The 144,179-nt window shown below is 47.7% G+C and overlaps 1 protein-coding gene and 1 long non-coding RNA gene across 3 annotated transcripts; one reads left to right on the top strand and one right to left on the bottom strand.

Annotated features, from left to right (window-relative positions):
• Positions 1-5,570: 5,570 nt before the first annotated feature.
• SIX2 (SIX homeobox 2) lies at positions 5,571-9,730 on the bottom strand. Of its 2 annotated transcripts, none has more exons than XM_019942459.3 (2): positions 9,016-9,730; positions 5,571-6,861 (listed from the first exon to the last, which is right to left on the bottom strand). In XM_019942459.3, the coding sequence occupies exons 1-2, from the start codon at positions 9,579-9,581 to the stop codon at positions 6,531-6,533; spliced, it is 897 nt and encodes a 298-aa protein (XP_019798018.2). In that variant the 5' UTR covers positions 9,582-9,730; the 3' UTR covers positions 5,571-6,530. The 2 variants fall into 2 exon arrangements, with proteins under 2 accessions (XP_019798018.2, XP_033694505.1); XM_033838614.2 differs by having other exon boundaries at positions 9,022-9,730.
• A 23,551-nt stretch (positions 9,731-33,281) lies between these two features.
• On the top strand, positions 33,282-106,263 carry LOC141276341 (uncharacterized). Its single transcript, XR_012325711.1, has 3 exons — positions 33,282-33,387; positions 93,574-93,680; positions 98,846-106,263. It is a non-coding gene; the product is annotated as an uncharacterized lncRNA (long non-coding RNA).
• Positions 106,264-144,179: the final 37,916 nt, after the last annotated feature.

Here is a 144,179-nt window from a genome sequence, read left to right as displayed (position 1 = left end):
AGTGGGGCGGGGATGGGCCCCGTGTGTTCTGGTCTTTGCAAAACAGTGTCTGGGCTGCCCCTCCTTTCTGACCTCCTCGCACCGCAGCAGTAAACCTGTGTTAATTGAACGATGCTTTATTTACTGTCCACCAGACAGAGAGCCCTGTCCGCAGCACAGGATTGATGGGGCTGAGGGGGGGGGGGGCGCGGACCGAGAGGAGGGCGTCCCACCCAGGGCTCAGGTCTCAGCCCTCAGGATCCCCGAATCAGTCTCATCTTCCCGAGCAGAATGGAGGAGACGGGGTCGGAGTCTCAGGAGGGCGAAGACGGAGGCGGCAGCAGGGTCCCAAGGGTCCCAAGGTTCTGTCTTTACTATTGAGTAACCCGCGCTGGGCGAAATCCGCTTCTTGGTACCCGACGGTGCGTCAAGACTACACCGTAGAGCGCAAATGAGGGAACGGGGTAATTACACTGATGGTTGCGGAGATAAACGCTCTCCCCCGACTTCAGCGGGTCACTGAGGCTTTGAGCTCCGCTGCCGCAGCTCGCTCCGGAGCCAGTGCTGGTTCCGAGTTTCGCATCGCCCTCGTGCTGCCTCCGATCCCCGCGGGAGTCATCTGCGCCAGCCCCTGCCACCCGGGGCCCCGGGACTAGGCGCCGCTCCACTCCCGGGCACCGCGCTCGTCTGCAGCCGGTACCCTGGGAAAACGTGCGCTGAAGACTCACAGGGACCAGGTTCAAATGCAGGTCCCGCCGCTGTAAACGTGTCTGACTCTGGGCAAGTTCCCGAACGTGACTTCTCAGTTTCATGTACCAGTAATAATAGCTTCTTTGTGTGGCCGCTGTGAGAATTAAACAGATACCAGGTGTGTAAAGTGCCTGGTGCGGAGTAAGCGTTCACGAAATGGCAAGTATGACCTGTTACTCTGGGGACCACGAAGTCACCATCGAGCTGCGTCTCCACGGCCCAGGGCAAGCTACCCGGATGATTCTGCCAGCAATGAGCTTTTGAACTAGTGAGAGGTCCTGGCTGGGCAGCCAACACAAACCCTTGGAAAAGCCCTGAAGGAAGGGAGTGGAGGGCCTGCAGCTCTGCAAGCCCCACCCCCGCGGCTTCTCTTGCCTTCCTGTCTGACCCGTCATTCCCTTTATAGGACCTCAGGCGGCTGGTCTGACTCCCGGGCCGGGGCAACCGAGGCTACACTCCGCCCGGAGACTGCAGAGTCCCAGGCATGGGCCATTCGGGCCTGAGTGCCCTGAGACGGGATGGCTACAGAGTTGCGGACAGCTTCATCTCCCGCGGCGCGACCCAAGCCGCTAGTTCAAGGGCCAGAGGAATGAGGCTGCCCAGTCCCTTGGTCCCCTTGCTCCCCTGTGCTCAGGGCCCAGAGCTTCGCGTCATCTCGAGCAGCGCGCGGGTCCCTTGTCCCAAAAAGCCGGTCGCGCCGGGCCTGGCATCGAGCGCGCGGCTGGGTCTGCGAAGGCCTCGGCCGCCCGGAGCCGCAGAATTTCTCCTTGCAGCGCGCCAGAGTCCGAGCGGGTGCGCGCTACTCAGAGAGCGAGGAAGCACTTGGTACTCCGGGTGGGCCGGGCCACTGGTAGTTCTGGATTTATCCCTGGCAACGGCCAGGGCTGCTACCGTCCTAAGCAAGGCGTCCTCCTACGTGTCCGCCCTCGTGCCAGCCTATCGGGTTTGTGGGTCCTCCAAGAAAGGGAGCCTTTGGGGCAACTAGGGGCTCCTGTGGGCCTTGCAAGGTGCGCTTTCTTCAGGCGCGTCCTCACGGTCTTTCTTAGACTCTCACCTGGTGGGGGAGCAGCCCTGCTGCTGAGATCGAGGGGGAAACAGAGTGGAAAACTCACCCCACTGGAGGGCACCCAATCTGATCCTCTCCTCTCTGATTCCACCCCACAACCCAGGAGAAACATTTCCCGAGTTACAGCTGTGCAGGAACCCACAGAGTTTCGAGAAGAGACTCCTGCGAGGCGACTCTCGAGGCCTTGACCCTGACACAGGGACTCGAGACCTTTCCGGGCTCCACTGCGCGGCCCCCAGCAGCAGCAACCCAGAGACCCTCTTTTCCTCCCTGCTCACCCTGCCCGCGTCCAGCAGCGGCTCCAGGAATCGAATCAGGAAAAATCCGGGCAGGGTTGGGTTCCCGCGGCGCGAGAGGAGAGGCTGGTTCTCTTCCAGCCCCAGGCGCCTCCTTTACAAGCCGCATTCCGGGCTCCTCCGAGCGCCCTGGTCAGCTCACTGGCTCACCCACACACCTCTGGACTCAAAAACAGCCACGGTCTCAATGCACACGTCGGCCCCACCTATTCACACCAGCGCGGCTTTTCACCCTATTGCATGCACACACTCTCTTATGCCTTCTCACACCTCCCAGTACATCCTTACGCACTAGGTGGTCGCTTCCCTCTCCAGCATCCCTAGGCAGCTTCTAGTGCCCAGGGTACCCAAGCCGTAGTGTTGGAATGGGGAACACGAGAAAATGAAGGGGCCCAGTCAAGAGCCCTAGCCCTCCTCTGTCCTTCTCCACCCGCCCCTCAATACAAAAACATTCACAAGTTTCCTGTACGGAGGCCCGGCAGCATCCCAGCAAGAGGTGGGCACTGGTGGAATCCAGGAGGCCAAATTCCCTGTGTCCTGACTCTGGTGTCCCCACTCGGCTGGTCCCTGCTTTTCTCAGGGGCCAAAATTGTGTTAAACAGGGACTGAGTTAAACTGAGGACCAAGTAGACCGGTGTTCTCCCCAGATCTCCCTGGCTCTGTTTAACCTTTTCTTGTGTGGCAGGCCATCACCACCTGCTCCTTAGGCCACTCCCTGGAGATGCTCTTCGCAGAAGGGACACCAGGTCCAGGCCTGCCCTGAAGCCTGGAGAAGGGTGCTGAGTGCGGGGTGAGGAAGGAGACTGCGCGGGGAGCACAGCCAGCCCTCACGCTCCCGTCTGCCTTCAGTAGCCCTTGACTTTTACAGCCCCGAAGCAGATGAGCCGGCCAGCTGCCCTCAAGGGCTGGGTTCTACCTCCTTCATTAGGGTTTTACCTTGGAGGGTACATGCGTATGGGACCTGGCTGGGAATAAATGAAAGGTGAACATGGTCAGGGAAGCCGAGAGGGAGGCTCCCGCTTCTAGCTGCTGCGTCCCTTCAGGTGGCCTGAGCAGAACTCTTCAGTGGCTACTGGCAGAGGGGAAGGATGACAAGTCATCGGGAACACTGTTCGGTGAACACCGGCGGGGAATAGCTGCGTTCACCTGGCAACATCTGTGCAAAAGTTACGTCCAGTTGGCGCGGTCGGTCTAGTGGAGTGTGGAATGGAGGACTGGCTTGTATAGATTTATACAGTGGGTGAGTAGCTGCTCGGTTTATTTTCAGAACGTCTGCATAGTTTCCCCTTTTAAATAAATATTTTCGGAGTTAGCTTTCCAAGGGGGAGGGAAAGAGGGAAGTTGCAACAAGTAGCGCCACCAAGCCAGAATAAAGCTCCAGGACAGGCAGCCCGCCCCCTACTGGCAAGTGAGAACTCCCAGCAAACTCCATTGAGTCCACCTGGACCGCTGGATAAGGGTGGGGTCCCTGACCGTCTGCAGCCTCGGGCTAGGACCGTCTCTTTCTCTGGGCCACAGCTGCCTAGAGCCAAGGCCTTCCCGGCCAGCCGGGCTTCAAGGCTGTGTTCTGGCCCCAGCAGGTCCCTCGGCTGGGACGGGCTGCTCGCTGGGGCGCCGGTGGGAGGGTGGGTTTGAAGGCTTCTGGGGAGAAGCAGAGGTTTGTGTTTGTGTGAGTACAAGGAGGAGGGAGGGGCTCATTTGTGTAGGTATCTCCCTTTCATCTGTGCAGGGGCGTGTTTCACCTGAGTGCCTGCGTTTGTGTGTCCGTAAAAATGGGTTGAGTGTCTATGTGTTGTTTGTGTGTGTGTGAACATATGTGTGACGGAGTATGATATTTCCCCGTGTGGCCACAAGTGTGAGTGGGTGAGTTTTTGTGCTACCCACAGTGCCCAGCACAGTGAATCGAATGATAAATGTGTACGTGTCCTTGTGAAAGTTGGTACCGAGCCTGTTTGCCTGTGATTGTGAGTGCAGAAAATAGGAGGCAGGTAGGGGAGATGTGGGCTCCAGGGACTACTGTGTTTCCTCCCTTCGAGAAGTAAGGACGGGTCTGTCGGCTCAGCTTGGCTGACTCGAGGCAGCTTCTCGCTCCCTGAGCCTCTCTGGACCCTCAGACAGTAGCAGGCTCTATGCCCCGCCAGTCAGGGAGGGGGGGGGCACTCGGGCCCCAGGATGACCTGAGTTGTCCCCTGAGAGCACAGCCTCCAGGAGAGGCGACAGGAGCTGCCAGGACTGCACTTCCTCTTGGGGGTGCAGGGGCCGTGGGGCGCCTGATGCCGTCTTATGCTGCTAGGGATTCCCTTGACCCCCACGACTGCACAGAGCTTACGCTGAGGCAAAGCCTCCCTCTCCAAGTTAGCCCGCCCAGCTGCCCGCGTCCCCGAGGGTCTCGACTGGGAAGGAATCCTTGATATTTAGAAAGTCCGCGCAGAAGTGCTCTCCGCGAGCGCTGATTTCACCGGCGGAAAGCGCCGGAGAAGTCCTGGAGCTCCAGGATCACGGGGTCAGAAGGGCGCCTCCTCCCCTCCATCCCTTCCCACCCAGGGCCGGTCGGAAGCGTCCGGGTCGCGGAGGAGTAATGTGTATGGTACCAACAGCCACCGAGACCTGAGACGGAAAAGCCTCAACTTTCTCCTCGAGGAGTCCCGCCGGCTTCGGACCTGCCTGGACCGGCTTAGACTTGTCGCTTAATGGGGAGGGAGGCTGGCTCCCCGAGAGGGGAGGGGGCGCCGCAGGTTAATTTACAGCCGCAGAGGCACCTACGGCGCACCACGCACGGAGGTGCCTCCCCTGCCTGACCATCCAAGCCCCGGCGTCCGCTTGTTCCCGTTTAGAACACGCACCCGGCGCGCCCGGCTCCCCGAGTCTCCCGGACTTCCCTTCTCCCCAAGCCCCTTCATCTCCACGCCAAACCAACGGATTTCTGAGCGTGGAGACCTTCGTTCCACGGCTACACGCACGACCCGGGCTTCGCGGCTGGACCAGCGGCTGCCCTTTCGGCCCGCGAATCTGCCCAGTGCGTCGTGCCTGGTTCTGGGGATGGCGACCACCGCTAAGGCGTTCGCCCTTCAGGAAACCTCCACGGCCCGACCTGTTTCCCAGCCTTGGCATGTCCAAACACACGTAACCACGTTACGCACACAGCCTCTCATTTCCTACCCCCATTCCCAGGTGAAGAAAGAGGCAGGTGAGGGCACTGCTCGGCTGGTGGGGGGAGAGGAGTCCCCAAGAGGGACAGGCCCCTTCCCCGCTCCTGCAGGGAGCTTCCCGGACAAGAAAAGGGGCAGAGTGCTTTGGGGCAGGAGGTTTCCGAGTATTCAGCCCCTTCACCTTGCGACTCATAAACGTTGTGTGTGGGGGAAGGCGCCTCCCGGTTTCTGGGACTCATGGGGCTTCGCTGCCCAGAACGGTCCACCCGGGGTGTCGAGTCCCTGTAGGGAAATGAGACACAGCTGCACTCCCGGCTCGCGGGCCTCGTGGTATATATCCATATATATATATATTTATGATTTCTAATTTTATTATAAAATAAAAGCAGAAATATTTCCCGAAGAACATTCACATGAGGACATAACAGGGAGATGGCAAGTCTGCGGCTCGGAGGCACGCTCTGCCGGGAGCACGGCGGCCACAGTCCCAGGAGGAAGAGGAGAGCGAGTGGCGGGGCCTCACCAAAGCAGAGGGGCAAGCGGCAAGGGGGCGTTCAGGGGCTTCCCTGCCGCCGCCCTTGCTCTTTCACTTAAGTTACTAGGCAGCGCTGACACCTGCAGCCCCCAGCTGACCCCGGGGGGAGGGCCTCTGGAGAAAGCCCGGGTTCAAAGGCCCTGTCTTTTCTTTGCTCTTCCCCCTCCCACTCCCACCCCCGTAAAGTGAGGAATAGGGGGAGGGCAAATAGACCGCCAGGCACGAGGAGAAAGACCGACGCGTACAGCCCGCGAGGTGCAGGAGGCTGGCGGAGAGGAGAAACCGAAAAACAGAGATAGAGTAATAGAAACCTAGCGAGAGATGGCAAGCCGGAAGTACAGCGGGAAACAGAGACAGTGCAGAGGGGGAAAGCAAGAAGAAGAAAGGGAAAGGAGAAGAGAGAAGAGAAGGGGAATGAGAGGAAGAAAGAGCAAGGAAGGCAAGGGAAGAGAGCGGAAGAGGAGGCACGGAGAGAGAGTAGGAGAATGGTGTATAATTTATTCCCTTCCCTGGTTCAAGACCCGGTCCCAGGCCTCCAAAGGATCTCCAAAGAAGCAACTTGTTGAAAATAAATCCCGAACAAAGACTAAACCAGAGAGCCATCCGCCCTGCCCGGGCCGGCAGTTCTGCCCGCTCAGCGCGCGGGTCTTCCAGTACCTGGTGGGGCCGCCGGCGCGGGGCGCCCTCCGGACACGGTCCTTCTCAGGTCCCGAGCGACCAGCCCAGAAGGCAAGCGCGTCGAGGCAGGCGGGGCTCTAGGAGCCCAGGTCCACGAGGTTGGCCGACATGGGGTTGAGGATGGAGTCCTGCAGGCCGTGGTGATGCTGCAGTGGGTCCGAGCCGCCTCCCCCCGGCACAGGCACGGGCACGGCGCTGGGGCCCGGAGGGTGGCCCAGGCTGTGCAGGGACGGCAGCCCGGGTGGCGGCGGCGGGCTGAGCAGCAGCGCGGGGCTGGACGACGAGTGGTCTGGCGTCCCCGACGGCGTCTTCTCGTCCTCCGAGCTGCCTAGCACAGACTTGCCACTGCCGTTCAGCGACGCAGCCAGCGGATTGTGGCTGTTGGAGTTGGAGTTCTCGCTGTTCTCCCTGCAAGTGCAGGAGCAAAGCAGCCGGGTCAGCGGGGAAACCGAGGCTGATCGGCGCCGCGTCGCCCTGAGCCAGAGCCGCCGCGCGCTGCCTGCGGGTGTTTTCGGTTTCTAACATGTTTCGCGGCCAAGCCTGGGCTCTGGCTCTTTCAGTCCCTCCAGACCCGATTTCTCTCTTATACCTTCTCCCTGTATCGTTTCTATCTCCCCACCTCTCCTGCTCTCAATCTCACGAATATCTCTCTGCTCTCCGTGTGTTCTGCCCTCCCTGCCTACCCCCACTGAGTGGCTGACTTTTCTTTTCCAGAGCAGAGGGGCAGGGGAGCAGGGTTCATTGGAGTTGTAGGGAACAGGGACAGGGAGGAAGAGAAGGTGCCTGGGTTTTCAGATCACTCTTGGCTACTCAAGCCAGCGTTTGTTGCGGAGAAGTGGGTCCAGGAGAGTCAGGGACCCTAGATTCTAGGCTGAGGGTCCACTTGAGGTTGGCGATATCACAGGTCCTCATCTCCATTTGCTTTTCTCTGCTTGAGGGAAAACCCGGTCTGAGGGCCAGGTTCCTGGAGCTAAGGGTCTTTTCCCTCTAGTTCCAAACTGGCAGGCCTTGTTAGGGTTTTCCTTGCTTGGCCTAGGAACGAGGCCCTAAGGATGCAGGACTCCCTTTCCCTGGTGGCACAGCAGAAACTTCAGCTGGTGGCCTGAAGCTGGGGTGTGGGGGGCAGCTTCTGGGAGAAGAGAGAAGTTAGAGTGAAGGGGATTGCTAATCCTGGCCTAGACTTTTTCACCATACCAGAAACTGAGGGACTCTTCAGCCCTCACCTGGGGCCTGACCTGAGAACTTAGTTCTTCAGGACTCTGGATGCATTGTATTCTGGGGGGAGGGGGACCTCAGCAGGGAGAACCCACCTCCTGCCCTGTCTCTGACCGTCGGACAGCCCCTGCCCAGATTTGGAGGTTTGAATTCTTGGGTAGATTCTCTCTTTACTGGCTCCCCAGGGCCTTTTCTTTCTGTTTTCCTGGAAGGGAACTTCCCACAGGGCTGGCAGCTGAATCCTTACAACTGTGGATGCTCCAACCTCATGGTCTTAGAGACCAAGGTCAGCTTGAAGCCACCCCCCCCCCGCCCCCCCGAGTCCCACCGCTGATTCCACTGTTCAGCACCCGTACTCTGACCCTGGCCATTCACTCCGGGCTGCACACACCCCGTACCACAGACCCCGGGTGTCTCGTTCTGCTCTTACACTCAGGCTGATTCTGTTCCCACAGTCAGCTTCTCCCCCTCCAGATTTGGGGTTCTGAGGGGCCAAAGCCACAACGGCCTCATGGTCAACTGCAAGGCTAGTTCAGCAAGTCCCGGTTTCCCTGAGGACGAGCAACTCCCAGCCTTTCTGCTGCTCTCAGCTCACCCCAGACATACCGACCTACCTGCCAAAGAGGGTAGAGCCTGAGCAGAGAGGAGCTAAGGGCTTGGCAGGCCAGGGAAGGACTGCTGGGTCCAACGAGGCAGAAAAAGGGACATGTGTTTCTCTTCTCTCCTAGAGCTGACACTTCCTCCCCAAGCCTTTCACCTCTTGGTCCCTTCAATGCGCGATAAGACTTTCCCTATCAACCCTCCTATCCAGACAAGGAAAATTCTTCCAGGCCGCTCCACATCCACGTCGTACCAGGAAAGTTCCAATCCCAGTACTGACCCCAAATCACACGGTCTGTAGCTGAGTGAGGCAGACGGGAAGCCCTGGGAAGTGCTGGTGAATTCTCACAGGCAGTCTAAACCCCGCACCCCGCACCGCGCCCCCCCATAGTCCTCGCCAAAACCCTGTGTCCTCCGACCTTCGGAGGACTAACAGGCCTTGCCCGCTGTGCGCCCCGTGCCTGTAATCCAGGCCTACCGTCTTGCCTTTGTCCCGAAGGTCGCTGCTTCTCCACTTTTGCTCACAAGCGACCAGGGAGTTAGTTGACAACTTCCCGATTGCTCTGCCCGCTTTAGACAAATTTCGGATCACTTGGTCGCCGGCAAGCGCCGTCCGGGTCAGACCAGGCTGCAGCAGGGCCCTTGCTGGGACGAGCGGGCCCAGTTCAAGCCTCTTCAGTGGCTGAGTGGACGCCCTGGGACCCCCTCCCTCGAGCCCGGGGTAGCTGGCGCCGAAGTTCTACTTACTCGTACCTTTCCTTGGCCTCGGCCGCCCGGTCGCGCTGCCGCCGGTTCTTGAACCAGTTGCTGACCTGCGTGGTGGTGAGGCCCGTGGCTTCCGCCAGCTCGCGCTTCTCGCGGGGTGAGGGGTAGGGGTTGTGAGCGTACCACTCGCGCAGCACGCTTCGACTCTTTTCCTTGAAGCAGTAGCTGGTCTCCTCGCCGTCCCAGATGGAGCGCGGCAGGGGAAACTTGCGGCGCACTCGGTACTTGCCCACAGCGCCCAGGGGCCGGCCGCGCAGCTTCTCCGCCTCGATATAGTGCGCCTTGAGCCACAGCTGCTGCAGCTTGGCGTGGTTGTGCGGCGAGAACTGATGGCTCTCCAGGATCTTGTAGAGCTCGCGGAAGTTGCCGCGGTGGAAGGCCACCACCGCCTTGGCCTTGAGCACGCTTTCATTCTTGTGGAGGTGCTCGCAGGCGGGCAGAGACCACAGGAAGCGGCCCAGTCGCTCGATGTTGCCGCCCTGTTGCAGCACCTCGCACACGCACGCCACTTGCTCCTGCGTGAAGCCGAAGGTGGGTAGCATAGACATGGTGCCGGTTGCGCCCGTCCGCGCGCGCCCTCAGCGCGCCGCGCGGTCCGGCATGGGCGCCTCCCCGCCGGACCGTCCGGGCCAAGAGGCGGGCGGGGGGGGGGGCCCCGGCCTGGCGCTGGCTCCCGGAGAACTCCGAGTCACTGCAGGACGTCCCCGAGCCGGCCGCGGGTCCCGCGCCGCTCCGCGCCCCCGCCGCCCGCGCACTTCTCCTGAGTCCTCGTCCAAGCCCGGGGGCCGCCCGGGGCGCCGCTCCGCATGCTCCGCGCCCTCCCGCCCGCCAGCCGCTCCCTCGTTCGCTTCTCGCTAGCTCTCCCTCCCGTCTAGCTCGCTCGCTGCTTTTTTAATAATATTATTCTAAGCGGGCATGAGGCGCGGCGGCCCGCGCCCTGATTGGTCTGGTTATCTGACCCGGGGCCTGCCCGCGCCAGACAATAGTCGGAGTCAAATTATTCGCCATGGAGACGCTGTCAGTCACTGGTAACCCGAGCCCGGCGGGCCTGGCGGCTCCCCCCGGCCTGCTCCGCTGACAGATCGCCGGGCTCCGTGCAAAGCGTAGGGCAGCCCGAGACGGGAGCCGGAGGCGCTCCAAGAGCCTGGGAGGCGGAGAGGGCCGGGCAGAGGCCAGCGGCGGCGGTGATTGACGGGGCGGACGCCCAAAGAGCAAGGGAGGAGCTGGACCCGGGAGGCGGGGGGGGGGGGGCGGAGTGGAGACGCGCACTGAAGAAAAGGGGAGGACCGAGGTGGGGAGGGAAGAGAGGAGAAGAGAAGGCGGAGGACGTTAAGGGGGTGCCGGGAAGAAGGGGAGGGAGTGGGGTGGAGGGAGCCACGAGGGGGAAGAAACTTTGCCCAGCTTTTCGCAAGGCCGCGCCGGCTGTCCCCCGGGTCGTCACGCCGCTCCCGGGGCTGCTGTTTGCCGGGTGGATTCTGCCCAGGAGCTGACCAGTGGGGTGGGAGAGTTTGGACGCGCTAGGGCGCCCCTTAAAGATGTGGCTTTTCCTGCTGACAGTACCCCACCCCCACCCTAGGGGTTCGGGACCCGCGAGGTCCGCGAGGGAGAGGGGGAGGGAGCAAGAGAGAACTGAGGAAAAGTTGGCAGTGGCTACGGGCGGACGCTTGAGAATCTACTTCTTGGAGGATCCCGCCTTTCCTCCTTCTCTTCACCGGGCCGGCTGCCCCGCGGCCGGTACCGCCCGGCTGAGCTCTCTTGGCTCTTCGCTGGGCGGGGACTCAGACTTAACCCCACGGGTCCCACGGCCCGAGAAGCTCCCGGCACTTCCGTGTGGCCTCCACGGAAGTTGACTCCGGTGGGCAGCGCCGGTGGTCTGCCCATAGGGATGCGAGGGCAGGGAATCTGGGATGGTCTTGGCCCTTCTCCTGTGGGTGGTCGGGGAGGCAAGATCCACCACCTTCTGGCCTCTCAGCTTGGACTCGGCTCTGGCCAATTCCAACATGAGAACCGGGTCGCCGAGCTCCGGAATGAGGGGCTTAAAAAGGGGAGCCTATTTTTTGCTTCTTTGTCACGGCGCGTGTGTAAACACGTGGCGCTGGTTCTCTGGGAGAAGGGCAGGCGAGTAGGTGGGAGGGCTGGAGTGGAAGAGGGGGTGTTGCGGCTGTTTCTACGGTTTTGAAAAGCCCCGGGGTTAGCTCCTTCCCCGACTGGTCTTTCCCACCTCCGTTTCCCGTCTTGGCTCTGAGCTGTTGCAGGCTGGAGCCTCGCTGGCTCCCAGTGCCAGGACTCAAGCCAAAACAGAGCCCCGGCTCTGCCTTCAGCTTAGGACTGTGTAATCTGCGTCTAGGCCACATTTCTTGGTTCCTACCCCTTTAAATTTACTCAGAAGTTTGTGCTAGGAGCACTGGAATGCGGGTCCAGAGCCCTGGGTTCAAGCTGTGACTTTGCTTGGTGTTTTTGAGCAAGTCTCCTACTTGTTCCTCTAACCCTTAGTAACATTTCCCAAAGTTTCCCCCCTGCTCTAGCATTCTAGACGTCCTGTGGGGGACCTGCAGTCATGAAAGAGTGGAACCCTGTGATACTCCCTAAGACTTTTGCCTCTGGGGGCCTGTCCAGATGTATGGAGACCACAGGGTTATCAAAGTATGTTCCACGCCAGTGGCAGGGACAGCTCCCTGCAGAATCTCAGGTGGCATGCTCAGAGCCTGCATCAGTCTGCTGAGAGGAGCCCTGCTGTGTCCAGGCCACTTTATCCAGAGTCCCGTGTGCTGCCAGAGTCGGGCTTAGAGGACTCTGGAAGCCATGAGGAAGTACTTACCCTTGGCTGCAGTGAGGTTCAGAGCCCACCTTACTCGTCCCAAGAAAGGGCAACCTACTCTTTCCAAGACCTCTTCCTCAGCCACGTGGTTAATGACTAGCAGGCAGGTCCCACCTCTGGCCATGGCGGTCTTACATCTTGGCAAGATCAAGTCGTAACTGTTGGGGAGCACCCTAGTCTGGTGCAGGTGAGTGGGACTGGTCAGTAACTTCCTGGTGTGAGACTTTGGGCCAGTTTATGGTCTCCACCTCATTCTCTCTATTAGATGAAGCCTGCGTGATCTTTCAGGTCCCTGTTGCCGGAATGAGTCTAAGAATACTAACCTGGAAAAAGTGGGGAAACTGCAACCTCAGCCCCAGCTTCCACTGGGAATATGCCCCTCCCTGGACCCTTGGAGCGTCAAGATTGAACTTCCTTTGGGCCTGGGTCCTGCCCATGTTCAGCTAAGGCAGATTTTCTGGAGCTTCAGACTCACTGTCCCTGCTAGTGTTGCTCTCTTTGTGGCCTCTGGGTGCTGAGCCCAAGGGTCAGACCTGCCAGGAGAGCACACGCGGTACCTGCCATCTTGGATAATATAGTGTGTGCCATGTGAAAAGAGTGAGCGCAAAACCCTGTAACATCATTACTCAATGCATGGGTGTGTGTCCATATGCCACTAGTTCTGCCCTTCCCCCATATCTGTAGGAAACCAGTTTTAGCAGGTCTGGGCTAGAACCTTTTGCCAGCAGAGGCAGCTGAGCGCCTGCCCTAAAAAAGGCTAGGAGCTCAGCTAGGGTCTCTTTACACTCTGCAGCCCCCTCCCTGCCTAGCCCCCTCCCTGACAGCCTTTGCCACAGGACAGAGTACTTGGCAGGCATTCGGGTCCTCCAGGATTTGATAGATGCCAGCCTGACCCTAAGGCAATCTCAGCCCCAGGTTCCAGTGCTCAGAGCAGCTGCTGGAGAGGCCTGAGGGTGCCAGACACGGTGGGTCTACCCCACCCCAATCCAAGGAATCTGTGGACTATGCAATCTGTTCCTCCCCTAAGACACACTTGAAAGGCCTGCACAACTGGAAGCTCCATGGCTGGGGAGGAGAAAACTTTGTAGACCTGTGGAAATGTGGGCTTTATTGAAACGTCTCCTTTCATCTCCAAAGTGGGCCTGGAGTCCTTTGGGATAGACTTTCTGGAAGGCAGCAGCAGGGGTGGATGGGTGAGCTTTAACGAGCCCACTGACCCAGTGGGCTGACCCAGTGCCTTTGCCCCGACTCTTGGTCAGGGACAGTCTGAGGCTGGGCCCCCGCAGATGGTACCCATTGCCCATCCCAGGGGCAGCACGTGGCCCACTCCCGGGACTTTCGGAGAAAGGGAGAAAACAGCGGAACCAACCTCGCAAGGGCTCCCCTGACTTTGGTTTGGGGCTTTTCGTAAAGAAGGGGTTGTTAAGGAAAAGGAGCTGCTAGCTGGCTATTTCCAACGCCAGCAGAGAAGGGGGCGGGGTTCGGTGCCAAACCAGAGAACCAGACCTTTTCTTTTCTTTAATCTTTATTTTTCCAGCCTATAAAGATTGCAGAAATCCCCTGGGCAGACTCCGGCCCTGGCGCCGCCCGCCTCAAGCCCTCCCCGCCGTTCTGCATCTCTGGGGTGTCCCGGCCCGGGGGTGGGGAAGCAGGGCGCTTCCCCTCTGCGACCGCGGCCGCAGAGCCCTGTTCCCCCCACACTCACTCCCACCCGGCCTCCCGCTTGGGCCTCGCTCGCGTTTCGGTGAAAGCGGGGCTCCCGCCGCCGCCCCGCCGCCCCGCCTGCCCCCTGGCATTTTCGACCCCCCGCACCGCACGGTTTTCTGTGTTGGCCGACTTTTGGGGCAGGTCAGGGCGCGGGAATTCCGCTCGAAGCAATTCTCCGTTTTTGAAGACGGTTCCGGTGGCGCCCGGGGATACAGGGAACTGGGCTCCGGGTGGCCGCCCTCGTGAAACAGAGCGAAACGGTGCATCGCCTGCGCCGCACGTGGCTGGCACGGTCCCGGGCCCCCAAGGGCCGGAGCAGCAGCGTCCAGCGGGGGCAGCCGCTGCCCCTCCGCCCTGCGGGCCTTTTGCCCCGGACCCATGCGGCGGCCTGGGCCGCCCTCAGGAGCAAACGGTTTGGAGGCCGCAGGCTCACAGAGGATCTGGTTCTAAACGAAAAGAGCGAGAACGTAGGGCTTGGGGTCGGTCTGGAGGCTGGCAAACCCGGGAATAGGCCCGGGACGGCGCCAGGGCCGAACAAGACTTGAGACGGGTCCCCAGGTCCCGGGCGCTGCCCGCTTGCCTACGACGCCCGTCCCGGCTCGCGGCCTTGCGTCCCCGCCCGCGGTCACGGCTCGGTCCTGGAGCCCTTCGTACCCGCCCCGCGCTCCCTCCGGGGCTGGCAGGGGACGCCGGGCCCCTTTGCCTGGGAAGGGGTTGGGGACTGGGGGGCGCGGGCGCGGGCTTGGGGGATCGGGCATCCGGGTGAGGGGGCCAGGTTCTCGGCTTTGGGGTCAGGAAGCGGCCGAAGTCCGCCGCCGGGTTTTTTCCGCGGAGGCGCGGAGGACCTGGCCACTGCGGCCCTGCCTTCGGCCGGGTCTGCCCGCGAGCGCCCCCACGCGGCAGGTCCCAGAGTCCGAGTCTGTGGGTCGATGCTCGGTTTCCCGAAGGCCTCTAACGGAGCAGCGAAAGGGCGCCGGGAGGGCCCGCAGGTTCCTCCCTGCTCACCACCCCCAGCACTAACCGGCCGGATGCACAGGCAGAGAGGACACGAGAAGTGGGGTGCGTCCGGGCAGCGCGCTCCCTCGGAGACAGACACACACCCGTTCCGAGGCGCATTAGGTTGCCCGGGTCTGATCCCACGATCCTTGGGGAACAGTCACCGGCTTTTCACCCTCGCGTGTCCCCCCGCCTGGAGACTCCGGATCTGCCTGGCACACAGTGGAAATGTTCTAATGAATGTTTGAATGACCAGTGGGATCTGACTGACAGCAACAACTGGGAAGTACCAGGCCAATAAGAGAATGGCCCTCTTCCGCCTCTTTCCTTCTGTGCTTCACTTCCAGTCCCCTTCCGGCCCTCCTTTCTTTGCAGGGGAAGACTCAGATCTGTGACGGCTTTCTCCAACCAGAAGTACTGGGTGCTGGAGTCTCTGTAGGGCTATGCAGAGGCTACAGACAGAACGCGCTGCTCTTAGAAATTACAGATCTAACTGCCTATAGCATTACCAGGTCCCCCTGGGCTGCAGGAAAGAAAGTTTTCCAAGTAGAGTTATTCTAGTTTTTGTGGGGCTGCTGTCTTTAGTTGCATTTCCTTAGTTACTTTACAAAAATCCTCTGTAGGTAACGTGTAGATCAGGTTTCCTGTAAGAAGTGACTTTTTTTTTTTTTTCTTCTTTCCATTACCTGTGAGAAATTCTATCCGAGAGTAGGGATTCCTGGCTTGGCACTTCTCTCTCACTGCTGTATCTATTTTTATTACCATTAATTACAGTGCATCAGTCCCACTCATCAGTAACACCCCTCCCCCTGGCCGCTGACTGCTCTTGGCTCTCCTGACTTGGGTAGCACCTGGGCCAGAGGGCACTCCCACCCCGCCATTGAAGGCAGCCGCACAGGGGTTTCCACCAAGTTCTGCAATTGAAAAGGGAACCTGGAAAAGCCAAGATTATTCTTAACTTGGAAATCCAATACTTTATTTTGTTGTCTCTGTGAATTAAGGCTAAAATCCAGGGGCTGTTTCTTATAGAAGAATGTTTGCTAATTAACTTATGCACATTGCTGTGAGAATGCTTTAATAAAGTAGGTAGAAACAAGATACAGCCCTGCTGGGGAAGGCACGTAGCTCAGGGAAACGTGTGCCCGAGGCTGCTGCAGAGGATCAGGTCAATGTCAGCCTCTAATAGATGTCCTCTGGTAGCACCGTGGCATTCTGTTTTGTGACGACAGGTGGGGTTGGCCCTTTGGCCAACCATTCTAATACAGTTGCACTGTTAGTAAACGCTCACATATAGGGCAGATAGGCTGGGCGGGGCCGAGGACGTGGGCTTTGGCAGCAGACAAGCCTGGGTCCTTGGTCCAGACCCACCACTTAAGTAAGGCTCTCAACCTTGGAGCCTTATTTTGCTCATGTGTAAAACGGGGATAATAACCCAGTGTTGGCACACAACAAGCCTTCAACGTTTGCTTATTGAATACAGTTGCATTGGGGATTGGAGATAAAAGTTTGTGAAACATCTGGCTGACAAGAGGTGCTCAATAATTCAGGCTGTTGTTATCGGGATGTGATGGGATGGTGTGTTTACACAATTGCATATGATTAGTGTGATTTCAGAAAGCACCTGACTTAAGTGTCAAAAGGCAGATTTAATTTCCAGGTGACAAATAATATCAAGCCCCTCTCGATTCCCAGACCCGGTCTAGGCACTGTGGGAAGCGCTCAGTTGTGTGACGGGAGGTCCTGGAGCAGTTGGAAAGACAGAAGCTCGTACGTGTGAGACTCCCTTGGTCTCTGCAGTTCACCATCCGCGGCAGCCTTGGAGAGGGTGTGGGCTTTGGTGTCAGGCTATCTGGGTTAAATCCTGCCTCTGCCACTTAATAACGGGGTGACCAAGGGCAAGCTACTCAATCTTATGGAGTCAGTTTCCCAGTCTAGGGAGAATAAAAAGTAGGCATAACAAACACCTTTGCTCTCAGGGGCTGGGGAAGTGGAAATGAGCTAAGCATGTGAAAAGGCTGGGTCCCCATTCGGAAAGGAATAGGAGAACTTCAGGGGCCATGATGTTTTCTATTATCTTACGGTGTTTTCAGGATTTTGGTCTCATTAAGACAATTCTCAAAGCAAAAGACAGCTGCATACGGGCGTGACATCGCATGTTCCTTTAGGGTTGAGACCAAGGCTTCTCCCCCTGTTGTGTTTGCTCTCAGCGTTGAGGACAAAGCAGAACTCACGCTGAAAGCCCCATAGGCGGGTGTGGATTGTGATTGTGCGTTGTGACCTAGAGTAAACGGAGTGACTCCCCTCTGCTCCCTAACTCCTTCCTTCTCAGCCCCCTGTGCCTTGAGATAGAGCCAGGAGTATCTGTTCAAATGTCTTCCACTCATAGAGTATCTTCTGTATACAAAGCAGTATACTAAGGCAGAGTGGGTACCATATCCTATAAAGTGGGAATTATTAGCATTTACAGAGGAGGAGATAGGTTCAGCGGTTAAGCAACTTGACCAAGGTCATACGGCTGGTAAGGAGCCTCTGAAACTTCAGCTCTTAAGGCCAAAGTCCATACTATCAGCCATAAGCCAGTTACTGCCTTTAGTTCCTTTGTCACAGCAAAAGTAATAATAGGAAGAATTTACCAAGGCCTATGTGCCAGGCATTGTGACATCTCACATAATGTCCAAACACCTCCATGAGCCAGGCATAATTAACTGCTCCATTTTGCAGGTGGTGACACTGAGGCTCAGAGAGGTTGAGTACAACTCCAGCAGCTATGGCAGAGCTGAGTTCTTGAATCCAGGCTGTTCAGCTGCAGAATCTATGCTCTGACCCACTTCATTGAGAGCTTTTCCACTAAACGCTCCTCCCTCACCCCCAAGCCTTTCTTCTCTCTGAGTTCAGGTTCCCCAGGCATTTCCAGCTACCAGCGGTTAGAGTTCCCTGTAGGTGTCAGGAAGATAGGGCTAGGCTCTAGGAAGAGCCAGCTCTCCCTGCCTCAGGTTTCAGCCTCCACGCCCTGGGGCTCGTGGCCTTCGCTCCCTGCCAGCCCCTGCAGGGCAGGAGTCCACTGTGACCAGGACAAGCTGTACGGCGGGGTCCACTGTGACCAGGGCAAGCTGTACGGCGGTAGCCTCAACCCCAAGTTGATAAAGTCTGGTGTGTACTCATGGCTCCCATTACGTCTGGGCTGAGCTTGTGGGACTCAGAGAATTAGTGTCTGAGGCAAGGCACTTGGATGTGCAAGCTCAGAAATTCACTCAGACTAACAGAAGAGAAAAGGGATGAATTTCTTATAAGGATTCAGGGCTAGCACATGGATTCCAGGGCAGGGGACACCACTGTCCTTATCAGCGGTGGAACTAAAAACTGGAAACTAGTTAGATATCAAGGCAGGCACTTTTTCTCCCTCTGGGTGTCGGAACAGTCTCCTCTCTCGGAGAATCTTTGTTCTCTCTCCGAAGAGCAGCGCTCTCTGTTTCTTCTCCTTTTAATACTTCCCTAGCCTTTAGTGTGTCCCCCGCTCCGGGTACTCAGGAGGCACTTCCAAATCTCTGCCCCTGTTCCAAATTCTTGAGAGAGAGAGAATCTTATAGGCTCATCTTGCGTCGGGTGGTTCCCAGCCCAATCAGTGATGCTGTGTGGGTGGGTGGGCGGGACTATATGGCGCCCCGCCCAATCCGCAGGAACTGTGAGTCCGGCCGTGGAAGAATGAAGTGATCGGTGGGCGGCTACCGTTTTCTAGTCAGCTATGGAATGCCCAAGTCTAGGGCCTGGTACCCAGAGGCATTAAACAAATTAGTTCCTTTGCTTTCCCCTTCTCCCCACTCCCCAATGTGGTGCCTTTTCCAGTCCATCCATCACAAATCAGCCAGAGTTACCAAATCAGAGCCCAGATATGATGACCCGACTCTGTGTTTAAATTACTGTACTGGCACCTGTTAACCTCATGATGAAATTTAGACTTCTTAGCGTGGCTTATGAGGCCCTTTATCATCGGACTTTGCATGTATATCTAGCTTATTTCTCCACACTGCCCACTTCTTTCTCAAGACTTTAGCCATCCAGAGTGATTAACGTGCACTCTTCCACTGCTGTGGTAGAAACCCATCACCACCCACTTATGCCTCCCTGACCCTGGGCTTGGCTGTGTGACAGGCTTGGACCAATGAAATGTGAGTGGGTGAGCAGATGCTTCTATAGACATTGCAAAGTGCCACCAGGACTCTTTCATCTTTTGCCCTCGTACCCCAGATAGGTGCTGCTCCAGCCCATGTCACAGGATGAAAAAGAAGATGGAGCAGAGCCCCACCTGAAGCAGGGTCACAGGTGGCCTGCAGCCTACCACTTCTGGTAAATTTTCAATGCTCTTACAAGTTTATTTGGCCAGAATTAATGCTGCCTAGGAAGAGCTTGCAGAATGGACGTAAGGCTGCAGGTACAAACAAATCTTCCCGAGTCACCCCCCACCCTCCGTTCCCACCATACCCCTTCTTTTTAAAAGTCTAGTCTATCCTGTACAGCAACCCAGCAGATGGATGGACAGTGAGGCCTTTATAAATCAATGGTGGATCCCCCACTAGAGCTGGCATGATCTGGGTTCTCGAAGGTGCTCTTTTGAACTTCTTACTACACAGGACTCACCATTTCAGATTCCATAAGCTGAGTTTGCTCCATAGTTAATCTATGTTGGCCAAAGTCAGCATCTAGCCTCTGGGTGTGTTTGAAAACTCAGAGGTCATGGGATGTTGTCCATCACACACGCACGCACACACAGGTACACATGTTCATATCCGTGGAGGTGTCTAGGGACAGGAAATCACATACTGTTGAACACATATTCCCAGCCATACTGGGCACAGTCCTCCAGCATTGACCCTAGAAGTTCAGATCCTTCTGTGGGTGGGTCTGTGATGGGCTATGAACCCAGCATGTAGTCCTCTCCACCCATGGCTGTGAAACTGAAACCTCCTCCTCCCCTATGCTTTCAGCAACTGATTAATACTCACAGGGGCTATTGGAGCTCTTGATTCTCAGTAGATTGTACTACCAGCTGACACATTTCCTCCTCAAAGAACCTACACTCTAATTTTCTACACAGAACATACAAGCAAAAATATGTAGTTTCAAACAATAAGTTAATGGTAAGAGTAAACAAAAATAGTCTAATGCAGATGCAAGGTGAAGTAGGAGTGGGTGAGTGTTCCTTGTAGTCAGCCGAGGCTGTAAGGAAAAGGGGAGGGCTGGAGCCAGGGCTAGGACCGGGGCAGACCCAGGAAAAAGGCATCGGACGTGAGATAAGCATAGTTAGAGAGCAGGTGCAGGCTGTGAAGTCCATGAACATTTTATAAAATGAGATTTCCTTATGGGAAAGGCTTAAACCCACAAAGTTTATTCAGCAATACATTTTGTAGCCTCAGCAGGACTTTAATTTAGGGTCCTTGTTTAAAGGGTATATGGAGGAATTCACACACACACACCCCCAGAATCAAGCGGGAATGTGCATGCACACATATAAATAAATGTATATATAGGCAAATAACTGTCCCTGTACATACACATATGGACACACACAAGCACACATATACTTATATTCATAGGAAATGATGAATACACAGTTATGCTCACATGAGGAAATAATTCTTGAAATCATGGTCACCATTTCATTCTCAATGCGCTTTATACCTGATTTGGTCACCCCCAAACCAGCCGTCTGTGAGAGATGACTCGTGATTTGGGGTTGTGGGGGAAGGAGACAGGTGGTAAGAGGGTAGGAGCTGAAACTAGGAAATGTAATTACATTCAGTTTACTGAGCTTCTCCCCTTCTGAATAGCAAGCATTCTTAACCGGAAAAGTTTGTACATTCGACGCATTATAAACTTTGTGGCTACTTAGGCCGTGGCCAGGGATGGGACCGTTCTTGAGGAATCCGTAGTTTCTGCTAGTGTTTTTTCTGATGCTTTCCTGACCTACCTTAGCTATACCTGGGAAGGCCTCCTAGGGTTTACGTTCATCGCCTGTACCCCTGTAGCTCTCCCAAGTGAGAGAGTGAGATTTCTGGGAAAAGTCAAAATATGTAGAAAAAAACAGAATCCATCAATGCACAATGGCATCATCGGGTGACAGCCATGGATGGCAAATGCAGTCTTGTTGCAGGGAGGGGGGTGGTGCTCACCGTGTAGTCTGAGAACCATGCAAAATGGGATGAAGCTAATCTGAAGAGCAGTGGCTCTCAACTTTGGGGGTCAGAAACCCCACTGGAAATGTGAGAGAAGTCCTCTCTCCAGGGAAATGCTCATAGGCACAGACCCACCAAAGGTGGCATTCTCTTGCAGGAAGTCAGAGCCCTGAGCTCGTGCCTGGATCTGTGGTGTGTGCAGGGGAAGGGCCGCTGGGGCACAGCCAACCGCTGGAGGCCTGGTGCTTCCTTGGAGTTTCTAGCACTCCTTTGTGGTCAAGGACAAAGGTTTTGTCTCCCTTCACAGCCGCTAGCCTGACAAGCAAAAGAGTGGAAGAATCTTTGCACTCACCCACCCCATCCCACAGAGCAGGAGAAGGGGTCTCCCTTCTCATCAAGGGCAGGCACCATTTTTTGCCTTTAGTGAATATGGGCAGTTTCCTCAGACACCAGTCCCCCTCCACCGCCAACACCCGCCCCGGCGGTTCAAAATTAACTGGATTGAATAATTTCTCCCTTGCAGGCTTTGTCCATCCGTGGTCATGGACATAGTCCAACACCCAACATGGTGCCTTGTCCCAGAAGAAGCTCAAAAAAAGGTTTCTGTTAATTTATCAATAATAGCTATCTTTTATTGAATGCTACTATGTGCAGACACTAAGCAAGGGGCTTTAGAAGCAGGATTTCATTGAATCTCCTGACAACTCTATGAGGTGGATACTATTAATAGGCCCATCTTACAGAGAAAGTGTGTACTCCTGATGCACGGAAGGTTAAATTAATGAAGTGGGGGAGGAGGGAGTTGAACCAAGGTCTGCTTGCAGAGTCTGGGCGTGTAACCACTATCCTATGTTGCTACTCTGAGCGACATACCTGTTCAGTTAATGTTGATACACTGACCACGATTCGGCAGTAGCCAAAGGGAGGAAGGGGACTTGAAGAGCTGCCCACATGCCAGGAGGGCTAGTTGATGCCCGCACGACAGAGCGCTGTGCGAGGCTAGGGGGCACCCCCCACCCCCTGCCCCTCCTCCAGGCAGGTCCCAGTGGCAACCTGAGCTGGAATGCAAGGACGAGCCAGTGCAACACCTTACTCGTATTTTGTTTCAGCGATGGCCCGGGCAGGAGGGAAAGCGCCTCATTGAAATAATTGGCTCATTCTGGAATGGAGATTCATTTCCGACTGTGCGCTCCCGAGCTGGCCGATGTCAGAGGGAGGATATTTTCATAAGGATGAACGTTCTTGATCGTTTCCTGCCGCAAAGGTCTCCGCCTCAGCGGTCACGGGGCCTGTTATCTAACACCCCCCTCTGCTTCCAAACATATTCAAATGAAAATAAAGCCCCTCTATGAAGAGCCCGAGCTTTCGGACCTAAGAACAGGCACGGGGTGCTACCGACTCCCCGCTCATGGTGGGAAGGCTGAGAAGTATTTGATTCAGTTCAGCATAGACTTTCTTGCGTGTCTGAAGGAGGGCTGGGCATAAGTTTGGGGTAGGAGGGTGTCAGGCTTTTGCTTAAGATCCCACCATTAAGTAGTTAGTCACTTTGTGAAAATGCGAACCAGTGGGTCCGGAGGACAGCATTCAAGGTGTCTGTGAACTTGGATGGGAAAAAGTGCATCCTAATTTTCACTGACCTCTAACTAAAATTTAGCAGCTCCTCCAAGAATGGAGGCATCAATCATGGCAGTCTCAGGCGATACCTGTGACGTCCTCACCAGCAGAAACCACAGATATTTTCCTACCATGTTAGAGTTGGTGCAGGCACCTTGAAATACTTACGCTCATCAGTACTTTGGAATTATGGTACTGATTAGACCTACTGCTAGATCTTGCAATTTAAAATGTTAATAAAGATGCATATATGTTACTGTATCATTTTAAAAATGATTTTTATAATTATACTTCAATATAATTTTCTTTGTAATCATGAGTATTTTCCTTTATGTATTAGAAAGTATTATTCTGAGAAGGGGTGCGTAGGACTCACCAGATGCCGCAGACACAAAAATTGGTCCTCTGTGAAATCGATGTATATTTCGGGATTCTTCCTTCAGTACGGGGTTGCAGCTGTTTTGAAGAAGAGTTCATTGTTCGCCTTTCACCTGTTCAGAGAGGCCCTCACCAGACATCAGGGGGAAAGAGGAACAACCTGGGGAACCTTAAGAGGTTCTGATATGTTTAGGCCTCAACTTTCCATCTATAAAATGGGGTGGCCAAGCCCGTCAACAGGAGGTGCTCTCTTCTCATTCCTGACTGGTTGGGAGGTTGGCAGAGCTGTTCATGCTCCAGGTGCCCGGATTTGACACGGCTGGACGCTGAGCCTGGCACAGTGGCTTCACAAAGTCAGCTGGATCCCCTGCGCTTCCTGCACGCCTAGATGCAAATGGCTTTTTTTCATTTGGGATCCAAGATGCTGAGTCACTGGCCAGACCACAAGAGTAGTTTTTGTTGTAGAAACAGTCCAAGAGGCTGCTCCCCTAATCCCTGCCCAGCAAGCTAGGCCTCGACCCAGTTCTGATTCTGAGGGGATGCCTCCAGGAAAACACTGCAGGGGGTGTGGGAGTGGGTGGGGCTTAATGAAACAGGTTCTAGGAGGGAAGTCCAGGTTTCAGAGTTTCCTAGGGGTGAGCCCAAGGCAGGTGCCCCTCCCCTATACTTTGTCCAGAGTCTATGTTGTTCCTGAAGTCTTGTGCACCCAGTAACAGGCTCCAGTCTGTGGGGACCCTGAAGGGGAAGGCAGTTCCTGTTTGTAACGCCCTGACAATTAAGCCGGAGGTGTGAGAGGCAAGCCTAGCCCAGTAGGTACAGCACACCTCCCAAAAGAGCTTAGGCGTGTGCCCAGACAGGCCAGGACGAGAGGCCTGGAGGGAGCAGAGTGTGCTAAATGGGGGGGCAGAGAGTTGGCAAAGAGGCAGAGGCACAGGGGAGGGCATCCTAGGAAGGGATGTCAGCCTGAGCACAGAAGCAGGAGGGATTTTGACTGGTGATAGTGAGGGGGCACTGTGGTGAGATTAACCAGGATCGGAGTAAAAGGCAAATATTGGAGCAGCGTAGGCTGTGGGAAGTAGGGTGTGGATTATGAAGGACTGGATGTTCGTTGAAGTTGTTTTGAGCAGGAGAGTTGATTCTGGCTGTGTTGCAGGCTTGCAAGGAAGGGCAGGACTCCAGGTTTCTGCATCCAGGCTCTAACTTATTCCTGAGTTATGGCTCTCCTATCTTTCTAAATGTAGCAACCTTCCATCCATCCATTCACTTGTCATCCATTTATCCACCCGCTCATTCTCTCATCCTCTGCCTTCCTCCCCACTCCCATCACTAGTCCAGAGACTGTGTTCTCTGCTGGGTTCCAGGTTTCTAGAGTAGTTCCTGGCATATAGTAGGCCCTCAACAAATAGTTTTGAACAAATTCTCTCCCTGAGCGTTCACTTAGCTGTTCACATTTTGCACAGGACGCTTCTCCTGGAATATTGAGTCCTTTTGTCCCTGCTTATCACTGGAGCCACATCTGGTTATTGGGTCACTCCACTATCCCAACAGAGCCTCAGAGAGTCCCTTTCTTCTCTAGTTTAGCCTTGAACTGCATGAAAACACCTCGAACTGCATGAAAGAAGACCTGGATGCTGGTCTCAGCTCTGCAGAGGCAAGATGCATGGCCTTGGGCACTATCATTCTCCTTGTTTCCTTGGCAGAGAGATGTCAAGCTTGGGCTAGGAGAGCTTTGAGAGTCTCTGGACTCTAATGGGCTATGATTCTATAACCTTAACTCATTCCACTGTAGGGCAAGGGAAACCACGTTAAAAACTGCTTGAATTCAAAGGGAAGTTTCTGCAGAGTCAGCGATTTAAGGTACATTTCTCGGCCACACAGAGATGCCCTAGATGAATGGCTAACCATTCCTCAGCCCTAGGAAACAATTCTCTTCTGATAGTCCCATTATGAATGCATTACCCCCTTCATCATTGGGAGGATACAGGAGCGCCCAGAAAGGGACTTAATTACTCTGAGATTACGTTACTTTCCTGATTAAGTCACTTAATAAATGACCACATCAAGTAGCCTGAAGCGAGGCATTTCCTAAGAGGGCCTAAATCACTTTTAATTTTCAGGGCTGTGTGTTTTCCTTGTGCAGCCTGGAGCGGCCATGCCCAGCTTGCCATCTGAGAAACATTTCTTCAAGGTGTCAAAAGGACGTGTCGTGCATTTGGAATGAGGGCTAAATTAAAAGGCCATATAACACGTCGTTATATAAATAGCGGGGCTGTTTCCAATATAAACCACCCATTTTGGCTGTCTTTTCTTGAGTGGAACAACGTGTAGTGGGACACTTGCCTGACATTTACACCCCCATAAGCACATACAAAAACAACTATACACACATGTACATACATGCATAGGCACACATGCATGCAGGCAGGAAGGGAGGTGCAGGGCCCCTGGAACATGACATACCAATTAGCCACCAGGATTTGTTGCTGCAGAAAAGGTGGGAAGATCGGTGACTGCTAAGTTGGCACTTCTAGCTTTCATGCCTGTTCTGAGAATGGCTTAACTCAGAGGTGAGGGAAAACGGAGTGATTTCATCCAACTTCCTCAATTGTTGTTTTTTAAATTAATTAATTAATTAATTAATTTTTGGCTGTGTTGGGTCTCCGTTTCTGTGCAAGGGCTTTCTCTAGTTGCGGCAAGCAGGGGGCCACTCTTCATCGCGGTGCGCGGGCTGCTCACTATCGCAGCCTCTCTTGTTGCGGAGCACAGCCTCCAGACGCGCAGGCTCAGTAGTTGTGGCTCATGGGCTTGGTTGCTCCGTGGCATGTGGGATCTTCCCAGATCAGGGCTCGAACCCGTGTCCCCTGCATTGGCAGGCAGATTCTCAACCACTGCGCCACCATGGAAGCCCACCTTCCTCAACTTTAAGATGAGGAAACCATTGCCCAGAGAGGTCTGGGGACTTGCCAGAAAACACACAGCCAGAGGGAGACATGCCAGTATAAGGACCCAGGTTTCTTGGTTTTTTGTTCCACATAGCCCTACCCTCTGAGGTTTCAAGGGTATCATTTACATCAGTGAGCAAAATGGCTGTCCTTGTCACTCTGATTCTGCTCTGCCTGGAAACTGGGCTGATAGGCAATCTCCAACCCCCATCCTACCTCCCCACCCCCAGCTCTTGTTGTCCCACCTCAGCCCAGCCACACAGCAAGAATGTTCTGGGAGCTATTTCTCCCTCCCACCCCAGAATTCATACCCTGGTGTAGTCTTTCCAGCACCGAATCTGGGCTGGCCCTTTTAAGCATTAGAGTCGGTGGAAGCAACACTGTGTGGCTTCTCAGGTCATAGAAAGCCTTGCAGCTTCTGTCCTGGACTTTGGAAACGCACAATCTGGAGAAAGCTGCTATGGTGTAAGAAGTCCACTGCTGAGAGACTGCCGTTCTGTGAGGGAAGCCCAAGCTACCCCATAGCAAGAGTGAGTAGAGGTGTCTCCCAGCTGTTGCTACCGTCTGGGCCTGGGTGCCTGACACATGCATGAAGAAACGCTTTTCGGATTCCCAGGCTGGTCAAGCCTTCCCAAGACTGCAGCTCCTGCTGCTACCTGAAAGCCACTGCAGGAGAGACCCAAAGGGAGTGCTGCCCTGCTGAGCCCAGAAGCCATGAGAAATGGACATAAATTGTGGTTTGAGGCCCCTGCATTTTGGGGGCGGTTAGGCTGCAATAGATAAAAGGAAGGGACACAGACGCGTGTCATGCTTTCTCCCAGCTCTGCCTGCTGCTAGCCAGGGCCTCCTTCACCCCATCCCCTGGGTCCAGTCTCCCTCTCCCTCACCCTGAAGTTATCCCACCTCAGACAAGCCACAAAACAGATAATTGAGAGCAGGCTGCCTTGGCTAGTGACTTTACCCCAGGGAGAAAACTAGTGCTGTTGTCAGCGAGAGGTCCCAGCTGCTAACGGCGTGTTCTGAAGCTTCCGGCCCTGGAGAAGCTGTTGGCTTTGCTTCTACCTCATGCCATTAAGAGAGCATTTCCAATACTTGACAGGGGCTTTCAGATACTTTGCTGTTCCCATTTCTGCTTTTTAGCCTTGAAGGTTTTTTCTTTTTTTTTCATTTTCAGTTTTTACCAGTTAAACTCTCACTGGGTGGGATAGCCCACAGCCAGCCCTTCCAAGACAAATGAGGGTGAAAGAACTCAGCTCTCAGCTCAGGAATAAGCAAACTTCTGGGAAGAGAAAAAACCACCAAGCACTCCTAGGCCTTTTCCCCAGACTCAGTAATGTGCTCCATCCATCTCTTCCTGGCCCTATGGGGCTGAGGGACCATCTAGAGCAAATAGACCAGAGGCTGACCTCCAGAAAGCCTAGGGGGTGGTGAGAGGGCAGGGTGGTTTTCCAGAAAACTAGACCCAAACAAAACAAACAATTTCTGGGCACCCAATGTCATCAGGTGCTGGGCTGGGTGCTTCCTCGTTGGGTAATTTACTGAAACCTCTCTGAGATCTGAGAGCTCCTGGCCCAAGACTGACCTCAGGCTAAGCTCGGGAAGGTGCTGATCTTTCATTCTTCCCATGGGGCTCCATCACTATCTCTAGTGGCCTAGAGATCTACCTCCTGCCCCCGGGGAAACCGAGGCTCAGAGAGGCCGCTTGGTTGGAGACTTCAGAGCTCTGAGAAGTACTTCCCCTGTTCTTGTTTCCCCTGTAGGGCTGCCTGATTTAGCAAATAAAAAGACAGGACAAAAAAAAAAAAGAGAGACAGGAATCCAGTTAAATTTGAATTTCAGATAAATAACAAATACTTTTGAGTATAAGTACGCCCCATGCAATATTTGGGATATAACTATGTTAAACAATGATTCGGTGTTCCTTGAAATTCAAATTTAACCGAGTATCCCATCTTTCATGTGGAAGTCCTGATTTATAATGCTCTGAGTAATTCTTCATTTGAGGAAAGGGGTCTGCTGCAGAGGAAAATACATTTACAAGTTATTGATTTAGATTAATTCACTTATCTGGCTCCCTGCGGGAGCCAGCCGTGAGTCAGGCTGGGATCTCACCTGGGTCAGGTCTTTGGTCCGGTGTTACCTTCTCTATGGCACTGTCCTTGATCGCCCATTTAAAATGGTACACCCCCACCCCTACCCGCTGGGGACCTTCCCTGTTGTATTTTTCTCTATATTCTCTGCTTGATCTACTCCTTTCTTTTATAGTCTCTCTCTGCCTACTAGAATGTAAGCTCCACGACGGCAGGGACCTCATTGTGTCATTCACAACTGTATCCCCAGGTCTGTATCCCCAAGTGCCTGGCACTTGGTCGGCTTGCAGTAAACATTTGTTGGATGGATGAACGAAGGAATCTGGGACTCACGGCTCACAGTCAGAAGCTCTCCGCTCTGAAGCCCTCTGCTTTCCCTGTCATCTCTTTGCTGCCTTGCAGCCTCCTTGGAGCCAGGGAATTTAGGCAACAGCTGCTTTTGGGGGACCATGTGAGGATGCATGTTAGGGGTGGGCTTGGGGAGGGCAGCCCTTGGAGCTTTGCCCTTAAATCCCAGCCACTCCTGCCGTCCTGCTGGGTGTCCGCAGCTGCTGGTGTCAGGCAGGAGAGTAGCGGAAGGACTCTCAGGAAGGGAGAATGGTGTGACTAGTGCGCAGAGGGGGCTCTCTCTGCAACCATGAGAACTTAGAGCACAGGTGCTCTTTCCCAACAGCACTGCCTCCTTGCTCAGAGTAGAGAGGCGAAGGTGTCCCGGAAAGAGCTCTGGACTAGAGTGACCCAGTGTGACCGAGTGCCCGCCTCTGCTCTGCCGGTCACCACCTACTGAGGGGCGGAGGGTGATGGGGAACTGCCCTTTCCATCTCAGGCTTGCAAATCACTGCTGGCCTGGAACCCTCACAAGTAGGGGAGCTGATCCCACCCCCATTACCAAAGACATATCCCAGCCCGAGTCCAACTGGGACAGATGTTTTTTTTCAGAAAAAGAATGTCAAACACCTCTGTCAAGGCTTTGACTTTGTAAAAATAATAAAATAAAAGATTCTGGAAGAGATAAGAAAAGAAATTATATATAACTGGAGCACAAGGGACCTACGAGGTCTTGTGATCAGACCCCATTTACTGATAAGGAAACTAAGTCTGGAGAGGCTGGGGTGGGCCCTGTTCCTCAAGTGACTCGGAAGGGCTGGGGGTAGGGGTGCTGAGCTAGAGCCAGGCTCCCTTCCTCCCATCTTGCCACCTACACGCATCTAAAAGTTAATGCTGTTGGGTGACTCTGAAAGTGGGTCTCAAGGGGTCAGGTCTATTGTTTGGGGAGTTCAACAGCCCCGAGAGGCTTAGGGTCTGCAAAACAAGAGACTCTAGGGTTTCTGGTGCCGGTTTCTCCAGGCAAGGAATGGAGGCAGAGCCTCGTCACAAGAGTGGCCATGGGCTGTGGGATTTACTTGCTCTTTTGCCATGACCTTGGGCAGATCTTGTTAAGGGATGAGATCCTTGGCTTCCAGAAGCTTCCATCCCTTAACTTGATGGGTGTTAGGTCTTGAGTGAGCTCCTGGCACGTGTGAGGGAGCGAGGGGTAGGGGAGCTGGCCCCTCACCCCATCACAGGGGGCACGAGGTCAGGGAGGGCCACTGGGAAGGACGGGGTCCAGGAAGCTTCCTCCACAGATGGGGCTGGGGGGCTGGAGGGGGTGGGGCTTGCCCAAGGTTTCATAGCTAGAGATGCCCCACTTCCTCTCTTGGCCTCCCCCTCCTGGACAGAGCAAACAGGACAGCAGCATCTTCCTTTTACTGAGTCCCGATGAAGGCCGGCCGCAGTGCTTAGCATGTTACGTGTATTAGCTCACATACAATTCCAACAGCAATATGAGGCCGATGCAACTTATTCGCATTTAATAAATGAGGGAATGGAGGTCAAGTCTCTCGTGCAGCATCACGCAGCTAGGAAGCTGCAGAGGAAGAAGAAAAAGCCCTAGCACCTAACACTGATTTTGTGGGAAGGGCTTCACCTCACTGTGAGGTGAATGCGGAGGGAACCCCACCTTTTTTTACCTCTGCTGCTTAAGGACCCAGCTGTGCCTTTGAGCTTTCCCAAATTCTAGCCTTATTGGCTTAACGTGCAAACAGACGCCACTTCAGCTTTGCAGCCAGGGGTCCTGATTTATTTTGTAAATGATTCTATTTATCAGTAGCGTCATTACCATGTTCTCCGAGTGTCCAGATTACAAAGTTTATAAATAATTGTTTTCTTAATTGAAACATGTCAGGAGATTACAGGTGAGAAGCAGTTAATTATCTTTCCTTTCCAAATGGAAATTGACCTTAATTGTGAAATAGTAATCCATATGTTTTATGCATTACACGAAACCCCCATTTTTGACATGGAGAGCAAGGAAGGCAGGTCTGAGGTTACATAATTGTTTTTAATGTAAGTGCATCGGTTAATTAATACTTGCAAAAAACCCAAGGTTTTTCAGGAAACTTACAATTACAGTCAATTTAAATGTACAGCTACATTAATATGGTGACAAGTCCAATAATACAGCTTAAGTGATTGCAGGCTAGTGCTGAACAGATGTGTGAACAGGCATGCAGGCGCTGGGTTGAGTATCACATCTTATTGGAAAGGAGAGCAGTCAGAGACCCCAGTCCTGGGCCCCAGCCTCGCCTCCAGCCCGGCCTTCAGCCCCAGCCCTGTTGCACGATCGTAGAGCTGGCCCCTGATATGGGCCACAGACAGATCTGCTCTCTCTTTCTATATTTTTTAAAAAATTGTTTATTTATTTTTGGCTGCATTGGGTCTTCATTGCTGTGGGCGGGCTTTCTCTAGTTGCAGCGAGCGGGGCTACTCTTCGCTGCGGTGCGTAGGCTTCTCACTGCGGTGGCTTCTCTTTGTTGCGGGGCACGGGATCTAGGCGTGCGGGCTTCAGTAGTTGTGGCTCGTGGGCTCAGTAGGTGTGTCGTGGGCTCTAGAGTGCAGGCTCAGTAGTTGTGCACGAGCTTAGTTACTCCGCGGCATGTGGGATCTTCCCGGACCAGGGCTCGAACCCACGTCTCCTGCATTGGCAGGTGGATTCTTAACCACTGTGTCACCAGGGAAGCCCCTGCTCTCTCTATTTTGATCAAGACACGACATGCACATCTGGCACTGAGGTCCGCATTTTCTTTCTTTCCTTAGCTATCAAAGAGAGTTATTTCTCAGCACTGAGAAAGTGGGCACCTCTCAGACTGGTTAGAGTCCAAAATGGTCAGAAGGGTCCAAGGAACCCACAAGAGAGAGAAGAGCACTGGAGCTGCTCCTTCTTGCCCCCCTCCTTCTTAGCCCTTCGACCACCTTCCTGTAGATAATCCATTCATGTATCACCCATCAGTTGCCAGGGAGGACGACACCTGCACGGGGAGCCGGGGACGCTGCTGCCCCTCACCTGATGGCCAAAGTTAATTGGTTCACATACACACCTGACCATGCTGGGATAGTCTGCCTCCTTTTCTCTAGGATGTAACTTCGAACCAGCGAAGATGAGTGTTGGCACCAAGTGCCCTGAAGAGAAGGGCCACAGATTCTGCTGCTCAGGCCCCCAGCTCCCCTGCGTCCTCCTGGCCTGGGGGTGCAGCTCTTCACAGGATTCTGAGGGCTCTTCTAGACATCTTCCAGTACAAGCTAAGCCCTCTCCTTACCCCCTTATTTATGTGTTTATTTATTTAGCCAGCCACTGTTGGTGTCTGGTACCGGTGGCCACAAGAAACTTAACGAGGACCAGCCACTTCGTGGTGAGGTTTGTAACCTGGCCTTCCCAGCTCACCAGCTCTGTGACTCCAGGCAGATCTCTTTCTCAGCATCTCCATTTTCTTATCAAAGTGAGGAAAATAAAAGAGCGAATGCATACATGTATTATAAGGATTTTATGAGCTAATCTATGTTTGGCATACATAATGTTCTGAAAAAATAAACAAACAAACCTGTTAGCTGCTGTTATTATTACAACTTGAGCTTAAAGAGTTGCAAGCAGGAACTCTGAGTTCCCTTTTACCATGCTTGGTGGAGCACATAGATAACAAACACAGATGACAAAGGGGTTTACACTGATCTTTAAGTGGCCTTTTGACATTCAACGGAAGGTACTTGACCCCTGACAGCAAATTAATTTCTAGAACAGGGTCCTAGCCTTGGTGACCATTCATGGTCATCCAGCTCTTTACATCACAAAGGGGAGTCCTGTGGGCTGCTCTGAACTTTTTTTTTTTTTTTTTTGCGGTGGTGGTGGGGGTGCTGTGTGAGTTATGCAGGATCCTAGTTTCCTGACCAGGGATGGAGCCCGCATTCCCTGCACTGGAAGCGAGGAATCTTACCCACTGGACCACGAGGGAAGTCCCTGCTCTGCATTGTTGATTGGAGCTAAGTCTGAGATGATGAGGTCAAACTCTGAGCACAGAAGCCAGAGAAACAGTCTTCCAGACCACAGGCAGCACCTTACTTAGCCAGCCAGTATGTGCCATGGGTCATCGGGGGCCTGGGAGAGATGTGGACGGCTCCATGTAACACTTCACCACTGCTGGAAACAGCTCAGAGTGTTTGACCCCAGCTGAGCCTGAGGCAGGGGTTGTTAGCCAACTGGGGTATCAAAGACTGGGATATCTGGGGTGTGAGACTTGGAAAGCGTGTGAGAGAACTCTGCCTCTTGGGGTCAGATAAAACTCCACATGGATTTAGCTCTGGAAGGAGATTCTCCAGGTGGAATGAACAGCTGGGACCAAGAGGCCATGGTCTGCCGGCGTGATTCATCCCTGGGTCTCTCCCATCCTGATACCCACTGCTCCTGCCTTGTTGGCCCCAGGAGCAGGGGCTGCTCTTTTAATGCCCCAGCCCAGTTGGACACAAATGCTTCTCTTAACTCCTCTTAGCTCAGCTGTGACAGCTGGAATTTCTCAGAAGGCTTCTTAAAGGAGGGCAAAGGGAAATAAACCAGAAAATAAGAGTAAAAACCTGTCCAGCTTCAAGAAATCAGGTCCCTTCAGCTCTGTCTCATTCCCAGGAGTGTCCCAAGGAGAGATTCACTCATTCATCCTCATCCCAAGCGTTGGGACACGTCCGCAGGCCCCTTGCTGGCTTTCCTTCTTAGCCAGATCTCCGTCGCCGTCCAGAAGGGCCCTCATGCACATCTTAGCCCACCCTGGTTCTGGCCAGAACTCCTCAGGCTCCCCCTTCATCTGCAAGACCTGAAGGGTTCAGGAAGAAGCTTGGTTCCTCAGAGAAGGTCCTGTCTTGCACGAACAGGAAGCAGTCTGGCCCTGTGCAGGTCCACTGTTGCAGGAGCATCTGCACAACATGTCTGGAGGGGTGGTTTCTCATAAAGGTTTTACCTACACACTCATTTCACAGGTGAGAAAACTGAAATTCAAACGAGGTTAAATGACACGCCCAGGGTCCCTGACTGACGCGAAGGTCAGGATTCAATTCATGTCCCCTGATGCCAAGCTGCCTTCTCTTTATTTTATTTCACACAGCCTGCTAGTTTATTATTTCATGACTTCCGTCCTCACTCCTCTCTCCTCTCTCCTCTCTGCCCCAGAATTCACTGTCGCATGACCAATGTCGCTGAAGCTGCTTTGATTTACTGATGGAGAAAATGTTTACAGAAAGTCAGCGGAAAAAAAAAGAAAAAGAAAGTCAGCGGACACGCAGTAAGTCCTGGTTGAGTTACGTTGGCAGAGTTGTTGATAATCGTAGTGATAATAATGAAACTAACCGATGCATTTTAAAGGGGGAAAGAACTTTCGTTGAAAGGGGATAAAAAGACAGCAGTGACTTAAAATCCAATGACTTTGCAGGAGCAGGGGAATTTTTCCTGGGATTCCGTTTCAGCTCCGTGTGAGCTTTGGTGGGGGGATGTACCTGTTTCACAGGAGTGTGGGCGATAACATATAACAATTACCATTAAATGTTTTTCTTTGAAGATTTTGCAGTCGAATAACTAGGAACAGCAAAGGTTTAGTGTGAGAAGCCAGGGAAACGTGGCCATAGGAATAACGTTCACATTTAATTGCTTTAAATGACAGCCTCAAATACAATGCAATTAAAAACATACAATAAACATGTGGTGGAATTTAGAGCATCTGGGTCTGTTTAAATTGCTCTTGTTTTTCAACATCAAGGGTATTATTGATAAAAACAAAAATCTTTGTAATCACTAAATTTAATCCAACTAACGATGATGAGAAGGCCGTTGTAAACATGAAACATAACTTGAGAACTAAAGCTTACATATTTTCCTCATTGGGAAAGGCATGTTTTGAGTCATTTGCATTGGAGAAAGCTGCAGAACCATCGAGGCAGGGCTTCTGGGCTGAGAGGCTGCCAGAGAGAGCCCCCAGCCAGCCGGTACTTCAGAACGATGCAACTGTTGGTCACAGTGATTTTGAGCAGCAGTTGTTAAGACCTTTGGTCTCATACCCATAGGAGGGAGAGAAGCAAGTGTGCATTGAGGTAGGAAGAAATTGAAAATCGGTAGAAGAAAAAAAAATGTCCCCGGGGAGAAACGTTGCCTAAGAATAAAATATAAACGAACTTATTTATGTTTGGCTTTTGCAATTCAAGTTTTAGGTCTAGTTTTACATTTTTATCCCTTCTTGATTCCATGGGGAACTTTCGCCATCAAAATTTCCACTGAATTAACAAGTATTTATTGAGTGTGTGGTCTTGGGCACCATGGGGGCTAGAATATGACCCCTCTTCTTGTTTGTGTAAATGGAGGTGCACTCACTTGGGAACAGGCACTGCTCTGGAACCATCCAAGGTGTCTTTTCTGGGAACATGATGACAACAACTGTTGGCTGGTCTTCTCTATTTGTGCCTCACCCCTTCCTCCTAATTCACACACGTAGTTTTGCCCTAGTCGGTATCATCCCTTAATAAAACATGAAAGGATTCTTGGGACTTTATAAGGACAGCAAAAGATTAATTGAGAAGACCCAAATGCACACAATGGAATAGACTAATACTTAGTTTATTAAACAGCTATCCCAAGCACATCAATAGAAACAGTAAATTACATATCACAGATATACATGATAGGAGCCATGCTCTGATGGTTAATAGCACCTCCTCCAAGTTCCATATTGGTCTAACTTTCTAAGGAGGGGCTGTCCGAGGCAGCGTTCTGTCCCGGTGTTGTGTCATCATCCAATCTGCTTCTGTGTCCAATCTGGTGTCCATACTGAAGTGCTCCTTCCTCGAATCCATGGTAACATATTATTGCAAAACTTTCTTATTATTGATGTCTCTCATGTTCAAGTTCAGTCTTTTAAACAACATTAACTGTACTTCTACTGCGTGAGCTATCTACCTGGCCACCATGAGGACGGATCCATGAAGTACTTAACTGTCGGAGATGGCTCTCTGGATATACTAAAATGTTTAGGAATGTTTCCTAGCACAGACCTCTGTATACTTCTTTGAAAATGTTATATATTCTGAGTGAGGAAAAAAAATCCATCAACTCATTAGAAAATGGGAAAAAGACATTTACAGAAACTCACAGAAGAAATCAATAGAAGGTAAACTAAAAATATTCAAATCTTATGAAAAGATGCGTCTCTCCAATAACATACAAGGCAATGTAAAACAATATCAACTTTTAAAATTTCCTGTCAGAGTAGGAAAGATGACAAATACTGCTGATAACCACTTTGGCAAAGGTGTGGGGGAAATAGGCACTTCTATGCTGGGGATGGGAGAGTAATTTGTACAATGTCTTTTGGAGAGCAATTTGGCTTTTTCTGTAACAATTAGAATGGACATATCCTTTGAATCAGAAATTCCACATATAGGAATTTATCCTATGGAAATACTCACACAACTGTGGAAGAAGTAGATATATTCATTACATTATTTATAATAGTATAAAGTTGGAAACTCCCTGTTAATCATTAGGGAATTAGTTAAATAAACTATGGTAATTCCATAATCCACACAATGGAACCCTGTGTGATTATTGAAAAAAGATGAAGTGGATCTATATGTGTCCATCTGGGAAAAGGTTCACAATATACTCAAAAAACCAAGTTGTCCATAAGTGTGTATACTTTGACTTTTTTTTCTTGAATTGTGTTTTCACGTGCACAGAATTTTCTGGAAAAAAATAAGGGGTTTATCTTTGGGGGGGAGGATTTATGGCACACTTTCACTTGGTACTTTATAGACTTTTGCCTTATTTGAATCCTTTTTTTAAAAACAAGGAACCTGAATATAACGAAACAGAAACAGACTCATAGATACAGAGAATAAACTAGTAGTTACCAGTGGGGAGAGGGATGGGGGGAGGGGGAAGATAGGGGAAGGAGATTAAGAGGTACAAATTACTAGGTATAAAATAAATAAGATACAAGGATGTAATGTACAGCACAGGGAACATAGCCAATATTTTATAATCGCTTTAAGTGGAGTATAATCTATAAAAATATCAAATCACTATGTTGTACACCTGAAACTAATATAATATTGTAACTCAACCATACTTCAATTTAAAAAAATAAAAAAACAAAACAAGCAACCTGTTTTATTTATAAAATTAGAAAATCCACAAATAATACTTTTAAAATAGAAGTCTATGGGGGCTGCTATGAGATGAGTTTAGAGAATGTTAAATCTTGGTGGGAAGCACTGGCTTTCAGCCTATGACCCATTATCCTCTCTCCCTGTTCAGGAGCTTTGTCTCTGGGTCTCATTTACATTTCCCCTCCTTCCTCTTCCTAGCTGGACCCTCCTAGGGTCCGTGGCTGGGTCTGACAATTAAACTGACAAAGACAAACTAACAGGAAAAAAGCATACAAGTTTTATTAAATTTCATAGTACAGACCCAAAGAAGTGAACAGAGCAGAAAGCTTTTGTACCTTTTAAACAAAGAAACAATAAATTTTTGAAGAATTGACAAGACAGAGGTGTTTGGGTTACAAGTAGAAAATGGTGAAGAAATAACTAGGAAGATAAGGGTTAGTTTAGCAAGGTTTGTTTGTGTGGATTTCTTGGCCCCCAGTTCCCTGTCTCTGTTGATAAGAATGTCTTCCTTCCTCCTGGTGCAGAGAGGGTACCTTTCACATGGGAGTTTTATGGCCTGTTTCAGGGAAGAAGCATGAGGTGGGGGGGGTCAGAGTGAACTTCCTGCTTCTGCCATTATTTTTTCAAATTCCTTCAGCTTAAGATACACCAAGATGCCATATCTTGGGGGTAGTGTGTCTTGGACCCCATGACCAACATCTCCCCTCTTATGTTGACCATGTGACTTGCCATCTCAGTAGCATCCTGTCTTCCTCACCTCTCGTAGCCAGTTTCGCCAAGTCCGCAAAAGCAGCCTGCATGGTATTCTTATATCTCTCTTTTGCATCCCCAGCAAAGTTGAAGAGCCTTTCTTGAACTTTACATCCTAATGTGACCACAACTTCCCTGAAACTCCAAAGCATTGTGTTTCCTTCTCTGATGCACCTGTCTGTTCTAGTTTGTATTGACTTAGTTCTGTGTGTTTCTCACCCTCCCTCCCCCACTCTATCTGGATCACAAGCTCCTTGAAGTAGAGGACCTTATTACTCACATTTACCTTTACCTTACTTACCTTTACCTCTGCAAATCTTGCACAGGGCCTCATGTGGTAGGTGCTCAAATTACTTGCTTGTTGGATTAACTTGAATCCCAGACTCCAAGTGCAGTGCATTGACTCGAGTTGAACTGGTCCCTGTTACTGCCTGTGGTCTGAGGACCCCTTTAGACCTGGCTCCCAATCTCCGGAGAGGCCTGAGGAACAGGTGCTACTTAGGTTCTGGTGGTTGTAAAAAACAGAGACTGGGCTTCCCTGGTGGCGCAGTGGTTGGGGGTCCGCCTGCCGATGCGGGGGACGCGGGTTTGTGCCCTGGTCTGGGGGGATCCCACATGGCGCGGAGCGGCTGGGCCCGTGAGCCATGGCCGCTGGGCCTGCGCATCCGGAGCCTGTGCTCCGCGGCAGGGGAGGCCACAGCAGTGAGAGGCCCGTGTACCGCAGAAAAAAAAAAAAAAACAAAAAAAACCCAGAGACTTACTTAAGCTACCTCAGGAGAAAAGAAGATTTATCTTAAGGATGCTGATGGCCTGGACCAGAATGTGGTCTAGAGCTGAGGGAGCTGGCACAGGCGTCTCTCCCACGAGCGGCCTGGTTGCTCCATCTCACTGTATTTCTGCATCTCTTGGTGTATCTGCTCCATTCTCCTTCTGATAACTCTTTGAGTCTGGCTTCTGTAACCTGTAACTCCTGTTCCCATGTAACTTTGGCTTATACTAGATTATCATGGCCTCTCTGGTTTCTTCTTACATCACAAACCTTCTGTTTTAGCCTTATCGCTAATTATACCCTTCTCTTGGCGTTTCTTGGTTCAAGTGCTATAGAAAGAGAATCCAATGGGCACAGTTTATTTTTTGGATTGGCTGCCCTTGATCCAGGTGTCTGCCCCCGGTCCAGTCAGCTCTTGCAGTTCCAGAACAGTGGGAAGAGTGGGCCATTAAGGCCCAAATATGGCTACCTAGCGGCTACCCTTAACACAGGTGTCTTCTGTCACAGTAGCGTGGCGGGTGTGTCAGGCTTCTGCAGCTGGTTCTGCCCAGTTTAGGGATGTCATACAGCGCTGTCTCTAGCTGCTGCATTGGGAACCAGGAACCCAAGTGAACGAAGGAAGGGCCAAGAGAAAGGACCTCCTGGTTGGCTGGAATCTCAGTTCTCGCATAACATTGCCTCGCCTGCCCCCAGCACCTTCTCACCAGACAATGAGAACGTTTCCCAACATGAGATGTATGAGGGTGAATGGGCTAGAAGGAAATCAGCAAACAAAGCAGTCCTAATACTGACGTGAGGAAATGCTGTGAATTTTACAAGTGAGAACACCGATCTTCACTAGGAAGATCACAACGAGAGAAAAAGAAGATAAACCCAACAGAGAACTTGATACCCAGCCAACTCAGAGGATGAAATAAGCCAGGCCCTTAGGATGCTGAAATGAGAGTCTAATAAAATGGCAGGTGATGTAATCAAGAGTAACTGCAGGTTTAGATACGAGAGTGCATTTAAAAGGATTGAGGATTGATCCTCCAACACTATTATAGGGTTGACCAACAAAGAGGACGCATCCTAGCCCTTCTGTTTGCAACTTCAAGGGAATTTCCTAAATTGCCAGTGGATTGGTCTTTTCTGCACTGCAGGAATTTTCTCTTGGTATGAATATGAAGATATTTTAAAAGAGAAAAGAAAACAGTTACAGAGCAATCTTTGTTCTGTATTTTGAGGACGATTAAATCCCTTTCTCCCTCCCTCCCTCCCTCCCTCCCTCCCTCCCTCCCTCCCTTCCTTCCTTCCTTCCTTCTTTCCTTCCTTATGAACATGTCTTCTGTCCAAGGCTTAGTATGCACGGGGTTTTTTACTCAGCAGCATGAGAAATACAAATATATACAGTACCAAAGAAAGTCTATCATTTATCGAATGCTTACCATGTGTCAGGTACTGTATAATGCTCTTTACACATATCAATTATTAGCCTTAAAAGGTAGGTACTAATATTATCCTCACCTGTAAAAGGAAGAAACGGAGGCACAAGTGGTTCAGTAACTTTCTCAAGATCACAGTCAGAAAGTTGCAAAACTGAACATTTGGCCTCAGTGCTGGTGGGACAATGACCAATGTTAGTGGACCACTCGGGCAATCGCAGGATGTGCAAAGAGGGAAGCTCAGGGAGGGAAGGATGGAGGGAGCAAGAAAAGGAAGGGTCTGCTTGTCAGCTCACAGAGGACCCATTTTCCCCAGGATGATTTTTCTGGAGAGGGGAGTCTGAGGGGGGAGAAGGACCGCAGGGGCAGTTCAGTTTACCACAGGTTCCATCTGAGCCATTAAGAAACATGGAAGCAGGGGTTTCCCTGGTGGCGCAGTGGTTGAGAGTCCGCCTGCCGATGCAGGGGACATGGGTTCGTGCCCCAGTCCGGGAAGATCCCACATGCCGCGGAGCGGCTGGGCCCGTGAGCCATGACTGCTGAGCCTGCGCGTCCGGAGCCTGTGCTCTGCAATGGGAGAGGCCACAACAGTGAGAGGCCCGTGTACCGCAAAAAAATGAGTAGAGCTAACTTCTGTGCCAGTGGCCAGCCCTTGCTCTGTATTGTAAGTAAAGGACTGGTTCCTCAGTCCTCAGCCAAAATGTATTCACTTGCGTTGACCTGTCCCTTCAGTGAAGGTGAGTCCCAGCAAGGATGTGGAGTCTGGAGGAGCTGCCCTGAGAAACACTCAAGAAGAGAAAGGCCAATGGCTTTTCTTCGGAGAATTTGCTCCAGGACTATTACTATCTTTCTCAGACTAGCAACTTCTAGACCTTCATGAGGAATTACTAAGACAAGTTGGCTTGTGGCAAAATAAAAGGGAAGAGAAGGCAGGCACAAACGGCCCCATATCGTATGATTCCGCTTACGTGAAGTGCACAGAAGAGGCAGATCTATAGAGAGAGAAACCAGATTAGCAGCTGGTGGGGAATGAGAGGAGTGTGGAATGGGGGGTGCTTGCTGATGGACAGGGGCTTCTTCTTGGGGGTGATGAAAGTGTTCTGGAATTAGATAGTGATGATGACACACTCTTGGGAATATACAAAAAGCCTTTGAAGAGTACACTTGAAAAGGGTGGATTTTGTGGTGTGTGAATTAAATCTCAATTTAAAAAGGTACAATTAAGAGAGGAGGCTCCCAGCAAGCTTCCCACTGCCACAGAAGATTTCCTCATCATGGAAGTCTCTCTGAGTGGAGGCGAAGCCATAGGGACCCGGAGCTGCAAAGAATGCCGCCCACTGAGGGTCCTGACTGAGGAGTAGACTCACAGGCAGATCCCCACACCCCCCGGCCCTGAACAGACGGCCTGTGGAGAGAGAGGTAGAGAGACCGCTCCCCAGACCCCCAGGCCCACTCCTCACTGGGCAGCGGAAGACCACAGCAAGTCAGCTGCCGCAGAGGGGACCCAGGTAAAATTTCTGCCTTTGAAAGCATGCCCCGAGCACTTCAAGATGGTCCCTGGGAGAGGAAGCTCTGACCCAGACTCGGCACATATTTTGTGATTTGGTGGTATTGGGTGGGGGGCGGGGACTGGTCCTCGTCAATGTCAGTCTAGAGCTGAAGGGTTGAAAGACTCCCTTGACTTTTTGCACCTTCACTTGTGGCTTACCTCAAGCCATGCACTCTCTCCTTCCTCCTGGAGGAGGTCCTGGGAGGAGAATGCTGTTGTTTTTTTTTTAAGAAAATATAGTAAGCATTCATCTTGGTCTACAAATTCAGGTTCATGCACACACACACGCACCACTTTCTGTATTTTCTTTAAATCAACATAATTCCAGCTGTAAGCTCCCATCCTGTGCGCTAGTGGGAATTTGGTCATTGCTGGCTCCACCTACCACGTGGGCCCAGGCAGCACCAGGGTCCGGTTTACATGGTACCTGGAGGTGCGGAAGAGCCTTCAAGCTTTAGTGAGTCAAACTCCAGGCCTGAGTTCTCCCTTGAAGTCTGGCAGCATGGGCTGGGGGTCTTGCATGGGACAGGGACCCTCTCATCTTTCCTGCTGGGATCTTACCACCTCTCCCCGGAAGCTGCCCTGAGTTGTGTGGAGGGTCCCTGCTCGTGCAGGACCCATCACAGCCTGTTTTATCCATCAGATACAAAAGCCTAAGAGCTTTTCAAGGGCTCAGAAAAAGTCTGATCATCGGAAGAAAATCCATGGGCTCCAAAACACAAAAAAGAGAACAGCATAATAGAAATGAAGAAATGTTTAATTGTGCTTAGAAATCGAATACTGTCATCCTCATCGTGAAACTTAATATTCATGAACACTGCACTCTATGTGAAAACAGTTTGTTACTTAGCTTCTCTCATTTTGTGAGAATTTCTGTGTATAATAACGTTTGCTAAGTCATTCTTGGTCAGGAAAAAATTAGCAGCACCAGGGAACAACTCTAGAACCCACTAACCCTTCATGCTAGGCAAGTTTTCTTTTTCTTTTCTTTTCTTTTACTTTATTTTAGGCTGCGTTGGGTCTTTGTTGCTGAGCACGGGCTTTCTCTAGCTGCGGCGAGCGGGGGCTACTCTTCATTGCGGTGCACAGGCTTGTCATTGCAGTGGCTTCTCTTGTTGCGGAGCACGGGCTCTAGGAGCGCAGGCTTCGGTAGTTGTGGCTCGTGGGCGCTAGAGTGGAGGCTCAGTAGTTGTGGCACACGGGCTTAGTTGCTCCGCAGCAATGTGGGATCTTCCCGGACCAGGGCTCGAACCTCTGTCCCCTGCATTGGCAGGTGGATTCTTAACCACTGTGCCACCAGGGAAGCCCTAGGCAAGTTTTCTTAAAGCAGAACTTTGCAAAGTTTCATGTGCCTGGTGAGTCATGGGGATCTAGTTGCAATGCAGTTCTGATTCAGTAGGCCTGGGGTGGGACTGAGATTGCGTTTTCTAGAAAACCTCCCAGGTGGGGTAAAGCTGATGCTGGTCATCTACAGACCACATTTTGTGTAGCAAAGCTCTAAGGCATGCTTTCATTTATTGCTTCTTGTTCAAGAACCTCCAGTACCCTCAGCTGACTTTAGGGTTAAGTCCAGAGTCCACTGGTTCCATCAAGTTTTTTTTTTTTTTTTTTTTTGGTACACGGGCCTCTCACTGTTGTGGCCTCTCCCGTTGCAGAGCACAGGCTCCGGATGCGCAGGCTCAGCGGCCATGGCTCACGGGCCCAGCCACTCCGCGGCATGTGGGATGTTCCCGGACCGGGGCACGAACCTGTGTCCCCTGCATCGGCAGGCGGACTCTCAACCACTGCGCCACCAGGGAAGCCCTCCATCAAGTTTTGATACTTTGATATTGACACATCTTCCCCACTGGGGTCCCAATGAATTTCTGTGTCCAGGCAATGCTTCTTCCAGCCCCCAGGCTTATTCCTTTGTCCAGGCTGTCTCTCTGCCTATAACGCCTTCTCTTCTGATCTCTGCCAAGTGGGACCCTGTCTACTCTTCAGCCTCCCACCCGACTGCTGCTTCCTCTGTGAAACGTGTCCAGACTTGCCTGCCAATATCACTTCCTTCCTTCCCAAAATTCAGTTTTTGTGATCCTCAGTGGGGCTCTGATTATGTACCCTCTCCTGTTGTTAGCTAACTCTTTTGAAGATGTCTGTCTTCCTTCTCTGACTAGGCTGTAAGGCGCTGGCCGATGTTGCCAAGGTTTCTCACTCTTTCTGTAGTCTAGACTTGGCTCTGTCATTAATTAGCCACACGATCTTGGAAAAATCACTTTATTTCTCTGGGCCTTGAGTCCCTCATTTGTAAAACGAGGAGTCAAACTAACTCAGAGACTGCTGAAAGCCTGTCTGCTTCTGAAATTCCCTGGTTCCATATGGTTCTGACTGCCCCACGTTGCCTAGGACATGGTTGACATCCAAGAACACACCTAGTGGATTTAATTAAATTGAAATTTTAAGCAAGGAAAGTCTATATGTCCCCAGAGAGGTCATGGATAAATGGCCCTGGGGCAATGCAACAAATCAAGGCTGTAGGAGATTCATTCTTCCTGAGCCTCCCCCATGTCTGGAATTTGCCACCTTTTCTCAGTGCTAGGCTCTTCATTCCTTCTATGCTTTACTGAGACCACAGAGAAAATAAAATGCAATGAGGGAAATGCTTAGGGGTGTGAGAGAGAAACAAGAGAGGAAAGGGGGTGGGAGAGAGGGAGTAGGGGAGGGAAAAGTAGGGGGATAGGAGAAGAGTGGAACATGAGGTCATGATGTGGAGGGACCAGACTTTGCAGAGATCATCTGTCACAGCAACCTAGCCACCAGAAGATGTAAATAAACGAAGACGGTAATTCCATCTCAGATTTGCGGTGCTGTGAACAGCCCGTGGAAGCTCCGCTCTCACGGTGTGTCATGTCACCCACAGGCCTTGATGGAATTAGAGCCCTAATTTATTTATGGTTGGGGATATGCTATTCCTTATGGCATTGCAATTGTCTTTTATTTTATAGGCTGCTTGAAGCAATTTAATATGGTTGGATCCTGCGGAGGACGCATACCAACAAAACTCAGCAAGTGAGAGTTGGCTGGCTTGTGGGCTCACGGACAGCCAGCAGTCCAGAGTCATGCGAGGCCTGCCGGGAAATGGGGCTTCAGGTTTTCATCGTCCTCATGGGGATCTCCCTGAGGAAGCAGGGACACTACAGCGGGATCATCAGTAGTAGTCAGGGTAGGGATATTCTTCTCAGAGACCTGGCCTCAGCGGCGCTGGAAACAAACCCCCAGCAGGATCAAAGAGGGCCACAGTTCAAGAGGACAGCTCCTCCGTGTTTGGAGTGGAAGCAGGACTTTGTTCAAACCACTCCGCATCATGTATGGAGGGCCTCGACCATCAAACGGTGTAGAATAGTGTCAGGATTTGGAGTCAGAATCCCTGCATGCATGTCTTGCCACTGTCTGTGTTGTCTTGGGCAGGTCGCTTACCTGAACCTCAGTCCTTACAGGTAAAATGGAAATAATATTTTCATACCGCAGAAGGTTGTTGAGACGTAGGTAAAGTGCTTGATAATCTCTGAGTGTTGCATAGACGGTGGCTCCAGCCGGGGGAGGCAACGTGTGGCTGACTTCACCTGTGGCACAATCCCTCCTCCAGAAGCTCTTGAATCCCTAAGGGAACCAAGTCTCAGGACGATAAGGCCGCCTACTGGCATCCTGCATCCCCTGTGCTTTGACCAACCGTCCTCATGGGTCCTGAGTCCTCTCTTGCTGAAGTAACCAGACACTAGATGTCTCCAGGCTACACCACTGGCAGGCTTTAGATTCTTTTTTATTTATTTATTTATATTTTTGGTTGTGTTGGGTCTTCATTGCTGCGCGTGGGCTTTCTCTAGTTGCGGTGAGAGGGGGCTACTCTTTGTTATGGTGTGCAGGCTTCCCATTGCGGTGGCTTCTCTTGTTGCGGAGCACAGGCTCTAGGTGCGCTGGCTTCCCTGGTGGTGCAGTGGTTAGGAATCCGCCTGCTAATGCAGGGGACACGGGTTCAAACCGTGGTCTGGGAAGATCCTATCGTGCCATGGAGCAACAAAGCCCATGAGCCACAACTACTGAGCTCACGTGCCACAAAGACCGAAGCAGGCTTTAGATTCTAATGGGCCAGGGGGTTCTTCTCTCTTCTAACCTTTCCTCTCATCCCTCTTCTGCAGGAGTAATACATGCTTTGTTCATTTGATGGTTTTGTACATTAACTTTTCTGTCTTGAGACCATGGTAAGCATTCATTATGTCCTGCAGCAACATATTTTTTCCGTCTAGATTTCAAGTTTCTAGAACATTCTGGAGTTTCACTTGAGGAAGACAGAGCTAGGCACAGACAGGAACTACAGTTGAGAACTATGTAACTTACTATATCCTAATTCCTCTGGAACACAGCTGTATGTATTTTAAAAAATTGTTAAGTGCTGAAAGAAAGAGGGGACTTCCCTGGTGGTCCAGTGGTTAAGACTCTGCATTTCCGGGCTTCCCTGGTGGCGCAGTGGTTGGGAGTCCGCCTGCCGATGCAGGGGACACGGGTTTGCGCCCCAGTCTGGGAAGATCCCACATGCCGCGGAGCGGCTGGGCCCGTGAGCCATGGCTGCTGAGCCTGCGCGTCCGGAGCCCGTGCTCTGCAACGGGAGAGGCCACAGCAGTGAGAGGCCCGCGTACCGCAAAAAAAAAAAAGACTCTGCACTTCCAATGCAGGAGGTTCAGGTTCCTTCCCTGGTTGGGGAGCTAATATCCCACGTGCCATGTGGCACCGCCAAAAATAAAAAAATAAATTAAAAAAAAGAAAAAAAGAAAGGAAGAAAGAGGAAGAGAGGAAGGAAGGAAAAGAGAAAGGAAGGAGAAAATTTTATATAACTGTACATCTTAGTATACACTGTAATTTCTTCACCTATGAAATGAGGAGTTTTGACCAAATGTCTCTGGCAGTCACATCCTATTAATAATATCCTATAGATCTATAGTTGATTCCATCATTGGCAAATATATTACATAGGGTTCAATGCCCATAGCAGACACCATTAATTAATCACAGCACTGTTCTGTGCTTCAAACAATATCTTCCCAGATCATGTTACCAAGAGATGAAACCCACTTGGCTCCTGGGTTTACTCATTCAATCACCAAACTATTACTGAAAAACCTTCATTTATTTTACTTAAAATTTTTTTATCTTCCAACCTTCCCTATTCCCTTAGCTCCCTCATAACCATTACCATGCGGGAATTTCTATGAGAAAAATGCAATGGGTATGATTTTTGGATGAAGCTAAGAGGAGCAACGTCACGGAAGAGGTGGCATTTGAAGTATTATTAAAACAACACTAATAACCACTACCGTTTAGCAGAGGGCCTGTTCTATGACTGGTATTGAGTCTACACTCGATCTTACTAATCCTAACAATACTTCAAGATACTTATTATTTTTACCATCTTACAGATGAGGAAACTGAGGCTCAAGAGGAGTTAAGTCACTTGCCCAGGGACACACAGCATACAAGTGGCAGAGCTGAGATTCACCTTTGTGGCCCATGGTGGGTAGGATGTTCATAGACTGAAATAAAAGGAAGGAGACAGAGGCAGCACCTAGTAGCACCCCCAAAAATGTAATATTTAGGTATAAATCTAACAAAGTACATATATACAAGATCTATATGAGGAAAACTACAAAGCTCTGATGAAAGATATCAAAGATGTCAAACCATGGTGAAAGCTATCTCCATCCAAAAATGGAGAGATATTCCATATTCAAGGATAGGAAGACACAATATTGTCAAGAGGTTAGCTCTTCCCAACTTCATCTATAGATTCAAGGCAATCCCAATCAAAATCCCTGCAAGTTATCTTGTGGATATCAACAAACTAATTCTTAAATTTATATGGAGAGGCACTTATATGGCCCAGAGCACAATATTGAAAGAGAACAATGTTGGAGGCCTGATGATAAGACTTACTGTAAAGCTACAGTAATCAGGACAAGTGGTCTTGGTAAAAGAATAGACAAATAGATCAATGGGACAGAAGAGAGCCCAGAAATGGACCCACACAGATATAGTCAACTGATCTCTGACAAAGGAGCAAAGGCAATTCAGTGGAGCAAAGATAGAAAAACAAATGGTGCCGGAACTACCGGACGTGCAAATAAAAAAAGAATCTAGACACAGACCTTACACCCTTCATAGGTAGAAACAGAGGGGAGGGGACAGAAGAGACCTGAGGAAAAGAAAATTGGATAATTATTTAAAACATATTGCAGTTGATATGTAAATGGCCCATGTGTAATGAGATCAGTGTAAGATGAGCACACGAGGAAAACTGGCCCTTTGGAAAGCAGACCCAGGCATCCCAGAGCAGAGAGAGCCACCCAAGGTCACTGAGCGCTCACCAGGACAAGAGGAAGGAGCAAGGGATCCACTAGAAAACTTCTACAGACTGGGGAGCCCTGTGTCTCCATTCCTGCAAACTTGCTACAGGAGGGGGCAGGCCTCAGTTCTGGGCAGCTCGTGTGCTGTCTTCTCTGAAGAGCTCATGACTGGACGGGTAGGTTCCAGGATGAGTAGCAGGGTCCCTCCGCTTCACGGTTCATTGTAGAGAATAGAGTGCAGAGGGGTTGGTGGTGGTTCAGCCTTCGTAATGTTATTCTCTGATCTCTCCAGATTAGGGGGAGAAGGGTGTGTCATTCAATGGTCCTCGTAAAGTCTGGCTACCAAGAGGAGCAAGGGTGCGTTGGGGTGGCCAGGCCAGGCTGGGCCAAGTCAATGGGAGAATTCGGCCGAATGATTTCCTGAGGCAGCTCTAAACATCGGCTCAGGGTGAGGCACAAACAGCCGTGTGAGATTCTGAGAGGGAAACGACGGGGCAGGACAATCCCGGGATGCCTTCTTCCAATGGTCTGAGCAGGTAGTGGGTACCATGAGGAGGAAGTAGAGGACCTGGGGGCCAGTTCCAAACTCGATGGTAACGATTACAGCGCCTTCCAGATGAGGGGGCAGAGTGAGGGGAAGGCTTACGAATGGCTCGCCAGTTTCAGAGAGGTGGTTGGACATGATGGCCGGTGCCCTTTTCCGGGGAGGATAAGGATAAGAGACTTGAGGACATTCAGTGAACGAGGTTCTCACAGTCAGTGTGTCCCCACAATCACTTCCCATCCCTGGGCCTCCGTTTCCTCATTTTTAAGTGAGACACTTGGAGTAGATGGCTCCCCAGCGTGCCTTCCAACTATACACTGTGTCCTGTGAGAAGACACAGGAAGCCCTTGTCTTCAGGGAACTCCGAGTCTAAACCAGGAGGCTCACGCCGGGCACAATGTGGAGATGAGTTATGAAGATGGTGAATGTGGAGACGAGGGGGTGAGCCGGGGAGGCCAGAGATGCTTCAGGAAGCTCAGAGCTGGGGGCCTGGGGCCAGGACTGAGCTGAACTGAAGCCCTCTGATTGGGATGCAGGTCGGATACTGGCTGTGGTTGTGAAGCTCTTTCTCAGACCCCCGGCTGCCGGGCCTCCCCACAGCCTCACGGTGGGGCAAGGGGCCGTCTCACAGACCCTGCTCCTTGCAAGCTCGGTGGCTCTCCTGCCTCTTTGGGCCACAGAGACGCTAACCTGCAGGCCCTGAGAGGCAGCTCAGCCCGCATCTTGAACTCATTTTCCAGCACGAGGGGGTCTGGTTTTATGTCGCAGTCCAAGGCACGTGTTTACTCAGCTTCTCTGCTCCCCAGCCCAAGGAAAGATAACTGAACTTGATGGATAACCACTAATTGGATCATTACCTTCATTTTGAAATGATTGCCCCTAGCCACCGGGGGCATTAGTTCCAAGCTGGGGCCCCCAATCCGGCCCCAGGCAAGCTGTGGAGCAGAGGACGGCTCCATCTCAGACCCCAGCAGGACCGTGACCCCGCAAGGGCTCACAGCTGTGCTCCTGCCACACTATCCCCTCCAGCCAGCCCCCTCCCTGCTCCACCAGTCGGGCTGCACCTTGCTCCCTTGGACACTCCCTTCCCCCTCCCCCGTGCCCCCTTGTCCTTGTTCCCGGTGCTCCGGGGAACACAGCTCCCACTGAACCATCCTCTCTGCTTTTCTGACCATCCCTCCCTCAGGGCACCACCTCCCTAGGTCTTCCTGCGTATGCTTTACCTCCCCAGACAGAGAACAGGGTCCTTGAAGGCAGGCCAAGCCCTCTTCTCTCGGGCTCCCCTGCACTGCTGGCACTGGTCTGGGCACCCAGCAGTGGCTTCTTAGCTGATTGATGTTGTGGGGCAGGAAGGGATGGGCCGGAAGGGAGGGCGATTGATTCCAGCTGAGGAAGGAGGGAGGCAGGCACAGGCCGAGGGGAATGGATGCCAGGCGGGTGGGGGCAGGAGGGTCAGTAGCTCTGAAGGAGTCTGCCCCCCCTCCCTGGTGGCTCTGACCTAGGAGCTTGGGTTAAAAAAAATAGTTTACAGAAGTAATCCCTCTGAGAGTGATTAAATAAATTACCATAACTCCTGAGATGAAATATGACAGCCATTAAAAGTGCTTTGAAGACTATTTAATGATATATAGGGATAAAACCAAGTTACAGGATATAATGTAGAATAGATTCCATTAAAAAATGTTGTTGAAACATACATATAGGATGATGGTAGCTGACAGGTACTTGGCGCTTACGGCACTGCCTGCGTCGTGCTCTGGGCTTCCTCTGTGTTAGCTCCTGCAGGCTTCATACCAATCCTAGGAGCTAGGTTCTGTTCTTATTCCTATTTTACGTATGTGGAAACCGAGGCACTGAGATGAGTAACTTCCAACTTTCTCTCTTGAAGCCTTTGGAGCTCTGAATTTCTTATGCTGCCTTGAGGGCCCTTCCACAGGGGAATTAGGTCAAAACTGACCAGTCATGTTCTAGGGAGTGTGGTTGGGGGTTTGTTTTGTGGAAGGTGGACCAGTTGTGCTCTGTGTGTTCCCAGAAGAGAAGGGGGGTGGGGGTACCTGGAGGAAGCACGACTTCAGCTGCTGGGCAGGGAGGAACCCTGTGTCCCTGGAAGTGATCAAGAATTAGCTGAGGGGGCTTCCCTGGTGGCACAGTGGTTAAGAATCCGCCGGCCAATGCAGGGGACATGGGTTCAAACCCTGGTCCGGGAAGATCCCACATGCCACGGAGCAACTAAGCCCGTGCGCCACAGCTACCAAGCCTGTGCTCTAGAGCCCGCAAGCCACAACTACTGAGCCTGCGTGCCACAACTACTGAAGACTGCGCACTGAGAGCCTGTGCTCCACAAGAGAAGCCACCGCAGTGAGAAGCCCCCTCACCACAACAAAGAGTAGCCCCCACTCGCCGCAACTAGAGAGAGCCCACGCATAGCAACAAAGACCCAACTCAGCCATAAATAAAAAAATTAAAAAAAAAAAGAATTAGCTGAGAACCAGCTTCCTTGGACACTGGAGAGGGGCTTTCACACTAGGATGACCTCTGAGGACTTCTAATCCTCACAGCCTATGAAGAATGCCAGCCTGGGAATGAGATCTAGGCTTTCCCTGCCCAGGTGCCTGCACATAGAATCCAGGGGCTTATGAGTTGCTGTTTCACCCCTCATATGATCTAAATGTTTGTATCCTTCCAAATTCGTATGTTAAAACCCTACCCCCTGCATCTGATAGTATTAGGAGATGGGACCTCTGACAGGTGATTAGGATTAGATGAGGTCATGAGGGTGGGGACCTCATGAATGGGATTAGTGCCCTTATAAGGGTCACAAGAGAGCTTGCTCCTTCTCTCACCCTCTCTGCCTTATGAAGATAGAAGAAAACAGCTGTCTGCATCTCAGAGGAAGGCCCTCACAGAGAATCCCACCACAATGTTACCCTCATCTTGAACTTCCAGCCTCCAGAGCTATGAGAAATACATTTCTGTTGTTTAAGCCCTTGAGTCTCTGGTACTTTGTTATAGCAGCCCATGCTGACCAAGAGCCCCCTCTGGGAGATGGGTGCCCTATCCTGGCACTCTCCAGATTTCCTTAAGAGAGTATAAACCATGGTCATTCCTCCTAGCCCTCTCTGTCTCTCAAACACCCATGTGCTCCATGTGCTAGAGGCCCTGGAGCCCAAGAACAAGTTTCTCAACCTTTTCTACATAGGGGCACCTGGGCAAGTTTGGGCAGTGAAAGTGAATATTCTGGAGAAAGGTCATGCTCCCCCAATAACAGTGTTGTCCTGCAGAGAAAGGCTTGGAGTAGGGAGACTGAGTGTCTTTTGTCCCCTCCTGAGATGTTGTGTAAATCTGGCCTAGCTGGGCCTGGGAGGTCTGAGACGTATGTGTGTGGTGAGGTGGGGGGACGTGTCTCCTGACTGAGATCTTCAACGTCCACTTACAGTTTTCTAGGCAATGTCCTGACCTTTGAAAAAGGACACTGGGATGAGAAATTCAAGCTGACATCCTCCCGTTATCTCACAGTGTGCCCATGGGTGTTGATTGTGGTGTTTGGTAATAAATCAATCAAGTTCTCTTTATTGCCTGGTAAGTGTGTATCCAGCTTTGCATGTGCTTATGCATGTGTGTGTGTGTGTGTGTGTGTGTGTGTGCGCACACATACATGTCTGTGTGTGTGTTTGGGGAGGTGAGGCATGAAGAGGAGGCGTGGCCCTGCTCTGGGGGTTAGACAGACCCAGGAGGAAACCATTCATAGTAAACCCACAAAGCCGGACGCTGCTCTGTGGAGTTGGAAAGACTAGAGTGGCTTGTCAGCTACGAAGCAGCGCGTGCCTGCGGTCTGAAAAAGCCCCGAGTAGTCCTACGCCTTTTATACTTAGTAAAATACCTTTTACTCTGTGTTTCAAAAGAGGTCACTGAGCGCCCTCAGATGTGGAAGGAGTTGATAGGAAAGCTCTGGGCAAATCAGCTGCCTCCACCAGCCAAGCCTGTCCCTCTGCACTTTCTCCTCCTCTTACTTTTTCTCCCCACTCCCCTCGATTTAAACCTGTGGGGAAAATACCCCTCTTCTTCTGCCCTGTCCACAGCATCGCTTTTCTTTCTGGGGGGGAAGTGGGGTGGCATTTACTGGTGTTGAGCACCCAGGATGAGAGGCCTTGGTACTGGGCACTGCTTCTTGGGGACAGAACGTGAGCGAGACCCAGTGTTTATCCTCCTGGAACTCAGGAGGGACACTGCAGAGCCACGAGGAGTCAGGGTGTCAAGGACGGCATGAGGCTCCACCCCCCGGGGCGGCCGTGGGTGCTGCGAGCAAAGGTGGGGGGTGTGCGCGACAGGGGAGGGGACGACGGGTCCTTTGGGGGAAGGTGGTCAGTGTGGGTCCAGCCTGACTTTTGAGGGTGAGCGAGCACCGACCACGCTTAGGTTGAACAAGGCGGCAATAAAGGCTGCTGTCCAGGCCCTGCAGAACGCGTGACCTTTCTCACTGACCCTGGCACCCCTGGCCAGGCAGGGATGCAGCCTGACATCTGACTTAGTCTCTGCTCTTCCTTGCGCCACCTTCCCAGAAATCTGACCTTCTCCCCTGGACCTGTCTGGTTATTTCCTATTGGGCTCCGTGGGAAGCATCCCATGGCTGTGTACTCAGGATGTCTGCCCAGGCTGCGCTGAGGGCAGAGCCAGGCTCTGGGGCCTGGCCTGGCAGTGGTCCTCTCTCTTTCCCAGTTGTGAGGAGGACCCTCTGGAATGTCCCCACCTGCCTGGGACTGATTCTGATGGCTCCTCTGACCTGGTAGATGCGCCCTGGTTCTAGGCAGCACCAGCTTCCTCATCTCCCCCGACAGGGCCTGTCTTCCTTGGACCCCAGGTTTTCTCCCCTGTGCTGACACGGTGCTCCTTTCCTCAGGACCCTCGGGCCCAGGAGGAGTTGTTAACTTCTCGGTGGTCCCCATGGACTTGGCCAGTGCCTCCTCTGAATCCACTGACCTGTTTTATCTGCAGGAAACCAGTCAGTTCCACATTCTGCACTCTCCTTCAGGCAGCTCAGCCCCACTCTTTTGAACGGTCCCTCTATGTCACTCTGTGGGGCTGGTTCTAACTCTTGGCCATGACTCTAATCTGCTGACCACATGGCAGCTGCCCTCTTCTGTCTTCCCCTCGACGGGAAGTGTCTTTAGCTCTCCCCGCCCCCTCCGTCTCTTTCTAGTATCCATCTGGAGAAGGGAGAGACAAACAATGAGCTGAGTGTTTTACTTTTTTTTTTTTTTCTCATTTAAGCCTCTCAACATCTCTCCTACATGGCGTTAGGCTTTTTCCCATAGAGAAGGAATCTGAGGCTCAGAAAGTTATTTCAGTTGCCCAAGGTCCTACCAGTGCTGAGGCTGAGCTGGGTTAGAAACTAGTCTCTCTGGCTCCAGGGCCCCTGCTCGGTTTTTGTTATGGGTTGAATATATCTCTTAAAAAGAAGTATTGAAGTCCTAACTCCTGGTACCTGTGAGTGTGACCTTATTTGGAAATAGGGTCTTTGCAGATATAATCAAGTTAAGATGAGCTCATAGTGGATTAGGGTGAGTCCTAATACGATTGCTGGTGTGCTTATAAGAAAAGGAAATTTAGACAGAGCCCCAGGGAGAACACCATGTGAAGACGGAGGTGGAGATCGGTATGATACCTCTACAAGCCACGGAACCCCAAGGCTATTGGGGGAGAGGCATGGAACAGATTCTCCTTCAGAACACCCGCATGGAACCCACCCTGTGGACACCTTGATTTTGGACTTCTAGCCTCCTGAACTGTGAGAGAATAAATTTCTGTTATTTTAAGCCACCCAGTCTGTGGTCATTTGCTGTGGCAGCCCTAGGAAGATAATACAGTTCCTTATACGTCACTCCAAGGATGCCAAGAATGCCTCTTTTTCCTGGCCTAACACCAGTGGACTCCTTCGGAACCCACTCTCAGAATCCTTCTCTCTGGGGTTGACTCAGATCTGATTAAGAGCCTCTTGCACGAGTCCACCTGGGAGCCACCCCAGAAAGGGACAGAGGACAACGAGTAAGTAAGCAGCTTATTCTTGCAGCCATCAGGGAAGGCTTTGCGGTGGCAGAAGCGTGGTGGAGAACAGAAATTGGAGATGAGGATGAAGAGCTGATTTGAGTGGGAAAGGAGAGCAGTGAATGTAAACGCACCTGGCATGATAAGGCACGGTGTTTATTACATAGTAGGTGGTCAATTAATGTCAGTAAAAGAACCTTAAAAAATGTGAGATGTCTTGAAAGCAGCTGGAACCAGGTATGAACCACTGTTAAGTTTGCTGGATACAGGTTTTAGGCAAGAGTATTTTTTTTTTTTTTCTGTATGCGAGCCTCTCACTGTTGTGGCCTCTCCCATTGCAGAGCACAGGCTCCGGACGCGCAGGCTCAGCGGCCATGGCTCACGGGCCCAGCCGCTTCGTGGCATGTGGGATCCTCCTGGACCGGGGCACAAACCCGTGTCCCCTGCATTGGCAGGCAGACTCTCAACCACTGCGCCACCAGGGAAGCCCTATTATTTATATTATTAATGACAGGTCAGGCTCTTTGCTGTCCTGCGAGTGCCCCATACTCATTGAGTCTCTATGTCTTTGCTTATGATCTCTTTACCCACTTGGAAGTCCATCTTTGTTAGTTAGGATTAGATATGGATGCAAGTAACAGAAACCCAAGACAACAGTGGTATGTTTCCCTCCTGGAATAGTCTGGAGGCACGTCAGGGCTGGTATGGGTGACTTAGACCTTTCCATCTCTGCTGTGCCTGGGTTGCCATTTCCAAGGCCACCTTATAGCCCAAGGTAGCTGCTGGAGCTCCAGCCATTACATCCACATTTCAGCAAGGAGGAAGAAAAGACAGAGGGCAGACTTCTGTCTCTAAGGACACTCTGTGGGAGTTGCGTATGCCACCTTTTTATATATTCTATTGGCCAGAAATTAATCCCATGGACACATCTACCTTCTGGAGAAACTAGCAAATGTGGTTTTTATTCTGGGTGGTCATGTGCCAAGCTAAAAATCAGGGTTCTATTATCACTGAAGAAGGAGAGAAGAATATTTAGGGAAGAACTGTGGAGAGTATCTCTGCCGTTCCCTTTGTCTCATCTCTGTAGATCCATATTTCATTTTTCAAGATCGAGTCAAGTTCATCTTCCAAATAAGGAGTTTTTGTTAGGGAGATACCTAGCTAGTCCCTATGACACTATGCCAGGCAGCGAGCTAACTGCTTTCCATGGGTTATCTCACTTAACCTGCGCCACGGCCCTGTGGGCTAGGCGCTAGCATTGCCTCGGATTTATAGATGAGGAAATGTGGCTCAGAGCCGTGAAATGGCACAGTCTAGGTTTCCTGGGAAACAAACTCTGAGACGGAGTTTAGCAATTGGTGGGCAGGACGTGTATCAGAGAGCGCTTTGGGGGTTGCATGCCTGTGGCAGGGAGGGGATGGAAGCAGGATGGGGCAGAGGGAGAAGCTGAGCTGTGATGTGGTTCCAGAAAAGGTCTCAGCGGAGTTCCCAGGGAACGCGGAGCTGGGATAGCCCTGCAGAGTCATTCCCCGTTGGCACTAGGAGGACAGGCCTGTAGGCCCCTATGCTGATCACTCATTTGGACACAGGCTGCCCCAGGAAGGGGCCTGACCTTGGGCTAATCACTTTTCCGCTGAGACAATCCCCAAGGAGGCTGACAGCTGAGGGCTTTCTGCCGGCAGCACATCCCATGGCTGCAAGTATAAGTCCTTCCTTCCTGAAGCAGAATCCTGGAGGGATCAGAGTTCCCCACATGAAGTCACGTGACTGAGCTTGCAGCAAGTAGCCAGTGACAGAGAGACAGGACTAGTCCCAGGACATCTGACTCCAGAAATTAGGCTTCTCCTTCGCAACGAGGCCCGGCTTGCTCAGAGTCACAGCTAGCAAGGAACGCCCACAGTCCAAGCACCCTCATCGATATTCTAAATCAATTTGCTCTACTGCCTCTCTAGGGTCTCCAGTGGTGGTTCCTCCTGGGGACTTTACCTCTGTGTTTCCTATGCACCGGGTTCTTTTTTTCTCTCTGAACAACCTCTGGCACTTAATACTACTTTGGCTGAACTATTTCGAGTCACTCATTTTTTTGTTGTTGATAAAGGGCTCCTAGGGGCTCAGCCCTCTGCCAGGTGGAGTTGGATTCTGAGGACAGATCCTGTCCCAGCAGAGCTGCAGGCTGCTTGGAGCGCTGAGGCTGACGCCCGCGGAGATGTCGGCGATTGAGGCAGGAGTGAGTGGCCCTGTGAGTCCTGTCTGCCAGTGCTCTGGGGTTCAGAGGAAGGAAAGAGTGACTGGGGCTGGATTGAAATGCTCCCGGACTCCACCCACCCATCACAGGCTCCCGGAGGCTGGGGCCAGATGTTCCCCTCTTTCAGAATCCATCAAGTGCTAGTAAATGGGAAGGGATTTTAGAATCAGAGAACTAGAGGAGGATAGTCGTGTTTCTTATCTCAGAGATGGAAAACAGAGGCCCAGGAGGCAAAATGACCTGCCCAAGGTGACACAGCCAGGCGGTGGCACGGCTGGACTGAGAACCTGGGTCTTCTGACTCCCGGCCTTGTCCACCACCCGGAGTTGCCCCTGCTAAGTGAGGGCAGAAGGACCAGACGCAGACTTCAGGCTGGTCCCTGCCTTCTAACATTCTCAGCAACACATTCAGGACCACCACTGTCACCAAGAGAGAAACATAACATCGGACTGGGAATAGCAGGCCCGTGGAAACACCCCGCAGAACCCTATACCCTATATACCCTGATTTCCACCAGCCCAGCTGCCTCCTTGCTTGTTCAAGGCAGCTGCCCCAAGAAAGGGGGCTGCGGAGAAGAGAGCACAAAAGTCCTTTCTATTTGGGGCTTAGCACCTGGGACTGCAGACAGCGCCAAGCCGAAGGAGAAGATTTAGGAGTGATTCCGTAGGAAGCCAGAGTGTAAGAAGCTTTAGCTCAACAGTTCAATAAGCGAAAAGCTTTTGCCCACCGCCTGAGAGAGGCTCCCTCACACACTGTAACCTGCATCTTCCCCCGAAACATCTTAGCTCCATGAAGCAATAAAACAGTCTGGCCTAAGTTACTGAACTTCTTTGAAGTCCTGAAGCGGCCCATAAATAAGGTGGGTACTTTGGAAGGGAGCGTTTTTTTTTAGGAGGGATCCCTAAACGGCGTTCAGAGTCACATTGATTTGTAGCCGCCTCTAAGTCAATTTCCTGGGGTTCATAAATCTTGATTCGAGCAAAACGAAAACGTCATCAATATTTATTTGATGCACTTCTTACCACTCCTTAGGAAAGGAAGAAAAAAAAAAAATGTCAGCATTCTCACCCACCACCCTGGAGCAGGCATGGGACACGGCCGTTCCTGGTTCCTGGCAGACTATTTCGTTGTGAACCATAAACTCCGGGTAACAAATGTACCATTTCATGGTCAGCAAGAGTGGTAACTGTCACTGGAGAAATAAAACTGAGTTATTGTTTCCAGTTTCAAAAGAACAGCAACAAGTATAAAAAAAAAAAAAAACTGTATGTGATCTCTCTTCAGACACCTGCAACCATCTAATGTTTCACTGAATCCTGCCACAGAAATGCATAGCTTCACTCACTAATCCATATGGCTCCAGAGACCACTGTTACATGAGAACTTCAACTGATGGGGCCAGGCAGCCCAGGGCAGCTTAATCTTTTTTAATTCAAATCGACTGAGTCCCATGTGGCCGGGAGATGATACCCTATATGCTGCAATCAGACTGACCTAGACTTCTCGTGCTCTAAATGATTAATGAAACTGCCTCGAGTTTGTTTCTATGGTGATTGGAAACCCGACCCCGGACAGAGGAATCTGCCATTCACGGGCACAGAACCGAAAGGGGGGCACTGGGGACCCTGGCCGCTAGTCGCTAGTCGGGAAGTGGGGATGCACAATGCAGTGAGTTCCTCTCCCAAACCTGCCACTGGGCTCAGAAAGTGGGGTGAGGGGATAGGAAAGAAAATGGCTCTTTTAGGGAAGTTTTAACTTGACTCAACTGCAGAATTATCTCCTCCCCACCCCCAGAAAAATCTACAAACTCTTTAAGTGTTTCTAAAGCAAATGACCCCAAGAGTTGAGGGAAGACAGTATTGAACTCACTTTTGGTTTCCTAAAATAAATCCATGAATAAATAAAATAAACTAAAACCCTGAAATCTTTTGATTCCTTCTTTAGAATGAATGGTTTTGTCCATTATGAATGTTACAAAACCTGCCGAGTACCTCACATTACTTGTTTACTCTCTGGTCATGTGTGGTTTTATTTGTTTTTCTTCCTCATTTGAAATAAGTACCATTTGGGCTTCACACAGCAAAACTTTGCAGTCAGAACTGGCAGAAGTAGGCAGCGTGGGACTTCGGGGACATTAGATGCTGCTGACAGAGAAGCAAAGGGTATGAACAGTTAGTGCCAATGGTTACCTGCTGCCGTCTGCCTGGAGGGACAGTTGGGTCCTGCTTCAGGATAGAGTCCATCCTAGCTTTCTCGTCAGAGCCCCCAAACCCTGCTTGGGTGTCCCAGCTCCATGAAATCCTGAACCTTTAGAGAGGTCACGCCGAAAATACCAAAGGCCATACCTTGTCATTTTAAAATCCAAGGCCATTGACCGAGGAATAATGACTATAAAAGTTGGTGAGGGCATCATTCCCCTTCTTTCATTCTCCCCCCACTGCCCACCTACCTTTCTTCACAAGATCCCCGGCCACCTCCTTAAACATGGTTCCCTACCTGTAAACCTTTGATGCCCGTGTTCCCTAGAGAAGAAATTGCAGACTTTAGTAGGACCCACAAGGCCCTCCAAGGTCTCTCCCCACCTCCTGTTCCAGCTCGATCTCCCACACATCTCTGCCATCTGTTCCCTGAATGTCCTGCATGATTCTCCCATTCTCTGCCTTTGCTTTGCTGTCCCCTCTGTCTGCGATGCCCTCCCCAATGTCTGGGTCTGTTCCCCAAGACCCAGCTCAAGTGCCGTCTCAGCTAATGGGCATCCCAGCTCCTCAGCAGAGATCCTCCTCTTTCCTTCCTAATATGCCTTTTATCTTAGGGTGTCCCACGCTCCGCCTTGCATGATAGGACATCTTGGTCCCGGTCACAGGGACAGAATCTGTTTGCTCAGTTGAATTTCTTCTTCCGACCCTGCTCCTTGGTCCCTGGCTCCACGGTTAGCTGGGAAGTTCATCTGACCACCATATTTGTTGTCCCCCTGATGGTCACTACTAGCTGTCCCCAGAGGAGCAAAGGCTTCAGGACTTTGTGGATCAGGAACGCTTCTGGGAAAGCAACCCGGGGCTGCTCTAGTTTGGCTCTAAGCCTCTCTTCTGACCAAGCTGGGGCTCACTGGGCCCAAGCTTTTACAGCAGTTTCTCCAAATTGAAACCTTCCCTGTTGAGGGCCTGAGCTGGTTACAGCCAGGCTGGGCACTGTTTAGAGGGTCTGTCTAGCCCAAGCTCTCACCCCAGCCCCTGACTCGGCCCTGCAGGGGTGCAGCCGTCAGGCAGCGTCCTCCCTCTGCCCTTGGCAAGAGGAGGGGAACCTGAGTAAGAACCGGCCTCAGCCAGCCTCTCGCCCATCCAATTAGACATTTCCACAAACTACCTGCTGGTGAGCAATCCCTTGGCCTTATCTGACTCTCCCACGGTGGGGGGTATCATGTGTGCCTGTTGTGTTCTCTGAAGGCACAGGTGGCAGAGCTTGGGTGTGGAGCCCTGTCGAGGAGGGAGCGGTATGCAGACGCCCAGGAACAGATCTTTGGGTGAGCAGAGACAGGGTGCTCCGTGTCAGTGATGAGCCCGCATGCGTTACGTCCCACATAGTCCCCATTTCACCAACTGACAGACCCCATCCCAAATCTCTCACCTGGACTCCCCCGTGCCCTAGCACAGAGCTCGTGGCATACGTCTCTGACATTTGTCCCGGCCTCTGCTTCACTTGTTAAACGGGCAAGGTCATAACCCCTGAGTCTGTAACGCTTTGTAAATGGTAAAGAATATCTCTCCCCTGTTCCTCTTCCCTTCCCTTCCTCACCACTCTGTCCAACCAAACTGGTACTTGTCGTGGCTGTCCATGTTTTTAAATCACATTTTATTTTCAGGGGTTCAGAAAAGTCCCATTGCTTCCATTCAGAAGGTTCTTCCCTGGATGTCGTGGGCACTCTGCCTGGGCTAGGCGGGGGGTGGGGTCTGGTGGAGAAGACTTGGGGGAGTTGATTGCTGAGGTGAGGAATGTGAGACGTGGTGAGAGGGAAGTGAAGCCATGAATATTTAGATGAGGAGGAGAGTGGAATTCAATCTGACCCTGATACACAGGAGGATTGGATTGATAGCAATAATCTAAAATTAGAAGCACTCAGTCATGGGAGTTTAGAGCTCAGACTCTAGAGACAGACTAGGTTAAAAACTGAATTTGCCACTTACCAGCTGAATGACCTTGGGCGAGTTACTTAACCTCTCTGTGCCCCAGCTGCTTCATCTGTAAAGTGGAGATATTAAAGCCGTTCCTCTATAGGATTGTAGTGATGATTGAGTTCCTGAAACAATACTTGACACATAGTACACGCTAGCTGCAGTTACAACTAAATAAAGATCAACTTCATGTACCTTCCTCAGGATCTCTCTTCTAGAGTTCCTTTTGCTGTTTTCCCAAACTCTCCACCCCCCCGCCCCCCTTTTATTTGTTGTGGAGGAAAGGAGGGTCTAGCTCACTGCTGTCCAACAGAAATAGAATACAAGACACATAATAAGAAATTTTAAAATTTCTAGAAGCCACACTAAAAAAAAATTAAAAGAAATAGGCAAAATTAATTCTACCAGTATATTTCATTTAACCCAATACATCTAAAATACTATCCTTTCAACATGCAATCAATACAAAAACTCATAGATTAGATTCGTAGGACTGGAGCATGTCTGAGGTGGGTGTCCAGAATTTCAGGCGCTGGCTTGCGCTAGCCCCAAGTTCAAAGTTATCCCCAGAGAGAACTGAACCCACAAGATTTTGGAGTGAAGACCTTGCTCCATCTTTGCCCAGCGATCTGTGAGGAGGTGGGGAAGGGAGCTGCATCCCTACTGTCTCCTCCTATAGAGAAAAACTGAGCCAAGCTCTGCCCTGAGGATGCTCTGGGTTAAGAGTTACTGATCCACAGGGAGCAAAAATGAGATGGAGCAGAGGGAATCCACCTCTGTCTTTTGGAAGTTAAACATTTCAATTAAAAGGCCAGATTATCCAGGTCTAAATCCTGCTTTGATTCTTAAGTTTTAAACTTTGCTCCTCAATTTTCCCATCTGTAAAATGGGGTAATGATAGTACTGACCTCAAACAGCTGTTAATGAGGATAAAATAAGTCTTGCAGAGCGCCCAGAATGGTGCCTGTCATGTAATATGTTTGTCATATAGGTGCAATATTTTAAGGAACTACCAACTATTTGATTCACTGCAGTATCTCCAGCCCATATAGGTGCTCAATAAATATTTGTGGAATGAAATAAGTGCTTTCAAGGAGAGCTTTGGCAACAGATAGAAGGAATAGTTCAATAAGCCGCAAAAGTTACTCCAGCAAAAATCGATGATTGCTAACGTGTCTCCCGGGGGTAATGACGAGAGGTGAGTGTGGACAGCAGAACTTACTTTGTGATTGGGGGGCGAGGCTGGGGGTCTTTCTCTGCTCCTCACCCACTGCTCTTACTGTTTCCTCCATGTGTTTAATGAGTGTTTAAAGGCTACCAGTTTCAAAAGGTGCCAGTGATGTGGTCCAGGACACCCCCAAGTCTCTGTCTGACCCTGACTTCTAGCTTTGTCTATCTTTGGGTGAACTTGGGGTGTGGCAAAGGCTAGCTGGGTCACATCACACAAAAACTCTTTCTAGATAGTTAGATTCCAAGGGGAACAATCCAGAAACACAGGCCATTCTCCCAAGGACATGGGAGTTGACACCACGATGAACATCCTCCTCCTGTCCCACCTCCCACCCCCCGACGATGCAGAGTGGGGTTGAGTAGAGAGAAAGAGGATAAACCCTATCTGCCATCTTCCTGTCCCGTGGCTTCCCGTAACTTCCAAGGGAGTCCAAGTGGACTCCAAAATGTGCCCCCCTCCCCGGCCCTGCCCCCCTTTCTATGGTGGGGACATAATTAAATAAGGTATCACCTGTTGATAATCAAATGAGAACGACATATAACACATTGTGTGACCCAACAACATTGAGGACCATTAGAATGTGTCTCTAAAGATTGCCAAGCCCACTAGGGCAGGTGGCACAAGAGAATTACAGGGAGGTGGGATTCTGAGGATGCTTGGGCTATTTTAGTCAGTCTGGGGTATTCATTTGTTTGGCTAGTAAACTAATGACACCTTAAAAGCACTGAGTAACCACGGCCCCCGGTTTCCCACCAATACTCTGATTTTATCTCATAGGGACTCTGTGGCCCAGCTCTTCACCCCGGCTCCTGCACCAGCCCTGGCCCAGCCTCTGGTGTGCATGTGGGCTGCAGTCCGCTCCCCCAGACTGTAGACACTTTGGGTTCCTATAAGTAGCTTTGACAGGACTCAGCAGTATTCCCTGGATGAAAGCTGTTTTCTTTTAAAAAACAGATGTTGATGACAATAAAAGTCTCAAGAGGAGGCTACAATATAAGTGGATTTTTAAATCACTTCTGCTTAGAGGAATTCACAGGACATGTTTTAAAAAATATAGCCCCCTACATGATTCCTATTAGTAGCTCCATTGATGAAAAGACTCAACCACATTTGGTTGAACATCCTTAATACTAAGGGGCACCTCAAAACACATTTCCAGATGAAAAACGATGTAGATATTTTTTCTTTTCAATTAGGCCTAACTTTCTGTCCATGACTCTCCCGTTACCTCTGTTTTTATCCTTTTTAAAAATTAAAAAAAACCCCAACAATGCAAGTAGTCTCTTTCATTTCTGAGACAATTAAAAAGGAGAAGCAAAAAAGTAAATGATTTTATTGATATTTTTAACTATTTTAAAAATGGGAAGCACGTTAATATGATTGAAAATCTAAGAACAAAAAGATAATCACCAAAACCCTTCCCTCCCACCCCACTCCAGCCACCTTGCTCCCCTTCCCAAAGGTAACCAGCATTGTCAGTTTTTTGTGTAACTTTCCAGAGATATGTCCCTCACAAACAAGTATACACCCGCCAATTCTTTTTTCCTTTTTTACATATCATACACACATGCTGTTCTCTCTATTGTTTTTTTCAGTTAGCGATATATCCTGGAGATCATTCCTTTCCATTATATAAGACTTTTTCATTTTTTCCAGCTGTATAGTATTTCATTGTATTCATTTAGTAAGCTGGCTGCAGATAGATATTTGGATTGTTTCCAATCTGTTGCTATTACAAAATGTCTGCAAAGAAGTGCTTTGTATACATATAATTTCTCATGTATGCTTATATATCTGTAGGATAAATTTCTAGAAATGGTAGCTTAAGGTCAAAAGATATGGGCATTTGTAACTTTGATGAACTAAACTTTCATTTAAAAGTCACTGGTGATCCCTTCTCCAGGGTGAGTCATGTTACCATTTTTTATGTATAATTTTCCAGAGTCGCTCATTTAATAAGCACTTACTGAGCCCCTAGGGGCTGAGTGTTCTGTTAGGCACTGGCCACACAACACTGAACAAAACCGACTTTGAGACCAGAGGGGAGGTACGCTGTGGGCAGAGCAAGTGCTCAGAACTGCTCAGGACACTTGGGTGTGAAAGAGTTATTCCCCCCAAATCCCATCACATCTGGCTGTCAGCACCACCCATGCCATGGTCTGCACTAAGTTCAACATTACTTGTTGGGGTCATTTCCTTTCCCATGGATCATCCCAAAATCCTGGGGTTTTTGCGGCCAGAAAATCGGAGGCGGCTCTCGCATGCTCATCCCACTGCCACGGTCCTGGTGGTCCTCACATTCTGCCTGCTTTGCGAGCATCGCCGGCTCCCAGCCCTTGGCCGTTCCCATCAACCCCCGTGTGGGTTCCCACCAGCCAGGATTGCTTCAGAGTTGGAGGCACAGGCTTTCCAACCTCAAAGGAAACCCTCGTCCCTACCGCCTTCTGCACCTGGGAATTACTCAGTTTCCTGCTTTCTTTTCAAAACACCAGTTTCCATTCCTTCCTTCCCTTGCCCAATGCTAACTGCCTCCTCAGAAACCCACCAACACCTGGGAGATGAGACACTCCCCCAAACCTAGACATTAAACCACAGAGGTCAAGCTGCTTTGAGAATTGGGGGAAGGGAATCCCATTTTCCTTCTTGGGTTTTCTGTATTCATGGGACTAAAGCAAAAATGTATATGTATATGTTATGCCATCGCATAAATACATAAATTAAATTATAAGTGCAAACTATAAGTGCTGTTTTCTTTACTGCTGTATTCCCTGCACCTAGAATAGTGCCTGACACATAGTAGGTGCTCAGTAAATATTTGTTGACTGAAAGAATGAAGTATTATGAAGAAAAAAAAAAGGGAGAACGCCTGAGAGGAAAAATTAGTTAGTGGTGACTGCTTTGGACTGAGTAGTCAGAGATTCTCCAAGGAGATGACATTTCCAGTGATCCTTGAGGATCAGAAGAAATCAGCTCCGTGAAGTGTACGCGGAGGAACTGTCCAGGCAGAGTGTGGGGGACCTGAAGAGGAAGGGAACTTGCAGTGAAGCGAGCACAGGAAGAAGCCCTGGGCAGCGGTGGCACAAGGAGGTGACAGAGGAGGGCAGAGGCCGATCGGGGGCAACCTTGGAGGGTGTGTTAAGGAGTATAGACTGAATGCAAACCGTAATGCAAAAACTTTCCATAATTTTAAGCAAGGGAATAAAACTTTTTTTTTAGAATCTCTTTGCATTTTGGAAGGATCTTCCCAGCAGCTGTATAGGAGTGGATATGAGCACTGGATAGAGAAGTGGGTAAATAAGAAGATCATTAAGAGAGGCCATTGCTGGGCTTCCCTGGCGGCGCAGTGGTTGGGAGTCCGCCTGCCGATGCAGGGGACACGGGTTCATGACCCGGTCCGGGAGGATCCCACATGCCGCGGAGCGGCTGTGCCCGTGAGCCATGGCCGCTGAGCCTGAGCGTCCGGAGCCTGTGCTCCGCAATGGGAGAGGCCACAACAGTGAGAGGCCCGCGTACCGCAAAAAAAAAAAAGGGTCATTTTAATCGTCAGAGCAAGAACAGATGAGGGGTGTGGAGAGGATGGAAAAGTGCGGGAAGATTTAAGATTCGTCTTGGGGACAGACTTGGCAAGACTTGATCCAATGTGGGAGATGAGAGAAAGAGGGATATTTTAAGTATTATTGTGAGCTGGGAATAATTGTGAGGGGAGGGGAGATTGCCGTTAAGAGATGGCTGAGGGAGGCACGCTGCAGGGTTTGTGTGTCTGTATCTCCGGTGTGGTGTGAAGAGTAAAGGTAAGACTCAAACTGCCTGGGTTCTGGTCCTGTCTCCCAGGTCAGCCATGGGATACTGGGCAAGTGACCCACACTTGTGCCTCAGTTTCCTCATCTGGAAGAGAATAATAATAGTTCCTTCTTACATTTTTGAGGGTTAATTGATTAATCAAATGCTTATAATAGTGTCTTTTACATAGTAAAGTACCTAATAAAATTTAGCTATTTTTATTATCTACTTCTACGTTGGCATTTATTTATTTTATTTAGTTAGTTTTGGCAGTGTTGGGTGTCCATTGCTGCACGCAGGTTTTCTCTAGTTGCGGCGAGCGGAGGCTACTCTTCGTGGCGGTGCGTGGGCCTCTCTTTGCAGTGGCTTCTCTTGCTGCGGAGCTTGGGCTCTAGGTGCACGGGCTTCAGTAATTGTAGCACGCGGGCTCTAGAGCGCAGGCTCAGTAGTTGTGGCGCACAGGTTTAGCTGCTCCGTGGCATGTGGGATCTTCCCTGACCAGGGCTCGAACCTGTGTCCCCTGAATTGGCAGGTGGATTCTTAACCACTGCACCACCAGAGAAGTCCCTACATTGGCATTTAAAACAGGTGGACAGTATTCCATTTTATGAATAAATTACTTATCCAGATCCCCATTTGTATTGCTTCCAATGCTGCAGCTTAGTAATAATAGGATAGTGCAGACTCAGGAGCTAAACTGCTTGAGTTCAAATCCTGCCCATATATTTATTAAATCTATAATTTTGGCAAGTTACCTAACCTCTCTGTGCCTCAGTTTCTTCATCACCAAAGGTGAGGCTAATGATAGCACCTGTCTCAGAAGCTTCTATAAGAGTGAAGCGAGTTAGTGGGTCTAGATCATTCAGAACATATTAAACACCATGTCAGCATTTGCTTTTATCATCATGTGCCAGCTTCTCTTTTAAGCATGTTACGTGTATGTCCTCACTTAATATTTATAACATCCCTATGAGTAGGTACTACTCTTAACCCAATGTTACAGACCAGAAAACTGAGATACAGACACGATTTGAAACTAGACTCCAGAGCTCCTGGTTCTAACAACTACTATCAATGGCACGTCAATTTATATGTATCTTTGCTCATCTGTACAACTATTTCTTTAGGATACATTCCAAGAAATGGAATTGCATGATTTAAAAGTTCTTTTAAAGTATGACCTTTGATACATGAACACATCATTTTCCAGAGAGTTTGTAGCAGTTTACAATCCCATACAATTTACAATAGCTATGTTTTCTTGGTGAATTACTCTCTCTACTGTTAAGTAATTCTTATTAATTCACTAGATTTGGAGCAGTGGGTGAAGTCATGCCCAGTGACATCGCTGGTGGAAGTGACTCTCTCGGTGGCAGGTAATCGGGTATAGCGGCTGGCTCCCCTGGCCTTAGTTGTGGGCTGGGGTAGGCAGGCTCCTGGTGAGGCCAGGCATGTGGACAGCAGAGCCTGGGAAGGGGCAGGACCACACGTTACGTTTAGTTGTCACATTCCTTAGTCTTCTCTGACCTGGAACAGTTCCTCAGTCTTTCTTTTCATGATCTTGATTTTGAAGAGTGTCATCCAGCAATTTGTGAAATGCCCCTCAATTTGGGATCAGACAGGGAATAACTATTTTAAATATGTTACAGAATTTATAGGAAAAGATGGATATAATGAGTAAAGAATTATATGGGTTTTTCAGAAAAGAAATGGACATTCTAATATAAAACCCAATGAAAATTCTAGAACTGAATAATAAATTATCTAATACCATTCCACTTGATGGGATTAGAAGCAGATAGGACATTGGGTATCACAGAACAAAGGATCCATGAACTTGAAGATGGGACAATACAAATTAATCAAACTGAAGCAAAGTGAGAAAAAAAATTTTTTAAATGAACAAATTGTCAGTGACACATGGAATAATATCAGATCGTCCAATGTATATGTAATTGGAGTCATAGAAGAGAGAGATAGTATGACAGAAAAGTTTTCAAGAAACCGTGACCAAATATTTCTCAGATTTGATGAAAAACATCAATACACAACCAAGAAATTTAACAAACCTCAAATGGGATAAATATTGACACCTAGACCCATCATGGTCACATTGCTCAAAAAGATAAGAAGAAAATATTAAAAGAAGGCAGAGCAAAAAAAGATTCCATACAAGGTAACATGGATATGAATTATGATTTTTTAAAAATTAGAAACAGTGCAAGCTAGACCACAGTGGAACAGCATCTTTAAAATGCTGAAAGAGAAAAACCTTCAAGCTTGAATCCTAGAGCTAGTGAAATGATATACCCTTCAAAAATTAAGGCAAAATAAAGACATTTTCAAGTAAGCAAAAGTTGAGAGAATTTATAGTCAGCAGACCCTCAATACAAGAAGTGCTAAAGGAAGTTCTTCAAACTGAAGAGAAGCAATCCCAGATAGAAACACAAGTGAACAGGAAGAAATAAAGAGTTCCAGGAAATAGCAAGCATGGAGATAAGTAAAAAAGATTTTTGTCTCTTTCCTCAGTTTCTTTAAAGTACAATTGACAGTTTAAAGCAAAAAGAATAATAATAATCTATCATGGGGTTTATGACATAAGTAAAAATAGAATATACGACCATGAATACAAAGCACCAAAGGAGATAAAGGGAAGTTTATTGTTGTTTAGTTTTTCACTCCATGTGAAATAGCATAATACTAATAAATGGTAGTCTCTAAAAAGTTAAAGTTGCATATTGCAATCCCTAGAGTAAGAACTGAAAATAAAACAAAGAGGTATAACTAAAAATCCATTTTTAGAATGCTAAAAAATAATCTCCAAAAAGTCAGGAAAAGTGGGAAAAGTGAACAAAAACAGAGGGACAGATAGAAAAGAAATAGTAAGGTGGTAGATGTAACCTAATATGATAATTATTTATCAATAATTACATAAATGTAAACAGACTAAGCGCCTCATTTAAAACCTGAATGCCTTGGACATATATCTGGTTCTAATAACATTATTGGCCATTCGGTTTCTAACTTCCTTTTACTGCTTTGGTTTTAACTTTCTTTTTACATTTTCTGGTACCTGTGGATTTCCTTTGTACTTTTGAGATAGGCTAGGTATGAATTATATTTAAATAAGAAATCCCATGTGTTTGGAAGGAGGACAGGGAATCTGGGGGCTGCTTACAGTGGTTTGGTTCATCATAATGGCGGCTTTATTTTTGAAATTTAAATAATTAATCCATCCTGAATTTATTTTGTTTTCAGGGAACAGATAAGTTTCTAACCTCATTTTATAAATTACTAGCCTATTGCCCTTATTTGTTAAATAATCTAGCCTTTCTCCACTGATTTGAGAAGATACCTTGATTTCAAACTAAACTATTTTGTACCTTTGTGTACGTTACTGAATTTCCATTCTGTTACCATGGTTGTGTGTTTTGTACTATTGTTTCTGCTTTACATTATTTCAGTTTCAGTGTCTGGTGGGTGAAGGCTCCTGTCATCACCCTTATTTTACAGCATCATAGCTATTCTATTCATATGAACTATAGAAGAGTTTTGTTAAGTCTAAACATTTTCTGTCCGGACTTTATTTTGGGATAATGTTAAAGATGTAACATAATTGAGGGGAAGAATTGGTATTGAAGTGGTATTAGATTTTTCCTCCTCCTAGAAATGTGACATGCTTATCCACTTATTCAAGACATAAATGTCTCAGGCTTCCCTGGTGGCAGCAGTGAAGAATCCGCCTGTCAATGCAGGGGACACAGGTTCGAGTCCTGGTCCGGGAAGATCCCACATGCCTCAGAGCAACTAAGCCCGTGAGCCACAACTACTGAGCCTGTGCTCTTGAGCCCACGAGCCACAACTATTGAGCCCGTGAGCCAGAACTACTGAAGCCTGCCTGCCTAGAGCCTGTGCTCTGCAACAAGAGAAGCTACTGCAATGAGCAGCCCGCGCACAGCAATGAAGAGTAGCCCCCGCTCGCCGCAACTAGAGAAAGCCCGCGCGCAGCAACGAAGACCCAACGCAGCCTGAAAACTAAAAAAAAAAAAAGACATAAATGTCTCTCAGGAAAGTTTTGCAATTTTCTTTGTGTGGCTTCTGTATGTTTGTCATAAGGGTATTCCTACATCCATATTTAGGAACTTGTTTTGCTACAGTAAATTAAATCTTTTTATCATATATATTTATATACACATACAGTTTTTCTTGTCCTGAATTTATATTTAATGAAACGAAGTATTACAAGAAAAGTTTTACTTTTTAAAAAATCATTAATGTGATATTGTATTCAAATTATTTTTCTTCCTCTTTTTTAGTCAACTATTTTTATTGAGGTATCATATGTATACAGTAAAGTATATAAATGTATTAATTAATTAATTTATTTTTGCTGTGTTGGGTCTTCGTTTCTGTGCACAGGCTCTCTCCAGTTGTGGCAAGCGGGGGCCACTCTTCATCGCGGTGCACGGGCCTCTCACTGGTGCGGCCTCTCTTGTTGCGGAGCACAGGCTCCAGATGCGCAGGCTCAGTAGTTGTGGCTCACGGGCCTAGTTGCTCCACGGCATGTGGGATCCTCCCAGACCAGGGCTCGAACCCGTGTCCTCTGCGTTGGCAGGTGGATTCTCAACCACTGCGCCACCAGGGAAGCCCTATAAATGTATGAACCTTAAGTGCTCATCTTGAGGAATTTTTCCACACGTATACCTAGGTCAAGGCATGGACTCTTTCTCTCATGCTCCCTCTCCACCTACACCACTCCCTGAGGTAACTATTGTTCATTTTTCTATCAACAGGGAAGAGTTTAGCCTCCTTGTGAGTTTAATATAAATCGAATCATGCAGTATGCATTTTAGTGTCTGGATTCTTCCACTCAATATAATAGCTTGAGGTTCACTCACTTTGCTGCACTTAGTAGTAGTTTGGACTTTTTCTTTGTTTTGTAGTAGACTACTACTACTACATTGATATGTAGTCGTCTATGTGTGTATGTATACATCTGTGTGTGTGTACTCATACACATAAATATTTATATACTCTATACCACAATTTATCAATTTATTTACCCATTCGCCTATTGACGGGTCTTTGGGATGTTTCTAGTTTTGGGCTATTATGATTAAAGCTATTATGAAAATTCTTGTACCTGTGTTTTTAGGAATATACGTACACTTTTCAGTTGGGGGTATACCTGGGTGTAGATTTGCTGGGATATAGAGTGTGTACATGTTAACTTTAATATATACTATCAAATGATATTCCAAAGTGGTTATACCATCCTACACTCCCACCGTCAATGTTTGAGAGGTCCAGTGGCTGCATAACCTCACGGACATTTTGTATTATCAGTCTTTAATTTTAGTCATTCTAGTGGGTTCGCAGTGGCATCTCATTAGGTTTTCATATGCAGTTACTTGGTAAGTGATGTTCAACACCTTTTTGTATGCTTATTGGCCATTTAGATATTCTCTTTTTTAAAGTGCCAGTTCAATATTTTTACACATTTTAAAATTGGGCTGTTTGAGTTTTCTTATTGATTTGTGGTTTTTCATAGATTTCAGGTATGAGTCCCCTGTCCTATCTGTTCAAAGATATTTTTCTGGGGCTTGCTTTTTACTCTCTTAATGATTTCTGTTGATGAACAGAAGTCTTCAATTTTAGTGAAGTTCAATTAATCAGTTATTTTTCATTTAGGGCTACTGCCTTCTTGTGTCCTGTTTAAGAAACCTTTGCTTACCCCAAGGTCATGAAGATAGTCTCCTACGGTTGCTTCTAGAAACCTTATTGTTTTACCTTTCATATTTAAATCTACGATTCATCTCAAATCAATTCCTGTATGTCATATGAGGTAGGGGTTCACAGTTATTTTTTCCCCAAGTTTCAGCACCAGTTGTTGGAAAGATCATTATTTCCTCCACTGAATGGCAGTGGTATTTCCTTGTGAATCGAGTGATCATACAAGTGGGTCTGTTTCTGCACTTTATGTTATTATTGGTCGAATTATCTATCTTGTCACTAATACCACTTTGTCTTAATTACTATGGCTTTTCGTCTTTGTAAGACTTGAAATGTAGTAGTGTAAATTCTTCAATTATGTTCTTTAAGATTTTCTTAGCTGTTCTAGGTCCCTTGCATTTCCCTGTAAATTTTAGAATCAACTTGTCAATTTCAGCAACTGTAAACTTTCTGGGATTTTGATTGGGATTGCACTAAATTTATATATCAGTTCAGGGAATATTAATGCCTTAACAATATTGAGTCATCCAATCTGTGAGCACATGTGTGTCATTTAGCTCCTTTTAATTTCTCCCATCAATTTGTTGTTGTGTTTTCAGTATATAAGTCTTGCATACTGACTTGTGTTTTGTTAATACTTGTAAATTTTGTTAAATTTATCACTAAATAGTTCATATTTTAATGCTATTATAACGCTGTAGGGTTTTTAAGTTTTCATTTTTCTAATTTTTTTATGGCTCTTTTACAGAAATACAGTTTTATTGGTTGACTTTGTATTAATTCAATTATTAGTTCAAACAGTTCATTATAGAGTCTTTGGGGATTTCTACATATACCATTACGGCAGCTGCAAATAAAGAGTTTTACCTCTTCCTTATCACTTTTTAAGGACTTTTATTTATTTTTCCTTCTGAAAGGGCTTCCAGATAATCTCTCTGTAGACTGATGGTCCTAATTCAAGTCATGTGTAAAATGATCTATAAAAAGTGTCAGAACAGAGAAGGCTTAGTTGGAAAGAATATTGGATAATTTAATGGAAGCAACAATGGGTGAGTATGATTCCTCACTGAATGCCCCTGTTGATAGAGAATGTTTACCTTCACAAAAAGATAAGCAGAAAATATTAAGAGAAGGTAGAGCAAAACAGAAAGATTACCTACAAGGTAACACGGATACGACTTACGATTTTTTAAAAATTAGAAAGAGCGCAAGGCAGACCACAGTGGAACAGCATCTTTAAAATGCTGAAAGAAAAAAAATCTTCAACCTTGAATCTTAGAGCTGGTGAAGTGATATATTCTTCAAAAATTCAGGCGAAGTCAAGACACCCACACATAATAAACATGCACATCAGCAACCACACGGCGAATGAATCACCTTCACGGCAAATGTAGGAAAATTTTACCTGAAGGAAAATTTTTGTTAAATCACCAAAAACGCTCAAGAACTTGAGTGAGAGGTCTCAAGACAAACTTTGCTTCTGTCAAGCTTTGTCTCTTGATCTTTTGGGACTCTTTGGAAAGCAATTTTCCCTGTATTTATCCACCTAAACCCAGACAAGGTAAGGGCAGGGTTCCTATTGTCTATTCCTACTCTGTAGTGCACCAATCAGGTGTTCCATGAATGTTCCTTGAATGAGTGAATGCATGACTAAATGAAAAGGGTGAATGAGTGGAATTATGGATGAGAGAAGTCAGCCCCAACCTTCAGTTCTCTTTGACAATCCACCCTGTTGAACTTTGAATGTATTCGCTGTTTTCTGTTGGATGTTCAAATAATCCCAACCGTTTCCCATTTAGAACTTGGTTCCACTAAAGGACTATTCCAATCCATAGTAGACTATTTTCAGAGATGGCCACAGCCATCTCTCTCCCCCCACCACTTTAATCCCACTTCTCAGAGGTTGCCAATGGGAACAGCCAAGCAATAAAGTAGGAGAAGTGGATGTTGGACTGAATTAGACCTTTTTTTTTTTTTTGCTGTACGTGAGCCTCTCACTGTTGTGGCCTCTCCCGTTGCAGAGCACAGGCTCCGGACGCGCAGGCTCAGCGGCCATGGCTCACGGGCCCAGCCGCTCCGCGACACGTGGGATCTTCCCGGACCGGGGCACGAACCCGTGTCCCCTGCATCGGCAGGCGGACTCTCAACCACTGCGCCACCAGGGAAGCCCTAGACCTTTTTTAAAAGCTGAATTTGGTTGTATCAATCCATGTCTGTCCATTGTATAGTTACGGTCATGGAAGAAATGCCATAATTATTGTCTAGCTTCAATGAGCTTCATTCGCCATCGTCAGCTCTGGCAGGGCAATGAAAGAGGCCCCTCTACTCCATTTATTCTGAGGTAAGTGCTTTCACTCTCTGTCCACATTCAACACTCCTGCCAACGTCTACCAGCCCTCCACCCCTCACACTATAGTTTACTCACTATTCATGTTCATGTCCATCTTGGTATACAACTTCCCTAGACCCTACTGAGCCCAGCCCAGTGCTTTGCAAAAAGTAGGCCCTTGGAACAATATTTTCTAGATGCACAAAATAAGGGAGGAAATGAGGAGAGGGGTAGACATAAAAGATGAGTTACAACTAATACTGAATGTTATATTCTGCAAGGTATAGTATACATACATTAAACTACATTGGATTGCTTTCTAGTAAATACGGTTCTGGGCTTAAAGTGGTTTTTCGAGAGGCATTAGAAATTCCTACTTTAGCTTAATCACAATGTTTAGTTTTCTCTTGAAGGCACCTTATTTATTTAATGTCACAATACTAAAATCATTTCATTCTGCAATGTTCAATAAACAGGAAAAAAAAGAAACCCTCAACATCTCTGCTAAATTGTTACCAACAAAGTAAACATTTCTCCCCCAGTTTTTTCAGAGTTGATTAAGCACCAGTATATTTAAAAATGTTTCCCAAGCCTGAGAAAGTCTCCCCTCTGAACATACAACCATTCGGTGTCGAATGTTTTCCTACCACTTGATTACAATTTGGCAGTAGGTTCTGAATAATTTACAAATTTAAAATTTCTGTGCCCAAAACACACATGTGTTTGCAGCTAAACAGACTTGAAAGAATATGCAAATTGCACTTTTATGTCAAAAATGAGTGAATGCAGCTTCACGCAGAGAAAAAGCTAACTGCCACCCTCATGTTTCTGTTTAGACTAATCTGTGTGCTGTCGCTCCCACATCAGACTGCATCAACATTTTCTTTGGGATATTAGACGTAAATGTTTATGGCTGCAGATAGCCTAGAAGGGATTGGCACTTATTAAAAACGACCCTGGAGTATTTTCTTTGGTTTCCACATAAATATCCCGGGGAAACGTTCAATCAAACGAGGCTGCCAGGTGGAGGGAAATGACCATTGTAGCAGAGCCCTGGGGTCTCCCGGGTCCTGTGAAGTGAGGGGCCCCATCCAAGAATGGAGTAAGAAGGCTGACCCCAGAGAACTGGGTGGGGCTGCCTTCTTTTCACTGTGGAAGATAAGGCAGCGGCTGACTGGAAATGTCTCTCCCTGAGGCCAGGAATCCAACCCTCTCCACAGACAAAAAAAATCACATTTAAAAGAGCCATCAAAAAACTAGATACCATATGTGGATTTCATCCCACCTTCAGCTGTAGGGGCCAAGACGGGACAACCTCCCACGGGGCAGTCAGTGTCACTCAGGCAGGTGAGAGCCCATCGTATCTTCACAAATGGCAGGACCTGGTTTTCGAAGTTTAGGCCTGGAAATGTTCATTCTTGAATCCAGAAAAAAGCTGAGCAACTTATCCTAGGCTCTCAGACACTGAGGATACTTCTAGCTCTCCCTGCTTCAGCTAAAATGTATTCAGAAGCCACTTGGTAAAGGCCTATTAAGTTGTCCTGATAAAAATCACTTTAATGTAATCACCGTCCTCCAGCTTTTCTCCTAGACTCCCTGAGATCTAGGCAATGTCATCCCACTCTCAGTGGCCTTCTACCCCCTCTCATCCACTACAACAGCTAGCACCAAGTTCGCAAACAGCCTCCACAAGCCCAAGCAAAACGAGCAATTTTCAGTTCCCATCTTATCTTACCTCTCAATGGTATTGAACTCTTGGCCTATCCCTCCTCCTTGAAACCTCTTCTGCGGGCTCAGTGACACCATCATCATTTGGTTTCCCTTTATGTCCAGCTACTTCTGTCTCCTTTGCTGCCTCCTATCTCTCTACACCGTCTTCCTAAGTTGACAGATCAAATGCCGTATGATCATTTCAAGAGGCACAAAAAAAGCATTTGACAAAATCCAACACCCTTTCACGTTAAAGACACTCAGCAGACCCGGAACAGAAGGGAACTTCCTTAACCTGATAAAATACTAATACTCGTTGAAAATTAATACAGATTTTGGTACCTGGAAGTGGGAGCTGCTGTAATGGATTTCTGAAAATGTGAAAGAAGGAAATTGTGCTGTTTGTGACAGCACGGTTGGACCTAGAGGGTATCATGCTGAGTGAACAAGTCAGAGAGAGAAAGACAAGTGCCGTATGATCTCACTTATATGTAAGTCTAGAAAACAAAACAAACGAACAAACAAACCAAAACAGAAACAGATTTGTAGACACAGAACAAACGTGTTTGGGAGAGGGCAAGGAGTGAGAAGTTGGTCAAAACAGGTGAAGGGGATTAAGAAATATAAACTTCCAGTTTTAAATAAATAAGCCATGGGGATGTAATATACCGCATAAGGAATTTAGTCAATAATACTGTAATAATTTTGCATGGTGAAAGATGGTTACCGGACATATATTGGTGATAATTTTGTGATGTATTTGATTGTCAGATTAACTATGTTGTACACCTGAAACTAACATAATATTGTATGTCAACTATACTTCAATTTAAAAAGTCTTTTAAATTAAAAAACCCCAAAATATCTGAAAATGCAGAACTGGCTTTGGAATTGGGCAGTGGGCAGAGGCTGGAAGCATTCTGAGGAACATGACAGAGAGAGTCAGACTGCCTTGAACAAACTGTTAGTAGAAATATAGCTGGTAATAAATCTGCCAGTTAGGACTCAGAAGGCAATGAGAAGCACAGTAGAGAAGACATCACTTGCCTTAGGTAATACCTACATCATCACCAACAGGCTGTTAGTAGAAACGTGGGTGTTAAAGGTGGTGCTATGAAGGCTCAGAAGGGAACAAGGAACACGTTACTGGAAACTGGAGGAAAGGGGGTTCTGTTAGATATGGCAGAAAGCTTAGCAGAATTTCGTCCTACAGTTATGTGGAAAACAGAACTGGTAAATGATGGATTTCGACATTTAGCTGAAATTTCCAAGCAAAGTGTTGAAGGTGTGACCTAGTTTTCTTGCAGCTCATAGTACAATGCAAGAGAAAAGAGACAAATTGAAGCAAAAACCATTTTTTAAAAGAAGGATCTGGGATTTCATGATTTGGGAAATTCTCAGCTTAACCAGATTGCAAAAGATGCTAAGATTAAGAGATTCCCTGTCAGGGAAGAGTATTACTGGAAAAAATTTAAGAGTGTAGCTGGGCAACCTCTTGCTAATACCTCAGAAAAACAAAAAAGTTAGGATACCTAGTTACACAAAAGGCTCTTAGAGAGTAAGTGTATAACACATAGATCTCCTCTGCCATCTCAGCAGAAGACAAAAATAGAGGTGGGATTATTTAGGAAGAATCTGGGGAGGGACTTCTTGTCTAATGGGACAGAGACAGAGTCTTAAGAATTTTATACCAGCAGAAATACTGCCAGCTTGGCCCAATAGGGACAGAGAGCAAAATAAAAGAAGGGTCTTGGACCCCCAACATTCTGCAGGCAGGAAACAGGCTGATAAAAATACTCAGCAGTAAACACGTTGCCATTCATGTAAAAAGGAAGGATGACTCAGAATATGGAGCCGCAGGTCCAGGGGTAGAGCCATGGACCCAGAGGTTGGAACTGAGAGCCCCAGAACATTGTTTCCAGACCTTGTAACCCAGTGGAGTTGGCCTGGCTGGATTTCTACATTTCGGGGGACTGGTGACTCTTTTTCCTTTTCCTTTTCTCCCTTTTTGAATCAGAATGTCTGTGCCTTTCTTACCTTTGTATTTTGGGAGCATATAACTTGTTTCTTTACTTTCACTTGTCCACATGGAGAGGAACTCTGCTCCAGAGTAGATTATACTGAATCTCACTCATACCTACGTTGATGATTTAGGTGATGGTATTTGGAACTTTCGAACTGGAGAGATATAGGTGAAGTTTTGGATTTGTTGATGCTGTAATGGGTTGAGAATTTAGGGGATCTTGGGATGGGGTAAAAGTATTTTGCCTATGGGACAGACATAAATCTTTGGGGGTCAGAGAATGGAATATGGTGGGCAGAATAATGCCCCCCTAAAGATATCCACATCCTAATCCCTGGAATCTGTGAATATGTTACTTTACGTGGGAAAAGGGACTTTGCAGATGTGACTAACGTTATAGACATTGAGACGGAACGAGTATAATGGTATATAATAACCAGTATAACTTGAATCCTTAAAATTGAGAACCTTTCCTGCTGTATTCAGCCAGAAGAAGATTTTCTTCACTGTGGAAGAAAAAGGAGAGAGATGCCACATTGCTAGCTTTGAAAATGGAGAAAGGGGTCCATGAGGCAAGGAATGTGAGTGACCTTTAGAAGCTGGAAAAGGCAAAGACTCCCCTAGAGTCTACAGAAAGGAAAACAGCACACCTGACACCTTGCTTTTAGCTCAGTGAAGCCCATGTTGGACTTGTTAAATGTAGAACTGGGAGATAATAAATTTGTATTGTTTTAAGCCATTGAGTTTGTCACAATTAGCTACAGCAGCAAAACAAACACAGTTGTCTGTGAAAAAGCCATAGATAACACCAACTTAATGATGAAAGACAAGGATCAAGAACAAAGACAAAGATCAAGAACAAGACAAGGGGGACTTCCCTGGTGACGCAGTGGTTAAGAATCCGCCTGCCAACGCAGGAGACATGGGTTTGAGCCCTGGTTGGGGAAGATCCCACATGCCGCGGAGCAACTAAGCCCGTGCGCCACAACCACTGAGCCTGCGCTCTAGAGCTCACGACATTCAGCTACTGAGCCCATGTGCCACAACTACTGAACCCTGCTCACCTAGAGCCCGTGCGCCACAACAAGAGAGGCCACTGCAACGAGAAGCCTGTGCACCACAACGAAGAGTAGCCCCTGCTTGCCGCAACTGGAGAAAGCCCACGCGCAGCAACGGAGACCCAACACAGCCAAAAATAAATAAATAAATAAAATTGTATAAAAAAAATTACTCTCAAAAAAAAAAAAAGAACAAGACAAGCTTGTTCATTCTTGCCACTTCTATTCAACATTGTACTGGAGGTTCTAGCCAGGGCAGCTAGGCAGGAAAAAGAAATAAAAGGCATCAACACTGGAATGGGGAAAGCAAAACTAGCTATGTTTACACATGAAATGATCTTATATACAGAAAATCCTAAGGAATCCATTAAAAAAACTATTAGGACAAATAAATGAGTTCAGCATGGTTGCAGGATATAAGATCAATATGCAAAAATCAGTTATATTTCTATAACTGCCAGTGAACAATCAGAAAATAAAACTAAGAAAATAATTTCTGGGGGCTTCCCTGGTGGCACAGTGGTTAAGAATCCGCCTGCCAACGCAGGAGACACGGGTTCGAGCCCTGGTCCGGGAAGAAGCCACATGCCACGCAGCAACTAAGCCCGTGCAACACAACTACTGAGCCTGCGCTCTAGAGTCTGTGAGCCACGACTACTGAAGCCCACGTGCCACAATTACTGAAGCCCGCCCGCCTAGAGCCCGTGCTCCCAACAAAAGAATCTACTGCAATGAGAAGAACAAGCACAGCAACAAACAGTAGCTCCCGGGCTTCCCTGGTGGCGCAGTGGTTGAGAGTCCGCCTGCCGATGCAGGGGACACGGGTTCGTGCCCCGGTCCAGGAAGATCCCACATGCTGCGAAGCTGCTGGGCCCGTGAGCCATGGCCGCTGAGCCTGCGCGTCCGGAGCCTGTGCTCTGCAACGGGAGAGGCCACAGCAGTGAGAGGCCCGCGTACCGCAAAAAATTAAAAAATTAAAAAAAAAAATAGTAGCTCCCACTTGCCACAACTAAAGAAAAGCCCACGCGCAGCAACGAAGACCCAATGCAGCCAAAAATAAATAGACAAATAAATAATTTTTTTTTTTGTGGTACGCGGGCCTCTCACTGCGGTGGCCTCTCCCGTTGTGGAGCACAGGCTCAGCGGCCATGGCTCACGGGCCCAGCCGCTCCGCGGCACGTGGGATCCTCCCAGACCAGGGCACGAACCCGCGTCCCCTGCATCGGCAGGCAGACTCCCAACCACTGCGCCACCAGGGAAGCCCAAATAAATAAATTTTTAAAAAAAGAAAGAAAAGAATTTCTAATAGCATCAAAAAGAATAAAATACTTAGGAACAAATTTAACAAAACAAGTGCAAGACAAGCACTGAAGATTACAAAATGTCACCAAAGACTTAAAGAAGACTTAAAAAAATGGAAAGACATCTCATTCTCATGGATTGGAAGACTTTATACTGTTAAGAGTGCAGACTCCCCAAATTGATCTTCAGGGTCAATGCAATCCCTATAAAAATCTCAGCTGGCTTCTTTGAGAATATTAACGAGCTTATTTTAAAATTCATGTGGAAATTCAAGGGACCTGGAATAGCCAAAACAATCTTGAAAAAGAACAAACTTAGAGGACTCACACTTCCTCGTTTCAAAACTTACTACAAAGCTACAGTGACTGTAGTATCGGCATAAAGATAGACATGTAGATCAATGGAATAGAATTGAGAATCCAGAAATAAACCTTTATGGTTTTGGTCAACTGATTCTTGACACAAGGGTGTCAAGACAATTCATGGGGAAATAATAGTCTTTTCAATAAATGGTGCTGAAACAAGACAAGGTTGTATGTGAAGGATATTCACATACAGAGGAATGAATTTGGATCCCTACCTCCAAAACATATACAAAAGTTAACTAAAAATGATCAGAGACCTAAGAGTGAGAGCTAAAACTATAAAACCTTTAGAAGAAAATGTAAGTTTAAATCTTTGTGATCTCAGATTAGGCAATGGTTTCTTACATATGACACCAAAACCACAAATGATAAAAGGAAAAACAGGTAAGATGAAGTTCATCAAAATTAAAAACTTTTGTGCTTCAAAGAACACTGTCAATGAAGTGAAAAGACAACCTACAAAGAATGGAAGAAATTTTTTGCAAATCATATATCTGACGAGAGACTTGTATCCAGAAGAAAAAGACTTGTACACTCAGTAATAAAAATTAAAAAAAACATTTTAAAATGGGTAAAAGATTTGAATAGACATTTCTCCAAAGGAGATATACAAACAGTATACATATACCATATGTAGAAGATATACAAAAAAGATATACAAAAGCATATGAAAGAATGTTCAACACCATTAGAGAAATCAGAATCAAAACCACAATGAGGGGGGACTTCCCTGGTGATCCAGTGGTTAAGACTACACAGTCCCAGTGCAGGAGGCCAGGGTTCGATCCCTGGTCGGGGAGCTAGAGCCTGCATGCATGCCGCAACTAAGAGTGCGCATGCTGCAACTAAAGATCTCGCATGCCACAACAAAGGATCCCGCATGCCACAACGAAGATCCTGAGTCCTGCAACTAAGACCCGGTACAGCCAAAACAAACAAACAAATAAATATTAAAAAAAAAAAACACCCACAGTGAGATGTCACTTCACACCTACAAGGATGACTATAATAAAAAGATGAACAATAACTAGTGCTGATGAGGATGTGGAGAAATGAACTCTCATACATTGTGATGGGAATGTAAAATGATGCAGCTGCTTTGTGAAAATGGCTTGGCTGTTCCTCAAAAAGGTAAACATAGAGTTACTTTATGGCCCAGCAATTTTATTTCTAGGTATATAAGGGAATTTAAAACATGTTCACACAAAAACTTGTTCATAGCAGACTTATTCATAAGAGCCAAAAAATGGAAACAACCCATATATCCATCAATTAATAAATGGATAAACAAAATGGATAGTTTTTTATATATATATATATATATATATATATATATATACACACCATGGGATATTATTCAGCTGTAGTAAGGGAAAAAAATACAGCTAAATGCTACAACATAGACAAACCTCAAAATCATCATGCTAAGTGAAAGAAGTGAGACACAAATGAAACGTTCAGAATAGCAAATTCATAGATACACAAAGCAGATTAGTGGCCACCAGAGGCTGGGGGTGGAAATGGAGAGTGACTGCTAATAGGTACAGGGCGACTGTTTGAGGTGACAAAAACATTCTGGAGTTAGGTAACTGTGGTGGTTGCACAACTCTGGGAATATATTAAAATATTGAGCTGTATATATATATATATATATATATATATATATTATTTTTTTATTTTTTATTTTTTTGCGGTACGCGGGCCTCTTACTGTTGTGGCCTCTCCCATTGTGGAGCACAGGCTCCGGACGCGCAGGCTCAGCGGCCATGGCTCACGGGCCCAGCCGCTCCGCGGCATGTGGGATCCTCCCGGACCCGGGCACGAACCCGTGTCCCCTGCATCGGCAGGCAGACTCTCAACCACTGCGCCACCAGGGAAGCCCAAACTGTATATTTTAAAAGGTTGAATTTTAGGTATGTGAATTATACCTCAATAAAGCTGTTACATATTTATTTTCTTTAAAAAAAACAGTTTATGAACTTCAAGCTTTGGTCCTAAATCCTATTCTTTACTCTCTCTGGGCGATTCCTTCCAGAACCATAGCTCCCACTGAAATTGATTTACCTGTCAACCTCAAGTGTATATCACAGGTGTCTCCTCTGACTTCCTCTGAATTTCCGACTGGAAGTTTCCAAAGCACCTCTAATTCACCATGACCAAGACTAAATTTTGCTTTCCCATTTGGCACCAAAGCCTGGTCTTCCTTCAATGTTACCTATTCAGCAAATGGCATCAACACCCACTGAGTTGGAAATAGAAATGGCTGCGTTTTCCTTAATGCCTTGTGGGTATTGAGGAAGTCTGATAAATGACAGGCCTTTTCTGCTCAAGTTGATATTCTATGATGTCAGGTTGATATGGACAAATATTTCAGCCGGTTTCATGACTGACAAAGTCAATACTGGAAAATGTACTTGGTTGCATAGTGCCTGGTGATTTCTCAACACTGAACCATGGATGCAGGCAGACTGAACACCCATTCATCAGCAGAACCAATTACTGCAGCCTCCCATACAGGGCCCTGCCTCTGCAAAACTTAGGCTCTCGGTAGAAAATACACTTGCCTACTATGCATATTTCTTACTAAAGAAAGGTAGGTAATAAAATGTATTCAACTTGGAGCTGAACTTGAGTGAGTTTTCCTTCCAAGAGGCACCACGGAGATTATTCTGCCAACACTGTTGAACTTCCTGGAAGATTCTGAAAACCCACACTGCAAATGGGAAGGCCCTTCATGCTTCATGAATGTTAGGTGAATGACACTGAGTATTTGACAGTGGGGAGGTCTGTGCTGTGACAGTGGGATGAGAGCATGTCTCACACGTGGCAGAGCAGAGGCCACCTCGTGCAGCTCTCCCACGCTTGCAGCAGTAAACCTTTTATGGCGGTCCTGCTATCTTGCACACCACATATACCTGCTTGTGCTAATTTTGGTCTTAATTTGCTCTCCCTAAAGGAGGGATACAAATGGTATCTGATCTCACAACTGTGCATGTAGCCATAAGACTTTTGATCCTAAGCCCTCTTGAGTTTTTCTTTTTCTTTTATTTATTTGTTTGTTTGTTTGTTTATTTATTTTTGGCTGCATTGGGTTTTTGTTGCTGAGCGTGGGCTTTCTCTAGTTGCAGCGAGCGGGGGCTACTCTTCGTTGTGGTGCACAGGCTTCTCATTGCGGTGGCTTCTCTTGCTGCAGAGCATGGGTTCTAGGTGCGCGGCCTCAGTAGTTGTGGCTTGAGGGCTCTAGAGCAGAGGCTCAGTAGTTGTGGGCTCAGTTGCTCCACGGCATGTGGGATCTTCCCGGACCAGGGCTCGAACCCGTATCCCCTGCACTGGCAGGTGGATTCTTAACCACTGTGCCACCAGGGAAGCCCGAGTTTTGAGGTTTTCCTCCTCCACTTGTAGGGGCCAGATTTAACTTACGTGACTAGTTACTTATTGGCTGTGTGTTAGGCTCCTACATGGACCACATCTGGGTTATCCTATCTGTACCCACTGTTGGGTGGTGATGGACACTTGGACTTGGTCAGCCTCAACCATGTGAGCTGTAACATGCCTCTGCCCCTTATTAGGATTTAACCTAATGGCAGTATAAGCTACCCTGTGTATTTGCTGAAAAGCAGAGACACTAAAAGGTATGCTGCCAGCCTCACAATTCTGCCCTTCTCTCCACAGCTTTGCTGGAGAAGCCTTAGACCAGGAGTAGAGAGGGAGAGGTGTAGAGGAATGCATTTTGGAGAAGGTTCATTTTATCCTCTCTTCTGCTGACAAGAATTGTTGCGTGTTCAGTTGAGTGTGTTGCATCCTGACCTTGACCCTTGCCCTTTCCTGCTCTTTCAGAGCCCAGTTGTCTTACAGTGGCTGACCACATACTGCCTAAGCTCCATGCCTTTTATGTGGTCCAGCTCACACTGTTGGTGACCAATAAACACAAGCTTAGCAGGTAAGAACACAGGCTTAGGGGGTCAGACAGCCTTGAGTTTGACTACTGTGTGACCTTGGGCAAGTTACTTTACCTGTCTGAATCCCTGTTTCCTCATTTGGAAAACTGAGATAATAATACCAACTCCCTCATGAGGTAGGGAGAAGAAGAAATGAGCTAATGTAGGGAAAGCAGAGCGCCTGGGACATGCAGGGGTCCAGTAAATGTTAGCCGTCACCACCACCGTGATCATCGTTCATTTTCATCATCATGATTGTATTCATCAGTTTTAGCTGCAAGTGACAGAAGTCCATCTCAAATGAATTTAAGCGAAAAGGAAAATATCTTGGCTCAGTTAATTGAAAATTCCAGGCACAGGCTGAACCCAGAGTTTCAACGATGTCATCTGTGCTCAATCTCTCTCTGTCCAAATCACTCCACTTTCCTCTGTCTTGACTGCATCCTCCAGCGGGTGACTAAAACGCAGCTGGGGGACTCTAGCCTGCAGAGGCCCACCTGCCTTGTCTTCCCACCAAAGCCTTGTGTACATGCATGTAGAAATGCCAGCCCACATGTCCAAGCTCCATCCACAAACCCACCTCCCCGTGAACAGCCTCCCTTGGCCACCCCTCCTCCTCTGAAAGACAGACCTGGGGAAGAGGCTTCCACAGTCTCCGGAAACAGATTCAGGGCTGTTTGGGCAGGCGAGTCCGGGGTCCTGGTATCAGGAACGTGGCCTGTATGGGAATAGAAAGGACGCAGACTCTAGATGGGCGTGTTCACGTGGTCCCACAGAATCATGACCCCAGGAGGAAGGGCAGGGCTGGATGAGGGCTGAGCAGGGCCTTCTAACACAAGGGGCTCTGGTTGCCAGGCCTAAGAGAGCTATTTACTTTTTATATAGTACATGTTTCATATGGTGATCGTTGTGGAACAGTCTAAAAGCAATTCAAGACAGGATACCATTCAGTGTCATGGAGTAAGAAAGAAAGGATTCCTTGAGAAGGAGGCCTTGGAGGATGGGAAGATCAGGATAGACCAGGACAGAGAGAAGGGCATTCCGGGTGAGGAGAGCAATGTGAAAAAAGGCCATGAGGTCAGATGGGATCTACTGTGTTGGGTCAATGGGGAGTTCAGTCTAGTAAGACAGAAGGTATCTGCTGGGAGAAACAGATGATGGCCCATGGGGCCTACTGGTAGAAGCTTTTTAGAAAAGCTCTAAGGGGGAGTCCAGGTCCAAACCTGTTATAATAAGAACTGGGGAGACTTTGAAGGTTTGTGAATAGAGGATGCTGGTTGAAAGTGGTGTTTGGGAAGCTGGACCTGGCAAGCACCATGTTGGTGGACCAAGGGGCCCACCCAGAGCTGAGATTTGGGGGAGTGGAGGAGGAACCAGACAAGGATTACTGTGAGGATGATGAGTGGGGGTGGGGGAGGAGTGGGGGGAGGAAGAGAGCTCTTATGCATGGTCAATGGAAGAGGGTAAGATGGCAAAGGGACCAAATCCAGAGCTGATGTCACCAGGAAAACCGAATGCCTAGCCCCGGGTGAGCTGTGTACAAATTCTTCCCAAGTTGAGCTGTCAGGACAGATGGGATGGACACAGGTCCAGTCTAATTTGTGGTTAAGATGATCAACTTAACTGCACCAGGTGTTTGCTTTTCATTTTTGTTCCAGTCCCCTGATGGGCAAATGAAATTCAGTGAGTCCACGCGATCTGACCCCGCCCCGGTTACTGTGTCTGGGTGTCCTATGGGCAGAGCTGGTGCCTCAGGCTCAGGCTGACGCGCCTGTGAAGTTCCTGTGGGCAGAACTGAGGGCTTTTCCCTGGCTGGTTTTGCTGGGCGGTTTGTAGGGCCTTGTCTGTTGACTGGGGGTGAATGCAAACTGGAATGTATTTGTAAAGGGGGCTTCCAGGCCTGGCCTGTACCCACCGGCTTCTCATCTGAGCAAGGGGAACCGCAGGCATCTGGCCAGCCACGAGACTGTAGCTGCGGGCCAACAGGTCCAGGCAGGCCCCTGCTGAGCTGTGGCTCCTAGAGTATGAAGCACTCAGAGGGACCAAGGGTATTCCTGGGTGAGAAAAAAATCACGCCGGGCCATGCGATTCCCCCCAGCCTTTAAGCCAGGCAATTTGTAATTATGCGGTATCCATCAGCCCACAATTATTTATTTACTCCCTGTTCTGTGTCTGCCTTGTTGGTACCACATGAGAAGCAGAAGAAATCCAAATGACTTCTGAAGAGTCTAGTTTAAATATGAGGACTTGGGTTCAAGTCCAGCTCTACCCTGTACCACATAAATGGACATTAACAAGTCCTTTAACTTCTCTTGTCCTCGGTTTCCTTGTCTGTAAAATGGGCACAGAAACACAATCTATTTAACAATGTTGATGTGAGAGACACATGAGGTTGATAATGATATATAATAAGCAGGCAGGTGTTTATTCTAATCTAATAAATGGAGATTAATGTAGTTTCTAATTTTATAATATTTGTTAAAATAATAAAATTTGTTCTAAAAGTCAATGAGTTCTGTGAAACTTTTCCTTGCTCTTAAAAAGCAGGTAAACTGATTAAGGGAACTAAAACTAACACACATGTAACAGGAATGAATATAAGAGAAAGAAAATATACCATATTTTGTGAAACAGAGGATAAGAGCCACTTGACATTTTCTCAATATTGGGCCAAATAAATTTGGTCATTTTCTTCCTTTCTTACTGCCACCTACCTCTTTGGAAGCATCTGGCTTCCCCCTAAGTTCCTAAAGGTGGAAAATATCTACAGTCAGAAGCTACTGTCCTCTCAGCCCCTGTTTACAGATGGGACAACCAAAGCCGTGGGAAGGGGAGGAGTCTTGTACTGCAAAGATTGCACCTTTAGGAAGTGGTAGGGCTGGGACTTGACCACAGGACTTCTGGCTCTTTCCATCCACCCTATTGCCCTCTGACCTGGAAGTCATCTTCCAGTGTAAGATCTGGGTCATTGAAGGGGGGACCCCTGGCTCCCTACCCACTTCATTGCAGGCCATGCCTTGCTTTCCTTACCTGGGCGAGTCCCTCACACATGACCATAGGGGCAGAAATCACTGTCTTTGAAAATATTAATTTTGGAGTTAAAAAAAAAAACCCAAACAACAAAAACAGAGCAATGGGGATTTTCAAATGGCAATGAGGTAGAGAGACAGGTAAACCCCCCTGTAACAGTGCTTCTCTCCCCAGGCAGGGGCCTGTCCACTCTGACCTTAGACCTTCCCGGTCCACACAGCCCATAGCTGTGGCTGCTCTCTGAGCAACCTCCAACCAGAAGAAGTCTTGCAGAAATGCCTGACTCTGACCTGTGGCTGGGAAGGATGAGGAGGGTGGGGCTGTCAGGGTAGCTACAGCAATAAGGATGCCCCTCCAGGTGCTTTGGTGGTGGTAGTCGGAGTCCAGGTGGAGGGGAGCGGCCACCAGCCTCCCACTGAGCTCAGCGCTGGAACTGGGGGCAGCCAATAACTCTGCTTGGTTTTGCCATTTCCCTATCTGGCAGGAGTTGCTAATCCTTCATTACTAAAAATAACTTCTTTATCCAGGACCCAATCAGCATGAAACCTCCTATCATTTGGATGCTATTTCTTCCAATCCTGTATGGTTACTGATTTTCCTAATGATGTCCCTGAGGCCCTGCAACACCCTGGAATGCTTTCTGAATCACTGAGGGAGAATGCAGCTGTGTTCAGTCTAGTTTTAATGTGATGTGATTCTTACTTGTTTTTCCAAAGCATCGAATAAAAGGCAACTCTCATGGGAACTACCCAAATGTTGTAGAGAAACAAAAGACACCTGTCTATGGAATGACAGTACATCTGGTCATTTCAGCCACTTCCGGGCACCTGCACGTCCATGTCAGTCCACGTGTATCTGCTCAGCTCTGGTTAGAGCTGTGAGGTTGGGTGTTTGTGGAAGTGGTGTGAGGCCCGCATTTTTTGTGTATCCTCCTTCCCTCGTTTGACTGCAAAGTTCTCAAGGGTGAAGAACATTTCTCATCCTTTGTCTTCCAAACATGTTCTGCTGATGACTGCTCACTCCAGGAGCCGAGTCCCTGGGGCTGCCGAGCTCACTGCAGGGCCCACTCTGGCAGGATAACTGCCCATTCCTTGCAGACTCGTGTCACCTGCATAAATGTAAACCTGCCTCCCTAAGGTGGCAAATCTTGGCCCTTTCCCTGGAAGTGTCTGCCAGCGCTTCTCTCGAGGAGAGCTATCCACTCCCTAGTTTCTGCCCGCTCTCCTCACAGCCTGCCTTAATTACACTATCTGCCTCCAGGGACCAGACGTGGTGAAGGATGAGGGGAACTGGCTGGCAGGGCAGAGGCGATAGGAAGCGTTGGTAGCGAGGCGGTAGGAAGCACAGATGGGCATTGCCCTCTTTCCATGAAGTGGCTCCTATAACATAAGGCCCTTCAGGGCAAGGATCTTCCATGCCCAGTTCACCTTTATATTACCAGCACTGAGGAAAGTGCTCTGTTTATGCTCAAGAAATATCTGCGGGAGGAACAGGGCTTGGGGTCCCAAGTCAGCTCAGACATTCATGAGCTCCATGCATCGTTCACTGTCCTCATCTCTAAACCGAGGGGGCTACTTTTGTAGTTCATTTACTGTATTATATTTCATTGCCTAAATCTCAGAAACGTAATGTTGAGTAGGAAATAAGAGTAAGTAGTAGACAATGACATGCAATATTATCATTTTCCAAAGCTCAGAAGACAAGCAAAATAAAATGATATGGTCTTTAGAGATCGATAGTATATCCTCAGCCATTGCCACGATAATGCTGCGTAACAAACTAGTTCCCAACTCAGTGGCTTACAACATTCATGTATTCTCACTCGGGCGTCTGTGGATTGGCTGGGAGTTGGCTGATCTAGTCTGGACTCAGTTGGGTTTGGTTCTGACTTCAGCTTGGGTCCAGGTCTGCTCCACGTGTCTCTCATCCTGCTTGGACCAGCAGGTGAGCTCTGGAGCATGTCCTTCTCATAGCAGAGGCAGGAATACAAGAGGAGAAAGTGGAAACACGTGATGCCTCTTGAGACCTAGGCTCAGAATTGGCATCCATCCATGCCTACAGCAATCTACCGGCCAAAGCAAACCTAAATCACTGGGCAGGGAGGCGTATTCCACCTCTAACGGGAAGAACTGCAAAGTCATATGTCAAAGGGCATCTAAAGGACTTGGAGCAATAATGTAATCTACCTCGCAAACATTGCTGGCAAAATTATAAAAATAATCAAGGGGACGATAAATACAAGATTCAAGGTAGTGGTTATTTCTATGCAGGAGGTGTGAGAAAGGAATGGGAGGAGACTTCATTGTAATGGTCTAGTTCTAAGAGGGTATGGTGGGTTCGCAGGTTTTATGATTACTCTGTGTTCGGCTGCACCCCACAGGCCTGCAAGCCTTATAGTTGCCCAGTTGCAAGATTGAAGAAAAAGCCCAGAGGCAGTGACAGAGACGTCAGTGGACTGTTGGATAGGGAATCTTACAAGTCTGAAGCAAAAGTTCTGGAGCAACACCCCACTGTGTACAGCAGACAGCAAGAAGGACAGGGCAGCAGTCTTTCCTACCGGAGGGAGGTGATGAGGGGAAGGAGGCTACCAGTTAAAGGGGGAAGTGAGTGTCAGGTTGGCTCATCAGTTACCAGGGAAACCAGCAGCAGGGGCAGAGGGCAAGCATGTAGGCACTTACTGATTAAGTCCTATAATTAAGAGGATTGGACAGTCATGTGAGTAGGGTGTAGGTGAAACAGGGACTGGTCAAACAGATGTACAGAGAGAACAAGAGAACAGCCATCTTGAATGCCCTGACCATAAATGATGGTTTGTAATTTTTTTGCGGTACGCGGGCCTCTCACTGTTGTGGCCTCTCCCTTTGCGGAGCACAGGCTCTGGACGCGCAGGCCTAGTGGCCATGGCTCACGGGCCCAGCCGCTCCGCGACATGTGGGATCCTCCCAGACCGGGGCACGAACCCGTGTCCCCTGCATCGGCAGGCGGACTCTCAACCACTGCGCCACCAGGAAAGCCCCTGGTTTGTAATTTATGTAGACATTATTCTGTCCGTGTCAAATCTTACCTAATAAAAACAGTAAGTTTAAATAAATACTGGATGCGATACACTGATAGGAGAAGTTCTTTCCGGTGCTGACATTGTATGTCCTACAATTCTAAGGTAAACAGGAGCTGAGAGCTCTCGTTTGACGATGGAAAGCCTCTGAATATTCAGCAGTAGTCCTGGCTACCCAGCACCCAGAAATCAACCCGTGCTGGTTCTGTCTCAGGCCCAGTGGGGAAAATGAGAAGATATGTTCTCTGCACTTAGGGCTACGGGAAGTCTCTAGAAAACAGTTTGGATGGCAGCTGAGATAGTACTGAGATCCCTGGCTTTGATTCCAGTCTCACTGGACTTAACTCTTAACTGAGACACTCGCCAGCTGTGCAGCCTTGGGAATATTACTTAGCCTTTTGGAGTCTATTTCCTTACACGAGACAACTGTACCCCGGAGCGTCGCTATGGATCCTTGAATAAGTGAGTTTCTATTTGCTTTCTGATGTTGAGCAGAGAGGCCACCTTAGTTAGTTAATTAGTTAGACAGTGAGCTGCAAAGTCTGATACCTGTGTTTGAGTCTCACCTGTGCTGCTTATAAGGATGGGTGCTCAGGCTGTGATTTAACTTTTCCAAATCTCCGTTGCTTTCTGTAATGTGGTGATGCTAACATTTTTCTTCAAAAGGCATGTTGGGTTTAAATTAGGTAGTGTGTACCACGAATCTGACGCACGTAGGGGCGTTCAGTAAATGTTAATCCCTTTCCCCTCCTGCTTCCAGCTTCTACACAGCTTCTTTCTGGCTGTGGCTCAAAGAGGATGAGGGGAAAAGGTCAAGTTCACGGCCAGGTGTCTTAAGGAGAATCCCAGTTCCCTTGGCTCCTTGGTAGGGGTGTCTCAGGTGTGGGTACTGGGAGGGGGGTTGGACCCAGGGAGAGATTATGTTTTCCATTACCCAAACATCTCCAATTTCAGCCTCCAATTTGGGGAAGCAAAATCATTTTGGGTCCCCACACAGTATCTGCCTCTGGAACTGATTATCTGCTGTGTTAAGTTCAGAGGCATTCTGATAAGGGTAATTGAATTAGGCTTCTCAGATGGGAGAGGGGCTCCTACAAGCAGGCCTGCTGCCACAGTAGGGGGTCTCTCTGTCCAGGCCCTGCAGGCAGGCTCTCCCTCCACACTTCTCTATGGAGCACGCCCTCCTGGGGTGCCCAGCGCCTCCGGCTTTGCCTTTGAAGATCTTTGCAGAGCAGCCTCTCACACTCTCCACACTTACAAGGCCATCGTGCTTCCCTGGGGTCCTGCCCTGAATCTGTTCCCAGCCCAATTTGGAGGCGTGGGGTATGGGGGGAAGGGAGGGGAGAGGAGTCTTCCCTTGAGGCAGAGGAATTTCTGGAGGTCAAGGAAATGTCTTTCCTGGGGACAAAAGAGCAGGAGGTCAAGGTTCAAATGATGTTGACCTAAATTTTTCCCAATTCCGGAGAGTTGCTCTCTCAGGAGAACTTGCCTCCACTCGCCCAACAATCTTGGCAGGACTCTGCCCATCTGAAATGACAGAAGCCCGGTCATTTGCGGATATGACTGTGACAGCAACCACTCAAGTTTTCAAAAATCAGCAGGCTGCAAGAAAAGTAGTTTGATCCCCCAAATGCGTGCAGACTCAGCCGCCATTTCTCACACCTCATTATGGTCTCCACACCCCCGCTCTCTCCCCGTTTCATGACCAGCGCTGAGAAAATCACAGGGTTGTTGTCTATTGCTGCATACTTCTGAGGGGTTGTTTCTTCTTCCTCCCACCAAACCAGGGTCCCATGGAAACTCAGCACAAAAAGGGTGACAGAGCACAGTGATTGCCCAGTGTGCCTCTCAGGGCTCTCGGTTCCATGATCTGTGGGTCCCACGCTACTTCTCTAACTTCTGCCCCACCAACCATCCTGTCTATCCACCTCCGGAGGAGCCAGTGAGCTCCCATCATTATTATAAACAAAAGTGATGCAGTTTTAGAGACCACTAGAATAGATGTGGGTTCGAATCCTGACTCTGGAACTTACTACTTGTGTGATCTTTGGCAAGTTAGTAACTTGGGAGGATTGGCAATAAAACAGAGGTTCTCAAGCTTTCTCAGTTTATGGTGTCCTCAGTATGTCAGTCAATTTTTCACAGTGTCTCTAGGCCTTAAGAAACACATAAGAGTCCCATTTACTAAAAGTTAGAATCAAATAGGAACCCTCTTACACTGTTGGTGGGAATGTAAATTGGTGCAGCCATTACAGAGAACAGTATAGCGGTTCCTTAAAAAACTAAAAATAGAGCTGCCATATGATCCTGAAATCCCACTCCTGGGCATATATCCGGAGAAAAACATAATTTGAAAAGATACATGCCCCCCAATGTTCATAGATGCACTATTTACAATAGCCAAGACATGGAAGCAACCTAAGTGTTCAGTGAGAGATGAATGGATAAAGAAGATGTGGCATATATATATATATATATATATATATATATAATGGAATAGTACTCAGTCATAAAAAAGAATGAAATAATGCCATCTGCAGTAACATGGATGGACCTAGAGATGATCATACTGAGTGAAATAAGTTAGACACAGAAAGACAAATCTCATATGATGCCACTTATATGTGGAATCTAATAAAAACATACAAAAGAAATTATTTGCAAAACAAAAGTAGAGTCACAGATACAGAAAAAACTTATGGTTACCAGGGGATAAAGGTGGGGGAGGGATACACTGAGAGAACGAGATTGACATATACACACTACTATATATAAAATACATAACTAATAAGAATCTGCTGTATAGCATAGGAAACTGTACTCTATATTGTGTAATAACCTATAATGGAAGAGAATATAAAAAAAAGAATATATATATATCTGAATCACTTTGCTGTACACCTGAAACTAACACAACATTGTAAATCAACTATATTTCAATGAAAATTTTTAAAAAATTAGGACCAAACAGCTTAAGTATCTATGTCTTGACAAAATAATAAATACATATTAAAAGAAAAAAGTAGTAGTTTTATTTCATTCTTAAGTTAACAACAATTACTTATTAATGAGATGCATGTGCCTCTTGCAACTCCTCAGACCTTGCAATCTGATGGGACCCTGCTGCCCTAATCCCTTGTTCCATGCTGATTTTCATATGGTTCTTGTTTATTTATTGCAGCTGCCACCAGAGAGCCAGCTCCACAAGATATGACATCATGGAAAGGAATGTAGTGTGATCTCACATTAAAACTGTGAACTACCTTGAGCTAGGAGTTTGTACAGTGTCTAACAGATATTGAGTATCATACGTTTCCTTCAAAATCTAAAATAACTCCCGGTTCCCCCGTGAGTTTGCTGCAGCACCCCAGAGTGGGGAGTATAACACTAATGTTTGAGAAATGCCTAACATATTATAGGTGCTTAAAAAAAGGTAGCTATTATTATTTCTCTTTAAACTTTTAAAGTCACTGTTGGTTGACTTATGACCGCATTGCCATGCCACCAGACTAGACTACAATCTCGTTGAAGGCTATCTTATCCAGCTAAGACAGTCTTCAATGAGACTGGCACTTAGTAAGTGTTCAATAAATGTTTCTAGAATGGATGGATGGATGGATGCCTTTTGGACCATCCATCTGTTGGCTCATTCATACTAATTTCCATCTGTCCATCCATCCATCCATCCATCCATCCATCCATGTATCCAATCAACAGTAGAAAGTTGACTCTGCTGTCAGCTAGAACTGCCTTGCCTCCTCTGCCCCCCTCTAGTGGATGGTGTTGGCTTCTCTTTGCCTTCTTGTCCTACCTCACGTTGCCTTGAGGAAGCATCATTCTTTGGGCTCCAGCTCTGGAATTGTTCTTTCATGTGTGGAACTTTCTTTCTTCAAGGTCTCTGCAAATTCCTCAAGGATAGAAACAGGTCTAATTCACTGAATCCCCATACTTTTTCCGACATGGAACGTTCCCTACAGGACTGAACATAAAGTAGGTGCTCAGTAAGTATTTGTTAAGTGAATTATTTGATTTATGCTACGGCTCTATGCAACAAACCAATGTCAACATTTTGATCAATTTGTCTAGTGACTCAATTACAAAAATTGGGCTGGTAGTGACCATCTCATACATAGAAGGAAGGAGGAATTAGGATGACTTCAGCAGTCAGTGAGGGCTTTGCTGAGAAGGAGACCTGGGTGTTGAGTGGTGGGGCAGGATTCAGAGGCGCTGAGGAATGAGGCAGGCATTCAGGATCGGGATGGTGGGCACAGCATGAGAAATGGCCTGAAGGAGGAAATGGGCTTGGTGTGAAACAAAAGGCTTAACTGGATAGAGAAGGAATGAGATGGCGTCATGTGGAATAACTTTGGATTAGCAATTTCTAAGATATTGAAAGCTAGGGAGAAGTACTTAAAAACGTGAACATTAGTAGTTAAGTGGAAGGTATACCATAGAGTTGATTGTGTAAAGGTGGTTGCACCATATTGAATCACTTTACCTAAAGAAGAGGGACAGGGGGTGGAGGGGAAATTAAAATAATATGCCCTGTTGCAGGAGAGGTCCAAATGAAAACATTTTGCTGGGGTCTAACTGGCCATAGGTCTGATGGTTTTCTATCCACCGCACAAGTAAATAGCTCAAGGGCAGGCTGCCGGCCAGCGTAAAACTTTATGTGGAAAATACTGCCAGTGTGGCTATGGAAAATGCCCTCTTGCTGACCATAATTATACAGAATGTGTGCAAATAAAAGCTGAAGGAAAACACTTTTGCAGTGGTGTATTTTTTCTGTTCTTATTTTGACAGAGTGGAAGACAAATTCACAGACGTTTTTCTCAGTCTCCCCGTAGGGGCAGAATGAGCTCATGCGGCAAGGCTGGGCTGGGGGCTGGGTTTCAGAGAGAGACCCCAAACTAGCTTCTACACAGAGACCTACGTTTATGGGTCTTTCGGGCCTGAGTTAGCCTCGGGGCAGCAGGGGGATTGTTGCGGAGGAGCCCAAAGAGGCATTGCCTTGTTTAGCTCTGCCTAACCAACAAGGTTTGGTCTTATTCAGCCAAAGGGAGATGGGAGAGGTTGGGATGTTCAAACTATGATACCCACCTTTTAAGGTTAACTTCGGTGGAAGGCGATTCCTCTCCGTCTTCAGCTGTTTCCTGGGTTTCCCATCAGAGATAACCTCTAACTCTGAAGAAGCCCACAGCACAACAAAGGCCTCCAAGAAAGCCCTCTCCAAGCGGCAAGATGGCAGATTTGGTTTCTTCAAATTTTACATCTGCCCTTCCAGAAAGTTGTCCTTTCTCCTCTTTTCTTTGACGTTTTTAGGAATACTTGAGTGAAAAATCCTCAGGTGAAAACCCTGTATTTTCTAGTCTGGCTGTGATCCATTCACAGATTACCCGGCCCCTTCAGGGCCGGGCTCCAAAGTGCCAAGGGGCAAAGGACCATCAAAGAAGAGGCACAACAAAGGTCCCTGCAGCTGTAGAAGGTTTGCTTCAGGAGCGTGTGCTCTGGATCTGGAAATGGATCAGGAACGGGAAAGCTAGAAGGAACAGTGGTGGCCCTGGAGACCAGCCCTCCCTGCCAACATTTCTCGTTCTGTCTGCCTGTCTGTTCCATTCTCTTCTCTGCTCACTCATAGTTTGTTATTTCACCTTGCATATGGCCCATCATGACTGCTGTCTCCCTTCACTTGTGGCAACTCTCTAGACAACTTTTGGTCTCTGTTTCCAAAGCTAACTGGTTGTTTCTCTGTGTCTTAAGAGAAATATAACTGGCCAACTGCTCTTGATCATTTTGGGGGGCAGGGCCTAGTGCCCCGGTCAGCCTGTGGCTTCACTGCCCTTGTGTTGGGCACCCACCCAGAGTGCAGTCAGCCGAGGGGTGGGCAACATGCCACTCAGGAAGAGAGACTGTGAGTTGGGGTGTGGATAAAGCAGGCATTGATTGCCATCTCTAATGCAATAGTCATTCTGAACAGCACTGGCGGACAAGGTTATGGCAGGGACGTAGTTTTTATCAGTTTAGCTAACATTTATTTTACATGTGAAAAATATTTTTATAGGAATAAAAAACCTGGCTTTGAATACCATGTGACTGTGATATAGTCTAAGACACATAGGTGTGTTTGTACCCAATAATATCCAAATGACTTGGCAAAGAATAGAAACTCTTTAGTATCATGTTGGGGAAAAAAAAGAACACATTCCGTCAAAGACAAAGAAAAATGATTTGACCAACTGAACTTTTAAAAATTTGCTTTTTAAACAAAATTTCTTCTACCCAAGGGAGAGAGGAGAAATAGTAATGTTTAGGTTACAATCTCCATTTCTTTTTCAACTTAACTTCCTGGGAGGACAACCCTCCTTTGTTCCAACCCATCCTTTGGGATACGTAAATGCGAACAGCACCTGTGCGCATGCATTCAGCATACACTGGACCCTGTGGCAGGTCCCCTCAGTTACAGCAGATGCTGTACTCAGGCATAGCAGAGGGATACACAAACGGGCGGGCATGTCATTTAGGATTAGGTTTGGCTACTTGTAACTAACATCCAAAACAGCAGTGGATTAGACAAAGAAGTTCGTTTCTCTCTCAAGTAAAAGTTCAGGACGACGGAGTGGCTTTACTTCACAAAACCCTCAGGAACCCAGATTCATTCTGGGGTCTCCCCATTTGGGGGATCTCCAGTTCACAGGCTGGTCCCCCTGCTGTGGTCGAGAATGGAGTGCCCCCTGCCACGTCTCTGTTACAAGCAGCAGGGAAGAGGAAGAGGGGAAGGGGTAGCAGAGGGCAGGCACCAGCTCTCTTTTAAGGACGGTCCTTAGAATCTGCCACACAAACTCCTACTTGCATCCCATTGGTTACATGGCCACGCCGAGCTACCAGAGAGGCTGGGAAATGGAGCCTTTATTCCAGATGGCCACTTGCCAGCTAAAATTTCTACTACCATGTATATTAGCCAGGGTTCTCCAGAGAAACAGAACCAATAGCATGCACTTATATGTAAAAAGCGATTTGTTATAAGGAACTGGCTCATGTGAGCATGGAGGCCGGCAAGTCCAGAATCCTCAGGGTGGGCTGGCAGGCCGGAAAGCCAGAAGAGCTGAGGCTGCAGTTCCAGTCTGAAGACCAGCAGGCTGGAGAGTTCTTTCTTGCTGCCAGTCTTTGTGTTCCATGCAGGCCTTCAACTGATGGGATGAGGCTCACCCACATTATGCAGGGCAATCTGCTTTATTCAAAGTCCACTGATTTAAATGTCAATCTCATTCAAAAACATCCTTACAGAAGCAACCAGAATAATGTTTGATCAAACATGTAAGCACCATGGCCCAGCCAAGTTGACGTGTAAATGACACCTATGTGTCATTTATGTGTCAACATCAATGATGGCTATTGGGGTACAACAGCAGTCCCTGTCACCCTGGAGATCAGCAACTTCTACTCTGAGCAAGAACGTTAACAATCCCTGAGGGCAATGACTGTGTTTGTATTGGTCACCACTGTATTTCAGTGATTTTCATAATACTTTGCACAATAATGGTGACCATTATTTGTTGAGTGAATATTGTTTGTTTGATAAGGAACAAAGTTAATGTATAGAGAGGATTAAAATGAGTTGGAACCACAGATGAGAACAGGATCAGCAAACTCTATAAAAGGCCAGAGAATAAATATTTTCAGTTTTGTGGGCCATATGGCCTCTGCCCAAATCCTCAACTCTGTGACTGTGGGGGAGAGCAGCGCAGATAATATGTAAATGAATGGGCATGAGCAGATCTGACCCACAGACAGTAGTGTGCCAACCCCTGGACTAGAATATCAGAGCTGGGAAGGACCTAACCTCTCATCTGATAGGAAACTGGAGTGAACTGGCTTGGTCAAGGTTACACATGGGTAAGTGGCAGCAGAAGTGGGAATAGATGATAGGTCTCCTAACTCCTTGTTCAGAGCTTGAGCCCTAACATTCAAAAATTAATTTTTGAGGGTCAACAACGTAGAATGGACAGCTCCTCCTCCTTACTCAGTGTCACAGACCTTAGAACAAGATGTGTGTGTGTGTGTCTATGTGTGTGGCTTGTGTGAGGGGTATGTGTGTGAGTGGTATGTACGTATGGCGTGTGTATGTATGTGTGTATGGTATGTATGTGTGTGTGGTATGAGTGCGTATCGTGTCTATGTGTGGATTGTGTGTGATGTGGGAGGACTGTGTGTGTGTGTATGTGGTGTGTGCTGTGGTATGGGGGCGCTTGTGTGCTTTGTGTACATGTTGACGGTCATGTGGAAGGATTATTATGCTTCTGTGAGTCTGAGAGGGTACTGGTGTGCCCTGACATACGGCAGCTTCTTGGTCAGAGGAGACAAGAGTGTAGCATGACAAATCCATACCCACTTACTGAAGTTATTCATGCGTTAATGGGTAGTTCATAGACTGAGGCCTTGTCCTCTTGGTAAGCAGTCATACTGATCAGGATAACAAATGGGAAGAAGATGCCAGGTGGTAAATGACGGGAAAGAGAAAGCCTGACCCACTTCCCAGAGTCTGAAACTATAAAAGCCAAGCTTCGGCCACTGTGGCTGCCATTTTTACTTTACGGCATAGCCATCCAATACGGTAGCCACGAGCCATGTGAAGTTACTAAGCACTCGAAATGTGGCTGGCATGAAATGTAGACTGAAGAACTGAGGTTTAAATATATTTACATTTAGTTCATTTAAATTTTAAAACTAATACTTAAGTTATTAGAAAACTTTTAAGTCTGTTTGGAACAACCTGCTTATGTGAATCTACTTTTTCAACTGGATATTTAATGTAATTTAAATACAGATCTAGTTTTTCTAATAAAAATTCAGGATATGAAGAGAGAATTAAACTATACATGGGTGGTGAGGGTTTCAAAGGTATATGGGTATGTCCAAATCATCATATTGTATACATTAAACATGTGCAGGTTTTTACATCAGTTGTACCTCAATAAAGCTGTTAAAAAAATAAAAGTAAACTACAGATGAGAATCTCAAAGCTTTAATGCAAAACAAAAGAATTTAAAACATCTCATTAATAATTGTGTATATTGATTATATGTTGAATACGTGTTGATAATTGGGCTATTGTATGTTAAATATATTATTAAACTTAATTTCAACTGTTTCTTTTTACTTTTTGTAGTGCGGCTACTAGACAATGTAAAATGACATACTTCGCTCATGTTGCATTACTGTGGGACAGCGCTGTTGTAAAGACACCAGCCCTACACGGCTCCAGGACGTCCTGATCTACGCTCTCATTTTCCCTCTCAGCTCCTACAGCAAAATTTGTCCTAACCAGGGTTCGACAGCTTCTCTGCTAGTCTCTGATTGTTTCATAAAACCATCTTTCTTTCCTCCCTGGTTGGGTGGAAGTGGAAAGAAGACTTCGGCACTCTCAACAGAGCCCAACATACAATAGGGATGGGACGGGCTAAGGACTGAGTGGAATAATTCCTGAGCTGGAAATCTGAAGCCTGGGACTTTGCTCTGACCTTACAGTAAACACAGTGGCGATTTTTGCAAGCCACCCCACTGCCCTGCGCTTCACATCCCTCACCTCCGAAATGATTCCTTGCACTCTTCTCAGGACTATTTTAAACATAAGCTTTAATATCTGAGGAGAGCTGGAGAAAATGGAAATGCTATTCTAACGTTAAATAATTTGCATTATAAAGTGGAGGAATTCTGCTCTGGCCAGCCCTCCCTTCCCTCTCCTTCTATCCATTTAGCAAATACTAAGCGCTAAATGCCTGCTTCGGGCCTTACTGCACATCACAGACCATCTTCCTTACTTGGCTCTACTCCACCCCTTCCCTGCCAGGGGAATCCTGGTTGTCTAAGCGTCTCACGCCTTCTCACCTCCTGTAATCACCTGAAGTTCACAGACACACCCCTGGGGCCAACAGTAGTTTACCCAACTTCATCTTCATCATGAACCCTGCCTGAAGCCCTGAGGAAGAAATCAGCTCACACACTGCGTTTCAGGGCCCCCGTTACCCCCGCATGATGAAATGTACACAGAGACCCTCAAAATTGGTGTTAAAAGCACATAAACCTCTTGGGTTGTTGAGATTCTAGCCCAAGCAGGGTGTGTGTGTAATATCACTAAAAGCAGGTATGATGGATAAAAATGAATGATGGCCCCTTCTCAGCGTAAACCAAGCTGCTCATCCCTCAGGGTTGTTTATAAATAGAGGGGAGTCCATTTGTTCACCATCCCGGGGACAGGCCGGCACTCCATTTAGATAACGACCACATTTTGTGCCCAGCCATCACTCTCCAGCTTGCAAGGTGGTGATTAATCAAACAGTGTTTTGGTTTCTCCTGATACACATCTAGTTCTTCCGGTTTAGAGTGAGCTGAAGATGGCTTCAACAGTTTACAGAACAGCCCGGGGGCCAGTACATTAGAAGGCCGTGAGAATGAACGCCTAGGAGGGCCTATCGGGCTGGACATCGCAGTTGAAATTACAAGTTGAGAGCAGCTGCATGAACATGGATTCCAGAAGTTTAGTCCAGTGGAGGCCTGGCCTTCTGGGGTCATCACTGACCTATTATGCTCAGTCTGAGAGAGCGAATAACACTTGTCATTAAGATAGAGACACATGGAGTTGAAGGAACACCAAAATTGGACAAATCAGAAGGCATATATTTTTCTGATAAGGTACTCAGATACAGACCAAGGGTAATACGGTCTCCCCACAGCCTCCTCAACTCCATCAGCAGCAATGAGGAGGGGCCCCGGATGCCACGTGCTCTTACGAGACACTCCCACCCCAACACTCACAGCCTCAGGACCATGATCTGCCTTGCAGACCTTCATGCTCTTTACCCCTGTTTACGTCAATCACGCAAGGAGCCCAGGACTCCCAGACCATCCTTCACCCCTGAACTCTCCCCTCCAGACAGCTCCACAAAGCCCACAGTCTTAGCCTGTCTCCCACTCCTCCAGTTCCCCAGGCTCTCTGGGTCTCATGGTCCATTGTATCCCCTCCATCCGCTGCTTCTGTCTGATGCTCTCCCCATGCTCTTGTTCCAACCAGAAGCTGGCTTTCCACTCAGGACACAGCTTCCTCTGTATCCCTCAAGTGGGGGCTGTTTCCTCTCCTCCGTCTCTCATGCTGCTGGGTCTGGGGCTGGAGCAGTGGCCCTCTCTGACCCTCAGTGCCGCTTGGGCATCGCTGTTCCTCCCTCCTCAATAAAACACCTGCTTTGAAGCACATGCCATCAGCCTACAGACCCTGTGAGTGTCTCCTGTTGCAGTCATCTACGGAGCCCCAGCTCACTGTGCTGTTTCCCACACTCTGCAGTTATAAGTTTTGGTGATTCCATCGTCCATGAAGGGGATCCTCCCAACATCCAGACTTCTCAGTTCCTTCACAACCTCCTCTCCAATACCTTGTGTGCTACCCTGTCACAGACACACACCTTATAACCTTCCCATCACTAATGACTGCCACCCTCTCACAATCTCAATTTCAACCCCGCCCCCCGCCTCTAGGATCACCACCTGCTGCCTTGTAGTACATCCCTCTAGTACTTGATTCTAACAATCCTTTGAGCTGGGGCTGCCATACACAGTTGTGCATTTTGGGTACTGCACAGAAGTCCTTGGCCAAGGGGACAAGTGGGCCTTGAAATCCAGCCCGAGCTCCAGAAATGACACTATAAACCCTGAATCATAGCTTTATCCACCCAGGGGAAGAGGCAGCTTTTTCTTTGCACAGCTGTGGGACCATATCACATAGAGGGGAAGTGTTTATCTAATTCATTGAAGACACTCCGTGAACTAGCACCAGCTCTGGTTTAGCCCCACTGGGACCTAGAACTTAGTGCTCTCACTACTGTTCCAATGCCCCTCATGCCCTTCCCTCCTTTGCCATCTTAGATTACACGTTCTGTGATTAGAATCCCTTCTCTCAACTCCCTGGCCAACTTTCTCCCTTCATTGTATTCCTGGCAAAAGCCCAATCCTTTAAAAATGGAAACTTCCATGCCTGCACCCGTGTAGCTGAATATGGCTGGAGAGAAACATACATGGGTTCACGTTCACGTCCATGAGCCCTAACTCCAAGCGGACCCTTAGTTCTGCCTGGTACTCCTGGTCTGGTCACTCTCCCACATTCTCAGATATCGATCTATTGTCTATACCCAGCGAGAGCCTGCCCCCCATTTCTGTGAGAACACGATCAGCAGAGCCCTCCACATGCTCCTGACACGACATCCACCCATGTGTCTGCATCTGTCCCCCATACTCTGCCTTCCCTCCCACACTGTGCGTGAACTGTCCCTGCTCTTATCCAAAACCAGCCCCTCCATTAGTACCTCAGACACGTCCCTTTTGCCTATACAAGGGCTTTCTGTAATCATCCTCTCTCCTTTCTTTTGTGTCATCACATTTTTTCTACTACTGGATCCTTTATCTGAGTATATTAATGTGTTGTTATATCTCCCATATTTTAAAAAACTTGCTCTTTGCCCTACAACCTCCTCCCATTTCTCTGCGCCCCATAGCAAAACTTCTCTCAAGAGCAGTTGTTCCCCATTCCCTCTCCAATTCAATCCAGTCAGGCTTCTGCCCTCACCACTCCACTGAAATCTTTCTTGTCAAGGTTCCCAATGACCACCATGTTACAAATCTCTTGGTGAATTCTCAGTCCTCATCTTACTTTCACCTACAGCAGCTTTGACACACCTGATCACCCTATCCTTCCCGAAACTCTTTTCTTGGCTTCCAGGACTCTACTCTGTTGGGTCTCCTTTTATGATTGGCCGCTGCTTTTCAGACTTCTTTGCTGGTCCCTTCTTCTTTGTTTCTTCCTGCTCTAAGCTGGTTCTTTCTCATCTCCTCAAACGCTGAGCACTGACATGGCCTCGAATGTCCTTGGGCTTTGTCTCTATCTACACACACTCCCTTGGTGATTTCATCCTTTCTTGTGGCTTTAATTATTGCCTATGTGCTGATGACCCCCACATTTCCATCTCCAGCCCCCTGAACTCTAGACTCACATATACAGCTGCAAGCACAGTATCTCCGCTTCATTATGGGACTCAGACATAACATGAAGAAGAGCTTCTGATTCTACCATCCACCCCAACCTGCACATCCTCGTCTTCCCATCTCAGTAAATGGCAACTCCAACCTTCCAGTGCCTGGGATGCCATCCTCGACATCTCTCTTTCTCAGCTCTCTCTTCAAAATTGATCCAGAAACCAGTCACTTTTTGTCATCTCCACTACCACCACCAAGGCCCAAGTCACCTTATCTTTCACCTGATTTATTACAGTAGCCTCAGTCAGGGACTTCAGCTGGGGCTGTGGTCAGATCAGCTCCATAGTGGCCTGAGCTTCCTTACAATATAATGGCTGGGTCTAGGGACAAGCGTTGAGAGAGAGAGAGAGAGAGAGACAAAGAAAGAGAGAAAGAGAGAGAGACAGAGAGAAAGAGAGAGAGAGAGAGAGAGAGAGAGAGAGAGAGAGAGAGAGGGAGAGAGAGAGAGAGGGAGAGAGAGAGAGGGAAAAGCTGTGTTGCCTTTTCTATCCTAGCCTTACTAAGGGAAAGGTATTACATAAAGTACTGAAGGCATAAAGATGAATAATAAGTAGTTTTGAGTTTCCAGACTGGAAGGGTACTGGGGAACTTCACATGTTAGAACCCAATGTTCCAAGTGCTGTCACAGGATTAAGCAGGGGGCACCGTGGGAAGTGAGATGATGGAGGTAAATCAGAATGGGGGGTTTGACTTGAGTCTGAAGGCTAAGGAGGAACTACAACGTGGAGGAGTAGAAAAGGGCTTCTATGCTCACATGCTAGAAAAAGAGGTTAAAAAGGGACTTATGGAGTTAACAGCTGAGAGACCTTGGGGTGAATCAGATAGACTTCTTGCATTTACTAGTTAAACTTGGAGAAATTATATAATCTCTCTGAACCTGTTTTCTCACTTACAGAATGGGAATTATTCTTTAGACTTGAGAAAACTCCTCTCATAATGTATGACACTTAATAGGCCTTCAAAAAATAATGATTTTCCAAAATGAGTTGGTTCAAATTGCCCAATATAGGTTTTTTGAAGTTTTTTCTTTCGCCAGTCCTATTCCAACAGGCCCAAACCGTCTCCAGCGTTTCAACCTAAGACATAAATGAAGAAACCTGGGGAGCAGAAAAGCAGAAAGGTTCATTTCCCCCAGTCTCAGCTGAATCAAAGCCACACAGCCTGACTTACTGTATCTTCTCGTTCACATTCTCAATGCAGAAAGTCCTCGCAGCTGGCCATGGACTTGGTTCTGGGGCCTAATTTGGGGTTGCTGTCCCAAGATCTGGACTGGCCAGTGAGGCAGATTTCCAAGTCACGTTCCCCGTTATATCAGCTGGGGCGGACAGAGAGTGAAGAGAAAATAAAAAGGAAATAGAAGGTTTCCTTTTAATTCAATTTTTCAAAGTCTGTGCTGTAGAGGATAGAGTATACAACAGCTGGTCCCTGCCTTCTAGACGCTTCCAACATATTTGAAGGGACCAGACACAAACATATGAATCCGGGAGTAGAAGTCATAGGATATATCATGTGTTCCAAATGTCAGGACAGAAGGTACGACCCTGGGGGCAGGGGAAGCTGGGTGGGAGGCTTCTGTCTTGTAGAAGCTGTGGTGGTCAGAGGTGTCCACAGCCTGCCTGTCCAAGTCTGACTCTGCTGGGGCACATGCTGTCTCTGCACCTTTCTTTTTCAGCGGTTCCTTTCCAAGACTGCAACTTTCTGGAAAGTGCGTGCCAGCCGGACCCTAAAGCCATTAGGCCACAGATGCATCAAAGGGCCTGCCCCACATGCTTTGAGGATTAGAGTCGGTCTTATTTAACAATCTAATTAATGTTTTGATAATTTAACAATTTTGTATGCTTTCTGGAGGGCTTTCGAGGGGAGCGACCTTGGCAAATAAAGCCACGTTTCCTTTCATTCTGAGAGATGCCTTTTCTGATCCTATTAATGAGAAACATCCTTTCTATCTGGGCTGGGCCAAGAGAGTGAGAACAGGCTTTCCTGCTATTGGGATGCGGTGGGGAAGCCCCAGCAGTGTGGCCAGCGAGGGATGAGGAAGGTGGGGGGCAGAACTGCAGCTGTCCTCTCAGCGCTCAGCCTCCCCAGTGTGAAGCTCAGCCCCTGTTCACGTTCTACTGTAGCCCTCAGAGAGTGCAGCACTGCGAAAGGTGCTCTGACAGCGCGCTGTGCTGCATGGACCAGGCTCTTCCACTCTCTGGGACTTCATTTCTTCCTATTTCAAATGGACGTGGCAATCCTTACCTGACCGGCCTCAGGGGGTCAACTGTAGCAGCATAGCAGGCCAACTGTAGCAGCATAGGAATCACTGGGGAAGTTTAAATTACAGCCTGAAGCCCAAGGACAAGGAGTGAGATGAGGCTGCACAAGCTCTTGGTAGGCTGAGGTGCCCTCCAGGGAAAGGCACAGCTACCTTCCTCCTTCCAGATCAAGGTCCTGAGGAGTGGTGGTGAGCAGCGCGGGCTGGACGCACGGATGGGGGTTCTGATTCCTGCTCCATCACTGCCTTGCTGTGTGCCCATGGGTGCACATTAGTTGGCCCCCCTCAGCCTTTTCATCTATAAATGGGTACAACAATAGCGTCATCCTTCGTAAAGCTACCGTGAGAGTCAAATGAGGTGATGTACAGGCAGTGCTCACTTTGCAGAGTTCAACTAAGTATGAATTTCAGTTATCATGGTGTAGTTCAATAACACCAGTCCCAAAACATGGTTGCAATTTCAGTTACCGTGTGTATTAACTGTGAGTAATTGCACGAAGAACAAACTTCTCTGCTAGCTCTTTGACGCATAAATCTCTAGGTAAATGACAGAGGCACGTCATGATCAGTGACCAATTACATCACTTCTTGCAAAGCCTGTCGGTGACTGGTCCCGGCGCATTTGTTACTCAATTCACACACAGGCAGCAAAGCATGTAGCTGTGCTGCCTCCTTGTGTCCCAGTGATAAACCCATGTGCTAATCACAAGAGGGAGCTGGCCAAGAAAAACAAAAGTGCAGCAAAGAAATAAAAGTGATCATGTTGGAAGTGAAATTCAAACTCAACATAAATGGAATCATAGAAGAAAGAGCTGACCATGGGAATACGGATGATGCCGCTCTTTGAGAGACTCTTGTATGCAGTGGGAGGAGCTAATGAACTTAGTGGCATAAGTGTGGAGAATGGTTGTGATGAAAAGGGTGAAGATGTCCCAGAGGAAGTGACACCAGCAAAAAACTTCACCTGAAAGGAAATCTCAGAAATACTCCACAACAATGAAAGTACAAATAGTGTGTTAGAAGCTGATCCAAACTTAGAAAGGAGGATGACAATTTGCCAAGGCATAGAAAAGATGCTTGCTCTGTGTCATGTTCTACAGTGAGAAGGAGGCGACCACTGTTCAAATTTTCCTGATAGACTTTTTACAAAGAAACAGTACATGTTAGCTCTTAACGTTTCTAATGTTTTAAGTTTCAGTATACTAAGTAAATGTTGGTTTTACTATTGTATTTCATTTCAATAAACATTTAAAACTGACAGTAGAGAGGTCTTAATGTTTTGACAAAAATTTTAAAGTTCACAGAACAATTAACATTTTTCCCCGTGACTATTAAGATGGCTTTTCAGGGTTTCAGCACACATGGTTATTTTATAGTCCCTTACTATCAAGCAAAGTGACGGCTCCCTACATATACAGATAAATGCTGATAGACGGTAGCTGCCCTTATTATTACTCTATTGACCCAAGGAGTCCAAATGAGCGAGTTGCATTGACTCTTCCATCGCCCTTTCTACTCATCTATCAGGTCAGAACACACTCACTGAGGAAACCCTGGGACAATGAGAGGTTATAATAACCAAGAGGAGGACGGGTCCTACGTTGGCAAGCCTTATCCGAGAACTTTTCTCTTGGAACGAGTAAGTGACTAATCTTCAACCACAGGCCACAAGGTCTGTGGAGATTTGCAAATGCTTCCTAGCATCTTTGAGGGTGCTTCTAAGATACTCCACATTTGGTGGAATCTTCAAATCCCACATTTAACTGAGCTGACATTAGAATGGATAGAAACTTTCTCGGTGGGTTCAAGCACCTGAAGACCACCCCTCCCTCAACCAACTCAAGAGGTCTGTAGAGAGGGCCACAGATGGGTCCTGAATTTCCAACTCCCTCTCATTTCTCTAGTGAACCAGTCAGTCTAAATAAAGCACTTATTTTACACTCAGGTGGAAGGAAGGTGTGTGAGATGGGGAGGCAGGGGTTGTAGCTAATTTGGGAGATGAGCTCTGTGCCAAACTGCCAGGGTTCAAATCTCGGCTCTACAACCTTGTATCTGAGGGACTGTGGGCAAGTTACTTACCCTCTCCATGCCTCAGTTTCCTCATTTGTAAATTAAATAGGAGTATCTTAGTCAGTTCAGGCTGCTATAACAAAAATACCATAGACTGGGTAGCTTAAACAACAAACATTTATTTCTCACAGTCCTGGAGGCTGAGAAATCTAGGATCAAGGTGCCGGCAGACTCAGTGTCTGCTGAGGACCTGCTTCCTGGTTCACAGACAGCCATTTTCTTGCAGTGTTCTCACGTGGCAGAATGGCGTGAGAGAGCTCTCTGGAGTCTCTTTTATAAGGGCACTAATTCCATTCATGAGGGTCCGACCCTCATGACCTAATCACTCCCCAAAGATCCCGCCTTCTAATACCTCCACACTGGGGACTGGGCTTCAGTGAACTTTGAAGGGGCACACACATTCAGTGCATAACAAATAGTATCTATGGGGTTGGCCAAAAAGATCGTTCGGGATTTTCGTACCATTGTATGGAAAAATCCGAATGAACTTTTTGGCCAACCCCATACTTATACAGATGAGAGGTCTACAAGTGATCACCTATACTAAGCCCTTTGCCTAGTCTCTGGTATATAGTGACTGCTCCATAAATGTTTGTTTTATTACAAAGTAATTAGTTAAAAGAAAAAAAAAGATTCACATTCACACAGAAAGTTCCGGAAGATCAGATTTTTACCATTATCCAAATAAATTAACTCTATCCTAAATCATGTGGTACAGAGAATTTGTGCTGCCGGTATAAAGACGTAAGCATTATTGGGAGGCAGACCTCCGTGATCCAGTGGTAGCTTCCCAGCATCACCCATCTTATGGGCTCTCACTTCCTCTTCACCAAAATTAACTGTTCTCCTCTGAATGAGATGCTACTGGGTTAATTATTTATAAAAAGAAGGAGCTTCCCTTCATCTGTCTGCACCAGTAGGGACCATGGTGGCCGTTGTTTTATTTCCTGGAGGTGTGGGCATTCAGATCCTCTCCCAACCCTCTCCCCACCTTCTTCTTGTTAGCAGTGGCATGTTTTTTTGAGAGAGTGGGCTAGGGTTACGGGTTAGGCTGTGGGAAGAGATGGAGATAAGGTAAGAGCATGACCTTGTCCATGAAGTTCTGGCCATTCCAGCCCATGCCAAGCTCTTCCTTCTCTGATCTCTTTATTACCACTGGTCCTTGGCACTCAGCATAGCCCATACATTTGTCAGGTGTCATCCAGCGAGGTAGGTATTACCACCCTTGATGCTAAGATGCCATCTTACCTCTCACACAGAGAGCCCTCGACAGCTGTAAGCAGTAAGTACATGCTGACTGACCAAGAGGAGGGACCTCTCAGGGAAGTGGGGTGGAAGCTCTTGGGCTAGGAAGAGCCTGGTGGGAGGGTGAGGGTTGGACAGCCAGAGCCTGCGTCTGTCTCATTTTTCTCCCCATAACTGGCAGTCAGGACAGTTTCCCGCCTCCCGCCGTGTCGGCCTGGGAGTGTGCCTTGGATGATTTAACAGGTCTATGAAATGAAAGTTGGAAATGGGGGAGCTGCCCTTTCTGGAGACAGTGGGAGGGAAGGGCCCCGTCCCTCTAAGGACCATGTGGCAAATAGGACAGGCCGCATCATTTGAGAAGCCCCGTGCAAAATGAAAATGTGAGGCTCCGTGTTCAAAAACTGTTGATAATTTTTTTTTTTTTTGCGATATGTGGGCCTCTCACTGTTGTGGCCTCTCCCGTTGCGGAGCACAGGCTCCGGACATGCAGGCTCAGCGGCTATGGCTCACGGGCCCAGCTGCTCTGCGGCATGTGGGATCTTCCTGGACCGGGGCACAAACCCGCGTCCCCTGCATCGGCAGGCGGACTCTCAACCACTGCGCCACCAGGGAAGCCCCCATGTTGATAATTTTAAGAACGTCACAGCAGGGCATTAAACCAAGTGTGGGCCCATGTAAGCACCTGGAGCGCTTCCTGTGGACGGTCCTGACAGTTCAGTGTTTACACGGAGCATGGTGATATCCAAAAGGAAACTGCTTTTGTATTACAGCTCAGTTCCTTGAACTATGTAACATGTGTATCAATAAATGCATTTACTCCAAAAAAAAGGGCAGGGCCCTGCACTGCACAGGCCTTGAACCCACGAAGCCTGCCCTGCAGCAATCCAGGAGCTCTGCCTGGCTGGGGCACGGCACATTAACTCACCACCCACAGCTCCGAGCCCTCAGTGGGCTGGGGATGGTGGTGTAAGGGAGGAAGTACATAGCGTCCAGCTCCTTCCTTGCTGGCTGAGAGGAGGGATGGGAAAAAAGGAATGCTGGCAGGGCTAGAGCGCTGTGCCCTCAGAAGAGGCCCCAGCGGCCCCACGGACGGAAATGTTAAACACAGAGTCTCTGTGTTTATCTCACCCCATCGTCATGCAGCGTGACTAAGGCCTGCCTGCAATTCTACCCTGGGTGTGCTCGGGAGGAATCACAGCCTCTCCATGACAATATTTACTCCGCTGTTGCCTGGGGGAGCTCTAAATTCAGAGAATGGTGGTGGTTTTTTCGAGTTCTCCACCCTCACGCGCAGCTGCTTCTGCCCGCTGAGAGTGTTCTGGTTTGGGTCAAGAGTAGGATGCAAGTCATCTCTGGGGGAAAACCCAGGGGAGCCAAGACCTTCAGACTCTTACTATGGCTACCGACACAGTTCAATTTGCCCACCATATTTGGCCTGTGAGTGGTTTTGTTTTCTCTGAGCTCTTTGGGATGAGGACGGTGGCCAGGCCTTCTCTTTCAACCCTGCCCCCTCTGTACCTGAGGACCTATATGTAGGTGCCATTCACAGAATGGAAGGAGGAAGGGAGGGAGGGGGGCCAGGAGGTCTCTCGCGTGTGCTAAGCGTGTTGGGCATCATGAGTTGGCTAGAGGTGGTGTGGGAAGGAGGGCCGAGGAGGATCTATGTGCTCCTCCCGCGGGAGCCATCTCGTTCTCAGCTGCTCAAGGCAGCCCCAGCTGACTGGAATTCAGGTGTTGACTTTTCCAAATACTTTAAGAGCAATGAACGCTTAACAGCTTTGTGAAGCTCCCCACAGAGGCACCAAGGTTTTCCGAAGGATTTAGCCTGTCGTGAGTGTGTAACGCCTAAGAAAACTCTGCTTTTGAGAGTGATGTCCCAGAAAAGCCACGTAATACAGGGAGATGAGCCTCCTGTCTGCAGGAGTCTAGCAAACAGAACGTCCTTTTGCTTCCCATGGATACTTCTATCCTATTTGCATCGGTGGCAATACATTTCCTCTGGCATTGATTTCTATATCTCAAACCTATCAACCTACATTATTAGAATGATTGCACAGGTTTTTATCTTTTTTTTTTTTTTTTTGCGGTACACGGGCCTCTCACTGTTGTGGCCTCTCCCATTGCGGAGCACAGGCTCTCAACCACTGCGCCACTAGGGAAGCCCAGGTTTTTGTCTTTTATCTTAATAACATAAGCTGATATATCTAACTAATGTAAAGGAGAGATAAGAGGAAAGTAATTTGTTATAAGTTGAAGTGTCACTATTTTAATCTATGTAATGTATATGTATATGCTATATATATTATGTTATATATGACATGTTAGTGTTATATATATTTTGTCAATTTCAGTTACTTAGAGGTAATTTAGGACTCCTCCCTCCAGACTACCAAATACCCAGATCCTTCCGTCTTAATTAATCTGGACACTTAATGTTGTTACATGCATACATTGAAGAGAGAGGCTAATTCTTTCAGCTGGTGGCTTCATTGGACTGCTAGCCATTCTGCCTTTTTATAATGTGGCACAATTACATCATACCATATGTCAGCAAATTGTCATTTGCTCTGTATCTTTTCAAATAACTTACTATTACACATTTCATTTGCAAGCAAGATTGGCTGCAAACTACGTCATGCTTTTATGAAGTTGGGCCTTGATAATGGAACACATATGTAGAGCAGTCAGTATGTCAAGGGTGACCATGACGATTGCAGCCTTTTCCAATTGTTTTAGCCAATTTACAGAACTGAGTAGTAAACAGAACTTGCTACAGGGCTAACTTGATACTCTACTGTTTTCTGTAGTGTCTTTACTTACAAGTTTTCAAGCCTGGAGGGGTTGGGGAATTTTCTTCAAGCTAGGTCCTTAGTATCCACGATTCCCAACTTATTTCCCCACCACACAACTTCTGAAGCTTTTTCCCCCACTGTTGCCACTCACCTCACACTAGAGACATCCTTTGCACACAAAGTGACAGACTCTTGGTGGCTTCTCCAATAGCAACTCTCTACCGCTTTCTGGTTGCCAGTGGTGATCTCCCGCCATAGAGTTCAAAATGGCTGCCTCGGTCTGGTCATGTGACCCAGTCCTGACCAGTGGGGCCTGAGGGGACGTTGACCTGAGGCTTCTGGGAAATATTTTCCTCCTCAAGAGAAGAGTAAAGAGAAATGGCATTTCCGGCATTTGGGTGTGGAGTGTGGCAAGTAAGAGAATCCACACGCGGAAGATGATGGAGCAGAAAAATGGAGAGAACCTGGGTCCTAATGCCATGACCAAGTCTCTTCATTGACCGATCCTGCTCTGCCCAGCCTTTCAACTTCTTGCTATGCGCGCTGATAAATTCCCATGTTTTTTTAAGCCGCTTTTAGTTTTGCACTTTGTTACGAGCTGCTGAGAGCATCCCTTCCAACTAACAGCATTCACTAATTAATGGTACACGTAGTAGATGCAGAACTCTATCAGGTATTAATGAAAAATTCAAAAGAAAGAGAAAATGGGTTTGTTTCCTTGAGTGAAATTATAATCTAGTTGACAGAAATAAAATACAAGTACAAATTAAGAATTTCTGCCCAGTACCTCAGGTTCATGTGCAAAGTACTACAGTATAAGTTAAATACAAATTGCAACAATTTCTGCAAGATTTGTTTATATTATCAGTTTTCAACAAGGTGTTTTCAGTGTAAAGACAGGAGCAAAGAAAAATTAAATATAAAACGTGTCTCCCTCCCTTTTCTTTTGTGAATCTGCTTGGAAGCTGACTTTGCTGTCTTTGAAAGCCACATACTCTGGTGTTGTTTTGGAAAGCACTGGGACAGAAAATATTTCTCAGAAATGGGAACTCACCTATAGAGGCTGCTGAACGCATACACTGCCGCTTATGTCTGATTTGAAATATGCAAGCAATTTGCCTCTTTAAGAATTTATTACCATCAGGTTAATAACCTTCACTTGACATCTAGAGAGTAACTCATAGGCGCCTTCATGTTCTTTTAAACTCTATCTGTGGCTGAGCAGTTAGCCAGTGTTAGCACAAATGCCAATGTGATGGTCAGAAATAATAATTTTGTGCCTCTCAGTCTTCCTGGAAGCCACTTTCATTAGGCGTGTTCTGAAGATGGTAACAGGGTGCACTTGTAGGTTTGTGTTACACGGCATTAATTATGGTGGCAGCTGACTCAAACTTTCAAAGTTTGGTGAAATAAGCCTCGTTTGGAAGATAACCTGGTCAGTGGGGCTTCACGTGTGTTCCCAGAAATACCATGAAATAAGACCACGATCTGAATTCCCTTAGAGGAGTCGCAGGGGGTCCGGCAGCTGGGGAGCATCAGGACTTGATAGGACCACTGTCCTGATAGGAGGAAGTGAGAGTGACAAGAGGGGGTTTATGGATGCTGGTATTTCTGTTGTGTTGCGGTAGAGAGACACAAATGTAGAGTACAAGAGCTGCATAAACTCCAGATCCTTCCACAGAAGGCTTCCGTGCTACCTCAAGTTCAAGCTCCTCACCCCAGCTGTTCAGCTCCTCTGCCCCACAGTTGGTCCCATTCGTCTCCTTGCCATCCTCCGAAGTATGTTCATTCTGGCTTCCCTGCCTTTGCTCATGGAATGCCCACTGCCTGGAATGCCTCTCTTCTTCCCATTTTTCTTCTACATCCCTCCTCCCTGCCTGTTCTTCACTGCCTAGCTCAAGTCCCATCTCTTACAGGACTATCCTGGTCCTCAGCGAGCTCTCTCTTTTTTTTTTTTTTGCGGTACGCGGGCCTCTCACTGTTGTGGCCTCTCCCGTTGCGGAGCACAGGCTCCGGACGCTCAGGCTCAGCAGCCATGGCTCACGGGCCCAGCCGCTCCGCGGCACGTGGGATCTTCCCAGACCGGGGCACAAACCCGTGTCCTCTGTATCGGCAGGCGGACTCTCAACCACTGCGCCACCAGGGAAGCCCTCTCTTCTTATGATAATAGTAATAACAATGTATTAAGCATGCAGGGTGTGCCACGTAATTCACACTCACTATTGTTCATCCTTGAAACACCCCTTGCAGATAGATAATTTGAAGAAATTGAGGTCCCAAGAAGTTTCTTGCAAGAAACTACACAAGTAAAACGTGGCTGAGTCTGGATTCCCGTCAGTTCTATCTGGCTCTAGCTGTTCCAACACTTTAACCGTGCCTAATTGCCTCAGCTTTGGCGCCTCCTATCCAGACAGCTTTGCCTGCTTGGAGAGGGAATAATCAGGACTTTGGCCTTCCAGACTGCTAAATGCTCCTAAGTCATAGGCAAAGACTGTGCCATGGTGCACAGTATGGGTGTGGTGGGGTGTTCTGGATGTGAAAGCCTACTGTGACGGGATGGGGTTTTCCTACTCTCCATACACTGTTTCCATCCATCCCCACCTTGGGACCTGGTATGCACAGTGAAAAGGTCATTTGGTAACGCAACTCAAGAAATTTGATCATCAGAGCTCTTAGCAAAATGACGCTAGATTTTCTTGCAAAGGTTCCACCTCTAGGAGCTAAAGGCCCCAACCTGCTCAGAATGGAATGAGATAGAAATGCAAGCTGCTTAACGTTTATCAGAGGCTAGGGAGAGGCTATAGGACTCAAGGATCAGGGGACAAAGGATTAAAGTGGAGAGGATCTACAGACATTAATGATTTGGTTTCCTCATGATAGAAAGAGGGGTGGCCCCCTGGCTCTTTTTGATCAAGAGCTATGATCAAAGCACTTGCGGGGGAATTCCCAGGTGGCGCAGTGGTTGAGAGTCCGCCTGCCGATGCAGGGGACACGGGTTCGTGCCCCGGTCCGGGAAGATCCCACATGCCGCGGAGCGGCTGGGCCCGTGAGCCATGGCCGCTGAGCCTGCGCGTCCGGAGCCTGTGCTCCGCATGCGGGTCCTAAAAGGATCCTCAGTGGTCGACTGAGGAGCTGGGGGACGGGTTGAATAGGCAGAGGGGTACTCCTGAATTCCCGCACTACTGCAGACTTCAGGTGAGAGCTCTCCTTGAAAAGGAAGGGTTGTTTGTTTTTAGTTGCTTTGTATATTCTAAGTTTCAGGAAAAATTGTCCCACTCTTGGAAATGGACAAGAGTGTGCTTTCCTGGGTTGCTTTGAATGGAGTCTGTTGTCTAGTGGACCCTCTAGGGATTATCTGACTCAAAGGGATTCAGCTTTGACTCTGATGATTAGGCTAATTAACAATTCTAAGGATACAAGTAAAGTGGTAGAGGATTTATAGCTGAAAATGATTCTAATCTATAGGAATCAAAGACATTTTGTCCAGTAGTGATACAGTTATTTCAACCCTACTGACAAAGTGATCCCGAATAACACACTTTGTTGTGTTACAGGCTGTTAACCGGTTTTGCAAGTAGCTAGCAAATTCATTTCCGATTACCTGTACATGTATGCCTGTTCTTTAAATTCTTCTTTGAATTAGTTTTAACATCTTACTGGTTCTCTCACTTAATGATTTAAATAAAATCCTTGACACATGTTCATTCTGTATTTGGATAAAGGTCATGATTTTACCTTTTCGAAAATTATAGTTTAGCGTGGACTCAGCGTGCTTGGCTCGCTGAGGATGTTTGATAATGAATTCTGCTTTACCTTCTGCCTACTAGTGATGGCATCGTCCTGAGCTGAGCAAATGTAAGAGAGGCAGGGCTGTTTATGTTTGTCTTTCAGCTGTCATACCTCAGTGACTTGTGGGAATCATCAAGGAATTCTCATAACTAGAGTACCTTCTTAAAGCATTTTTAGCTCTCCTTCCACCGTCTCAAACCATCTGTGGTAAGGAACCAGTATTTTTATTTCCAATCCACTGCAGAATAATATTTTTGTCAAATATAATAAAAGTGAATTACTAGAAAATAACCAAGTGTTCAGATGTTGCAGCTATGTCAGATGGCTATAAAACTTGTTGAGTGCTTTCCCTGAATTCTCATACTTATCTCATGGAAGATGATTACAAACAGTTTGAAGGCTGGCACTGGTTTACGGTTTATACTTTGGGGAGTACTGCTTTATCTAAAGGGCAGAAAAGACTTCTATTTCCCTGGACCAACTTGTCCTACAAAATCCCACCAGACCAGATAGGCTCAGGTATACAAAGTTCTTCCTTGTGGTTGGGCAGGTTTGGTGAGTAATATAAAGTACGGGGACAAGGACTGAATCTCCAAATGGTTCAATCAGTTCCTTATTCTGAAACAAGGGCCCTTCCAGGATGAGGCTTCTGAAAGGAAGGTCCTCCATGGACATTCTTGCACTCCTAACTTTCCTCTTCCAAATCCAGTTTCTTGTCTTTATTCCTCTTGTTCCCTGTATTAAGTCAAACACAGGTCTGACTCCTGTAATAAAATCCAAAATAACAGTGGCTTAAACAAGATGGGAGTTTATTTTTCTCTAGCAGTCTGAGCATGAACAGTCCCTAGCTATTATGATAGCTTTACAGTGTGTGAAACTGACTCCTGTCTTGCTGCTCTGCTATCCTATCCTCAAAATAACACCTTCCCCTTTGTGGTCTAGGAGCCACTCCAGCTCTCCTGCCATCACGTTCTAGCCAGTGGAAAGGGGGATCAAAGGAAAAGATGAGGCCATACTCCTTCCTTCTAGGGACATGACCCAGAAGTTGCACATATGACTTCTGCTCACATCCTATTGGCCAAAACCTAGTCACACAATGGTTCGCTGCCATACCAGGGATGCTGAGAAATGTAGTCCTTATTCTGGGCACCCATGTGCTCAGTTAAAATTCAGAAATCTGTTACTAAAGCAAGAAGAAGAGATGGATATTGGGGGCCAACTAGCAATCTCTGCCACCATCTTCTTAAAGTTTCTGAGTCAGGTGCCGCTGTTTTTCCTTCAACAGTTCCTTCTTCCAACAAAAGGAGGAAATTCTGCCTCTTAGTACCTTGTTCCTTACAAAACTTTTTCTTTAAAATAAATTTATTTGTTTATTAATTTATTAACTTTTTGGCTGCGTTGGGTCTTCGTTGCTGTGTGCGGGCTTTCTCTAGTTGCGGTGAGCAGGGCCTACTCTTGGTTGCGGTGCGTGGGCTCTAGGTGCACAGGCTTCAGCAGTTGCAGCACGCAGGCTCAGTAGTTGTGGCTCGCGGGCTCTAGAGTGCAGGCTCAGTAGTTGTGGCACACGGGCTTAGTTGCTCCGTGGTATGTGGGATCTTCCCGGACCAGGGCTCGAACCCGTGTCCCCTGCATTGGCAGGCGGATTCTTAACCACTGCGCCACCAGGGAAGTCCACGGCTATTTTTCTTACTAGAAAGTCAACACCTAAGTAAGGCAATACTTGAAACATTTAAAGGCACTATAGCATACTCTCACATGGTGAGAAGACTCTTTCTCATATTAGCATGGTTCGGCTCTGCCTGTTTGGGAATCATTGTGCTGAAGAGCCCTGGACTCTCTCCTGTCCCACCTGAGCCTGCTTGAATTACTCTCCCTTTGTTATCCAGGAGGGATGGTACCAACTCCGCATTCTGTATTCCAAGAAGCCAGGGATGATCATAAACAACTAAAACTTATTGAGATTTACCAAGGGCCAGGGGCTCCCCTGACAGCTTTACTTGGATTACTTTACTTAATGCTCATACTGACCCTTTGAGGTTGGTGGTATTAGTTTTCAATTTACAGATGAGAAAACTGAAACTTAGAAAGGGTGAGTAACTTGCCCAAGAGAATACAGAACCAAGCTCCCAAGTGGTTTAGATTCAAAAGAACATTTATATTTTTATTTGAAAATGAACAGTTATTGAGAATTTTTCTAATGATCAATTTCTATCATTTTTTTCTAATTATCAATTTGCACCGCAGCAAAGTATGAAGAGAAGAAATCGACATCACCCATCATGCACTATTTTCACAAAGAAAGACGGTGCTGTAAAATGTTGCTGTATTTCCTTATAGCCTTTGCCTCGGTCAGTCTGTGTCTCTCTATGTTTATCCCTAGTTTTACTTGAATAGCTAATAAGCTAGGTTTTCCCAGAAATGCTTCCAGCTCGTAGGCACACTACGCCCCCTCGCTGTTAGCGTAGCTTCCTCTAAACCTCCAGCTTCACTGTGACCTTCAGAAATCGCTCAGTTTGGAAGTAACTGCAGGACGGGGCCCTTGTCATGTAATATCCACACAGGGAAACGCCTGGAGAGGTTTTTCAGGCAACAACAGTAATGCTCGGATATGTAAAAAATGTCATCTGTGCTCTTCAAGTCGTAACTCAAATCCTCCCTGTTGGCTGCAGCTTGAACCCCAGGGCTGCAGTGGAGACAGGACGTGTGGCTCGGTCCCAGTCTGAAGGCCTCAGCTATCAACAAGAAATTCCCTCAGAGGAGATCCCAGGCTTTTTCAGGCAGGAGCCAAGAAACTGAATCATATGATGACATTAGATAATTTTTAAAAAATGAAGTAGCTCCAGAAGGATAAAATGCTCGGGACTATGCATTCACAGGCAGTAACTTACCCCGCTCTGCGTGGTGTCGGGGCCTACAGACTTGGGACATGAAAGACAAAATTTTACCTGACTAAAGGTAGCTTTCCTCGAAGCCAGTTTAATCTGGAAATGTTCCCTCAGATCGTTTAGGCGGAGCGACATTAAGGAGCCTGTGATTCTTCGAACGTGGGCACATTTGGCCAGACGTTTTGAGGCAGGGAATATTCCCAGGATGCCAAAGAGAACAAGACGAAGCATTCTCAAGGCTTCTTTTCTCTCTAGAAGAATCTCTCATCCATCATTTAAGGCCCATCCTTCTCTCCTCTGAGTTCTTTTCCACATGTACTGATTCTTAGCAAAAGATGCCTTGTTCCATAAGCCATCTTTTGAGGGCCTCAGCGGCTCGTCTTCAGCGCTGGACGCTGCATTCATGGTGGCCTCTCTTGCTCTCCCCGGTGTCACCCTCATGGCCAAGCCAGGTATTACAGCACACAGCAGCTGCTGAGTGTTTTATTTGTTCCTGCGCTAAGCTGCAGAGGAAACATTTCTGAATCCAGCTACGCCAAAGAGCTCCCCAGACAGGCTTCTGGGGGCTCTCCATTCCCCCATTTAATCCTCACAATTCTCTGTGAGGTACTGTTAGCCCCATTGACAAAGGAGGAAGCTGAAACTCAGAGAGAGAGGTTTGCTCAAGGTCCCTCAGTGAGCAAGTGGCAGAAGCAGGGCTGGAAATGAGATTTTCTGAACCCCCGAGTCCAGCATTCTTGCCCTGATATGACAGCTGTTCTCACTTCGCCACAATTAGCGGGCTGTGGGAAAACCTGTAGCAATGTGTGTGTGAGGAGGGGGCAGAGTTGCTCTTCCACGGCCCCTGCATTGCTTTGTCCGCGGGCCCATCGCGCCAGGCCGGGCTCCACGGTGCACTCTGGGCAGCCTCGGGCTCCTCCTTTTTCTACTGAGATTCTTTCATTCCTTTTCCCCTGCCCCCTCACCTCCCTGCCAAACACAGAAACGACCCCAGGAATAAAATGCAAGAGCTCGACCAACACAAAGCAAAGGTTAGAAATTGAATGCCACCCCTCCCGAAGCCAGGAAATTCCAGAGACGCGGTTCTCATGGCAAGGGGACTTCAAGTTACATATTTTGCAGTCTGGCTAACCAGTTGTACTTTGCAGTGTGAGGCTTAAGACAGGGTCTGCCTGTGCCACGAGGGTGCCTCCGGGGCTCTCAGACCCATATTAGATTGCACGCAGGCTGTACTGTGGATTAGCTGTGAGATTTGGAAATGTATAGTTTACAATGTGGTAAGAGCCTCGTGGCCCCCGGGAGCAAGCTCTGAGAGTGGTTACTCTGCGGGGCTGGTGTTTGGGGGGATTTGCCCTTCAAAGCTCAAGGCTGCGTTCGCATAGTTGGGGCCTACGGAGCTCCCCTGCCATAAGAAGCAGTCTACACTTCATTTAAAGTGATTTTCACGAGCCCTCCCTCTCCCCACGCAAACCGATGTGTTTCTCTGGGTAAAACCTTGAATGCTTCCCAAGTCCGCATAAGCCAGATGCCCAGGGTTTTAGAATCGGAAGACTGGTCTCTGTTGGAAGCGGTTTCCTAGTCAGATGTGAGCTAAAGATGGAGGTCTCGTGGCCTACCTCCCCCTGGTCTGTGGGTCCCCAGTGAATGGGCAAAGCCCCTGTTCTAAAGGTCTTAGGCTGAGCACCTACTGCCCACTGCCCTCTGGCCCCAAGGTAGGGACTGGAGAGTTCTCCAGCCCATGGGCCAGGCACACGGAGGACCCTCACCCCAGCCTGGAGAACAGCAGTGAGGAAACCCCAAGCTTTTCTCCAAAAGTCACCCTAGACTGGAAGCTGGAGAGGCCCATGTTCCTTTCCTGAGTCGTCCGTGACCCCACAGAGCAGGTCCCGGCTCTACACGTTACTTCCATGGTCCGTGTTTCAGCAGTGGAAGCTGAACCCGAGTCTCAGACAAATCACTGAATTGGCTGTTTGACTCGGGCATCTTTCTGGCTTTTCTTCTGCACTCATTTCTCCCTTCTAGACCCCTCCTCTATTTCGCTAGGACCTTCTTGTGCCTTGCAGGTCCCAGTCCCTTTCCAGGCCGGTCTGCCTTAGACCCTGTTCCCCTCTGGAGCTCTCTCCCTCCCCTCCTCTAACCCTCTTCCCCAGGCCTTTTGCCAAACTTCCTCCGAGCTACCTGTCACTCACAAAAAATCTGATAAAACTGAGTGATAACAGCTGATGTTACTGGGTTCTGTATCTGAAAAGCATAGTAACAAATACTCTCTCTTTAATCTCACATTAGCCTGTGATGTTCTTGCTGGATGGAGGAAATAAATATCTATCTTTCAAACAGGTTAAGTGGCCCACCCCAGATCAGGCAACTAAGAAGTGGTAGGATTTGAATCCAAGTCTTCTGATCCCAAATACCTGATACCCTTTCCTTTAGGAGCTGCTGCTTTCTCACCACTGCCCTGCTGGGGGTTCACTGCTGCTCAAGACTTAATTTGTTACTTATCCCAGTGGGGTTTGTGTTTTAGGAGCCGGCACTTCTGCCAGAAGAGCAAGCCAGCAACAGAGCGAGGCTGGTGGGAGTGCCCTTCTGACTCTCTTCCAAGCAGACGGCTCCCACTTGACCTGCTCAAGAGAGAAATGAGCTGTGCTCATGCAAAGAGCTTCTGAGGGTTCTCTGCTGCCAAATTCTAGAAGGCAGAGCCAGGGAGAGGAGACACTGCTGGAGGTGCCGTTTGGAGTGACAAGCTGACTCTGTGGAGCCCCCAGGCTCCCCTCCTCGCCCTCCTCTCCCCTCCAGAGGGTTGTATCTTCGCTCCGAGGCAGAGAGGCTTCTCTCAGAGACTCTGGTTGTGGTTATAAAACTGTTCCTGTTGACCGGGAGGTTCATTCCTAACTGTGAGGCTGGTAACACCCCTCCCCCAGTCCCCAAGAAAGCCCTGATTCCCCTTCCCTCCCTGCCTTTCTCCCTTCCCCTCCCTTATTAAATATTTGTTGAATGAATAAATGAACCAATGAATGCTGCTCTATCCCTCTGCTCTCAGAGCCAAGTCACCCAGACAGTTCATTCTTGTAGACGGAGCCTGAGGAGTTTAAGAGGTCACCTTGTGCTGAAGCAATGCTCAATTTTTAAAAAATGAATTACTAATGTAACCTGTAAGGTCCTATAGTTCTTGGCTAGAGAAGATAACTTAGCAGAAGTCACTTTAGTTTACAAGCAAATGCATTCAGATGAAAAGTGATGCAGGTCCCTTTTACATAATTGAACTAGATGGTTGCCCATTTGGTGTTAACTGGAGAGGGACTGGAATAGCTCTTCTATCCGAATGTCACTCACATCAGCCTGTCTCAGTGCCTGGGATTCCGCCATTAGAGATGCATTACTTGGCAGTTTTAAGAGCCTCTTAAACTCCTTGCCGTTGACAAGCTTTGTCAACAACTCAATATGCGGTTGGTATGACACTAAATATTCAGATACGTGCATCTCTGTGGTTGGAATTGCATAAAGATAGCATCATTATCCTAATCAAATTAAAGAAAATCTACACATGATGAAATTCACATGCTTCTTATTTTCTGAAACTGAAGGCACTTGGCTGACTCTGATTTTGCCTCCCCCTTTCTTCCCTTCCCCACTTTTGTCTTCTATATTCAGATACGGGTTCAGGAGCACCTTCTGCTCTTTGGGGTCTCCAGCAGGACAAAGTCATGTCCATGGATTCCAGGCCCAAAGCTTAGAAAGGGAAGGGAGGGCACATAAGGAGTAAGTGGCGTTGGAAAGCAGAAAGATGGGGAGACAAGGGGACAAGCAAAGAATAGGACAGGAGAGAGGAAAAGAAAGGTGCTTTCGGTGGGGACAGGAAAGAGAACTATGCACCCATTTTGTACAGGAAGCAAAGATTCGTCCTCGTGGGGCTCAGGCTCTAATCCGTTCCCTGGACTCATCTTATTGCAGTTTGTCCTAGGGCCTGCAATCCTCCCTTTAGGGATGAGCTGCTGCAGAACTCGACAGCTCTTTTGCAAACTTCACCGGCTAGCCTGGGGTTGGTTCTCTACACTCTGCTTGGAACTGCCCATCCGCCGTCGTCTTCTGTTCCTCTAATTGAAGGTCAGGTGCTGAGGCTGGGCTGTGCAGACCGGGCCTCTCATGTGGCTGTTTTGTTCACACCTTCCTCGGCACCTTCACAACCGGAAAAAAGAAGTTCCAGAAAGAACTAAATGTGTGGCTTGGGCGTCTCATCGAGTTGCTCGGTGGGACTGTCTACCCCAAGTGCGGGATGATGGAGATAGAGATAGGAAGTTCAGCAGTGGCTGAGCAGTGGACTTTCTCCTTCGCAGCATCCAGCTCACAAGCCTCTGTCCTCTGGGTCCTTGTTCAGAGATCTGGGCGGGAGTCCGGGAGTGGGTGCTGGGGCCACGGTGTTAACTGCTTCTGGAGAACCAGACTGCTGAGCAGATGTAGCATTGCCCGTTTTCTTTTTTGAACCAAATCTGTGCCTAGATATTGGGTGTTTGGAAATCAGCCTTGACCCGACGTCTTCAGATGTCAAGGCCATGCATTCGTCCCCTTGGGCGGTGTTTTCTAAAGCGTTGGCTCTCCACTGCTAATGAGAGTTTCTGTCCCCATAGCATGACCTGCAGTGGGCAAAGCCTGCCTCACCCTTTGAACTTCTGCTGGGGCTTCTGGGCTACAGGCGTGGGGAGAGAATTCACCACCCTTTTCGACTCTCGCTTCCAGGGTGGGTATTCATGGTTCCAAGGGGCTCTCTCCTCTCAGCCTCCCGAGCATCTCATTCTACCTCCTTTAGAGCTTTGAAAATACTCACCAAAACTCAGGAAAAGACTTCTACCTTTAGCTTCTCCTACTGAGCCAGAGGTTTATAACTTAACTCTCTTTCCCCCAGTACTAAGAAAAAAAATAAATCCACTAATATGTTCACATAAATAATACTTTTATGAAAAATACCCAGGGATTTAGAAACAACAACCAGGAACCTAATGAGAAGCCCAGCATTGTGTTCCAGTTTTGAAAATCTTTTTAAAAATCGGTTTGATTCTCACACATACGTCTGCATCCAGTCTGCTGTGACATCACATATCATACAGGCTGTGACAAACTCCAATGTACAATTGTAAGAGAATGAGAATGAAGAAAAGCAAATAATATCTTTGTATTATTGTGAAAATAGTTTCAGCTGATAGACCACATTGAGAACCACTGCTTTACAACATCAGAGTTGATAGGTTTCCCAGCGTCAACTGCCTTCTCTTACCCAGGTACACACATGCTTGCGCACGCTTGTCTGTCTAGTATTTCTGTTTTGGTAATGTCATGACGTTCTTGGGATAACTGAAAACTGTGCACTGGGAATCAGCATCCTGCATGGCTAGCTAGCGACAGAACAGAGGGAATGGTCCCACTTTAGAGCCACAAAGTCTCAGCTTTGGATCCTGGCTCCATCACTGATACACTCTGGCCTGGGGACTATTACATAATCTCTTTAAAGCCTTGGTTTCTTCTTCTGTAAAAGGGGACAAGAAGAACTTCTCTTCATAGAATTGTTGGGAGGATGAAGGACACATATATGTAAAGCAGCACGTATCGTATCTGGCAGTGGGAGAACAGGTGTTCAATCCACAGCAGTTATGATTGTTGTCATTGCTATGATTTTTCAATAATGACGTAAGCTACATGAGTGTGAGGACTTTGTTCACTTCTGTAACTCCAGACCTCCAGCGAGTGTTCCAGAAATATGAATGCATGGCAATTTATACAAACAACTTCCTTCAGAACCTCTTAGCCTGACTCAGCCTATGAGAGAAGATCGGGTGGTCCCTACCCCTGGGAGCTCTTGGTCTAATTAGAGGGGAAAAAAAAGACCCACACTTGAGAAACGGGGCAGTAAGCAAAGGTGTGTGATGAAGGGTCACAGGCAGAGCTGCCAGCCTTTATTGCAGTGGCTCACAGGTGGGAACTTCTAACACCTGGTGCGGGGATTGCTGTTGGCTCTGAGGTCTATTTGCTGGCTGCTGTTGTTGGTTTTAACCCCTCTAGCCGCTTGCCTGCACAACCATGCAGCGGGAAGGAGCCAAAACAGGTTGTCCTCAAAGATGACTACCGCCAAGCCCTCCTCTGCACATGCGCTGCCTCCCATTAAGAGGTTTATTTCATCTGGGCTGGCTTCAAGACTTACTTTGAACAGTAGCATGCTGTGGAGATGGTATTCTGGAACTTCCAAATGAGACTTTCTTAAGGCAGCTTCTGCTTCCTCCCTCTTGGAAGCCAGGGGCCATCCTAAAACTACCCTGCTGGGAGGAAGGGCCACATGGAGAAGCATCGAGGCACCAGACATATGCATGAAGCCTTCCTTGACCTGCCAGCATGGCCCATCTAGCAGCTGAATGCAGCTACATGAGTGACCCCAGTTGATATTATATGAAGCAGAATTGCCTGGCCGAATCCAGCTAAGCCACAGAGTCCTGAGAAATAATACATTGCTGTCTTAAGCCATCATGTTTTAGAGAGGTTGGTTTCACGGTAGGAGAAAACTGAAGCACGAGGGCAGGGGCTGGGCAAGAAGAGAGAAAGGTGGCAGAGCTACTGTGCTCATAAACCTCTGGGTCTGGTAGACGGCACCCTTCCCCTCCAGCCTCTGGGCACAGAGCAGATAAGGAGCCTCGACACACCTTTGCTAATGTGCGTCTGGATTTGAATTTATATCCCCAAAGGAAATTTCATAAACAATTGTCAAGTAGAAAAACTTTAGGTAACAGACGGCAGAGCTGCCAGGAGAGACATGTCCAGGGGTCCCTGTTAGTAAACGTGCTTATCCCTCCTGTGGGTAATTGCCACTATTATGGGTTTTCTCTTGAGTATTTTTATTTTGCATTCTACTTCAGTTGGGGTTACCTAATTCCTGCTGCCAGGCCTTTTCTCATGTTTTTCCCATTCTCTAGACTGCCCTTTCTCTTCCAGTCGAATCCAACGATCCTTCGACATCCCACCTGGCCCATCAGCTCCATTGCAGGACTGTCCTGACCCCAGCTTGCCCTGGTCACAGCCTCCCATGAAGGCCCACGGCTCCTGTTGTGTGTCACATACATTTTGCCACTTAGAATCCAAGTATCACAGGTAGTTAGAGAGGACTAGGCCTCAGAGGTGGATCCCAGAATAGGAACCTGGAGCTCAGGGAAAGTGACTTGCCCAAGGTTTTGCAGTTAGTTAGTGGAACACGGAGCACCAGTACGGCAGCTCCATGGTTTTGGTAACCCACATTTACCAAACATCTGAGTTAACATGGAACCAAACCAGGACCACTGAGAACTGGCAAGAGCAAATTAGGTTTATCCGGAGGCAGTGTAGGAGATGCACAGTGTCTTGAAGAGCCAGAGGCAGACCCAGAAGATGCGGAAGAGGAGGAGCCCTAGATGGAGACCCTGCTTGAGAAGGGAGGTCGCGGGGGAATGAAGGTGGAGGGGTCCTTTGGCCATCAGGAGATTCAGAAGCAGAGTAAGAAAACTGCCAACACCTGGGACTAGACTGAGGTGAGAAAAAGTATTTGAGTTATTTGCATAAAGCCCATTCAAACTATGCAGGAAGGTCGGGTTTTTCCAGAATATTGACATTTGGGACCAAATGGTGGCCTTGGTGCCAAGAAGTGTTTGTACACCCATTGCCAAGACCTTTAAAAAGTTAAAACATTCTGTGGTGGAAAAAGCTATTCCTTTATTTGTACAATGTGTTATTTTGCACCTAGGGGAAAACACGGTGATGTGAATCACCCTACATTTCCATCCCTCTTAAGTCGGGTTGCGTTTGGGAGAGCCAGTAGACTTGAAAGCAGTAAGCATGAAAAATAAGCAGCTTACTGAAGTATTTCAAAACAATTCCTTCTTCTCCAAATGGAATCAGTCGATATTAAACAGAACACAACCGGCTGATGTAGGAGGGTTGGGGAACGGCAGGAATATGAATGTCAGTCAGAGCTGACTGTGCTGAGGATGGTGTAATGTCCCAGGCATTGCTTTAAGCACATTGTCTCACTGAACAATGAGGTAGTACTATTATTTACACGTGAGGAAGTAAGGCCCAGAGCAGTTCAGGAACTTGCCCTAGGTCCCCAAAGTGCTGGGATGATAATTCAGGTCTGTCTGACCCCAGCCCAGCTGATGATGGATGGCCAGGGAAGCAACAGCATGGAGATCTGAGATGGGACCACAGACAGGCATCAAGCCCTAAACCAAGAACAGTTTTGATGTGCTTAACACCGGGAGAGGATGGATAATCTGCCCTTTAGTGACTGTACCACTTACTGGCTACCTGAGACTTCTTGCTTTTTTCTGTTATTTACATTTTCATGCGTTTTTATCTTGTCCCCTCAACTGGACCGACAGCTCGCAAAGAAGGGGACCGTCTAGTGGGTCTCTTGCCCCCTGCTCGGTACCTATTATGTTCAGAAGCCCATCAGTGAAAACATAACTGATTAATTAGTCTTGTCAGTTTCTTGCTCTTCCCTCTTTGTACATGAATGACAGTCAGGCCTGTATATTTTTTAAATGTGGTGAATAAACTTTGTAAACACTTGACTGGGGGGTTTCTAAATTCTCTATCAGTAGAATGAATTTTAATGCTGTCCCCAGTTTCAATGAAATTCCCTTTATGCTGCTTCAGGTTGATGTTTAGAAGTTTACACTAGACTGTTTGTCAATTTTTCTTTTGCATTTAAATTGTCATTCTAGTGAGGTGAACAAAATGAATATTCAGGCTATCAAAATACCATCTTGGGGCTATCAGACTATTGCGAAAGTTGTTTTTTGCTTTAAAGAAAAAGAGGCTCTACAGTTGTCCTTTAGATTTTTTTTGTTGGAATAACATGTTGGCATTACAATGCTGAAAATATGGTCGGGAAGAAAAAAGAGAAAAGAAACACACACACACACACACACACACACACACAGAGGTTAATGCTAACCCTCCACTACTGTGCACCTGGGAGCACGTAGCCGACCCTATCGGGGTCTAGAATAGTTGACAGACTGTCAACATGTCGATGACTTTCTGATCTGATTCCATTTGTTACTCTCTCCCAGGACTGAAATGGAGAAAGGGTCACACATCGTCCTACCTTTAGCAACAACTAGAACATCTTCCCAGCTGGAGAAGGGAAAGCCTCCCTCAGCATGATGCCAGCTTGGAAGGCGAGGAGCTGTAAAGGCCCCTGGGTTCGTGTGAGTAGGGTTTAGTCTGGGCATTGTATAGTCTCAGAGAGAATAAAAAGGTTTCCTGAGGGAGGCTTGGGCAGCACTGGTGAATCAACTATTGTCGTATCGGACTTCAAGGAAGTCCAGCATTAGGAAGTCCCCCGTTTTGTGCAAACTGATCAAATACAGATGTTTCCAAGGGGTTGACGTTATTCACCATGACTTCACTGGAGATTGAATGGTGGCCAGCCGGTCAGCAGTGGGGTGAAGGCATGTTTTGGCGAAGGGGTGTAAATGTATATACAATCGACAGGATGTGGATGACACTGGACAAACTTCTCTTCTCTTGATAAATACGTGTTTTATTTCCAAAAAGTTTTATACCAAGGAGATGTAATGAAAAATAAATATGGTTCCAGGCTTTGCTTAGGTGTCTCTCATGTATGTCAAACTCTGAAAGAGATGACGGGGAAAATATAGAGTTCAAACTTCCGTCTTCCTGAAATATCAGTTTTCATATAAAACTCATCAGCTGAGCTAAGTATTAGGCTTGATCAATGGCAGGAAACTAGGGGATCAAATGCTAATAAATCAGAAACAGATACCCCCTCTCGAGCAGAAAATATATCACAAAACTGACAACGAGAAAATCATCTGATGATTTTTTTAATGCATGCGCAAGGAGAAAAGGAGTTTTTTGGGGGGAGGAGGAGGGCTGCATCTTAAACAGTGACAAAAAATAAGATTCTTAAACACCTCAATCAGACTTTTACATGAACATATGCGAAAGAAACAAGGAAGATCCTGATTTGGGTGAAGGCTGGATCCCGAGGCATGATGTGTTTGTGTGGGTGTGCAGATATTAAGATGGCAAAGTGAACACATTAAAATCTTACTACTAATATTTTGCTAGATACTTTAATGCATTTTCTCTCTTCCAGAATTACATCTGCAGCCCTCACCCCTCTGTCTTTTAAAAATGTATTGTCTCACAATCCCATTCCCTTACTTCTTAGTATTTTTTCTCATTCATTTTCATTTTGTGAAGTAAATGTTCTAGTGTAATAAAACGTATGTCCAGAAAAATGCACAAATCTTAAATTCACAAATTCCTAAGCTTGATGAATTTTCATAAAGTGGACACACCTGTGTAACTAGCACCCAGCATAAGAAACAGAACATTACCAGCATTCCCCAGAAGCGCCTCTTGTCTTATGTTCCCGTTGCAAACAGAAATCACTATCCTGACTTGTCACACTATGGATTTGTGTTGTCTGTTTTTGATCTTTATGTAAATGGATTCTTGGATGTATTCCTGCATCTGCATTTTTGCTCAACATTATGTTTGTACAATTCATCCATGGTGGTTTGCTGCGCACTTATTAATATTTTAAACTGTATTGTTTTTAATAATATACATACATTCATTTCATTAATGTAGTCTTGTAGGTACAGAAATGTCTCTATTTCAGCACATTGACCGGCATCAGTATTCAGAAGAAAGTTCAAAAGAGTAAACCATCCCCAGCAGAAATCACAAAGAATCTACTGAAAAAATTCTGAATTGACTTGATGGTAATGAAAGGCACATTATCACCAACAACTCTGAAACGTTCATCTTTGTTTTCCCTAAAAATACACATACAATTATTTTTTCTTTTACCCAACTTAAACAAGAATCCAGAGAGTGTGGTCCTGCTGCCTGAATGCAAACTGTTTGCTTCTGTGAAAACAGAGCAAGCTCAATTAAATTAGAAAATCCTGGTATTCAGTAGGACCAAATTTCCCTTCCTTCCTACTTTGCCGTTCCACAGTCTATCACCTAGAGTAATTAAGACCAGGGAGGTATCATCTTCACTGGATTAACCTTAACTAAATTGTGCTCATTCAACATGTGCCCTTTTGATTAGTCCGAGCAGGGCCTGCTGTCTCGGATACACCCACCTTGTAATTCTACACACTTAATTAATTTCAGATGAATAGCGGAGAGGCTAAGCTAAATTCTCTGATTAATAAACTATAAGTCCTTATTGTCTGTCAGAGTAGCTCAAGATTTTCATTCTTCCCTTATTTCTTTGCCATGCAAGGGCGAATGGAGATTGAAATGTGCACGCACACACACACAAAACATACACACAGCTGCAAGTGTGTGAGGTCGGTGAACAGATCCCTGAGCAGTTTCATCACTGTAAAGGGCAGACCTTGAGAGAGAAAATACTGCAAGAATTGTTGGTAAAGTAGATTATTTTTCTGCCAAGCGTAATTTTTAATGTCCTCCTTTACCTGAACCTTAGTTTTTATTTGCACATATTTTCGTATCCACGTACAGATACAAAACTTCAATATTAATGCCACTAATTTTGTACTTTTAAATGCATTTCTCAGAAGTAAAATACTATTAATAGTCTGAGAACCTTTCTGAGAAATGGTTTGAAGTTATGTGTTGAGTCATCAAATTTGACAGCTCTCAAATATATAATCAAAATTTGCCCTCATGGGCATCTCTGACAGCAAAGAAAATTATTTCCTTATAATAACACAGATCCCAAGGATGTTAATACGCTATAATTTATCTCATATTAAAAGATGGCTCGAAAATTATACAAGATAGATTTACAGCCTCTCCTTCAACCCAGAAAATTTGTGTCTGGTTATTAGTGACTTAAAAACTACTACTGATCTGCATAATTGTACATAAAGAGTTTCCCCAGTAGCTTTTATGTCCTATGATTCAACTTAATGAGGTCAATTATATTCAGGGAATTTAAATTACTGATACTTAGGGAATATAGCCAACATAGCTGTTAGTTTCTAGTTGGTATGCAAGGAATTCTAGTTACATAAGACAAAAATAACATATCTTAATATAGCCAATTTTATGTTTAATTAAGCAGAGACTTTTTTAAGGCCACTAACCTATTTTATACAGAAAATTGTTCAAGAAACCATATACTCAACTCATTTAGGTCTTCAGATGTTGGAGCTGTTCCGATTTAGTCTTTGTTCTAAAATGATTTAAAAAAAAACCTTCTAGTAATTCTGTTAGTATTTTCTACTAGTTTAGAAAGTTTAACTGTGAAATTTTTGCACTCCATTTTTAACCACAAATTCCCAAACTACTAAATATTCCTACAAGTTAAAATACTGCTCAATAATGTACCACTAAATGAGTGACAGGGTGTGGAAGATTTTACTGATAGTTTTACTAATTGCTCATTTGTGAAAATTCTCAAACTGGTGGAGTCATTTGGTTAACTGAATGCAAATATTAAATAATTTTTGATTGATGACATGCATGCTGATAGGCACATCGTTTTCCAGGATGCATCAGCTAAATGCTTTATCAGGTTTGTATTATCTCTTCCATCCGAGGCTGGGCACATGGGCATTTTAACTCATGTCAGGAAATCTTATTCTCTCTGCCTTCCCTAAAACCAGATCCTACATTTGACCTTTTAGAAAAACACGAAAGCAAGTAATTTAAGTCAGCCCACACCTGCACCATCTTCCAAAATATCCTCATATGAATGTTTAGCACGTCTCATTCCTGAGCAACTGAGGCGGCCAAGGGACAATTTATTCCCTTTAAAGAACAAAACACTGACATTGCAGTGTGTCGTGTTTGCGGTTGCAGTAAAGTGTAAATATTATTCATCAAAGGGCAGCTAAGCTTGGCCCTGCGATTTAGATCTACTATACAAACCAACTATTTTTGAATGATGGAATTAGGCATTTACATAAGGGGACTTAACAGTTCTTCAGCCTGGTTATGTTCTGCTGTTTATGTTACACAGTCGGAACCTGTGAATGCTGTTTTGGGTGATACATTACTAAGAATTTTTACATCAGGAAAGTAACCGTATTATCCGGGATTGTTAGCTGTAAGGAAAGTTGTTTAGCTGAATTCTGCACCTTAAAAAAGTAATAGAAAAATTCCTTAGAAAGTCTCCGAAAAATATAGTATAGTAGTCTCATCACCTAGCGATTTAATCACCGTGTGTCTCGTACTCCTGTTGGCCTCTTTTAACAGGACTTCCATCAATAAATTCAAGTTTTTGTTTTTGCTTACAATCGGAATTTCAATTAGGGCAGGTCCACAGAAAGGAATTAAAGTTTGGATCCTTTTCGACATCATTTGCAGCTATTTATCACTCTGTCTTGTAAGAATAGCTCCCCTTTCCGCACACCCATTGCTGCCGCCTCCCTCGCTCGGTAAATGAGTCTCTGCGCCAAGCAAGGTCCCTCTGGGCCAGTTCGAATTTCTGTGCCTTCACCCTCGGATTGTCGGATCCCCCTCGTCTTTTTCGTGCATATCTCTGAAAAAAAAATGTTTTTAAAAAAATTCGTGGTATTTCTACGCACGGATGGAAGGCAAGCGGGAAAGGAGGGTGCAGGTGCGGGCGGTCGGGCGGGCGGCGGCAAGGGCGCGGCGGGCTGGTGGCGGCGGCGCGGAGGCTCTTTCCGGCGCCGGGGGCGGCGCCCCAGGCCGGGTGCGGCGCCCGTTTGGCGCACGTGGCTCTCGGCGCAGCGCAGCCGGAGCGCAGAGAGTTGGGTGCCGGCGGGTGCCTGCGGTTTCCGCCTGGAGCCCGTCGCGCTGCGCCCAGCCGGGAGGGAGGAACGCCCGGGGCCCCGGGGCCGGCGGGCGGCGCGGGCAACGCTCGCTGACCCGGGGCTCCGGCGGGCGGCGTCTGCGCGGAGTCCCGCCGAGCACGCCCCGCGGCCGAGGGATGTCCAGAGGCGCTGGGCGGAGTGTAGGCGCCGAAACATATCTCCGATTCGCCGGAGGCCGACGGGAGGGCCTGGGGCGGCTGGCTAGGCAGCGGGGCAGCTCGGTGGAGAAGGCCCTGCACCCGGCGCAGCGGCCGCCCCTCCGGACCTGCAGGTTTCCGAGGGGAGTCGCTGCCTTAGCGGCGGCGTGCGGGGGCTGCCGAGCTTGGGGCCCGAGAGACGGGCAGGCACGGGGCCTGGGGACTCGGGGTGGGGGGGGCGGTGTGGGGCCCGGCCTGGGCGCCTTGTCCGGCGGCGGAGGTGGGCTGCCGCCAAGTGGTTTGCAGCCCCGATTCCGCCACCTCCTGGGCCACGGTAGTGGGCCCGTGGAGACAGGCAGGGAGAGGCGAACGAGGGTTTGCTCGAACCCTCAGGGCCCGGGTCGGAGGGCAAGACCTTAGGCGAGGGTGGCCGCGCGGCCTGGGAGCCCCGAGACCGGACGGCATTAGTGGAGCCGTCCCGACATAGGGGAGTTGGGGGGATGGTTGTGAATAAGTACGGAATGATCAAGGCTCCGGGTTTTTTCTCTCCTCCCTCCGCTTTCCCCGAAGCCCTTTAGAAGCAGGCGATTTGCGGAAACGTGGCTGCCCCGCGCCTCGGGCTCCCACGCCGCATCCCGCCCCAGGGAAGCGCCGCTCAAACCTGACCCCGGCTTGGGGACTTGACCCGGGCTTGACCTCTCCCTCCGCTCCGCCGGCACTCGCGGGATCTAACACTGCGGGCTGCCGGCCAGGACGTCGCCAACATCGCTCCTTAGTCTCGGCGCCCAGCTCCGGGCTCTGGCGCCGAGCTTCCAGGCTCGGGTCGGGACCACAGGACGGTGTATTCTGCGGGGTTTGGGGGTAAGCAGGGGAGAAGATCCCGGCTCTCCGGTGTCGCTAGCGGGTCAGGCCCAGAGCGCATCCTGCTCGCTCCGACCGTGCCGTGGAAGAGCGAGGCCTCCCCAGCAGACCCGGCTAGCCAGGGTCGGGGTTTCCCGAGCAAGGCCGGGCATTTGGGCTCCTGGCGGCCGAGGCTTTCGCGAGGGTGGGTTATCCTCCAGCCACTTTAGGGAAGAAGCGACGAGGCCAAGGAAGTTATGGACGACGGGGCACCCACCACTCCCTGCCCTCAAACTCGGGGGCTCCATTCCCTCTGCGGTTACTTGCGGCGCACCCCATTCCTCCCCGACACACTGCCCGCAGCGCTCACAGCCAAAGCCCGCGGCGGTGTGCACCGGCCTGTGCGGGGTGGAGAGGCGGCCCTCTTTGGGTCTCCTGCCTGTCACATCTGCACTTATTTAAAGCTCGGCTGGTGGTCCTCGCTCTCTGGAATGCCGATTGTGGGCCTGGCTGCCTACGACATTTGCACTGATTAGCGAGCCGGTCATGGGGGAGGCCAAAGGCGGGGCGGGGGGGGGGGAGGGGGAGCTTTGGGGAGACTCGAGGTTCACAGTATTCTTCTTGACCCCGTTCCGAGAGCCAACTTGTAACTCAGCGATTCCCACCGCACCAGATAGCTGAGTGTGTCAGGAAACAGGCCTGAACTTCGAGATCGTTCAATGTGTATAGGAAGTGGCCATTGCACTTTAGCGTGTATGTTGTGGTCCGTGTGCACGCACAACCCGAAATCTGAAGGCTCCAGCGCTGAATCAGGCAGAGTGGGTGGACAAGTGCTGCGGCCCCACGCCACTCCAGGCCCTACAGGTGTGCAGGCAGCGTCTGAGATTTGCAGCTTCCTCAACACGCGACTCTTAGGAGATATCTGCTGGTGCAAGTCCACAAAAAGAGATTGACCTGCTGCATTTAAAATACTGTAAACAAGCTTTAAAAAGGCACAGGATGCCTGCCTCAGAGTCCACACCCTAAGGGGAAGAGGCGTGGGGCAAGTTCGTTGGTGAAAAACAAGATGTGTTCCACCCTAAGGCGAGTCCCACAAGCGTAGGGTCCGGAGAGAGGCAGTTTTCATTCCATAAACCTAGGAGAGCTCAGTCTGATTTTGCATTTGCCTCTGGACTTGGTATAATTAAGGGTGAAAATAAGGCCCCTCTGTATTTCTATTCCCCTTTGCTGTCTGTGAAGCCTGTACCCCAGAGGAAAGTTGTTTTAGTAATCTGGAAAAGAGAAACCATGTGCTGAGTCAGCAAAAATCACGCACCAGGCCAGTTCAGTTCAGTAACACAGCTGTGTGTTATGCACACGCTCTCTAGGCCTTGCGGAGATAATGAAAAATATATTGGAATTTTCATGGCATAGAAATGCCCACAAAGCCCGTTGGCAGTTGAGAGTCATATTAAATTCTGTGTCTTCTAATACAAGAATTCTGTTCTGAACATGTCTTCTAACAAGCATTAGACCCAACTCCATTTAATACGAGAGAGGACAAGACAAATGCAATTCTCCAAACAACCCCCAATTTTTTTTTTTCAAACGGTCGTGCTGCAGAATGTTTAAACATTCCTTTCTGCTTGTGTTCCTGTGACAGACGTTCAAGGTGGCTCCAGTGCATGCAATCTGATTTTTCATTTTGAATCATTAAAAGCATTTCTCGAAAATGCATCTTTAAAAGGTCCGACGAGTCTCCTTGCAAATCCTGTTAGAACCTTAATAACCCATTGGTGGTCCCGCCTTCCCCTTTATGTGCATGGAATAAATGTATTCACAGAGAGCCACTTGGAAGGCAACTCACTTCTTAAGCAACTATTTTGGAGAATGATTTCTTATCTTTTAACTGTACAAGTCTTATCCCAATTTGCAGAACTGGAGCATTTCAACTTTGGAACTACAGCCCAGATCATTGCATTTTTAGTGAGAGTATTTCTGGGAATACTTCTTCATAATTCTCTTAATCTCTTAGTTGGAAAATGTGTGGCTTTTTTCTTACACTAGCATATTGCGTAAAAAACCAGCCAAAAGTTTGCTTCTATTTCATTCATCTTTTCTATCTTAAAACTTAAATAGTACAACTTTTATGCTTTTACTCTTTGAATTCTTAAAGATATAGCTGACTTTTTTAGGTTGTTTCAGCATAATGCAAAAACATCTGGATGTAAAATGAAAAATTTAGTCTGTCACCGAGGTTCCAGATGTTTGGTGCTGTGTAGACAAAACATCAGGATGAGTGACTGAAATTTTTCTCTCCTAGCCAGATGGTTTAGTGCCTGGTGCTTCTATAAGGAAGCATATTTTCCTTTCTCTAAACATCACATCCTACTGTATCCCACGTAAGGCATGATTTACGCTCTTTCATCGACAAAAATGCTGGGCCATTTGGAGTGTAGCAGAGCAATCCGTAAGTGAAACTCTCAGTATGTGTTTTGGAAAATGTAGTCCAAGTACAAGTGTTCATGTGTACTTAGGAGGGAGTGGTGGTGGAGGAGCCAGAAATGGGAAGGTAAGAGAGAGAGCCTTGTTCAATGGGGGGAATGACTTGACTAAAAGGACAGCCTTCTAAGAATCCATTTGTGGCATCCCATAGTCTTAAATAGGCTAAAGGTAGCATTCAGCAGCAGCTTGGACAGGGCTGCCTTTTGCCTGAGATGCGACTGGGCTGTGAAATATGGTTGTGTCCTCTGAGGCCCTCTTTCCCCTTTATTCCTTCTTGAAACATTGTAAAATAAAACAAGTAAATGTAATGTAACATAAAAACATGATTGCACAGGTGGGGAAATTCCATATTTGAAAAGTAAGGAAACAACGTGGTGAATATTTAATCAGTCAAAAAATATAGTGCCAGTGAATAGGTTTCTCTTCATGTGAAATGTCACCACACTTTACAGTTGTTAAACTGGGGGATGAAGAGAGAGCAACATTTCTTCCTTCCCCAGAATCACAGAGATTAAGATCATGAGCAGAGTCTGAGCTTTTCCAAGTCACTTTGCCTTAGCCATGCAGAGAAAGAAGGAACAAATACAAGAGAGGCCTTCCACGAGAATCAGCAGATGAAATCAAACCCAGAATGAATTCCATTCTACTTATTACCTCACACACTCCCTGCGTTATAGAAGAGTGTTTAGACAATGGATGGCAGTGAATGTTAAAACATCATAAAATTTGACCACGTTAACAATTGCTGCAAGAAAAACATACCATTTTGAATAGACCTTCTTATAACTCAGTATCTGAGACTCAGATAATAAGACCCAGGATTTCAATACTGGCCCCAAATCAATTTTTAAATAGTTTACAGGGATCTAGTAGAGTTTCAGGGGTACACATACTGAGTCATCAAGAGTCTTGAAAGTCAAAAAGGAATCTTTAACACCATATAAAACAGAATCACAGTTATTTTTCTTGATTGCTATAATGGGGATGTTTTGGGGACTTTTTGGTGATGCATTTATTAGGATAATAAAATGAGGGGGCTGGAAGGGACTTACCCAGACCTCCTCTCTCCTTTTATAGATGAGTACATTGGGCACCAAAAACATTAAAGGACCTACCCAAGGTCACATATTGAAAAAGTGGAAAAGTCAGAACTAGAACCGCTTAGTTCCGGTCGTGACAGAGTCCAGAGCTCGTACTATGGCAGCTTGCCTTTGGATCGTTACCACTCTGCTCAGTCACAGATTTCCGAGCAGTGTCCAAGAAACTGACACCCGTCACTACAGGCTGGAGACAGCTCAGAACCATTCATTTGTGTTACACATCTAAGAACAATAATACAAAGCCAGCACGAAGGCAGAGTTCCCCCATTTGTCTCCATAGTAAGAGGGACTATTGCAGAACAGAACCAATAAAACTCCAGCAACTTCAACAATTTGGCTAGTGGTCCTGATGACAACAAACGACAGCTTAGCTTTTTATAGAGAACTTGCAGCACCTTGGAGGAATGCCATGCACACAAACTGCTACAGTATCTTTTCTTTGAAAATAATGCATTCAGACATTCAAAGTAAGTGACTTTAATGGGGAGGAGGAGGTGGCTGTAGCCATGTCAACACGATTCTTTACAGAAGACAAAGTGTTCCACCTGACTCACAACCATCTTAACTCCCTGTTCCAGTGGCTTGTATGATGAAATGGAAGGTTAGGATGCATTGGGTAGGTGGAGGGTGAAGGATGGGGGTCGGAGGATCAAAGAGGAATGCGCTGCTTAAGGACATTTAGATAGCAACTTGAAGCATACATACGTCCCCAGTTTTCAGGATCTAGGACCTCACTGGTTCTTCACGGCATGAGCGAAGGAGTTGGTCTCATACGTGATGTTACCAAACCTCTTCCCTTTTATGTTTTATTTAACATCAAATGAGAACACAGAAGCATTGCTTCTAAGAGAGGAATACAACTCTTCATCATGAGTGTTTTGGTCCAAGAAATGCAAGTAAGGATAGCGATTAGGAGAAATGGGGGTGGGAGGAGTGAGTGAAGTCAAGACTCAGTATTCGGAGTTGTGAGGGAAGAGACAGTCATGTTTCCATTGGCCTGGAGAGAGGAGAGATCCTGTTAAGGCCTTCTCTTCAAGCTAATCCAAGGTCAGTGCCTCCTGAGAAGCAGGATCTGGCCAGAATTTGAATTGAGGGATGGGAGAGGTAGCAATGCTGGGAAAAGAGGTCTGACAACCTATATTCTTCTTTTGAAATGCTTAGGGGAACAACTAAACCAGCCAAAGTTAAACCAAATAAAACCAGCATGCCCGCTTACCTCTAATTTACTCTCCCAAACAGATCATCATTTGGGCTATTCCCCTGAAGTCAAGCATGAAATCTATTTAGCCGGAGAGCTACCCATTTCCTCTGACCTGCAGAAGAGATGCCCTGTTCTCTAAGAATCCCTGGAATGCCAGAATCCAGAGAAAACTGGAGCCACATGCCTGGGCCCCTTGAGATCCTCCCATTCCTACCCCCATGCCAAAGAAACATGTTAACAAAGAAGGAGCAGACTTTCAGCACCACCTGACCCAGAAGCACAGCTGCTGATTCATCCGTGTAGGTCACTGCATGACTTCAAAGTTGCTGTGGATTTAAGAGTGTCTCTTATCAACTGGCGTATTTAAATCTTTTTTGTGCCTGGGACCTTTTGAGCAGTTTTGTAAAACCTATAGACTCCTCAGAAAAATGCTCTTAAATGCACAAATGATATTGAACTAAAGTTATCAGAATAATATTAAGAAACAAATTTGTGAGACAGTATTACATTTGCTTCCGTATTAACCCATTAAATGTAAAATCTACTGGTGGGTCTAATAACTTACGTAATATTGAAATAGGGATAAGTGTGAGTGATAATTCAAACTATCGTCAACAACTATAGTGTGATACAAAGGTATCTGTGATTTCTGTTGGTGACAAAGTCACAGGGACAGCCAATGCTATGTTCATAATGAAAAGGAATGCTAATTTTCAAGTAGAGGTTTGTAGAAATGAAGATGTAATTTTTTCACACCCAAGTTTATGAACTTCTGCTTTTATCTGATTACATTTCCAAATCACTTGACTTCCAAGTGAAGGAAGGACCCCGTAGGAGGAAGAGCGGTTCTAGTAGTACTTTAGACATATGCAGTGGTCATAGCCGTTTGAATCTATTTTGATTGGATTATACTGAGTCCAAATTTGGAAGTTAAACGTTGAGCCTGTGATACTAGACTTGGTCTGAGGTGAAAAGTAACTTTATATTGTAATCCAGTAGAGTGGAGATCTTGAGAAGTGTTCCCTTGCCAAGAGGACACTGAAGGGAGTGTCAAAGATCACCTGTCAAAGTGGGGTGGGGAGGGGGAGGCATAACCAGAGCCAGGAAGGACTTGATAAGGTGAGTGGATCACCTCTGCTTGGTGCATGAGCCTGGGGTGGGGCTCAGACTGGAATGTGAAATGCAGAGGGACCTAGGGAAGGATTCCTGACTGCTGATGGCAGGCAGAGAGTCTCCCAGGAGGATGACAGTTCCAGCCTCCAAAACCTGTGGCCACAGAGGAAATAAGTCCAGGCACAAGTCAGAAATGCTATAGCCTCCCCGCAGGGAATCTCTAGCAAGCCAGTGGAGCAGAAGGGATCTGCAGGTTAGGACAGAACAGCCTGTAGCCTGGGAACCGAGGGCAGAGAGAGAGAACCCAAAGCAGAGGGTCTTCCTGAAGGTGAAGAAACAGGCTGATATTATGAACTTCATTCAAATTAAGAACTTCCATTCATCAAAAGACATCATCATTAAGAGAATGAAAAGGCAGACCACAGACTGTGAGAAAAATATTCACAACATGTCTATGTGACAAAGGATTCATATCTGAGAATATGTAAAGAATTCTTACAAATCAATAAGAAAACTACAAACCAAAGTTTATGAATGAACAAAAGACTCAACAGCCACTTCACAAAATAGGATATCCAAATGGCCAACAAGCATATGATATGGTGCTCGATGTTATTAGTCATCAGGAAAATGCAAATTAAAACTTCCCTGAGATACACACATAACAGACAGGCCAAAATTTAAAAATAAAAACAAAACATTGACAATATTAAGCATTGGAGAGGATGTGGAGCAACTGAAATTCTTACATTGTGGGTAGGAATTGGTATAAAGTGGTACAACCACTTTGGAAAACTGGCAATAGCTACTGAAACAAAGCATCTGTTCATGACCTAAGGCCCAGCAACTCCATTCCTAGGTAGAGGCCCAAGATTCCATTTGCCCATCTATTGATGTACAAGAATATAGTTTTATATACTTTACATGTTTATAAATATAAATATTATATAAAGTTATATAAATATATATCAACTTCATTCATTATAGCACCAACATGGAAACAACCCAAATTGCAGTCTGTTTATACAGTGGAATATCATATAGCGATGAAAAAGAACGAACCCTTGCAATACACAAAGTGGATGAATCTCACGGATATAACGTAGAGCAAAGGAAGCCAGACACAAAAGAGTACACATCGTGTGATTCCATTTACACGAAGGACAGGCAAAACACAGCCCTAGCACTAGAAGTCAGGATAGAATTTACTTTTGTAGGGGATATTGATTGAGAAGGGGCACAAGGGCACCTTCTGTGGTGCTGAATTATAAATATTATTGACTTTCTGAAAAGTGATTTGGAAATGCAGTCAAGTAAAAGCAGCTGGCCATACTGTGGATTCAGTCCTCCTGACTCTGTGGTTTTATGTTACAAGAAGATTTCACTGGGCCATATGAGCATGAAGAGAGTGCAGAGGCGAGCGACAGACTGGCAGAAGATTTTCACAGTAGATATATCTGACAAAGGGCTTGTATCCTGTTAAAAATGTGTGGAAGACTTGAAGTGCCTTTCACAAAAGAGAATAACTGAATGGCCAAGAAATATAAAGAAAAATGCTCAACGTTATTATTCTTCAGGGAAATGCAAATTAAAACCACAATTGGATACTAATACACATCCACCAAAACGACTGAAATTAAAAAGACTGGCAACAACAAAGACGGCTGGTATCTTGAGCAACAGAACTCTCCTAAACTGCCGATGGGGGTGCAAAATGGGATAGCCACTTTGGAAACTGGCTGTACCTACTAAAGCGTAATGTGCTTAGCAGGTTAGAGCTCCCTGTGGCTGGTCTAGGAAGCGAGTTAAATAAGGACAGGAGGAGGACCAGGCATTTTGGCTAACGAAGTCCACCAAGCTTAGAGAACCATATTCCAAGTGTCTGGGTTTTCCTTCGATTTATAGCCAAGCGCCTTATGCAAAATCCCAGCACTGTATTGGTTTAAATAAAAGGAAAGAGGAATCGTCCGTGCTTAGTTCAGAATAGTAAGGGAGGTGACAGATCAGGAGCCCCAGAAAACTCTGGAGTGAGTGGGAAAGTCAGGATGGCCACAGGGTTCTCTCCTGGGGCACCAACTGAAAAGACCAGGAAAGCCACTCACCTCTTCCCGCTGCTGTCCAGGAGATGGCCCCCTCCCTTCTTAGAACTCCTGCTACCCATGGGTGGCACGGATCACACAAATGTCCTGAGCAAAGGTGTCTCTGCAGCCCTTACTTCTGTATTTGATGAGCCAGGGCTGTAGGAACTGAAGTGAGAGTCCACGTTCATTGTGAAAATCCAGCCTGGGAGGGGAGGACAAAGGATGGAGGAGGGGTGTGGCGGAAGGGGAGCAAAGTGACCAAAGAAGCAAGGAAGCCCAGAGCCAATGGAAGTCCGAGGCCCAGGCTTCCGGCTATCCTCACGTGAGCCCATCCATCTGCACGTACTCCTGGTCACACATCGATGCTTCCCGTGAACACTGGTGCCAGGATGGACAGGCTCCAGGGTGACTCATAACAAACAGCAAAGGGCAGAAGGATGGCTGGGGATTTGACATCTGTTCTTTGGCCCGTCAGTAAAACTCCTTTCCTCTAGACACCGAGGATGGTAGTTGTAAGTACCAGCCTTTGTGTGTCACTGTCAGAGTATTTTTTCCTAGTTTGAGAATTTTCTCAGGAGATGCAACCAATGAAAACAGCCACCCCAAACTTCCCGGATCATAGGTCCAAGTTCCAAGTTATCATTATCCTAGTGCAGCTAAATCCTTGAAGAAAATATGAAGTAGAAGATCTAGCTGTCTTGCAGATGAAAGATTTTTTAAATGATACCATTAAACTTCAACCTTATTCACATTTGTTCTGTTCATTTGGCTTTGAGGTTTGGGAGGCTGACTTTTCAACCTCATGTTCGTCGTCGTCACCACCTACTGATATGTACTAGGCACCTACTGTGTGTAGATGCTGCATTTCTCATAGAAGGGATAAATTTTTTTCATAAAATTTATCAATAGAATGGCCTGAGGTCTTGTTCTTAAATCCTAAGATACAATTCATTCATTCATTCACTCACTCAAAGAAGGTTTACTGAGCCCCTACCATGCGCCAGGCACTGAGTAGGCTCTGCCCCTAAGATGCTTATAGTCCAGTGAAGGAGGGGGATTTGAATTTTAAAAATTCATGCCTCTCTGCACATCTCACCCTTTCCCCAACCCTAAACTACCTGAAATAGATAGTTGTCCATCTTAGGATAATCAGGAGTACAGAGGGGGAAATAAATTCACTGCACTTGAGAGGGCTACAGACTAGGGGAGAAATAAGCAAATCGGCCCAGGGGACTGGTCATCATATGATGCAGGGGGTTGGGCTGGGTGGAGGGCAGCTGTGGCATCCTCCAAACTCAGAGACACAGTCCTGCAGGAAGAACCACACGTATGTTGTTGTTCTTATTTGGCTGTGTGAGGCCTACGCTCCCCACATGGTTAAGAATCCCCAAAACTGACCACAAGAGAGTAGGTGGAGTCTGGGGGGAGGGGTGGGAGGTGAGGCCTCAGGACAGGCAGACCTTGACTGAGGTCAAAGGGAACACCGTTCTAGGTCTATCTCACTTGACTCTGGGTCTCCACCGACAAACAAGAATGATGAGGGTTCAGCTAATACTGCTGTGCACTCAGGAAAGAGGAAAGATGATAGATTTGCATGCTGCTGTCTGGTTTATCAGGCTCCTTCACATGTCTGGTTGCATTTGTTAACAGCCTTTTGAAGTAGGCAAGGCGGGCCCTGTCACAGATGAGAGAAGGGAGGTTGCTTTCTACAGGTTAAATACTTTGCTGCATACCACACGACCAATTAGTGGCAGAGTGGGGATTTGAACCCATTCCCTCTGTTAGTCCCGTATTCTTTCCACAGGCATAAATATTATCATTTGACCTTGCAGAGCCGAGAACATGGATGAACCCCCCTCTCTCCCTCCCTCCCCACACAACCGAGGAGCCCAGAACCTCCCAAGGTGGAGGTTTACTCCTGAACTTGGCAAACAGCATTGATGATTCTGCCGGGAAGGAATCTTGCATTTGTTGGACACTTCCCAGGAGGGCTTGTCTCCCTGTGTGCTGAAGGGAAAACAGATGTCAGCAACAGGTTCGCAACCTCCAACATTAAGTCCCACTTTATGATTCTCTTCCACAGGCAGATTGAGACAGAGATTCTTGGTTGCCTGACTGGGCCAGCTCTATGCACATGGGAAAGAAACGGCCCTTCTAGAGCAGCGCTCAGCACACTTCCTGTAAAGGGCCAGGTAGTATGTGTTTTAGGCTTTAGGGACCACTTGCAAAACATGTGACTGCCTTTGCAGCACAAAAGCAGCCGTGAACAATGTGTAAATGACGGGGCGTGGCTGTGCTTCAGGAGAACTTTTGGACTCTGAAATGAGAACGTCACATAATGTTCCCATGTCACAAAATATGACTCTTCTATTGATTTTTTTTAACCATTTAAAAATGTAAACACCATTCTTAGCTCATGAACCATATAAAACAGGTGATGGGCCGCCCACGGGCTGTACCTTGCCAAGCCCTGTTCCAGAGGACCAAAGAGAACTCTCAGTCCTAAATATCGCCCCTACATGAACTGGGAATTCCACCATTGGTACTTCGTTTCTCTTGGGGTTAAACTATACTTCTCCAGATTCTTCTTTTAAGAAGTAGGCATCCTGAGAGGAGGAGCATATTAGATTCCTAACAACTTCATTTAAAAAGTTAATTAGATGAGTGAGGATGTAAGTGCCATGAGGGCAGGATTTTTCATGTTTCGGTCACTGCTCTGTTCATCATGTGCCTATAGGACAATGAACAGAGCTGCACAGATACTCTGAACAAATTCTGGTTGAGTGGATGAATGAACTTTCCCCTCTGATCTGAAAGACCGAAGCCACTAGAAGGGGCAGCTGGGAGAGAACAGTGAGGGCAAGAGATACCAGGTGAGCTGGGCAGAGGGGATGAAGATAAAGCTTAAAAGTTAATGGTGTCGGGCTTTCCTGGTGGCGCAGTGGTTGAGAGTCCGCCTGCCGATGAGGGAACACGGGTTCGTGCCCCAGTCTAGGAAGATCCCACATGCCGCGGAGCGGCTGGGCCCATGAGCCATGGCCACTGAGCCTGCGCGTCCGGAGCCTGTGCTCCGCAACGGGAGAGGCCACAGCAGTGAGAGGCCCGCGTACCGCAATAAAAAAAAAAAGTTAATGGTGTCCCTGTGGGCACTGGGCCTGGGAGACGCTCAAGTCTGCTGATGCTCCAGGAAGCCAGTGGGCTTGGAAGAGGTGGGACGCAGGGCCCGCCAGAGCCCACGGAGCCTGGGAAGGGTGTCAGGAAAGCTCCAGTGGCTGCTCTCGGCACCGCCCGGAGAAGCGGCACCCAGGCCCGACGGCTCACCCAAGCCACTTCAGTGGAGTGGTATGGTCCCTGCCAAGGACAACGTTAGGACTCGGCAGACTTGGAAACTCCCCGTAGCATTAAAGTTAGAATGGTCTTTGGGAGATGGGGCACATCTGAACAGATGGGATGTCAAAACCTACTCCTGCTGCAGGGAAGAGCCGAGGAAAGGGAAGGCTGAAAGAGGGGAGACGATGAGGACCCTCCTCTGCAGCCACATCTTCCTGGGTCAGACATATCATAAAATGCTGTAGGAATAAATGAATACGATGCCCATGGTGAGCGTTACTAAAAATAACCAGG

Source organism: Tursiops truncatus, chromosome 14 (assembly GCF_011762595.2).
Source record: "Tursiops truncatus isolate mTurTru1 chromosome 14, mTurTru1.mat.Y, whole genome shotgun sequence".
NCBI classification, from domain to species: Eukaryota; Metazoa; Chordata; class Mammalia; order Artiodactyla; family Delphinidae; genus Tursiops; species Tursiops truncatus.
This window is presented reverse-complemented; position numbering and strand designations above follow the sequence as displayed.

Bases quoted from the DNA above. Each gene is read 5' to 3' on its own strand.
- SIX2 (XM_019942459.3), bottom strand. From the start codon at position 9,581: ATGTCTATGCTACCCACCTTCGGCTTCACGCAGGAGCAAGTGGCGTGC. The intron at 6,862-9,015 runs GTAAGTAGAACT...CTGCACTTGCAG, and splicing joins GAGGCCAAGGAAAGGTACGA to GGAGAACAGCGAGAACTCCA.